Source organism: Sorex araneus, chromosome 3 (assembly GCF_027595985.1).
Source record: "Sorex araneus isolate mSorAra2 chromosome 3, mSorAra2.pri, whole genome shotgun sequence".
NCBI classification, from domain to species: domain Eukaryota; kingdom Metazoa; phylum Chordata; class Mammalia; order Eulipotyphla; family Soricidae; genus Sorex; species Sorex araneus.
Genome location: NC_073304.1, coordinates 214,094,390 through 214,238,568, shown reverse-complemented (window position 1 = coordinate 214,238,568; position 144,179 = coordinate 214,094,390). Strand labels below are relative to the sequence as shown.

Here is a 144,179-nt window from a genome sequence, read left to right as displayed (position 1 = left end):
CGTCTCCTGTACACACGGCTGCACCCCCAGGCCCCCTGCACAGCCTCCAGGTCTGCACACCTCCAGTCGCGCACCCCCACCTCTCTCTAGGCTGCCCCACTGCCATGGCACCCCTGCCTGCTCCCCGACAGGAATCCAGCTCCAGGCCCTCAACCTCCAGTCTCCTAGACCCAGGGTCCTGGTTGGCTGTTAGAAAGCGCCAGCATAGGGACTGGAGAGATAGTGCAGGGGTTAGCTGTGATCGAGCGAGAGAGAGAGAGAGAGAGAGAGAGAGAGAGAGAGAGAGAGAGAGAGAGAGAGAGAGAGAGAGAGAGAGAGAAGGGAGGAGGAGAGAGAGAATGGAGGGAGAGAGAGAAGGGATAAAGAGAGGGAGGGGAGAAGAAGGAAGGAGGGAAGGAAGGAAGGGAGGGAGGAGCCAAAGTGATGGTACAGACATTAAGTTAGGATGTTAGACATTTGCCGTCCATGAGGCTGACCCAGGTTCGATCCCTGGCATCCCATATGGTCCCCTGAGCACCACCAGGTGTGGCGCAAAACCCAAGAGACAGACAGACAGACAGACAGAGACAGAGATAAAGACAGAGCAAGAGAGAGAGAGACTACCAGCACACTCTACCACGCCTCCTCCAACTCTACCTTCTCCAAAGGCTGCAGGAATTCACCCTGTCTCAAAGCCCCTCTAGAAACAGCAGCAAGATCCAGCGTCCCCCCCCCCCCCCGTCAGTGTCCTACAGAAGAGTGCCCCTCCCCCATGCCCTGGCCTCCCGGGTCTCACCGGTGCCCATGATTTTGCCTCATTCTGCACAGAGTGCGCCCCACCCAGCCACCTCCCTCCACTCGGAGGCCAAATGCAAGATGCTGGGGGCGGGGGGCGCGGACTGAAGAACTCCCTTTCTCAGAATATTGAGTAACGCTCCTTGGACCCAGTCATTATCTTGGTTTTATGTTTGTTTCTTTTGGTTTTTGGTGGAGTTCTCCTGGGGGCTATCAGGGGGATTGGTCAGAGCCAGGGGGCAAACTCGATTCCCTTCATGAAAAAAGGCACTCACTCAGCCCTTTGAGCTATGTCTGTGCCCCCAAATTTACTCTATTTTTTGTTGTTGTTATGGGGCTGGAGAGACAGAACAGCAGGTAAGGCTGTTTCGGACCCAGGTTCCACGCCAGCTCCCCAGTGGTCTCTCAAGAGCTGCCAAGAGTGATCCCTGAGTGCAGAGCCAGGAATAAGCCCTAAAAACATTTGAGGTGGTGGAGGTGGGGTAGGGAGGGACAACGGGACACTGGAGGAGGGAAGTGGACCCTGGTGGAGACTGTGTGTCAGAATGCTGTATGTGGAAGCCTTATAACAGTATTGGAAATCACTGCCACTGTCATCCCGTTGCTCATTGATTTGTTCAAGTGGGCACCAGTAACGTCTCTCATTGTGAGACTTAATGTTACTGTTTTTGGCATATCGAATACGCCACAGGTAGCTTGCCAGGCTCTGCCGTGCGGGCTCGATACTCTTGGTAGCTTGCCAGGCTCTCTGAGAGGGGCGGGGGAATCGAACACGGGTCGGCCGCGTGAAAGGCGAACGCCCTACCGCTGTGCTATCGCTCCAGCCCATTGGAAATCATGGTGCCTAAAATTTTTTTAATTAAAATCAAGTTTTCTTAAATATAAATATCTCTCTGGCCCCTTACTAGGTTTTTTGTTTTTCAAAAATATATTTACCTTTTATTTGGGGGGGGGGGCTGGAGTGATAGCACAGCGGGTAGGGCGTTTGCCTTGCATGAGGCCGACCAGGGTTCAAATCCCAGCATCCCATATGGTCCCCTGAGCACCGCCAGGGGTGATTTCTGAGTGCATGAGCCAGGAGTGACCCCTGTGCATTGCTAGGTGTGACGCTAAATAAATAAATAAATAAATAAATTTACCTTTTTTTGGGACTGGAGCAATAGCACAGCGGGTAAGGCGTTTGCCTTGCACGCAGCTGACCCGGGTTCGATTCCCAGCATCCCATATGGTCCCCTGAGCACCGCCAGGGGTAATTCCTGAGTGCAGAGCCACAAGTAACCCCTGTGCATCTCCAGGTGTGACCCAAAAAGCAAAATAAATAAATAACTAAATAAAGTAAAACAAAAATATATTTACTTTTTTTGCTTTTACCCAGCAGTGCTCAGAGCTTATTCTTGGCTCTGTGCTCAGGGATCACTCTGGCAGACTCAGGAGAATGTATGGGGAGTCGGGGGTTGAACCTGGGTCAGGTTCAATGTTTATTTTTTCTTTATGATAAAAATTATAGAACATTTTTACTTTTTCTGATCATGTAGTCCTCTATATTCTTTTATTTATATATTTTTACTGAATTATAAGGTTACAAAGATATTTATGATTGAGTTTTGGGCATCCATTGTTCCAATTCCTTCGGTCCATTTACCTTTTGAAAATCACTGGAGAACATTTTCCAAATTTGGGGCTTCCATAATGAAGCTTGCTTTGTATGTGTGTGTGTGTGTGTGTGTGTGTGTGTGTACAGGTTTCGTGTTGATGTTTCTGGTTTGTTTGGGTAAACACCCAGTAGCATCATTGCAGGCTTGTGGTAAGAGTGTTTAGTTTTGTTAGACTCTACTAAACTTTCAGAGAGTATTTCTCAAAAGTGTCTGTAGCATTTTCCATTTCTACCAACAATGAATGAGAGTTCCTATTGTTCCACATACACTAAAGATTCCTCTGCCCGTCTCGGAGAGCCTGGCAAGCTACCGAGAGTATCTCGCCTGCATGGCATAGCCTGGCAAGTTACCCGTGGCGTATTCGATATGCCAAAAACAGTAACAACAAGTCTCATAATGGAGCCGTTACTGGTGCCTGCTCGAGCAGATCGATGAGCAACGGCATGGCAGTAACAGTGACAGTGACACTACAGAAATCGGAATAGTACAGAAATAGTAGTGACACTACTATTATCCATGAGGAATAAAAGAAATATCCAGGGAAGGGAAAGATAGGCCAAGCCTGCTTCAATTCCCGGCACCATGCAAGGCCCCCAGAGCTAGAATGTTTTTCAATTAATTATTCCCCATCTATATCCGTTTTCCCATTCCCTAGTAGTGTCTCTTGAGGGGCAGAGCCATAGCACACTGGGTGGGGCATCTGCCTGCTTGCAGCCGACCCAGGATTGTTCCCCGGTATCTCTTACAGTCCCTGGAACCTACCAGGAGTGATCCCTGAGCACAGAGCCTGAAGTGAGACCTGAGCACTGCAGGGTATAGCCCCCAAACAAACAAAAATAAGTAGTGTGTTGTGAGAAGATGTATAGCAAAAGTTGCAAGGGTCTGGAGGAAAAGGAAGTCTCACGGACTGTTGGGACGTGAATTGTTCCAGCCACCTTGGGAACCTCTCTGGAGCTGAGTGTACAGTGTAGGATGGAGCGTGGTGCACTGTGGAGCTAAAGTGGCTAAAGATGATGCTCATAGCGGAAGGCCCTTGCTTATCAAGTGCAATTTCATGAGTTCAAACCTAGGTGCAGTTGCATGAGCTGTCTGTGCCCCCTCAGGAAGAGGCCTGAAAATGGCTCTGTGGCTTAAAGCAAAAGGTCGTGTGTTCAAACCCCAGTGCCTCCTATACACTATGGCCCTCTGCTCTTCCAGAGACCCAGCAATACGGTTCTGGGTGAAAACTCAGTGGCTTGAGACAAACAACCATATACCCAGCAGTCCCAGTTCGCGGTGTCTCTCTTAAGAATATATGAAAATGTGAACACAAAAAAGTTATGTTTACCCCCCACCCCCAAGATTTATGGAAGCATTATTTACAAAGTCTAAACCCTGAAGCCCGGGAAGCTATCGAGAGTATCACACCCGCACGGCAGAGCCTGGCAAGCTACCCGTGGCATAATGGATATGCCAAAAACAGTAACAACAAGTCTCACAATCGAGAGACGTTACTGGTGCCCACTCGAGCAAATCGATGAGCAATGGGATAACAGTGACAGTGACAGTGAAACTCTGAAGCACCCTACCTACTTACTTGTAAGGAAGATGTGGCTTATTTACACAATGGAGATCTAATCCTCTAGTTTTCCCCCTACCACTCCCCAACTGTTCAAAAGGAAAAGCATTTCCTATTTGAGGGGCCAGGACAATAGTCCAGTGGGTAGGGTGTTTGCCTGGCACATGGCCGTTCTGGGTTTGATCCCCCGCACCCCACATGGTCCTTTGAGTCCAGCGGGAGTGATCCCTGAGCACAGAGCCAGAAGTAAGCCTTGAGCACAGCCAAATGTGGCCCAAAAGCAAAACAACAAAAGATAAATTTGTGGATATTGGCAAGTGCAGAACTGACAGGGCAAGGGCGTAGCAGGAGGAAGGAAACATAAATAAATGAAATAAGTAAAAGACACCCAGGTTGGGGGGTACAGCTCAGAGGCTGGAGCGTAGTTCAGGGGTAGGACAGCTCCTTGCTAGGGAGCCCCTGGGTTCCATCCCTGGAATGACCACAAAACACACACAAAGGTACAGCAGACAGATTCTCTCAGCTTTGGAAAAAACAAGAAGATTTTTTGTATGAATATAGCAACCTGCTTTTTTTTATGGATCCTAATTTGGTTCCTGCCTAACCTGAGGTGATACGATTGACGTTCTTCAGTGTATTAATATTTCATTGAATTATTATTTCATGAATCAATTAAAAATATATTCTGTGCTATGCTCTGTTAGAAGTTTTGAATTTCCACCATATAGACCCCCAAGCTCCCCACCCCAGGAGGGATCCCTGAGCACAGAGCCAGGAGTAAGCCCTGAGTGAGATCCTGAAACATACAAAAAAGCAGAATGAAGAAGTTTTAGAATTTTCAGTTTGACCTTGTGGTCTATGACAAACGCTGAGTTTTGGTAAATGATTCTGAACATGGGCCAAAGTGATTTCTCTGTTTTGGACCCACCTGTTTCAGCACCCTCGGTTGAAGACTCCACCCTTGGACCCGAGTGATACTACAACAGATAGGGTGTTTGCTTGCCTTGAACGTGGTTGATCTGGGTTTCATCCCCAGCATCCCATGTGGTCCCCTGAGCCCACTATGACTAATGCCTGAGAGCAGAGCCAGAAATGGCCCCAGAGCATTTCTTGGTGTGACCCAAAAAAACAAAACAAAACAAAAGACAAGACTCCACTGTCTCTAGTGAGTGGCTTTATAACCAGATGGAGCCAGTTGTCCATCCGTGGGGAGCTACTTCTGGAATGTCCTATTGAGTTTTTTGTCTGTTTTCCCAATATTGTCTGACTCCCCAGCGTCTTATCCTAAGTTTTGAGAACAAAGTGATCTCTCCAACTTATTCTTCTACACCAAGATCCAAAGTGTTTCCCAACCTCGAGCTAAGGATCCCAGGGATCTCAGAAACTCCCCAGGTTTCTGCCCCATCAGGGGATTTGGGCAGGGTGGGGGGGAACATGAATACGGAATTGTCCCGATCTGCTGGGTCTATGCTCAAACCCCGGGTGGTCCTTCCCAGCCTTGGCACATGCCCTCTCCCAGCTTCCTGTCTCACGCCCTGGGCTCTCGGCCCCACTGCCCAGATTCTGCCTGACTGTTGGGGGTCCCTTAGCGAGAGTGGGTGAACGCAGCGCCCCAGACTCCATCCCGGCCAGAAGCTCGTAGTGAAAGTCCCTTTGAGGTTCATTTAGATCCGGGGCTCATCTGCCAGCCCTGCCCCGTCTCCTCACCTTGCTGCGTCTGAGGTCACTCCTGGACCCCGCCGGGGTGCACCTGTCAAGGTGCCCGAGGGCAAAGACCTGGTCAGTTGAGCTGAGCGTGCGGGAGTTGTGGGGCTCTGGGCAGGGTGTGCCAGGGGCGTCTTGAGGCAGAGAAGAATCAAAGAAGATGAAGCTGGAGGGAATAAAGTCATGTGATCAGAGGGAGAGCAGGTGGGAAACGGCAGGGACTCCGGGGGCCCGAGACCAGTGAAGGTGGATGTGTGACCCCAGAGTTCAAACTTCTGCTCCCCCAGAAGCTTGGCTCGGCGTCACGCGTATGTGAGACACGGCGGCTCTCGTGGGCAAGGCCCCGAGTCTGCTCCCCGCACCCAGTGCTCCCCCCACCCCAGACACGTGTCAGCCACCAGCACAACCCGGAGGGGTCTGCCTGGGAGCTCAAGGCCAATGACTCCCGGGCCCCAAAGAGGAGCAGAAAGGGAGCACGGACTTGAGGGGACTTCTGGAATCTTCCTTTCGGCAGACTGGGGGCTTAGCCCTGGGGTTTGGGCTCTGCCCTGCTCAGAGGACAGGCAGACACAGGCAGCTTCGTGATTAGGTGTGTGTGTGTAGGGGGGCAGGAGAGATGGTGCCAACCTTGGCAGCTTGCTGAGCGTTCTGCTGCCCAGGGTCCCCCATGGAAATTCGGGTTCATTTGGGCTGAGCACCCAGTCTGGGTGGTAGCAAGTGGCTGGGGAGTCAAAGAGCTTCTGCAAGGGATCTGCTGGTCTTGGGGTGCAGAGACGTCTCTGGTCAGGGGTCCGGGGTGGGGGATTTGCCAGAGGAAAGAGCTGGCAGAGATGGGGAAAGGAGCCTAGGTGGGGGTCTGTCGGCACCTTTTAAAGTCCCTGTGTCCTGGGCTCCCTCCCCGCCCAGATCTTATCTCTGGGTACCTGTCCCCGGACAAAGCTTTCCCGGGCACCCCCGGACCCCCGGGCGGGAGGAGGGACAGATCAAAGGGCAGGCGCCTGGACAAGGGAATCTGAGAGGCCCTCTTTGTCTGGGACAGGATGGATGGGGGCCCCCTCGGGATGTGCTGGGGGCTGTGGGTGTCTGTGGAAACCAAATCCTGCTCATTCCCTAGAAGGGAGCACCGAGGCCCACCCCCACAGCCCCCACCCTGCTGCTCCCACAGCTTCCGGCCAGGGCTGGGGGTCAGGGCACGAGGAAGGCCCCAGATCCACCTGCTTTGGGCTGAGTCCAAAGGAGAGAATCAGGTTGGGGGCACGGGGGAGGAGGAAGTAGCCCCCGAGCCTGTTCCCCCCGCAGCCCCACCCCCCTGGGAAAGCGAACTGGCCCCTGCGGTGTAACACTATCCCGGGTCCTAGGCTCCCCCACATTGGGAGCCCCCACTGCCGGCCGCCATGGAAGGAGAAGAGCCAGGGGGGCGGCAGCTGTCTTCTGGGCCTGTCTGGGCCTGAGGCGGGCGCCAGGGCTCTGGAGGGGGGCGGCGAGGGGAGGTCCGTGTTCCACCTCCCTTTATGGTAATTTGGGGGGCTTATCGCTGGGTTGCAATGGGGGACTTGGGTTACACCAGATTTGGTCTAAATTTAAGGAGACCCAGAGACTAGGAATCATGTACCCCCAAGTCACCACTGAGGCCAGAGGACCCCACACAGACCCTGGGCAAGCATCCGACACAGCCAGGCAAGGAGTGGCATGTGGGAGCATGTGTGTGCATGTGAGAGTGTGCATGTATGTGTGTGCATGTATGAGCATGTGCATGTGTGTATGTGTGTACATGTGCGTATGTATGAGTATATATGTATGTATAAAGTGTATATGTGTGTGCATGTATGTGAGTATGCATATATGCATGTGTGCATGTGTGTATGTGTGTGCATGTGTATGAGTATGTGTGTATATGTGTGTATGCATGTGTGAAAGTGTGTATGTGTGTGCATGTGAGTATGCATGCATATGTGTACCTATGTGTGTTTGTGTGTGCATGTGCGGACGTATATGCATGTCTGCATGTGTGAAAGTGTGTGTGTGTGCATGTGAGTATGCATGTATATGTGTGCACATGTGTGAGTGTGTGCATGTGTGCATGTGTGAGATTGTGCATGTGAATTCAGCCCTGCTTCCCAGGGCTCCTACAGTCCCCTCTGCCTGAGTCCCTTGGGTGGCATGTCCCGCACCCCCCAGGGTAGCTTCTGAGTCACGGATGAACACCGTCATCTATTAGCTTCCAGTTTCCTTGGGCAGTGCCAGGAGCCGGTGCTGGCAGAGGTGGCCAGGGGTTTCCTTCAGCAACTCTCACCTGCCCTCTCCCTGCAGATTCCAGCCCGGGACTCTCCCTGACCTTCGGGAGGCACTGGGACCCCCTTGCCAAAGCCTTCACCTGATTCAACCAGGCCCACCCAGATCCTTGCTATGGGCTGACTGGAGCCTTAGTTTCCCCCCTGCCAATGCCCTTGGCTAGACGAGAGTCACCAGTTCTGCCCACACTCCAGGGTGGGGACTGTCCCATGACTGCAGAGTGCCCCTGCCACACACCTACCAAGAGTCTTTGTGTTCTCACCCATCTCCCTCCAGACCACCCTCTGAGCGGTGAGGCCTTGGGGGGGGATGGCTTTCTCCCACTCAGAACATCTACTTCAACGTCCACTCAGCCAAGGGCTGTTGACGGACACAAGGCCAATAGGTGCAGGCTGGTCATTGAGGCGCTCCCTGGTGGGGCCCCGTGCTTCTGGGGAGCCATGCCCAGGGGAAGGATCACTGTCACCTCACGGGGTGCAGGGGCTCCCAGATTTGGCCACTGTGAGCAGGGTGCTGACTGGGGGTGTCACATCACAGTCCCTATAGGGGAACTTTGGAACCTGGGTGGCTACTGGCTGGTGCGGGTCAGACGGGAAAGCAGAGGAAGAAGTGGGGGGCCATGAACAAGAGCTTTGGGGAGCGAGGGAGGGAGCTGATGAGAGCTCATCATGGGCACCTCCTAGGCTGAGCCCCCCTGACATGGAGACAGGAGCACAGCCCCGAGCCCCCAGAGAGAACCTTGGGACAGGGACAGTCTTCCAGGATCCAAACGCTAACCCAGTCACCAGTTACATGTAGAATCAAAGTGGAAGGGAAGAATAGGGTTATGAGGGACCAGGAGTCGACCCCCCACCTAAAAAAAATAAAATGAAAAGGAGGATGGAGAAGTAGTATAGAGGTTAAAGTGCTGGCCTTGCACGCCCTTTTGCTTGATGCGCAGGGCCCATATGCGGTGCCCATGTTTGGTCCCTGGCACTATGCATGGTCCTCCAGGCACTGCCAGGAGTGATTCCTGAGAAGAGATGGGAGAAGGGAAGAGAGAGAGAAAGGAAGGAATGAAGAAAGGGAGAAAGAAAGAAGGAAAGAAAGAAAGAAAGAAAGAAAGAAAGAAAGAAAGAAAGAAAGAAAGAAAGGAAGAAAGGAAGGAAGGAAGAAGGAAGGAAAGAAAGAAAGAAAGAAAGAAAGAAAGAAAGAAAGAAAGAAAGAAAGAAAGAAAGAAAGAAAGAAAGAAAGAAAGAAAGAAAGAAAGAAAGAAAGAAAGAAAGAAAAGAAAAAGGGCTGGAGCAATAGCACAGTGGGTAGGGTGTTTGCCTTGCACGCGGCCGACCCGGGTTCGATTCCCAGCATCCCATATGGTCCCCTGAGTACTGCCAGGAGTGATTTACTACTGAGATGCCAGGAGTAACCCCTGTGCATCGCCAGGTGTGACGCAAAAAAAAAAAGAAAGGAAGGAAGGAAGGAAGAAAGAAAGAAAGAAAGAAAGAAAGAAAGAAAGAAAGAAAGAAAGAAAGAAAGAAAGAAAGAAAGAAAGAAAGAAAGAGGAAGAGGAAAAGAAAAAGAAAGGAAAGAGAGAAGGAAAGGGAGGGAGGGAGGGAGGGAGGAAGGGAGGAAGGGGGAGGAAGGAAGGAAGGGAAGAAGGAAGGAAGGGAGGGAGGGAGGAAGGGGGGAAGAAGGAAGGAAGGAAGGAAGGAAGGGAGGGAGGAAGGAAGGAAGGAAGGAAGGAAGGAAGGAAGGAAGGAAGGAAGGAAGGAAGGAAGGAAGGAAGGAAGGAAGGAAGGAAAAGAAAAGAGATAGGAACAAAGACTCTAAGTCTGGCGAGTTCCTGGAGGGCCTGTGGAAGGCATCTAGTCATCACTCCCCAACATAGAAAAGAGGAACAGGAGAGGTGCCACCTATTGTCACACAAACACACACACACATACACACACTCACTCTAATACACACACTTATTCACTTATTCATAACACACACACACTCACACACACACACACACACACACACACACACACACACACACACACACACACACACTCTCTCTCTCTCTCTGTCTGGCGGTGCCTTCCTGTCCCTCACACTCACCCTCTCTCCAAACAAGGGCCACAGCCACCGCAGGCCCAGGCGGCCCTGCCCCACAGGCAGCTCTCGCACCCGCCCCAGATGTTCTCACGCCCCTCAGTCCCAGACGCAGCCCAGACAGCTGCGCAGCTGGACAGCGGCCGCCAGCAGCCCTGGGAAGAAGGGCAAAGGGGGGACCCCTCCGACAAGCGGAGCGGCTCCCTGAGCCAAGACACACACGGGGCGGGCGGCTTCACCCCTTCTCCAGCGGGGCTCCGGGGATCCCCGTGAACCTCCCCCTGCCCCCAGACACATGCGCCTCGGCAGGGTGAAGGCAGGGGCGGGTTCATTCATTCGTTCCCACACCCCTGCCCCTGGCCCCCCAGCAGCCACACTCGGCAGGCCCTGTCGTCTGACGGGGTCGCTGCCGCCCACCCACTGTGGCAGCTGCTCGGCTGCGCCCCCCCCTGCCCCCCCAGGCGCCAACACAGGCACCACCCCAGAGCGGGTGTTGGGGGGGCAGGAGCAGCCCCACAGCCCCCGTCTGGCAGCGTCTGGGCTCGCTGCTTCCCTCTCTGCAAGAGCGTGAGCACAGGAACTGCGCGGGGGTCCGAGGCTGGGCGTGAGGCACACAGCGCCCTTGACCCACGCAGCTGGCAGGCAGCGGCCCCAGCGGCCTGCACCAGGGCAGACAGAGGTCCCGGCTAAAGCCGGCTCCTGGCAAAGCCCCCTGTAGAGCTCTGGGGGGGTGGGAGTTCTTCTGTGAGAGCCCCTGAAGCCAGCAGAGAGAAAACCCACAGCCCACAGCCCACATCAGACAAAGGCACGCGGAGGGACTCCGTGAAGGGGGGCCGGGCCCTGGACAGGCCTGGAGTCAGCTTCCTAGGAGTGTCAGGCTGAACTGCAGAGGGGACCTGGGTCCCACACAGCACGGGGGACCCCCACCACCCTCACCCAGGTCGGGGTGGGCTCCCAGGCACACAGGAGGATTGACCTTGGGTCCTGGGCCAGCTTATGGGATGAGCTGTCTGTCCACTGGCCCCACCATCTGACTGGCCGGCCCAGTGCTGCAAGAGCCCCACCAACTTCTGACGCCAGACAGTCACCCCACTTCCAGGCTGCTGATAGAGTCGGGGTGGGGCAGGTCGGACAGCAGAACCTGCCGACTGTGGCTGCTCAGTGACAAGAGTCCTGACTGAATGAATGAATGAATGAGTGAGTGAATGAATGAATGAACGAATGAACAAACAAAGGAGTGAATGAGTGAAACACACACCCCCACTCCTGCCTTCAGGACGGTTTCTGCCTTCAGGGACTCCAGGGAAAGGGGACCTCGCAGCCCTGGAGGCAGAGGTGATCCCAGAGCCAGCCGCCCCTGTCGGTCACTCTGGGGGCAAGTTTACCCCCAACTGCAGGAGCAGCGCAGCCGCAGCCCCGGGGCCAGAAGCCCACTGGCCCCCGAGAGGAGCCTGGTGGGCGAGGCCGCCGGCCGGGGCACTGCCAGTGCTGGGGCGCGACTGCGCAGGTGCGGGTGTGGGCGGCACGTGGTGTGTGTGGGATTCCGGATGTGAACCTCACAGGGAGCTGGGGGCCCTCCACCTGGCCTGGCCCTACGGGTGATGGACACCCATGCCTGGCCCCTCGCCCTTGCACCAAGGGAAGAGGCTTGGGGGGGAGGCGGGGTGAAGCCCCGGGGCCTGAACACCCACCTCCAGGCCTCCCATCTGCCCCACTGATCCCTCTCCCTGGCGCCCGAACAACTGGCCCGACCCGCCAGTGCAGCCCGGGACAGCTGTCACTGTGACATCCATTCTCCTCGGTGGGCCTGGGGGCGCCCACCCTGCTCCCCCCACCCCCGCCCCTTCCTGCTGCACCCACGGCCGGAGGGAGGCGGGGGCACTGGGAGCCGTTCATGGGGTCTCTCGCCTTAGTCCATGAACCTGGCGAGACCAAGGGCAGGAGAGCCCATTTCCCACTGCCCCTGCCGGCCCCCGCCCGGAAAGGAGAGCCCGCTCATTTGCATATGACTTACATCTGATTTGCATTGTGCCTCCTGATTGGCCATTTCTAAGCAACCTTGGAATTCTGATTTCACAGGAGGCTGAGCCTTTCTTTCCTAGGGGCTGTTTTTCTCCACACCCCCCCACCCTTGGCCCAGATGCCACCTAAGGGTTGCTCGAAGGCACACACACGCTCCTACACCAGCATTACCGGTCCGTGAGCATCCTGGAGAGATAAAACAGCCGCCAACCCGCCTTCCCTCCCCAGCAGCCCATGTGGTCCCCCCAGCACCTCCAGGAGTGATCCCCGAGCGCAGAGCCAGGGGTAAGCCCTGAGCACAAACGAGCTAAAGAAGCAAACAAAATCCCGAGAGTGTCCTGGCTTCACCCACACAAACGAGGAGTCCCCGCCCAGCGCCTGCCCCTGCGTGACCAGGGGCGGGGCCGGGAATGCAGGCACATCTGCCCAGACAGCACAGGAGTCTGTGCCCTCTCTCTCACTCACTCAGCACCCACACACATGTCTCCCCTGGCCTGCACATGTCCTGGAGCCCGGATGTCTTTCTCACACTGGGCCGGGCGCACTGGCCCCAGAGACAGCAGCTCACCCTGGGGCTTGGGGGCTGTGGGCCAGAGCTGGACCCCCAGAGAAGCACTGAAAATCGCAGTGCCCCAGACCTCCAAACAGGCAGGGCGGTCTGTGCTCTTCCTGGAGGGCTTTCGGAGAGGGGGCAGGTGGAGCTGTGTTTAGTGGCTTCATCATCAAGGTCCCCAGGACACATGGCATTCAGGAGCAGTGCCTTGGGCAGACCTTTGCACTGAAATCAGGCTCCAACCTGTGTCTCCTTCACCCCGTGTCCCCCCCGCCCCAGGGCTCCTGTCCTGATCAACACAGCTTTCTGGGTGGCCCAGCCTTCTGACTTCACCCGCATGCTTGCCGCTAGCAGCACCTCCCTCTCTTTGCCTTCCTCTGTCCTGCTCCCTCTAGCTGAAGGGGCTTCCCTCTCTGCCCCCTGCCCACTCCTGTACCTCCCTCAAGACCCACCTCGATGTCACCTCCGGGGTGAATCCTCTAGGCGGAAGTCATGGATTCTCAGTCCTGGCAGGCAGAAGCAATCACTGCTCTGCACCGAGGCTACAGGAGGGGGTTGGGAATTACGCCTCCATCTGGGTTTTGGTTGGTTGGTTGATTTGGGGCTTGATTTTGGTTTGGGGGCCACATCCAGTGGTGCTCAGGGGTTTCTCCTGGCTCTGCACTCAGGATTAACTCCTGGTGGTGCTCAGGCTATGTGGGATGCTGGGGACGGAAGTCAGGTGGGTTGCGTGCAAGGCAAGTGCCCCGCCCACTGTGCTTTCTCTCTGGCCCCTACACCCCCATTTATAAGGAGAGGTCGGGAGACTTTTCTGGAAGCTGCAGCTTTGTGGGGGAATACTTTGGTTTAAATGATTTACTTTGCCTCTCTCTTATGTGGGATATAAAGCAGCATAGGAAAGGAATGACAAATGGCCAAAGGTAACAGAACCTGGGAACTTGTCTACAGAACTAAGTTTCCCACGGTGGGAAACAGCAGAGAGGAAGTAGAGAGGATTTAGAGGTGGGTGGGCCCTGAGACAGTGATGGAGGGTGAGACAACTGTGAAGAGTGTGGAGTTGGAACACTCTATGCACTAAACGCTACCATTAGGGGCAGATAGTACAATGGGTAGGGCATTTGCCTTGCACTTGGTCAACCTGGGTTCAACTCCCAGAACCCCATACGGTCCCCAAGCACCAACAGGAGTAATTCCTGAGTGCAGAGTCAGAAATAACCCTGAGCATCGCCTGGTGTAGGGAAGAAAGAAAAAAGAGAGGGAGAGAAAGAAGAAAGAAAGAAAGAAAGAAAGAAAGAAAGAAAGAAAGAAAGAAAGAAAGAAAGAAAGAAAGAAAGAAAGAAAGAAAGAAAGAAAGGAGAGAAAGGAGAGAGAAAGAAAGAAAGAAAGAAAGAGAGAGAAAAGAAAGAAAGAAAGAAAGAAAGAAAGAAAGAAAGAAAGAAAGAAAGAAAGAAAGAAAGAAAGAAAGAAAGAAAGAAGAAAGAAAGAAAGAAAGAAAGAAAGAAAGAAAGAAAGGAAGGAAGGAAGGAAGGAAAGAAGAAAGAAAGAAAGAAAGAAAGAAAGAAAGAAAGAAAGAAAGAAAGAAAGAAAGAAGTGAGGAAAAGAAAAAAGAGAGCTATCATTAATGTTATTGCAGGTCAAAGTGCCTCAAATTTTTTTTGCCTAAATATTTCTAAAGGAAAACAATAAATTATACCTTGCCTGTGGGCAAGCGTTGCAGCCGCTCAGGACCTGTTTCCTTGTCTGTCTCATGGCCCCACTGTGGGATCCTGGATGTCTAGAGCCCAGCGGGGCAGTCGATTATTGCTCACTTCTCTGACTCTGCACTGGAACTAGAACTTCCTTGAGAGCCAGCGCTAGACCTCCGGCTGCCAAATGAGAAGAACAGCAGGGCAGACCCTGCTGCATCCGGGCAGGACTCGGTAAGATGATTCTCACAAGCCACCGGAGAGCCGGCACCCCGCGGGCAGACGGCTACTGCCACGCTCTCCCCGGAGCTCTCACCCCACGCCCATGCAGATCCGGGGATTCCAATCCACAGAAGGTGAGAGTGCGGCGTGGCATGTCACCGCTGCCACACAGGAAGTGCCAAAGCCCAGAGTGAAGGCGGGACTTGGTCAAGTCTTAACCAAGTGCTCTCCTGCCCCAGCCCACCGCCAGCCACTGGCCAGGATGTGAGCGTTCTGGGCTAGTGAATCAACGTCCGGCCTGGACTTGCCGGCACGGCTCGTTTGCCCATGTCCGTCCGCATTCCTCACGGCCCCAAGCATGCAGGCCTGCGGCTCGCCTGGACGCAGTAGCTGCCCATTGGGAGGCACACCCGCACCCTGTTGTCCACCACCCTGAGGGCAGGGTTCTGCAGGACACAGGGGAGATGGGGTGAGGGGTCACAAGGCCCCACCCACTGACCTAGAGCACCCCACTCAGCACCTCTCCTCTCACACAGTGAGTCTGGGAGCTTCCCAGGCAGCCTAGAACGTCTGTCTGCTGGTCACCTGCCATCCCAGACCCTAAACCAGCAGCCTGGGGGTGACCCTCGGCTCCGGGCACAGCCAAGGCAGAGAGCACTGCCCAGAGTACATCCCTGCCCCATGTGGAGACAGGCAAGGTGGAGGTGTGTGTGTGTGTGTGTGTGTGTGTGTGTGTGTGTGTGTGTGTGTGTGTGTGTGTGTGTGTGTGTGTTTGCAGGCCCTGCCCGGGCCCCAGGCAGCAGCAGGTCCTCCACATTCTGCAGGGGGACCCAGTCCTCCCCTGCTGCCTGGACAGCTCCAGGGATGGCTGAATCCAGGATCCCAGAGGAGTTGTGCTACCTCCTCCCGGGTTCAAGAGCCCAAGCGGCTGTCAGGCATGGCCTGGCACAGTCAGAGCACCGCACTCGGCACCTGAGGAGATGTGAGAGGAGATACAGGGGCCAGCAGCTTGTGGCTGGGGGAAGCTGAGTCTGCCGGACACTAGGAAGAGCACCAAGAAGAGAGTCCGTGGAAGGGCGCCCCTTCATGCCCACATATGGTTCAGTCTCCAGAACCATCCCGTCCTCTGGGACCAGAGCGGAGCAACCGCGTCCTGTGCACACTCGAGAGTGATCGGGGTCAGAAAGAAGCAGGATCCCGAGGCCAGGATCCCGTCTGCCCACGCCAGGGCCTCCGTGAGCAGTGCCCGCGCCAAGCTCCGCCACGACGACGGCGGCACTGCAGCGCCCTCTGTTGGCCAGAGATGGAGCTGCCTGCTCCGCCCTGGGGAATGGATGCAGGAGGCGCCCCTGGCAGCCTGCTGGGGGCGGTGTGTGTGGGGGGACTCCCCTCCGGGGTTCCGGAGGGCAGCGCCCATGCCGGCGATCTGGGACAAGCCTGCAATCGTCTATACCGGTCACTATGTGATAGTGGGGAAACTGAGGCCAAGAGCGATAGTCCAGTGCACCCCAGCTGCACACTCACCGGGCGCCCCACCAGTGACAGCAACTCACCTCACGAGAGCAGACGCAGGCCCACCTCCCAGCCCCGCTCTGCTTCCCGTCCCTTCTGCTCCGACCCTCCTGTAAGGGTTCTAGAACCTTCCTGCCCTCCGCCCTCCTCTCTCGCCCTCCTCAGCCGCCCAGTCCGCCTCGGGAGACCACCTCTGCTCTCTGACTCATGCAACTCTCACATGATATCTCTGGCTTTTTATTTTTCCCCCCCAGGAAATGAAAACTTTAATTTCTTTCCTTTTTTTTTTATTAACTATTGGATTTCTTTTTAATCACAAGCCATAGTACTACATGTTCCTTGTAACAGCTTAAGCAAACCAGAGAAATCGGATAACCTCCCTTCCAACCCCCTCTTTACCCAGGAGACTGAGAAGTGGGGTGTCTGATTTCTGGAGGGTTCTACACTTAAGCGGGAAGGGGGGGACCGCTGCCTCCAGCCCCGGCCGGCCCCCCACTCTCCCAGCAGGCAGCAGCAGCAGCCCAGGGGCCCGGTCAGAGGGGCTCCCAGCCTGTGGGGACAGGCAAAGCAACGGAGGCTCCACCAGAACCCTTCCCAGCTGGCGAGATAGCACAGCAGGTAGGGCGTCTGCCTGGCACGTGGCTGACCTGGATTTGATCCCCCCCAGCCCCATGTGGCCTCCTGAGCACCTGAGAATCGATTCCTGAGCACAGAGTCAGGAGTAAGCCCTGAGCATAGTAGGGTGTGACCCCAAAACTTAAAAAAAAAAAGAAGTTTTCGGGGCTGGAGCGATAGCACAGCGGGTAGGGTGTTTGCCTTGTACGCGGCTGACCCGGGTTCGATTCCCAGCATCCCATATGGTCCCCTGAGCACCGCCAGGAGCATTGCCAGGTGTGACCCAAAAAAGAAAAAAAAAAAAACAAGTTTTCAATAGTGATGAGTTCTTGGGGGAGGCCTCCTGGGGTGATGGTGGGTTGGAAGTGGAGGGGCCTGGGCAGGGAGCTGTAGGTGACCTGGCCTGGGAAAGTGCTGGGAAATGACACCTGAAATGAGCCCCAATGGAGGGCGCTGTAGGCCACTGGCAGGGGACGAATGTTACTCTAAGGGTCACTTTACGGGAGCGAGGAGGGGTGGGCAAGGACCTCTGGACTGTCCACTCAGGGTGGAGCAGGGTGGCAGCTGGTGATGGAGAAAGATGCCTAGGTAAGCAGCAGATCAGTGGACACATGCGTGCCCGCCCCCAGGTGGGCAGGTAGACAGACACAGGCAGAGGGAGAGGGCGAGTCCTTCCTCGGGGCAGCTCCTCTTTGGGTGTAAGAACAGCGCAGACTGCGCACACAGCAGCTCTGTCCCTGCTCTCGCTCCTCGCGGCGCGCCGAGGTCAGGACACGCCGCTCCGGCTCCCCACGAGCCCGTTTGCTCTGCCCGCGCAGACGCGCACCCCGCCGACACATGGACCCAGCTGTTCCTCAGCTTCTTAATTTTTCCAGTCTGAAAGGTTACCAAAAGCCACCACAACAATCTGAGGAGCCAAATAAACGAGTCGGACTGAATTACTGAGCCAAGTGCAGAATATGTATTCATGCATTCAAGCCGCTATGAGCCACGTGGATTTTAATAAAAGTCTGAAGACATGAAGGAAGGAAGGAAGGAAGGGAGAAGACACAGCCCCCCCCCGCCACCTCCCGAGGGGTTCTGGGTCCGCAGCGGCACCCACCCCCCAGCCGTGGCCCTACAGAGGCTTCACTGTGAGAGCTGGGTTGGAAGGGGACGGGGAGAGCTGATAAGCAGCCCCACCCGGCCCTGAAGCTCGGCCTCAGAGCTGCCTCCTGCCGCTGTATGTGCCCTTGAGATGCGGAGATGAAAGTGGCTCTTTCTGAGTCGGGGAGACAACTCAAAGGCTTGTGTTTTGCGGGGCTGGAGCAATAGCACAGCGGGTAGGGCGTTTGCCTTGCACGCCGCCGACCCGGGTTCGATTCCCAGCATCCCATATGGTCCCCTGAGCACTGCCAGGTGGTAATTCCTGAGTGCAGAGCCAGGAGTAACCCCTGTGCATCACTGGGTGTGACCCAAAAAAGCAAAAAAAAAAAAAACAACAAAAAAACCCCAAAGGCTTATGTTTTGCATGTGGGAAAACTTCCTAGCTTCTTCCCCCCCACCACCACACACACATGCACACACACTGTCTGATTCCTTAAGCACCACCAGGAGTGACCCCCACCCCTCCACCCCCAGAACTGCTGTTGGGTAGCCCCAAATTTAAAATGACAGAGATTTTTTTTTTTCCTCTGCGGTCATTCTCCCGAAACCCAGCAACCCATCCACGAGGAGAACAACTGCCACGGAGCCTCTGCAAAATGCCCGGCCACCCACCCCCCTCCAACCCTCAGGACCATCAACAACAGGGAAAGCTCAGAAAAGGAGACAGCTAAGAGGGTCGAGAGAGATTCAGCGTCAGAAGTGTCCTGGGCGGGATTCTGGAAGGGAAATGGGGCCCTGGGCAAAATCTCTTAGACAAGCTGGACAGACTTCAGTCAAGGAGAGATCCTACCCCGCTGTGTGTTTATTTCTGTCTGGTCTGTTTGGGGGCCACACCCGGCAGGGCTCAGGGCTTCCTCCTGGCTCTGTGCTCGGGGGGGTCACTCATGGTGCTGAGGCTAGAACCCGGGGGGTAGGAGTCCTTAACCCTATCTTGACTTTTTAATTTTGGGGGGTCACACCTGGTGATGTTCAGTGGATACTCCTGACTCTGCACTCAGGAATTACTCCTGGAAGGTTGGGGGAACCATATAGGATGCTAAGGGCTGGGGATCGAACCCAGGTTGGGCATGTGCAAGGCAAACGCAAGACTCCCCCCTCACCCCACTGCCACATCTTGACCTTTTCATGGTAACAGGTGTACTAGATCGTGAAAGCTGCTGATGAAAGGATATAGTGGGTGGTGGGGGTTGTCAGGACTCTATACTTACTGCTCTCTTTCTTCCCTATAAGGTCTAAAGCTGTTCTTTACCCAAAAATTAAGTCTAAGGTTTGGAGCCAAAGCATCTGCCTTATAAGTGTGGAACCTTGAGTTTGAACCCCTGGAACCTCCCACATGTGCCAGTACTATTTCAGCATCATTGTTGCTTAGGATTCCCCGTGTCAGGCAAAGGGAACAACCTTCAGGGCACTGTGGTGTGGCCAAGCTGTGATGTAACCAGGTGGGTGCAGTCCTGGGCACTACAGCCCAGGAACAAACAGGGAAAAGAAAAATGAGTTCAAAGTAAAACAAAACAAAACGCCCATATCTCAGGGCTAGAGAGATAGTCCAGCAGGCCAGCACAAAAGCTTTGTATTCAGTCGACTCTAGTTCTACCCCCTAGTCCCACCTACGGGAACCACACCTGGCTCCCAGGAGTAATGCCCTGAGCACCGAGCCAGGAGTAGCCCCTGAACACTGCCAGGTGTGATCCCCCAAACAAAAATACAAGCCCAAGAAATAGTTCAACAGGTTCTCTTTACATGTACTCCACACCACATAGGGCCGCTGAGCACCACCAGGAGGGACCCTCCAGCACAGAGCAAGCCAGAGCACTGCTGGGTGTGGCCCCCAAACAGAACAAACCAAATACACATGTCAGAGCTGGTAGGGGAGCTCAGAGGAAGAGCATTTGGTGAGACCCTGGGTCAAGCATCAGCCCCCAAACAGAGCAAACAAAACACACACACGCTCTCTCTCTCTCTCTCTCTCTCTCTCTCTCTCTCTCTTTTTCTCTCTCTCTCTCTTTCTCTCTCTCTCTCTCTCACACACACACACACATACACACACACACACACACACACACGTTACTGGTTCTGTTTGTTTTCCCGGCCGAGGCCTCAGGCGTGAGTGGAATGTTCTCTCCCACCTCGTCCCAGCCTTCCTGCAGCTCTCCACTGCATTTCCCTGTCTCCTGCAGAGACCAGACCTCTTTGCATGCAGCTTCTGCCATTTATTTTCTTTTGTTTTCATATTTTTAATTAAAAAATATGTTTCTCTTCTTTATGGGGGGAGGGTGTGCTCAGGAGCCCCGGGTCACTGCCAGCAACCGGTCCGTTACTCTGGTCTGGGTGGGGTGCTGGGCCCACAGCACGGGGCCCACGGGCCTGAGGTCCAGCCTCCCTCGCGCCAACCCCTGTTTGCTCTCTCACACCCGTCCTTGCCTTTTGATTTGTAGGGATATTTTCACGGGAAGGATTTTAACTCTTTGTGATGTAAATATCTTTCAGTCTTTTAATTTTATTTATGACTGAATTAGATTTAGATGCTTATGGCCCCCAGAAATATTTTCTTCCAGGAGCCAGAGCTGCTGGCAGGAGCGGCCAAGCTCGCTGGGGCCTGGGGACCTTGTGGAGGTACCCTGGGAGCCTCCCCCGTGCACTTTGGCCCCAGTGTCCATTGAGGCTCTCCAGAGCCTAGAGCCTGAGCCGCTGAATTCTGGAAGCTGTGGCCGGAACTGCTGGGCCGGGGATGGCGGGGGGGGGGGGGGGCAGGGGTGAGGCAAGCTCAAGCCCAGTGCACGGTGTCTTGCCTCCGCACCCAGGTTGTGCCCCTCGGGCGAGAAGGAGCCTTGGGGGTGGAGGGTAGATCAGTCGCTTCACAGCACAGACCCAGGCTCCCCTGGGGTCCCTGCGCCCCTGCGTCAGACCCCGCCTCTCCTCGCAGAAGGGACTTTCATCCATCACTGGCTATTTCCACAGCAGAGATGCCTCCTCACAAGCGCGGGACAGTTAGTTTATTTGTTTGGGAGCCCCACCCAGGGGTGCTCAGGGCTTGCTCCCGGCTCTGCACCCAGAAATCACGTCTGGGACGCCCAGGGATCCAACTGGGTCAGTGCATGCAAAGCAAGTAAGTACTCGCTCTCCAACCCCTCCTTAATTTTCTTTGAAATAATTTTTGATGGGTTTGGGACCGCACCCAGGGGTGCTCGGGGGCCATTCCTGGCTCTGTGCTCAGGAGTGACCCACCCCACCTCCTCAGGTTCAAAGTAGGACTGACAGCATGCGAGGCAAGCGCCTTACCCCGGCATTATCTCTCCGGCCGCCATTCGTTTATCCGGGAGTCTTTAATTAAGTGCCCCGGCGCAGGGCCCTGGCGACAAAGAGGAATGGGCAGCCAGGGCAGGCGCAGGGGGTCAGCGCACTGCGGGCGGGTCCGGCCTCGCCTGCCTGGCGCAGCGCAGCGCACGGAGGAGACGCCCGAGGTGCCCGCCAGGTGGCGCTGTGAACCCGCTCGCCTCCGACCCGCCACGCCCACGCCGGCTCTCCGTCGGCCTCGAGCGGGAGCAGGTGGCAACTACACCCCCCGGTGCCAGGTGGCCGACAGGTGACCCGGTCGGTCGGTGCCAGGTGCCCTGCAAGTTGAACAGCTGAGATTTGGCTTTGTTCTCTCCCCTTCGCCTCTCCCCTCCGGAGATACTGAGATGTAACAGGACGGGGAAAGGCCGGGCCTCACCTTGCAAAGGCTGTTCCCTGCCGCACCTTGCAAAGCCCTTTGGTCCAGATCAAAAGGCCAAGTCCTGAAGCAAAAGGCCGCAGAGAGCCAAATGCTTCCGTACTCGCCGCGTCCTCACACACTCACGGGCAGGGGAGCTGGAGAAGATTCACTGCCCAGCTCTCAGAGCCCCAGGCCAGGGCTGCTGGGCGCCAGCTCCAGGCCCCGTCTCCAAGAACACACGTGGAGCCTTCATCTCGGGGCCCGTCTTTCGTGCCACTGCGGTCCCGGGAGAGGCAGGGGCGCTGAGATCACGGCCCTCAGAGCCCGACGCAGGCCTGGTTTGAGATGTTAGTGGGCAGATTCTCTAGGGCTCTTTGGGGTTGGAGGGATTCTCTCTTGCTTGCCCTTCCCCTGCTCAGATGCTCCGTCTTTTCCTTAATTTCTTCCTAAATTGATGCACCCCTGGAAGCCCCGTTTTGCACCTTTGCTGGACCCTTCTGTAAACCCCTCACCCTCTGGTCTCGGATGATTTTTTAAAAGTTCACACTTTTGCCTCCAACAGACCGCCACTCTGCTCCCTGTTGTTTATGCTACCCCCAGGAGGGGGCGCTGTGCTCCCCCTCTTTGTCCCTGAGCCGAAACCAGAAATCTGTGACAGCCTGACTTGAGCGTCCTGGCGTTAGGGGCTCTCCATTCCACCTTTAAACGTCTCCTGAGACCATCTCACCCTTTCATTCAAGCTGCTCCGAACTCCCGCCTGCCTTGATTCAAACTGCCCTCACTTCCTGCTTGTGGCAGATGGATCAATCTCCCAATTGTTTTAACACGCAACCCTCATGCCTGTGTCAAACCTACGATGGCCCCCCCCCCCACCCCAGCATGACTGACCCGCCATGTGCCTGTCTTGCGAGCATGAAGTCGGGAGTTTGATCCCTGGAGCCGAGCGCGCCATGCTGGGATCACAGCTGTCTGGGAGCCCAGGGCCACAGCAAAGTGTGTTGTCATCTCCGCACCTGGCAGGCAGGTGTGTGCAAACACAACCAAAGTGTGAGATGAGACCCCAGCAAGCATGAGGGCAAAGGTGTGTGAGGCCTGTTGGTGAGCATCACAACCAAGTATGGGTGACCATGGCCTCAACGAAAAGGAGGGATCGACAAACTAAAACTTATAAGGAGGGGCTGGAGTGATAGCACAGTGGCGAGGGCATTTGCCTTGCATGCAGCCAACCTGGGTTTGATCTCCGGCATCCCATGTGGTCCCCTGAGCACCACAGGAGTGATTCCTGAGTGCAGAGCCAGGAGTAACCCCTGAACATTGCTGGGTGGGACCAAAAAAGCCAAAAATAAATCACTGTATCACTGTCATCCTGTTGCTCATCAATTTGCTCGAGCGGGCACCAGTAATGTCTCCATTGTGAGACTTGTTGTTACTGTTTTTGGCATATTGAATATGCCACGGGTAGCTTGCCAGGCTCTGCCGTGAGGGCGGGATACTCTCGGGAGTTTGCCGGACTCTCCGAGAGGGGCGAAGGAATTGAACCCAGGTCTGCTGCATGCAAGGCAAATGCCCTACCTGCTGTGCTATCGCTCCAGCCCAAATAAATAAATAAATAAATAAAACATAAGGAACAACAAAAGCGCCTTAATTACAGGATGATTAAAGAACCCAGTACCTTGGGGGCATACCTATTAATCTCTGGGGTCAGGGGGCTACAGTGGGGTACTGGTTCACTGGCACGCACTTGAACTGCCGGTGCTGGGACCCTCCAGGGTGACATCAGGGGAAACAGGTGTGTCCATGTGAGGAAGGTGTGCATATGTGGGGAGGGGTCAAGGGTGTGCACATGTGTATGTGTGGGGGGGAAGTGGTGTGCATATGTGTGTGTGCACACGTGCCTTCATGTGCATGCAGCTCCAGGGCCCGCCCAGAGGCTCCTGCGTAGGCTTCGGCCCTCTGAGCTGCACCCAAGGCCAGGAACTCAACACATTTAGTTAGTTGCTCCAAGCCCTGGGCTGGGGCTCTGCTCACCTCCCTGTGGGTCTCACCTCCTGCACCCCACCCTTTCACGCCCCCAAGGACACTCCCTTCCTCCCGCTCCTCCAACTCTTCCCGGTGGCAGAGTCCCAGCAGGCAGCCCCGGCCACCCTTGATCTCAGCGCGGTGACTGCCCCTCCCTCCCGGCCCTGTGCTGACCCCAGCGGAGCCTCTCCCGCTTCTCTCTGGTTCTCCCAGTGCCGACCAGCATCGGCCGGATCCCTGCCATAGCCCAAATTCTCCACGACAAGGAGTCTCTCCCTTCACAGCCACCCCCCCCACACCCTGCCCAGAGCCTGACATAAAAGTAGACACTCCACAACTATTTGTGGAACAAATGATTCTTTCATCTCGTCCTCATCAGAGCCCCATTCCCAGACTTGCTTTCATCTCCGGCCTTTGCATGAGCTGCTGCTTCCTCAGCCTAGAAGGTTCTCTCCCTCCCTCCGCAGCCACCCCAACCTGGACTGATCCACATATCACAAGACTACTCTCTCCGGGGCTCGTCTCTGCCCCCCCCCATCTGAATCGGGGCTTCCCTCCGGCCTCCCGGCCCCCCACCCGCAGCTCTGGCATAACTCTTTAAAATCACAAATTGCCAGGTAAACACGAGAGGTTATTAACAATAACGATCGCTCCTGCCTCTTCCCTGGACCTCTGTGCTCCGGCTGGCTCAAGGGCATTCTCTGCCTTTCAAACCATCAGGAGCCCCATTTCCCATTCATTCAATAAGCTCCGGGGCCACCTTGGTTTTCTTTCCTGCAGCATGGAGGGAGCATCAGGAGGGAGTGAGTGAGGGAGGGAGGGAGGGAGGGAGGGAGGGAGGGAGGGAGACGGGCAGGATTGTTCTGAGGGGTGATGGAAACAGGTGACAGCATCCGAGCCAGCCGCCGCCCCACTTCAGACAGACATGAGGTGCCTGCAGGCGGGCGGGTGGAGGGGAGGGGGGCTCTGGGCAGCCAGGCAGGACTGGCACAGGGTCAGTCTCCTCCATGGGTCCCTGCTGGGAGCCGGGGCCTGGTGGGGCCCCAGGAGGGAACCTGGGTGGTGGCGTGGCCCCACCAGAGCTGTGCCCTGGGCTCCCTGTCTGTGTCGCCTTCCCACCCAGGGAGCCCCAGGATGGAGCCAGTCGCTACGGGATCTCAGCCAAAAAGCCCCGATGGCTTTTTGATCTGCAGGCTGCTGGCCGGGTGGCTCTTCTTCCCGGGCCCCCCACCAGGGGGTGCTCCACACCAGACTTTGTCTAAGTGAGGGGTAGACGCCTCTTTCCTGGGCACGGCCAAGGGGCAGGAACCAAAAAGCTCTGGGCCCCCGCTGCCACCATGATCCAGACGGGGGTGTCTCTGTGTGCCCCCCACCCAATCACTCCGTTACTCCCAGGGTCAGCCCCAGCCTCTTTGGGGCACTCTTCCTCTTCCTCTCCCCATCCTTGACTTCTAGGGTGCCGAGGACACCCCCATCTGAGGCCCCCTCCTTTACTAGCGGCCCCTCAGATGTGGCTTTCTGCTGCCTGGGGGGGCCCCAGCTGACTACAGAGGCTCCCACCCTCTTCCTGTGCCCCCTGCTCAGAGCCCCCCTGCCTGTTTCCCAGGAGCTTGGGGAACCCGCCTGAGCCCCTTTCGCCTGTCGCCCCCTGGTCTCGCCGGAGCCAGAGCTTGGCTCTGGAAGGTGCTGGGATCCCCCTCACGCCAGCACCTGTCTCTCTCCTGACTGCTTGCCCCCGCCAGCCTCTCTGTCCCCCTCATTCCACAGAAGCTTTTCTAAAATGCACCAGCCTCCTGAAAGCCTTTCAAAGGGTCCTCAGGAGCAAGGTGCCTCGTCCCTTGACCAGACAGGCCTGGCCCCTGCCTGGCCCGCTCTCCCCCCATCCCCCTGCTCTTCCCAGGACCAGCAAACTGCCCAGACCTCGGAAACACAGGCTTGGGCATCAGCTCCCTCCGAAAGCCTTCCCTGGCCCTCCTGCCCGTCCACTCAAACATCCGTGGAGCACCCGTGATGTCGGGTGCGCACGCCTGTCCTTGCACTGAGTTACGGCCATTGATTCCACGTCTCTCTGCCGCCCCAGCCAGCAGGATCCTTGAGGGCAGGGACAGTCCCATTTGTCTCCATCCCAGCCCCTGGCCCGGTGCCTGGCTCCCGGGACAGGCTTGACCAGTGCGTGATGGATGGATGCCGGGGGTGGGGGGGGTCCTGCAGGAAGTGAGAGTTGGGGGGTGGCGGGGAGGGCAGGCAGGGCAGGCCTGGCGAGAGGCGCCTCCAGAGCAAATGTGTGGGAAGCAGAGAAAGTGAGAACTTCCCTTCATCGCCCTCCCACGGCTGCCCGCCAGCCGCGGTGCCCGCCGGTGTTTGCGTTTGGTCTTCCTGGCTGCTGCCATCACGGATGAGGATGCCGGCACCAGAGAACCGAAGCAACCAGCCCAAGGTCACACAGCCGGCCTGGCCTGGGATTGGGGACTGTCTGGCCTGGAAACCCAGGCTCGTCCTGCTGGGCCACAGGGCTCTCCTGGGACAGGACCTGCCCGAGATGGACAGGAAAGGGCCCGGCTCTGCCCGGGCCATGTGAGCACTGGACCAGCTGCCCGTGTTCAGACTCCCAGCCGGACAAGGCTCCGACCAGGGGAGATGAGGCTGCTCCTTCCTGCCCCAGCTCTGGGGGTCCTTGACTGGCCAACCACCCCGCCCCTCCCCACCCTGGCGGGGGGGTGTCCGCTGCATCCCAGCGGAGCCCAGGGTGCCTGGGGAAGGCAGGGGGCTCTGTGCGCGATGCTGTCTGGGCTCTGCAGTCTGCCTCCCTCCTCGCACTTGGCCCAGGCTGATATTAACATTCATCTGCATTCCCCGTGCACCCGCCTGGCAGATGGTGGGGGAGGAGGCTGGGTGCTCGCTGGGGGCTGCAGCCGAGACCAACGGGGCCTCGAGGGCCACCAAGCAGAGAGCCCACCCGCTCGCCACACGTGCCAGTGCAGGCTGGGGGACCTCCTCAGCCTCTGCCTCCCAAGGACTCGACCTTTGGTTCTGTTGAAGACTGAGGGGGCCCGGGATTACAAGGAGGAAGATGGAGATGGAGAGGCAGGGGGCAGGGGGTGTGAAGGATGGGTCCCCTATCTGGGGAAGCCCAAACCAGGTCCTGCTCTCCCTCTGTCCGGGAGGTCTGCAGAGACCCCCGGAGCAGCAAGAATCCCTCTGAGACGGGAGCCTCAGTGGCGACAGCAACCTGGAGAATCGGGCATCCCAGAGAGGATTTGTCGGGGGGGGGGGGGGAAGCGGAGACGGAGAGATGGGGTGGCCCCCAGATTTCCCAGGGGCCTCCTGCAATCTCAGTCCCAAACCCAGCCTGATCCTTAGGGGGCTTTGCACTCAGGACTGCAACCTAGAAAGTTCCCATCCGCTGTGATGGGACAGAGAAGGGGTGCAGGGGCGGGGGTGGGGAGGAGGTTGCCCGCTCCCACCCCCCAGCCTGAGAAGGGTGGCAAGGAAACCAGGGCCAGCGGTTAGACTCCTGGAAGAACTTCCGCGGCCAAGAAGCCAAGCCAGAACCCTCAGCCTCCTCGGGGGCCTTCTCCGCTCTCTGAAAGGAGCTGGGGGGAAAGATGTCCCAAGCCCCAAGTCTCCCGTGGGGCCGGGCCGGGCAGCAGATACCCCCCAAGCGTGTCCCAGGGGGGTGGGGTTCGGGGTGGACCAGCGCCTCGCCGCAGACGCTCTCCGGGCCAGCCCCGGCTCCCTTCCCGCGCCCTGGCCCCCGGGTCCGAGGCCCCCGGGCTGCGGGCCGGCAGGGGAGGAGTTAACTGCGGAGGTACCGGCTGGGCTCCCAGTACCTGCCGCCGCCGCCGCCGCCGCGGCGGGTGGGAGGGCCGAGGACGCGGGAGGCGCCGGGCGCCGGGAGCGCTCCAGTCTGGCGGGTGCCGCGCGGCGAGCGGGCGCGGGGCCGGGCGCGGCCGGGGGCGTCCGCCAGGGGGCGCGCCGCGCCGGGGCGGGAGGGGCCGCGGGAGCGGGAGGCGGCCGCGCGGCACATCTGGGCGGGCGCCGCGGCCGGGCGCAGCTGGGGCCCCTCGAGGCGCGCGGGGCGCCCGTCGCGGGTGGGGGCGGCCCGGGAGCGGCGCGCGGCGGCGGCGGCCCGGCGGGACCGAGGGGGCGGGGCCGGCCGGGGACCGGAGCATGGGTGGGCGCGCCTGACGGGGCCGGGGACCCCCCGCGCGGCGGGAGCAGCGGGAAGATGCAACTGAGCCGCTGCTGCTTCGTGTTCCTCGTGCAGGGCAGCCTGTATCTGGTGAGTGGTCCGCGGGGAGCTGCTCCGGGGGGCGCCGGGGGAGCGCGCGGGCAGCTCCCCGGCCCGGAAACTTTCTCCCTGCCCACCCCCGCGACACCGCAGGACGGAGGGGCAGCCCGGCGGCTGGGCGCGGGCGGGTCCGCGGCCGGACACCGTCGGGAAGGGGTTAACGGGGGCGGGTGCCCGGCCGGACCACCCACTCGGCGGCAGGTGGCGGGAGCCGGGCCGGCGGCGCCCCGGGACGCGCCGCGGGGCTCCGGGCCGGTGGGACCCGGGCGCCGGCTGCCCCTGACCTCGGGGACCCCCGCGCGCCGGCCCCGCGTCCTTCGCGGCGCCCGCCCTCCCGCTCCCTCCCTCCCCGCCTGTTGTTTTCCTCTCCCGGCCGCGCGCAGCCCGAGCCCCACAGGACCGGGGCCGGCGGCTCCCGCCCCGGGCGCCCCGACTCCCGCGGCCCCGGGCCCCACCCGGGCTGGGCTCCCCGCGGCCCGCCGCCCCCCGCCCTCCTGCCGCGGGGGACCCTCCGCCTCACAGCTGGACCTGCTCCTCCCGCCACCCAGACCCAGACACGCTCGGCCACGGCGTGCGAGGACCCTTGTCCCTCCCGCCCGCGGCCGTGACCCCGGGCCAGAGGACGCTGGGTCCCTGCTTTGAACGCAGCCCGGGATCTCTCTTCTCTCTGGCCGTGCCTGCGCGCACACAACACACATACACACAGGCACCCGCACTCACACCCAGGAGCGGCAGGACACCGCAGCCCCCACCCCATCCCTGCCCGGATGCCCTGCACCCCTTTGGGGCCATCCAGACACCTCGGCACCCTTGTACTTCCCGCCGGGTCACCAGCTCATCCTGAGCCTCAGTCCCTGCATCTAGCTGGTGCCTAGGTCCTGAGGTGGCAGACCCTGGGGACCCCACCCCATCACCCTACCTGGACTCTGGATTGTCACCTCCTGCTCTGTCCTGCTGCGCCACCCCTGCCCCAGGGGACCCAGATGGCCCTGATGTCCCAGGCTGCCTTGGCGAAGGGTGGGCACTAGGCTTGAAGAGAGCCCGGGCAGCAAGACTTTGCTCAGGAAGGACATGGCAGCACTGGGGGCCCCCGGCCCGTGCAGCCAAGCCTGTGTGCCTGACTGTCCCTGACACGGGACAGGGTGAACTCCCACTGCCAGGTGCCAGCCAGGTCCTGGCTTGTCACCATCTGTGTCTCCCAGATCCTCGGGGTTGACTTTCTCCACTCTCAGCCCCCCAGGTCCCCACTAAACTGCTCTTGGACCCGAGGGCCCAGGCAGACCAGGACACGCTTCCTCCCTGCCTGCGGAGACTGCTGAGAGCTGAGGGCGGAGGGCCCCTGCCCAACTCGGGGCTCTGCTGGGTCTCCCCCATCAGTCTGGCAATTTTAGGTGGGGACTGTCTGCTAACACAGGCACCTGCTTCTGCCATCAGACCTGGGTCAGAAGCTGGACCTCTTCCATCAGACAGGGTCCTCCGAGGGCGAGCCTGTGGCTCTCGGGTGCCTGGTCCCTGGGGGATACTGTGCTCTCCTTGCAGATCTCGGACAGTGACCGTGGCAGGACCTGGTGGGGGCATTGGGGGGGGACTCCCAGTACCAGAGTGTGAGCTGACAGGAGCCACGATGGACATGGTCCTCCTACACAGGTGGCGACACGCGTCAGAGAGGGCCGCTCATGGCCCCGGAGGCCTCACTCTCTCCCACCCTCCACCGCCCTAGGTCGTCTGTGGCCAGGAGGACGGTCCCCCCGGTTCCGAAGACCCTGAGCATGACGATCACAAGAGCCAGCCTCGGGCCCGGATGCCCCGGAAGCGCGGCCACCTCTCACCCAGGCCCCGCTCCATGGCCAACGCCACCCTGCAGGGGCTGCTGGCGCCACCCGGGGAGGCCTGGGGGGGCCCCGGGCAGCCCCCCAACCGCCTGAGCCAGAGCCCCCCACCCTCGGCCAAGGTGAAGAAAATCTTCGGCTGGGGCGACTTCTACTCCAACATCAAGACGGTGGCCCTGAACCTGCTGGTCACAGGCAAGATTGTGGACCACGGCAACGGGACCTTCAGCGTCCACTTCCGGCACAACGCCACGGGCCAGGGCAACATCTCCATCAGCCTCGTGCCGCCCAGTAAGGCCGTCGAGTTCCACCAGGAGCAGCAGATCTTCATCGAAGCCAAGGCCTCCAAGATCTTCAACTGCCGGATGGAGTGGGAGAAGGTGGAGCGCGGCCGGCGCACGGCCCTGTGCACGCACGACCCCGCCAAGATTTGCTCCCGGGACCACGCGCAGAGCTCGGCCACCTGGAGCTGCTCCCAGCCCTTCAAGGTCGTCTGCGTCTACATCGCCTTCTACAGCACGGACTATCGGCTGGTGCAGAAGGTGTGCCCCGATTACAACTACCACAGCGACTCCCCCTACTACCCGTCCGGCTGACCCCAGCCAGGCTGCCCCACAGGAGGCCCCCCGGCTGGACGCTGGGCAGGGCAGGAAGGGGGTGCAGAGGGGGAGGAGGAGGAGGAGGAGGAAGAGGAGGAGGAGGAGGAGGAGGAAGAGGAGGAGGAGGAGGAGGAGGAGAAGAGGCCGAGGGAGGCCAGGAAGAGGGTCCCAAGGGCTGGCCATGGGCTGAGGCGGTGGAAGGGCCAGGCACGGGAGTGGGGCCCTGGGGAGGCTCCCTGCAGCTCCTGGGGGAACCGGCCCTCCCCACCCCTCCCCTGCACCGGAGCAGAAGGTTGCAGATTAAGTCGTGGCGGAGGAACCTGGCTCCCTCCCTGTCCCTCTGAGAAAGGACAGGACGGAGGAGCCGGCTACGAGGGGCTTTCTGCGAGCCAGCCCGGGGGGCACAGCGGCCACTCTCCGGCCCCTCCAGGGCAGCCCCGAGCCTCCAGCCCCGCCTGAGGCCTGGACCCTCCCTGCTTGAACCTCAAGCAGTGACCCTGGGAACCTTCGGTTTTCACCAACGGACCACCTGCCCCCGGCCAGGCACCCCCTTCCGGAGTTCCCTCTCCCGCCCTCACCCCCACAACCTGTACCCACACTTTTGCCCAGCAGACACCGTCCTTCGTGTGAGGGGCCTGTCCCTGCCCCCGTGCCCCTGCCTGCTGGTGCCCCTCTTCTGCCCCATCCCGTTGGTGTGTCCTCGTCCCGCTGATCAGCCTCACCCCAGCGGTGTCCTGAGCCCCCACCCCACCCCACCCCTGCCCCGGGACCGGCTGGGGCCCTCACAGCTGGGCGGGGGAGGCCAGCGCTGAGGGGTGCGCTGCTCTGTTCTGTGGTATCTGTCTGTGGAGGGGGGCGGGGGGACGGGCTCGTGAAGTCACCTGAATGTCACCCTTGTGTGCGTGTGTGTACGCGGGATCTCGTGGTGGGCGTGGGAATAAAGCTTGCCCGGGCACTGGGCTCTGTGTGGTGTGAGGGACGCCACCTGGGTGACCCTTCTCAGGACACAGGGACACAAGCCGGTTCCTGGGGGCGCTTCGGGCCCTGTGCTGGGGTGCGGGGAGAAGCTGGGGGTATATAAGGATGGACGGTGGCTGCTGGGATCCCCCTGGGTGGCGCTGGTGGGGGACCCCGGCTCTGTTGGGCTCTTGCCCTGTGGCTTGGCTGCCGGGAGGGCCTTGCAGTTCCTCTGGGGATGCGCTTACTGCCCCGGCTCTGCAGCGAGTGAGCCTGAGTCCTGAGGGACTGAAACCTACGTCTCTGGGGCCCTGCCAGTCTCTATGCTTGGTCCTTCCCCGGGCGCCCAGGGCCACTCGGTCACGCACTCCTACTGGGCCCTGGCTCGGAACCTGCGCTGAGGCTCCCACATGTGCCCCTGGGAACCCCCTTCAGAGAACGCTGGGGGGGCTGGTTCTCCCAGGTCTGGGGGCGGGGTGTGACGGGACCCTCCTCTGGCCCAGCAGCTCAGACACGCTAGCAGGTGGCACCCCACTAACGGGACTTCGGGGCTCAGTGAGGGAAGGCTGGGCCCCGCCCCCAAGGTCGAAGTGCCCTTGCTGGAGGTCATCGCAGACAGAGTCTGGGCGGGACACACCCTGGTCCGGAGACCCCAGGAGTCCTCCCCGCAGGAGGCTGGGGTCTCCCTGCCCTGCCCACCAGGCCCTGAGCCAGCCCCTCACCCTGCAGGCTGGGCCTCAGAGACCGCCCGGCGGTCAGAGGGCTGGGAAGGCTCGACCTGAGCCTCTTCTGGCCGGACCTTCACGAGCACAGGAGTGGGGGTCCCCTCTGCTCCCAGCCGCTCGCCCCACCAGGGGTGCAGGCCTGCCGGGGAGGGGAGCTCCCGGGCTGGGGCGCTGTCCAGGCCCCTCCACGGGGCCCGGGCTGCAGAGGGGGAGGGACGCGGCCCGTCTTCGGGGGGTGGGCACGCACCCTGCTCCAGCACGCCCCTCCCGTGCAGGGCCAGATGCTGCGACAGCTGGAGGGCTGCCCGCCTGGCACGCCTGGCACTGAGCGGCTGGGCCAGGGCTCCACTCCCCTCGCGCTAGCCTCGGCCCGATCCCTGTGCACCTTCTCCTGCGCCCGCTGCTCACTTGGCCCCTCGCCCCCGCGCCGCCCCCTCCCTCCCCAGACACCTTTGTGCCCTGAGAGCCCCAGGCCTGCCCACGCCTGTTGCTCCCTCCCAGGGAAATGTCCCTCTGCCTGTCTCTGGTCACGGAGTATCACCCTCTGCCACTCAGGGGCGGTGACTTCGCACCCCCCCTCCCTGCAAGTGGACCCCCAGCCCTGCTAAGCACTGACCTCCCTCTTCAAGCCCTGGAGAGCAGACTCCCTGGGAAGGAGCAGGACCCCTCTCAGAGAGGCTGCAGTGCCCCCTCCCCAAGCCCCTCACCACTCCATGGCCCTGCCCACCCATGGTCCCAGGCCGTCTCCCCACTGAGGGCCGCCTGGGCAGGGGCCTGGTCTCCCCCTTGCTGGACGGTCCTCCAGACAACTCCGGGGGCTCTTTGAGGTACAGCCTGTCCCTTCCCCATCAGACCGAGAACCCCTGAGGCCAGAGTCTAGACCTCCCTCATCAGACCAGCATCTCCCTGAGGGCTCGGCTGGGAGGAGGGTGCGGTGGAGGGGAGCACCGGGCAGCCCTGGAGGCACCTCCCTGCCCCTCCCCTTGGTCTCTGCCCCTTGAAGCTCAGGTGAGCAGGATGGCCGAGTCTTCCTCCTGACGAAGCCTCAGCCGAAAGCAGGAGGACGTCTGGGTCGTCCCCTCACCCTCGCCCCAGACACCGTCCTTCCCGGGATGAGCAAGCGGGAACTGAGTCACCCCTTTTCCAACCTTGGCAGCGGAGCCAGTGACCTTGCATGTGTCAGGAGTGCCGTGAGGCCCGCGGCTGGGGAAGCACGTAGGGGCCGGGGGCCGGGGGCCGGGGTCAGGGGCTGTCCCCAGGTGGGAGGTAGCGCTGAGCCCCTCACTGTGTGGGGCTGAGCGCGGGGTCCTGGCTCCCTCCACCACTCAGTGCCGTGACACTGCCAGAGCTGGGGGCCACAGTGCCGGCAAGGAGGGGCTTCCCCGGTGCTTGGTGACTGGCACCTGCCAAGTGATGCCAAAGACCCAGCCTGACGGCTGTCACCTTCACCCAGGCCCCTCTCGGCAGCTGGGGGCTGGGTTCTGCCGATGCCGGTTCAAAGGCAGCCACGCTCAAATCCTCCCACTCTGCGTCCCAGACACCTGATGAGACAGTTCCCAAGGACAGGCGGGCACCCCCCACCCCGAGGCCTAGAGGTGGCCAGAGAATTGGCGGCAAGCAGTGGTTCAGGGGTTCCACGACCTGGGTCTCCATCCCAGCCTGTCTGACCTTAAACATAATCCACTGGGGCCTCCCGAGGTGGAAAAACCAGGACCGGTGCTATTGAGAAAGGGATTTGATTAACAAATGTGACTTCTCCCTTTGTTTGTGGAGCCCTGCTCCTGAGGCCCTGCAGAGACCCGGGGCCAGGAGCAGGAGCGCAGGATTCTTGTCCCGGCTCTGCCCGTGAGCCTGTGCCAGAGACTGCCATTTGTCCTAGCAGGGTCAGAGGGACAGCTCAGAAGGCCGGATGCAGGCTTTGCACACACGAGGTTCAATTTGACCCTCTTGCACCGGATGGTCCCCCTACCCTCCAGCACCCAGGGAAGCAACCCCTAATCATTGTTGCGTGTGGCCCCCAAACCCAAACTCAACCAAACCAGCCAAAATTGTACCATAATATTCCCAACTTTCAGCTGGACACCTGCTGCCTGGGATAAATGCTTGTTTCGCCCTTCTAAGTACCGAGATGTGACTAAGATCCGACTGGTGACATGAAGGTCAGAATTTTATCGAGAAGCTTCCAGAAATCTTGAGAGATCATGCACATCCTTTGCTTCTTCTTTCTCCTATCCTCCATCCCACTGCCTGGGATAGTGTGTGTGATTGCTGGAGCTCTGGCTGCCCTCTCAAGATCAAGGGGCAGAGCAATGACCTGGAGGAAGTTTAAGTTTCCAGAAGATTTTTGTGGAAGAGAAATATCATAAGAGCCCAAGGCAACCTATCTCCAGAGTCTTATGTGAGAGAAAAAAATCAGATTTCTGCTTTATTTCTATCAAAGATCTCTTTGGTCTGCGTTTCCCGCAGTTAAAATGAGCTCTACCTGATTCAATGGACATGTTTGCACATGTGTATGCCGTCCACCTGTCAGAGAGGCCGACATGTCTGACAGACAGCTGTAGACAGGGAGGCACTGGGGACTCTCGGGCCAGGATGAGCTTGGGGGGAGTTCCGGTCCCCCCGCCCTCGCTAGGGCTGGCCTCACGGCGGCAAGCTTGGCGGACACTGCATTGCAGAGAGCCCCAGAGGGCTGAGGAGGACTCGCTCCCCATCTGAAAGGCCCTCAGTCCCCCGATTCAGCCCCCCACGTCTGGGGCCCCTTCTACTTTCTGATGTTGGTGACACACCATCCTCGTTAAGGGCCTGACTGATCCCAGCCAGATGGGATCCTAATTTAATTAAAACCCTTTAATTACCTGCAACAACACGGCTCTGGAAGTCCCATGCAGAAGGGGGCCTGTGCGGGAAGGGGAACCGCCTCACTGGCGGCTGCTTCCCCCACCTGGGCGGCCCCCACCCATGACACAGACCAGTGAGTGCGGCGCCCGCGTCTGGCTTGGTTGACAGCTCCCCCGGAGGTGGAAAGCGGGCTCAGGGGGCAGGGCCGCCGGCTCTCGAACCTGAAGCTGTGGGTGCCGCTTTAGTGCCCGTGCTGCAACCTGCACAGGATGTGGGCGGCCAGGCCCTGGACACTCAGGGTAGGCGGAGCGGGCTTGGATCTGACTCCTCCTGAACTGACGTGGCCCAAGAAATGGGACCAGATCCACAGCCAGACACGTGGGGGCTGGGAAGCCGCCGGGGAGGGGAGACAGGCGGGGAGAGAGGGAGGCTGCTGGGTGTCCTCTGGGGAGGAGGGAACGGCAGCCCCCCTGCGCCGTGGCACCGGGCCTCCAGCTGCCACTCTGTGCGAGGCAGAGCGGCGAGCCCGGGCCAGGTCAGAGCCTGCCAAGCCTCGGCGGGGGCAGACTCAGAAACCGGCTCCGGGATCTGTGAGCTGGGCTATTTTTAAGCCTTGTGGACATCACACGTTAATACCCGTCTGTTCTCCCTTAGTACTTATTCATTCAACAAATATTGTTTAATAAAGCCTCAGAAAGTTTCCAGCTGGTCTCCCCGGGGCCAGGAGAGCCAGGGGAGGGGGGTCTGGTCATGCCTGAGCCACACCCTGAAGAACTGTGGGCTGGAGAGGTGGGGTCCGGTCGCCCTCCCAGGTGAAAGCCATTGGCTGTGTGGTTCGTCCCTCACTCCCGAGCTGCCAGCGCCCCTTCCCCTCCTCTCCTCCAGCATCCGGCCCCAGCACCCCTTTGGTCCCCTTCAACCTCCCGTCACCCTCAGGCCTCCACAAAGCGCCTTATTTCTCTCTCTGACTCACGTTGGCAACCTGGGGACACAGGGAAAATGTGTCTGTGTCCCAAAGGATGACCGACGTGGGCATGGCCTCCCCTCAGCCTGGAGACCCCGTGAGGGCAGGACTGGCAGTGGTCCGACAAGAGCCTCCCAGAGGCCTTCCTGGGGACTCAGGTGTTCTGCTCCCAGCGGCTCACCCCCCCCCAGCACCCCCACAGCCCAACGTGCTGGCCCTCCGCCCACTTTCCCGGTAGGGGATATTGTCTTTTCTTTCTTTTTGGGTCAAACCTGCGATGCACAGGGGTTACTCCTGGCTTTGCACTCAGGAATTACTCCTGGCGGTGCTCAGGGGACCATATGGGATGCTGGGAGTCGAACCTGGGTCAGCCACGTGCCAGGCAAGCGGTCTTTTGTCTTTAGAAAGGTCTGCTGAGACGGGGCAGAGAGGAGCTCATCTCGCCTGAACCTCCCCCCCACCCCTCCAGGGAACACGGGGCCTTCGGTCCCTCCTGGACGCTAACCACTCTCCAGCATCCAGGCGTCCTCACCCGCCTCGCCTCGGGGAGCAGGGTGGCCCCGAGGGAAGAGGCCTGCTCAGCCCCAGCCTCCTCCCTCAGCTGGGTCGAGCGAGGCCCTGCCCCGTGAGGAGCTGGCTGGAGCCTCGGCAGCCCGGGATCTTGGTCCAAGCGGCTCCGGCTCATGGGTTCTTGTGGTCGCTGTGGGACCCGGCAACAGTGGCGGCACCGAGTGGGGAGGGAGACCGCCACCACGCTGCAGTGCCCCCAGCCACTTGGTCTGGTCGGGGGGTGGGGGCGGGGACCCACTCTCTCATTCAGGGCCGTCCAGCAGGCAAGTGTGTCCTGGGTGGGCATCACGCCACTTCCCAACCATGGGCCCCGGGCAGGTCCCCAAGCTGCCCTGTCCTGCCCCACCGATGCACCTATCTGAAGTGGGAGCATCTCAGGGCAGGTGAGGGGGGCGTGAAAGCTCAGGGCAGCTCCTGAGGTCCAGTCCCAGCTGCAACAACCCCCCTGCCCCCAACTGGCCAACCCTGCACGTGGAGGATGGCTATGGATGCTCGGTTCCTTCTGCAGGAAGATGTCCGGGACTAAGCACCCAAGGGAGTCATTAGTGTCCGCTCCCCAGGCCACACTACAAAGGCACCCATCCTGGCCCATACCCTGGTGCCCAGGGCCCAGCAGCTCCTTGAGGGGCTCATCTGTGTTCCCTGATCCCTCAAACACGAGGCTCAGACAATGCTGTTGCTAGAGGATCTTTATTTAAGCAGCAGAGCGGAAGACCTGGAGAAGTCAGCCGAGCCGACCCCCCGGGCCCTCCTGCAGCCCGCCGCCACTCACTGGGCTTTAGCACCTCCAGACGATGGATCTGGCTCTCACCAGCCTCCAGCGCCTCGGGCAGGCCTCGAGTGTGTGAACCGTCAAGTATTGCCTGGAGGGAGCACAACTGGGTGAGCACTGGTGTCGAGCCTGAGCTGGGCAGACCCAGGCTCTGCCACCCCCAGAGGGAGGAGCCCAGCGTGCGGGACAGACAGAGGACCTGGCCAGGAATCTGGCCTTGGGGATGACCTACGGCGGGAGGTTCCCAGGGTGGGCCAGGGAGAAAGGGCTGGGACACAGGTCAACGGGCCCGAGGCATGTGCAGTGGATGAGCAGGAAGCTGGGGAGCCTCGGGGGACCGGGGGGCCACAGTGTGTGGGAAGGTTCATAAATGCCCCATTTACCAGTCTTGGCAGCTCCCGGGCCCGGGATCCGAGGGGGCTGCCGCTGCTCAGTCAGGCTCTGCCATCTGCCACATCTCAGTGAGATCAGCTCCGGAGGGCTCCTTGTCGGCACAGGTTTTTTTTTTTTCCTCCAAATGCGACAGGATCAGGCTCAGGATGTCACTCTAGTGAGCGGGACTGGAAACTGTGTGTGTGTGTGTGTGTGCGTGCACGCGCTCATGCGCATGTGTGAGGTGGAGACAGAGAGGTGTCTAAGGGTGTCTAAGATAACAAGTAAACGGAAGTGCCCACATTTCAGGAGGGCTGGAGGAGGACAGAGCAGGACGGCAGGGCAGCAGTGGGGGGAGACGGGTCAGGCGGCACGGCTGGGCTGGGCTTATCAGGGGCAGGGCCCTGCCCAGGACACCGTCCTCTATCCCAGCCCCTTGCACGTCGCCGCGCCACAGTGCTCCTGCCCTGTCACTTACCTTCCTCCCTGGAACGCCGATGTCAAGCCCTCCTGGCTTCTGGAGATTTGAAGATGACAGGGATGATCGCAACTGAAGAATGAAAGAGCTATTCCCGGTGGCAGGCAAGACTTGGCTGATGCTTTCCTGAGACCTCTGAGGATCCCTCCTGTCCCCGGAGCTCGGCAGGGAAGCCCCCACGCTCACCAGACTCTCTCCTCAGGCTCCCCGCAGGCAGTGGGACGGGTGCTGGTAGGGGTCTGCCTCTTGGCGGCACCGTGTTTTTCCATTTCCCAGAGATCTCTGAGAGACACCCACTACGCAGTGCGATGAGGTGAGTGGGCAGAAACCCCCACAGGCAAGTACTGAGGCCGGGATCCCCAGGGGGAGCTGGGAGGTCAGCACCGGGCTCTCCAAATACCAACTGCGGTTGGCCACTCGGTGCTGCCTGCACATGTACTGAGTCCTCCCAAAGGCTTGTCTGACCGGCCTCCTGCTGTCTACCAGAAAAAGTCACCAGAGGCACAGGCGCTTGCTACCCACCCTCAAACCCTGTTTCTGCTTTTGCAGGACTCTCACCCCCACCTCGCACAGGTTCCTCTCTTCAAGGAGTCCAAAGCCCCCCTTTCCGGCACTCCCTGCACCCACAGCACAGATCAGCACACACACGCACGCACACACGCGCACACACACGCATGCACACACTCTCTCTCCCCCTCTCCCTCCTCCCCTCCCTCTCTTGCCTTTTACCCGACAGAAGGACAGAAGAGAGAAAAGCAATACAGCACCTCCCTGGCTTCCCTTCTCTGCGCATGTCCCTCCTGCAGGCTTGCCTCACTCCAGCCTTCCCCGAGGCAGCCCTGGCTAAGGTCATCGACTCCCGTATTGCTAGTTCCAACAGTCTTTTTTAGATTCTCTTATTCAACATTCTCTGATACTTATAAGCTCCCTTATTTTATTCCTAATCTCTCTCTGATCACTTTTCCTTTACTCGCCTTTAAATATGGGGTCTTGGGCCGGGGCGAGGACCCTTAGGGCTGGGGCACATGCCCTGTGTGCAGAAGCCCAGATCCAATCCCCGGCAACACAAGGGTGCCCCAAGCACTGCTGAGACCCCGAGCACTGAGCCTGGAGAAGCCCCGGAGCACTTCCAGGTATGGTTCTGAGACCAAATAAATAATGGTCTTTACGGCTCACTCCTAGGCCCCCTTTTCTGTCCTCCTCCACGTGATCCCAGCACCTGACCTTCATCTACCCTGTAAACCTGCACCTTTACTCCAGGACTCATCCCTCCCTGTCGCCGGAGGCTCATAAATTCGACAGCCCAAATAATAACTCCACTTGGATTTCTCGAGGCACTGCAAACTCAACAAGGAAAATGAAGTTCACGTTTCTCTTCCCATCGGTCTTCATTTCGGTGGCTCCATCACAGTCCTGCCTCTTCATCCTCCTTCCCCCAATCCTTCCAAGTCCTGCCAATAATACCTCTAAAATCTCTCAAGGATCTACTTCTCCAGCACTGTGACCTCCCTCGTTTACGTTCCATCTCTTGCCTTCTTTCACCCCCACTCCCAGCCCTCCCTATATGCTAGCCAAAGAGCTTATTAAAGTGAAAATCTTGTCATTCCTCTTTAAAACCTTGTAAAGATTTTCTCACTATGGGTTCTTCCTAAATATGACCCAGGAAGGTTCTGCCAGATCTAGCTTCTAATAAATAAGCTTCTGTATCACTCTGTACCCGTCACCAGCCTTCTCTGGGCCCCCAGAACACCCGTCCCGTCCCTCCCCCCAACTCAGGCTCTCTGAATGCCATTTCAGTGTGGGATGTGCCTCCTGAACCAACCCCCAGCTCTCACTTCAGTTCCATTCTTGGGGAAGTGGGTTCCCAGGAAGAGACTGACCCCACCACAGAGGTCCTTCAGAGGCCTTTTCCATACTTCTTAGAGCAACTGACAGCGTCGGACCTTTGTACTTACTGAACGACTGAAGGCCCCTCTCCCCATGAAACATGCAAGGTGCATGTGTGCACCGGCCACCACAGACACTGACAGACACTACCGATCAGGGCTCACCTTCCTGGGAACGGAATGCTACCCTTTGTAGCACACCCCTGAACTAACCACTGGCCTAAGGAAACATCTTATTTTGGTCTTGGGGCCACACCCGGCAGTGCTCAGTTGTTACTCCTGACTCTGTGCTCAAGAATCACTCCTGGCGGGTTTGGGGACCATATGGGATGCTCGGGATCTAGCCTGAGCCAGTCACGTGCACGGCAAGCACTCTACCCACTGTATTATCGCTCCGGCCCCACAAGAAGACATTCGAAGTGTCTATAGTAAGTGTAAAGCGAACTTCTCCTTGGTAGGCGGCCAGGTTGAAGACACTTAGGAACCTGCATCTGTATTTTGGAAATCCTTTTCAAAATTGTCTAAGGCCTGGCGGTAACTTCTTTCTCCACTTAAGGCTCTGTCTCACAAACATGACTCTATTACAAATATTTACAGACGTATCTACTTTGATGGAACAACCTGCACACACTGTCGCTTCTAGATACAAACAGAAGTGTTGACTGACTTAGGCGGCAGTGCTTAGGAGCGGGCGGGAGAGTCCCTCTCCCCCTGCCCAACTCCTGCACAGAGCAGCTCAGCATCCTCCATCAATGCTGACCTTCGCCTGTCTTGCCTTCCGCCGCCACCACCTTACAAACAGCACTGAAGTAGCCCCTGACCTCCTCCTAAGTTCAATCGATCCTTCTCCATCCTCAAAGCCATGACCTGTCTGCTGTCACTGTGGCCACTCCCTGCCTCCTCCATTAGACTCAATCAACAGCAGAAACCCTACCCTCTCCCCCAGCTCTGGCCTAGCACGATGCCCGGCAATGCCCACCACCTTCCCGCTACTCCCCACTCTGCTGAATCAGTAGCCTGAGTTCTGATCTCAGTGACTGAGAGTGTGTCACCCCCCCCACCCGGATGTGTCTTCTCAGAGACAGAAAGGCAAACTCAGGGTGGGGGTGGGGAAACTGTTCTTTTCAGCTGGACTCACCTGTCGGAGTCTTGCAGAGGCGAGGGTGCTCTCCACTGCAACCGTGCCTCACAAGCAGGTGTGTTCAATTTACCGCTAGGCCAACTCTCGGATGCGTCCTTTCCCCTGGAGCCTCAGCTCCTCAGCTGCCTTTTGGCGCTGGTGGTTCAGAGCCAGGCCGAGTGACCTTGAGGGAGTACCATTAGCCACCCCCCACCTACAGCGGGGACAAAGGGGAGGGGCGTGCTGGCGAGATCAGAACTCCTGCGAAAGCCGGAAGCCGAGGGTCCTGGCACCGCATTCCCATGCTGGAGTTATGCATATTTTATCTTCATAATGCTTTCCCCCCAAGAGTTGATCCCCTTCAACTCCTTAATCATTTCTGTTGCTTGTACTAAATTCCCTCAAGTCTGAAATGCTTTTTTCTCAGAGCTGCAGGAATCAGAACCAAATAGTATTCCAGATGCTGCCTTCCACTCCGGCATTACAGGATTTACTGAGGGAGGGGGCAAGAGCGATCATCTTGCTAATGGCTTAGCATCAAGATCCCATCCATCAACAACATTCGAGTTTCTGTTCTCATCTGGAGGTCAAAGCTTCAGGGTCTGCCAGCTCATTATTCCAAATACGGATCGTCCTACATTTGCTTCCTTGCTCACTGCCTCCGTGAGGGGCCCACCTGTTGGGTCAGAGACCCCACCCCCGCCCCCACCCCACGTGGTATAAACACCTCTGAAATGAAAAGGGAGGAAACACACCTACCTGGCGCATGTACAACCTGGAGGGCTTTTGAGTGATACTCACCAGAATGTTCGATTAGTCTGCCAGCCGTTAGAAACGCATCTAAATGACGTAAGGGCAGAGTTCAGAGGAAAGTCACGAGATAAAGCAACACACAGGTCCCAGGCTGATTAAAAAGATAATTAGTTGTGGAAAATAAGACTGGGCTCCAGCCAAGAATTTGTCTTTGACAAAGAGGAACCGGAGGATATGATCCAGTGGGCTATGGGCGGGGGGGTGGGGGAGTGGGAGGGAGTGTGTGTGTGTGTGGTGGGGGGGGGGGGGGGTGGAGGGGTTGTTCTTTTACAGGAGTTGAAGAGCCAGAACAAAGCAACAGTCAGTGGCAACGTGCAGCTTGACTCCTCTCTGTTTGTTGTTCTACTCATAAACATACAAGCTGCTTCCCTTCATCTCTACAGGCTCACACAATCTAAAGAAGCCTCAGTAGGCTTTAAGCAGATTTCTAAATGAAATGCAGAGCAGCGGTCAAGACACACACACACACACACACACACACACACACACACACACACACACACACACACACGCGCGCGCACACACACACACAGCATATACACACATGAACGGAGCACTTGAAAGGTCAGTGGACTCAACAGTGACCAGGAAGGGCACCTCTCCTTACACTGTTGAAGAGCCCAGCCACCTGGCACATCTAGATACTAAGTATGAACAGAGCTCTAATGTCCAGTTAGAGACAGGCCAGTTACCTTCCACAAATGGCCAGGTATGGGGAGGCTGATGACAGGAGAGGGGGGGGTTAGGGAATGATGCCAGATACTCTACTTGGATCTGAATCTCCAACTCCAAAGTTCTGTGAAACTACTTCCCTGAGATATTGTTTTGATAAATAAGCCATATCCTTGTGGAATTGAAATCTCCAACTGTTCCACTGGCACGGGCATCTCTGCAGTGACAGCACTTGCCCCAGATTGTGGAGTTAACTTGAATTAAATTTCAGATGTGGGGGAGCTAAGGGAGGGGGTGGTGGCAGTGGGAGGTTTATGAACAGTATGCTGGGGCTCTGATGTTGTCATAACCAGATGGCTTCAACTGTATCATTTAAACAAAAACAAACATGTCCGGAAAGAATAATGACAGGAGGAGCAAGGCGGAGTTTCACCTGTACCTGAGATCCTAACAGCTCTGCACCCCCAGTAGAGCCTACTCCGGGAAGTCCACAGATACTGGAAAATCCCAGGAGAGACACTCAGAAGCCTGGTGCCAGGAGCGCTGCTCCGCTGAGGGCAGAGTACTTGAACCCACAGCGTTCTGTAAGGGAGCGAAACAAACAGGAAGCCTACTTGTTCTGGAAGCCCTGCACACCCAGCCAGCAGAGGCACCTTCCCAGAGCTCTGCTGGACAGAAGTTTACCCTACGATTTTTATTTTATTTTCTGGCTTTTGGGTTGATAGCCGATGACTACAGCGGAGCCTGGCAAGCTCCCCTTGGTGTATTAGAAATGCCACATACAGTAACAATAACAGTCTCATTCCCCTGACCCTGAAAAGAGCCTCCAATCGTGGGGAAAGATGAGTAAGAAGAGGCTGCTAAAAATCTCAGGGCTGGGACCAATGGAGACGTTACTGGTGCCCGCTTGAGTAAATCAATGAACAACAGGATGACAGTGACAGTGATCATGCTTGGAGCTAATTCCTAGCTCTGCACTCAGGAAATACTCCCAGAGGTTCTCAGGGGACCATATGGGATGCTAGGGATCGCACTCGGGTTGGCCACATGCAAGGCAAACGCCCTCCCTGTTTCACGATTGCTCTGGCCCCTACCCTCAGATTCTGTATCTTAAATGTGCCTGATTGCATCTCTCCTCTGATGGATATCATCTTTCCTCAACCCAACATTACTCTGAAGAGCTGTCAACAGGTGTGTGATCCTAGGCATGCCACTTAGCTTCCCTGGGATTCTACTTCTCTCACTGCAAAGCAGGAAGATACTATCACTTGTCCTCCCAAACTCCTCAGGTTGCCAGGAAGTTTAATGGAATGCTGGCTGGAAACCTTGAACTACTGAGCATCTGCAGCTACTTAGACAATGATGTGGGTGGAGCAGCCTGTGTTACGCTGCGCCCTCGACTGGGGCTTCCCTGGCGAGGGAGGCTGAGGTAGCACGGGCAGCAGTCAGAACATGGAGGAGCCTTTCCTCATAGGGGTGACACTGAGGCAACTGTGAAGGGCCAAAGGGTGGTTTCTGCACATTCTGTCTTGGATTTATAATGGTAATAGATCATATGGTGGCAAAATAAATAAAAATTAGAAAATTTGTTAAGGCTCAAGTCATCAACGGAAATGAAAGGTGAAATACATTGAATTTCCATTTAAGGTCAAGTAATACATAGCACACTTCAATCACCGATACATTTTCCAGTGTAGTTCACTGTCCTATGCTGTCTCACGTGACGCCAAGAAAGGCCACGGGTCTCAGAGCATTCCAGAGAGCTCAATGAGAAGTCCTTGTCTGGTGACACACCTATCAGTGACAGATTCTATCTGGTAATTTCCCTTAATATCACCTCCACATTCATGTCTGCTACTTCTGCATTTAGCCAGGAGGAGAGAAATTGGTATTGCATCTTAAAACACGCTGGGTACAGGAAGTTTGCTTTACCTGTCTTGGCAGAGGTAGCTGACCCCTCCTTACCAAGATATGAATTTGGGAGAGACTTAAGAAGGTCACGAGACTGGCAGATGCTGGTCGCTCCCAAAGGTAGTTCAAGATTAGGGAACCACAGTAAATCCCTCCTGTTCCCGTATTCCACACATAACCTCCGCAAGCTGAAATGACGACTTAAGAATCCCATGAATAAGGAACTCAGACCCGAAAGACACCAGGTGAGTGAAACAAAAGACCAGAGATACCACACAGTACAAAATAGCAATTATTTATATTTTCAAAAAGAAAAATTAACATTTGGAAGTTCTCCCCTGTAGGAAGAGGGGGTGAACTGGAAGGGACAGGACTGGCTCCTGTGCAGGCGGCAGGTCAGGTACAAACAGCTGAGCAATCTGGGCTGGGACTTTTCTCACACAGCATTAATAATAAAATTTCCTTTTCTTTTCTCTTCTTTTTGTTCTATTTTTTTTTTCTTAGAAAAGGGGGGGGGGTAGGGGATAAAATCAGAGAAAAATGCCAAAAAACATTTTCCACAATATCTAAAAACAGAGAACCATTGTTCTTGTCAAGACAGTATGAATTCTGGATGAATTATTTTTTCAGTTTTCAACACCAATAAAGATTTTTTTTTTTTTTGCAAAAGCCACCACATCAGAACACTCATCTTCCAGATCAAATAACCTTCTTCCCCTTTCGCCTCCACTTGTCATTTTCATAAAAGGATAGAAGGACTGTATTCTGTTCTTGCAAACAGTAAGTGCTAACAACAAGAGAGCGTTTCTGATACCTGGATGTGGCGAGGAGTTTCACAAATATCCCAGTTTTAGCACAGCTGGATGGGCTAAAATTTCTCTCAACATAAATACTACTGGAATCCACAAACTGAATTTTGAGAAATTCTGCAAAATCCTTTCTTTCTTCTCTCCTTTTCTGTTTCCTTCTCATAAAACTAAATGTCCTTTTTTTTTTTTTCCTTTTTTGCTCCAGGCACCTGACCATTTGTTCTGCTCAGTCAGATGCAGACAAGTTTCTCCGAAGTACCACCGCTGGGATGTCCTCGGGGCCAACGCCTAAACTGAATCCCCACAGTATGGAACTTGGCCGGGCCAAAGGGAACACAGTGACACAGCAACAGGATTTTCATTAGGCTAAACCGCCCGGAGTCCTGGGCCCTTCCCTCCCCCCTTCCCCCCAAGTTTATTTAGTGCTGTTTTAAAAGTCTGGGGCCAAGATGCAGTCTTTCCCCCCACAACAGAGTAAAAGCTCCACAGATTGCGCTGTCTACCTGGTGGTCAGTGCAGCGACAGTGGCTGCGGCTGCTGGAAAATACATGGAGTCTTACAACAGGCAGGGTCTTAGGACTGCTTCAGGCGCTTGCGTGGGGGTCCCAGGAAAGGGCACTGTGCGGAAGCCAGGGAGCGGTACGCCTCAGCCACTAAGTGGGGATGTGACACCACCATTGACTTCCACCCGGAGGTCTCCAAGACATCGGAAGCATGACTAGGAGAGATGCAGAGAGATGGGTTACTATGGGACCTAGCAAAAGACAAAATTCAACACCCAACCGGTTAGAGAATTAAATAGCCTAATTTTCCAGAGCTTTTCCTACAGGGCATCAATGAAAGGAACACCTCGACGTGCATGAGAACTTGCTGGTTAGACTAGGTGCAGACAGGTGACAGGTTGTGGCTGCTGCAAGTCTGAAAGCCGGGAGCCTGAGTTTTTGTGTATACCTTCAAATACAAAAGGTGGGTGATGGGGATATAGTTCAGAGATGAAGCATATGCCTGGCACGTGTGAGGCCATAGTGGGACCATCCCCCCCGCCCAACTCCAACACCAAACAAAATGGCCCAAATCAATACCAATACGTGAATGTCTCCCGGGCTATTTTCTACATGGACACTGATGCAAGCAAAGAGAAAGCAAAGGCCCTCTTCAATCAGACAGCTGAGCGTCCACCAGGCTCTGCAATACTAGCCCGTGAGAGAGTAGACATGGCCTAGCGCCTACTGGTCCATCCACTGGGGGTAATAACCCCGTCACTGAATTGTTGACATCTACAAAGCACCTAGCAGTGTCCAGCAGAGCGAGAATGTGTTAGAAGGGAACATTCAGTGGCCTCTTCTCCCCTCCTCCACCTCCTTTGAAATAATCTTCCAGACAAAAAGATGCTGTTTCCTGTCTTTGGGTAGTTCCTGTGTTGAGTAACTATGACTCACCAACCAGTAACCTCTCGTACCCCAAAAGGGCTGATGTGAGGCTTTATAAAGTCTACTCTTCCTTGGAATTTTCCAATCTTTGGACCCCACTGGGCAAGGGTAGAACATGCTCTAGTGAGACTCAGTGGAGAATTTAGACCATCACTAGGTACTTTTAATGAAGGAATTCCATGATGAACTGGATACACTTGACTAACTCATTAAAAAAAAAAAAAAAAAAAACCAACTCTGACCCTCAGACATCTCCATGTCTTTAGTCGTCAGTGTAGGGCTGGAGAGAGTTGCAGAGGCTCACGTGCTTGCCCTGATGCTGCCAACCCAGTTCAATTCCCTGAGCACCTCTGGGCATAGAGCTGGGGGCAGCCCCCACTGGATTTGCCTGTGCCCCCTCATCCCTGCCACACGAAGTCCAGTGTGTATGGAGATGCTATCACTTAGAGCCCATAATCTTTTCTGATCAACAATATACCATTTGCATCAATTCTGATCACCCCAAAGAGCAGCAGTGATCACCATTCACCAAAAGGATCAGAACCGTGTAAGTCAGACCATCTTCCACACTGTTAAGCTTAAGGGAAAAATGAATTACTACCAGAAGGTAAATAAGGCTCTTCGCCTTTTTACATCCTGGTTAGAAATCTTTGTTATTTCTCTAGTGATCCCACATATTTTGAACAAACTCTGAAGATGCCAACTCACTAGTTGATGAAATCCACTGCCTGTGTTTTCAGCTGATCTGCGCTGTGGAGGTCAGCCAGGATGAGAATCTCTGCGGCATTCTCCACGGAGAGGTTACTGCAGAGGGCGTCCTCACACATGACCTTTAAACGCTCCAGGGCGTACTGCAAAACACAAGCACCACTGTCACCGGAAAGACCTGCTCTGGGCTGACCACTGCTGAAGCTGTTTTCTTCAGCTGTACCAGCACGTAACTGGACACCCGAACAAAACTGCACAGGCCAGGAAAAGGCTACTACTGCAATTATAAAACAGAACACACACCAGGCTGGACCAGAGTGAGCTAAAATACCTCCCATAGCGGCCTTTTAGGTTCTATTAGAAAACTGCCAGCTATATACTAAACCTATTATCCTAATGTTCACCCCACCCCAACTATGGTTGGTGTTAATTAAACCACCACCATGTCCCCTTACAAGAACGGAATACTCTGCTTAGAGTCAATAGAACACTGTATTTTAACGTTCTGCAACCCTTTTATTTAGAGTCACACTAGGGTGAAGTATCATTCCTTTCTACTTAAACACTGTCCAGAGCCCTGCAGGATATCCCAACAAGCCCATCAGGCAGTGAAAAGGAACCCTGTGGTGACTTTCACCAGCATCACTGCCACTAGTTGTTCCTGAATGAGAGTCAACCAAAGGTCTCCCTTTAAGTAGAAAAGGATAAATGGGACCTATTTTATTGGGGGTAAGGTTAAGATTCTCAGAGTAGAAGAACAAAGCAAGAGCAACCGGGATCCAGTTTCTGTCCAAAGACTTCCTATCTTTTCTAAGAAAGGGTATGACTGTTCTGGACATGGAAGGTCAAGGTTGATACGGGCAGATTTGATGTAGTTGATTAGAGTGCATGCAAACTATACTGCTTGCTTTCAAAATGAGAGCTTGCTAAGGAGATTCAGGGATGTGGGGAGAAAGGGACAGGCAAACATAAACTGCCATCAATTAGCTACTGGAGAACCGTCTGTCTCCAGACAGACCTCTCTGTGAGGCCTCCGAACTCAGAGACACAATACTCCGCCAGGCTGAATCACGGTAAACAAACCTGAACAAATTTTTATTTTTATGAATTCTAGGTGAGAAGGCATAGCTGCCCTCACTGCAACAAAAAAAAGTTTTATTGGTTTTGGTGCGGCTTTAATTTTTTTCTACATTTGAGTACAGTTCCCGTAGAAAAACAGGAACGATACTAGACAAGCAAGAAATTACATTGCCACTTTTTGTTTTTAAAGGCTGGAAGGCTGAGGAAGTGTTTGGTGGACTAATATTATATAGTGCTGCACAAAATATTCCTTGTATCTTTTCTCAACATATTCTTTTAAAAGGACCTTTACTGTCAACAGATACGATCTAACTACAAAATTAGATACAAGTAGCCATTCTTGTCCTTGCAGGGGGTGGTGGAAACGACACCAAGTTTTTCTGGGTTCCCCCCCCCCTTTAATCATGCTTCTCAAAAAACCTGCCTAATGACAGTACTTACCCGAGAGATTGAAACTGTGTCTCCCAGGTCTGGTCAACGTGTTTTGTTTTGTTTTTGGTCTAATTACACATGTCCCCAGGAGACTAGAAAACTCAAAGAAGCTGAGTCTCCTGGGTAAATTCTCAATGTTCATACCCTTCCATGAAGGATTTCTTATTCTGTTTTACTAAAAGCTCACATGGAGGAGTAAAGGTAAAAATATTTTCAGGTAAACTTGAAGTAAACACAGTCTTTTTTTTTTCTCTTTTTGGGTCACACCTGACGATGCAAAGGGGTTACTCCTGGCTCTGCACTCAGGAATTACTCCTGGCGATGCTCAGGGGACCATATGGGATGCTGGGAATCGAACCCGGGTCAGCCGAGTGCAAGGCAAACGCCCTACCCGCTGTGCTATCACTCCAGCCCCTAAACACGATCTTAATGGGAAATTCTGAATGAAAGTTGTAAATGTTCTCTCCAGTTAGTTCTCATTCAGAAATGTAAAATGCTGATGTGACTCAACTGCTTTATCTTTTAAAAATATAAGTTAACTCATTGCACTGAAAATGTCATCTTGGGAACGTCAATTTAGGCTGATCCCTGTGCTATACATAAGTACAAGTTGCAGTAGATTTCTCTGGCTAACGAGCAAGAATGACAACGAGGCAACACAGATGTCTAATCTGAGCTCTAAGCCTCAGTATTAGTCTAAAAGAGTGTGCCTTCCGACACGATTCATTCATTCTTACTGGAGGAGGAGGGATATAATGCCTGGTATCTCAAAGTCGGAGTGACCATTTCACTGAAAATCAGAGGACAGAAGAGAAGTGGCAGAATCACTATAAACTCATGCTTTTTTAAAAAAGAAAACAGGCAACAGGACTCTGTCTTTACTTTCTCAGAAGTCACCAAATATTTTATATTTCCATGATTTCCATGAAAAGCAAGTTTCCTTTGATCAGAACTGAAATGCACGAGGAGGGTATGGAACATTTGCATTGCTTAATTGCAATCTTCATCTTCAAAGATGACAGAAGGATAAATCTATTATTCAATCCTTTCTTATAGTAGCAATGGCTGAGTTTACATGCCTCATCTTTAAAAAATACTCAAAAAGCTGCTCAAGAGAAGGCCTTTCCTGTAAACAGAGTTTTTTTTGTCTCCTCAGGAGAGTAAAGGGAGGTGGAAGACTATTCCTGGGAGGAAATTCTTGAAGGCTCCAGATGCCCTAGGGTCAGAGGCAGCTTTGCCCTCAGCTCCAAGCTATCGCTTCAGGGCGGGAAAAGGCAGCACAGTGGAGAACTTGTTTCCAAGGGTCAGTTACTGACTGGGTTATGCGCTGTTAGTACCCTCGCCTCACTGTTGGTCTGCAATTCTTGCTCCTCCACCACTCGGACGCCAGAACCATGGAGGATATATCACCTAGCTCTGCTCCGTCTATCTGGGGTGCACTGGTGGTGCTTGGGGACTATAGCAGGTGTGGGAAATGGAACCCGAACCCAGTCAGGGACGATCCCTAAGTCTAGAGCCAGGAGTAAGCCCTGAGCACAACTGGGTGTGGCCCCAAAACAAAAACAAAAAAAAAGAAGTGTTCAAAAGAGAACACGGTAACATGGTCCCAAGAGTAAAAAGCGTAGACAGAAATATGTAGTCGAGAGAGAACAAGAGTTTCTCCAGAGTGGAAAGAAAGCCTTACTGCATTTTTTTTTTCTTTTTTCTTTTTGGGTAACACCCAGTGATGCTCAGGGGTTACTCCTGGCTCATGCACTCAGGAATTAGAATTACTCCTGGCGGTGCTCGGGGGACCATATGGGATGCTGGGAATTGAACCTGGGTGGGCCACGTGCAAGGCAAACGCCCTACCCATTGTGCTATCACTCTAGCCCCCTTTACTGCACTTCTTGACCCTATTTTAATTTTTATTCTATTTTAATTTTTGTTCCTTAACATTTCTAAACATGTATGTATGTATCTTACAAAGTCTACATTACCGCAGTATTATCTGTCTTCAGAAAGAGCTATTATTTCTCTATTTTGAATCTGCTATAGTTCAATAACTATATTAAGCTGAAAATACAAACCAGGGCAATTGGTACAAAATTATTCTCTTAATGACAACTTTTGTTTTGTTTTGTTTTGGGGTCATCCTGGAGGTGCTCAGGAATTACTCCTGGCAGGCTAGGAGGAACATAGGGGGTGCTGGGGATTGAAGCCAGGTAGGCGACGTGCAAGGCAAACACCCTACCTTGCTGTACTATATAGCTTGGTGCCATCAGTGATATTATTTAAATAAAAGCTAATAAGCTTTAGAACAGGTTGTAACTTATAAAGTACAATTCAAATGTTAGTATATGAAATTCTAACACTACTGGAGTTACAGATATAGAGAAAAAGGGCTACAGCAACAGTACAGCTCGCTGCGACCACCACCGGCCTGGGTTTGCTCTCGGACACCGCATGAAGTCCCTCCTAAAGCATCACTAGGAGAGCAAGCCCTGAGCACCACTGAGTGGAGCCCCCAAACAAACAAAATACCTAAACTTCAACAAAAATACCTAAAATCAAATAAAAAAACAGAAGTGGAGAAGGAAAGTGAGGGAACTATTCATTTTATCCTTGTCCATAATGTGGGTGAGCATGTAACTTGCACTAAGAGACCTTGAGAATAAAGTGTGCTGTAACACTATGTCAGAATATCAAGTGTAAACCTGGAAGGTCTTCAACAAACTAAGACATATGTTCATCTTCCCCACACTGCAACACAGAGAATCAGACATGAAACTCAAGAAGTGACAAACCCTATTGGTCTTGTGATCATGCTCCTACTCTCATTTTACCTTGTCAGCAGCTGCCAGCAAGTCATCGGCCATTTTGTCGAGGTTTGGAGCCTTCCCCGTGTAAATGAAGCACATCATTTCCTTAAAAACTTCAGGCTCCACATCATTGATTTCAACCCGATTCTATGCCAGAAAAATGAAAAGTGAGAACACTTGCCAGCAGAGCAAAATCCCTACACAATGTTCATGATTTTCCATCCTGGTGAGGGGAGAAGCCTGCATCCCTTAAACCCTAACATGAAGGAAGCAGGAGGCAGCTCAGGGGGGGAGCACCTGCCTTGCATGTGTGAGGCCCCGACTTCATCCCTGGCACCACACACACACATAAACACGTAGATGATTTTATTTTACCTCTGACCTAGTTTACTATCACAAGGTTTTTTTTTGGTTTGTCTTTCCTGCACTTTGGGGATCAAACACAGAGCCTTTCCTGATATCAGATGTACCGGCCTTTGTTTTTTCAAATCCAACAGCAAACAACTCTATCTTTGACTGGGCTTCCCGTTCCTGAATTTTCCAACTAGGCAAACCTATCTAGCGGCCTCGCCCAAAACCATCTGGAGATCCTGCCGGGGTCGGAGTCTGTTTTACTTGGTGTGCTTCTGGATCACTGGACCACCTCTCTCTACTCTCAGAAGTGTCTGTTCAGGCACAGGCATTTCATTTTAATAACACTTTAAAAACAATTAAGAAAAAAAAATTGTTGCCAAATTGGGAAGTCATCTGTACTAAGCACACTTTTATCCTGTTACCTACCTTTTTGCTCTCCTCCATTTCATGCTCAAACATGGCACTAAAAACTGGTGAACGAGCTATAAAGTGAAAAGAAAACAGTCATTTAAGTCATATAAGTTTTTCATGGTTTTTCTGTTATGAAGAAATAATTTTCTTTCTTGTCCCATTGCTACAGAAAGGACTGTAGCCCTCAACTTTACCCAAATTATCATATTCCTTTCTTCTAATATCAAAGAAAAATACAGTACACAAGAAATTACTACACTGAGGAGCTGGAGTGATAGCACAGTGGGTAGGGCATTTGCCTTGCATGCGGTCGACCCGGGTTCAATTCCCAGCATCCCATATGGTCCCCTGAGCACTGCCAGAAGTGATTCCTGAGTGCATGAGCCAGGAATAACCCCTGTGCATCACCAGGTGTGACCCAAAAAGCAAAAAAAAAAAAATTACTACACTGAAAATAATTAGTTCTATTCCAACCATTCATATTCCAAGGAAATTACTCGTATTATGTTATGTGACAATGATCACCTCTGGAAGATTTGGGGGTTCAAATGGAAGGTTCTCCATGATATTAGCATGTCCTAAGACATGGGTTTTGTTGTTGTGATTGGTTTTGGGCCATACCTGGATATGCTCAGGGCTTACCTCTGGCAGGCTTGAGGGACCATATGGGATGCTGGGGATTGAACCTGGGTGGGCTGCATGCAAGGCAAATGCTCTACCCACCGTGCTATCGCTCCAGCCCCATTTGTGGCCTTTTCAAAGCTCAACTCTACATGGAAAAAATCTTAACTCCTTAGTATTTAATGTCCTTCATTAGTGATAATTTAGCAGTTTTCCTTAGGAATGGGGATGATGCAAAAAGACCAATAAAGAATGTTCTAAGTCATGCTCATTCCAGTCTAAAGAAATAATGCTATAAAAAAAACCCCTTAAATTTAACCATATAATGGTAATAAAATGGCTAATTACTCCAATATTCTGTTCAAGGTTCTTGCATCAAGTACTATCAACTGGTCCCAAAGTGAAGAAACAGTTGGAATAGATAGTAGGACACTGAACTAAATAAGGTAACTGAAACTCTGATCTACAGTTGAAGTCGTAAAAGACCATTCAGATTTATCACTTTCAAAACACGTAACCTTGGGCAAATCACTTAACCTGCTGAGCTGTGCTATTCCCAATTTGATATTGTTTTTGTCTCAGAAGGGTTGTAGGATATAAATTACCAAATAAATATATTACAGAAGCGCAAGACCAAAGGAATGGTTTTCATAGAGGGAAAGCTCCAAAGCTGTGACATGCTTAGAAGGTCTTCGATAGACAGAAGCTGATGCTGCAAAAATGAATAAAATTGCACAGATATAGTAAGAGAATGAAAAAGTACTGAGAGGGGCCAGAGAGACAAAACAGCAGGTAGGGCGCTTGCCTTGCATGCAGACAACCTGTGTTTGATCCCTGAAACCACATTATGGTCCTCTGAGCACCACTAGTAGTGATTCTTGAGCAAGTGCTGGGCATTGCTGGGTGTGCCCTCAAACCCCAAAAAGTGAGGGAAGGGTGGAGGAAGCCAGAGAACCAGGAGAGAGAGTCAAATAAAGAATTCTTCAAATTTAGCAGTTAGTGGGTCATGTGACTTTGAAAAACGGCTTCATGGCAAGGAGGTGAACTGTGAACAGTAAGAGGAAAGAAGTGCAGATAGCAAATGTGCTAACTGAAACCAAGCTCTGGGAAAAGACCAAAAAATAGCAAAACCAAAGGAGCAGAGGGAGAAGCCTGAGCCTATTTGCAGGGTAGGGTGGACCAGCAATGGGAGAAAAGCAGAAAAAGGTGTGAGATAACCAAGGTACAACTGGTAGAGCAAGGCTTCGGAGAAGGCACCGAAGCAGATAATGCAATCTGCTCTGAACACTAGAAGCCCTTCCACTAGGGAAGGGGGAGACGTGAAGCGGGAAGGTGAAGAGGGAAGAGCTGAGGGAGTTCCCACCAAAGAATCCCATTTTCTTTTGGAGACCATATTTTAGGAGCTGGAAGTTAAGGGGGTATAGGCAGAGTGATAAAGGTTAGAAATATCTATTGCTGAGGGGAAAAAGGAGGAAACATATTGTACTTCACCACATACTCACTGCACCATGTTTTTTTTGGGGGGGAGGGGAGTATTTTTGGGGGGCACTTTTTGGGTCACACCTGGCTCTGCACTCAGGAATTACTCCTGTTGGTGCTCAGGGAACCAGTTGGTGCTCAGGGATGCCAGGGATAGAACACAGGTTGGCCTCGTGCAAAGCAAACATTCTACCCACTGTACAATCACTTCGGACATGCACCATGTTTTTAAGCTGCATCAGCACGATTCATTCTTTGGTCTGAAGGCCACATTCTGTGGTACTTAGGGGCTCTTCTAGTCTCTGTGCTCAGGAGTGACCCTGGACAGCTCTTGGGGGACAATAGGTGGGTGCTGAGATCAAAATGGGTAAGCCACATGCAATAGCCCTCGACTATCTCTGTAGCCCCAACCAGTACTCTTTTTTTGTTTGTTTGTTTGTTTCTGTTTTTTGTTGCTCAGGGCCTACTCCTGGCTCTGTGTTCAGAGATCACTCCTGGCTCAGGGGAACCCAGATCAGAAGTGTACAAGCACCTTACCTGCAGTACCACTGCTCCAACTCCACTCCATTTCAATCCCCCCCTCCCCTGCAAAACTGGCATTGAATCTACAACAATAATGCAGTGAAACATGGTATCTACGGAAAGAATTCTCTTTTGGAAGTGCCTGAAGGTCACTAAGCTAGGTGTTAGAGGTTTTCTTAAGTAATACATGATACTACCTCGGTGAGAGAAGGAACAGACAGAGAGAGACTGTGCGAGACTGGCGTTTCACCAGGTGTGTGGCAGTGTGAGGGACTGGTAAGAAATGCTGGCTAAAGGTTCATGTGGCTTTCACTTGTTTCTCACAGTCTGGCTGAACTAGACTAAAGGAAAGTCAGTCCTACCTAACAGCTCCTTCTCTGGTCAGTCTTTCTAGTCTTAAAGACCAAGGACCTATTATTGGCAAGACCAGATCCTCCAAAGTCACAGGAAATATTCTCATTCTTCTAGCAGAGTCTGTATGGAAAAGAAGGCTGACAATTTACTAGGCAGTAATTTAATCATGAGTCCAGAATCCTCTGCATTATATTCTAGATCCACTGAGGGGCTGATACCTGACCTGAGCCTGACAGCTATGTTCTAGGTGCAGTGGTAGTCAATACTGTTTCATCTGCTCCTTGGAAGTGAAGTCCACATAGAAAGGAAAGACCAAAATCCCATGTTTTTATGGACAATAAATCTTACTTGGTCATAACAAATAATGTTACACACACACACACACTCGCGTGCACACACACACACTCGCGTGCACACACACGGTCATAACAAATGTTACACACACACTTGCGCGCACATACACACGGTCATAACAAATGTTACACACACACTTGCGCGCACATACACACGGTCATAACAAATAATGTTACACTCTCTCTCTCTCTCTCTCTCTCTCTCTCTCTCTCTCTCTCTCTCTCTCTCAGTTTTTTTGTAATAGCGCCAAAAGTTGAAGTTATTCAAAAGGCAATGATGCAGTCACTATCTTCCCTTTATCTCACCACAGTGAAGAGTCCCAGAAGTAATACCAACCTGCTAAGATAGCTTTGTGAGCCTGGAATTCCTGGCCAGCAACACACAAACAACAATCTGTGAACCTGGAATTCTCCCACAGTCCTCCTAACTCATCTGCCAACCGGCACTCAGGAACCTTCACCATATTCATGGTATTCTGGCCAGAAATATTCACGGAGTCCTGCACCACACTCACCTGTGAAAGACAAGGAAACCATTGAAAGCTTTTGTTGCCAGGAATTTTCTTCCCAGCAGAAGGAGAGATGGCTTTTACTTGATTGCTATAATGTATTCATATCCCAATGTTAGTCATAGTCCCTTGAAACCACCTCCCCAAATTGAAGAGGCTTAGTCCACCCTGGATCGAGTTAATTTCCAATTGAGCACAATCATATTTGTTGACACCTCAGGTCAATGGGGAGAAAGCTTCACAAACAGTCTTTTCCAACTTCTAATAATCTCTACCATGCCCTGAAACTAACTTGAGCAAAGACATCCTTACAGAAAAAACTGACAAACTCCAAGTATTCATCTTATTTCTGACATAAACAAAATTTACAAAAAACCAACCAACCAACCAACCAACCAAAAAACCCTAAGTAAACTAGAATTCAAATTCTAGAGAAAAGGTTTTAGTAAAGGCTAAAAGCACTTCCCTTATTTTAGTTAGGTCTAGAACATGAAAATAAAGTGCAGTGTCAATGGAGCTTGGTCAATAATTGGTACCTCCTCAGATTAGTTTAATTAACTGAATAGAGCTTGGGAGATCTTTCTTATTGTGATAACTGAATGGGTGTTCCGTATCACTTAGACTCTTGTCCAATCATCTGTGACAATGACAAACAAGATGCCTGTCTCTAATCAAACAAGCACTGACATCCTTCGAACAGAGTGACAATAATCTAACCATTATGACTTCAGTAGCAGCAATGGTTGAACTAATTGTTTAATAATAAGCAAGGTAATTTCTAGATAGGTCAGTAAAACTCAGATAAAGTTTTTAGGATACTCAATCTCCAAGTCCAGAGATTTTTTAATCATATGACATTATAAAGTAAATGTGTAAGTCATCAAGCAGAAGAGAAGAGCCTTCCATCAAGTCTTCTGTATACCAGTCATTGCTTTTTCCTCTCCTTGTTGATAGGTTAGAAATGTTAAAATCAAAGCAGAATTCATAAACCTCCTCACTCCTGCTATTCCTATGAGTAAGATGGCAAGGACAGCTTGGGAACATCCTAAATGATCCAAATTTTGTTTAACCTTCAAGATGCAAGTCATTCCTTAAATGCTGTTATAAACCTGGAGGCAAAGTTAATGCTCCATCCAAATGCCCCGCAATTCCTTCTATGTAGGGGTGAGACATCCACTCACTGGTTAAAAACTAGCTGTTATGGTCTTGAGCAATGAGGCAGCCAAGCTAATCAATTATGAATGTGCTTAGCATTAGTAGCACATTTATCAGCACCTGATTATAATATTAATAGCCCAGGACCTAGCAAAACCACCTCACAGAGATTCTCTCTTGTCCTGTGTAAGATCTCTAATTTGGTTCAGTCACATTCTCACATTAACACCTTAACTTATTTCATCTGATAGTACTGCCAGAAGTAGGAGCTGTCTATTTCCAGTAGTAATAGCATCAAAATTCTATCAGGAAAGAAAAAAAGGAAAAGATCCCGAAATCCAGCTTCCTCGTATGAACGGCAGCCATCTATCTCTTGGGGTGGCAAATGAAGGGAATGGAGAATGCTCTTGGCACTGGGTTCCTAAGCCAAGCCTGAATTAAACCAGGCTGACAGGAACCCAAAGTCATTAACACTTGATGGCAATTTACTAGACTGGGCAAAATGAATTGGCAGCAGCTAAGCTGAATCTCAAACTATGGTTCTTGGTGGGCCCTCTGCTTGGTGAGACGCTCACGTGGCAACGAGGGGCCCAAAAACTCTGATTCCTCTCACTGGGGCAATTCTTCTCTCCAGGCTCAGACAGAACACAGCAGGAAGGAGAAGGTACCTCTGCTGTCTGAGCCAGACTGTTCTGGAGAGACACGGATGCCTGGAGTCTCCGGAGCGCTAAGTGTCTGGCACCTCTCACCAACATTAAGTACGCTTAATTAAAAATACATTTTTAAATGGCATTCACAAATGAGTCTTCAGAGCCCAAACTTTTAACTTAGAAAGGGATTGTTTTTCTCTGCAAATGATGATGCTAAAATGAGACTATTTTGAGAAAAACTAAGGATTTTTTAAAATGCCTATAAAGTTGACTACGGAGACTCATTCAAAACTGCAGCTGTGAAGATGACGTGACTGTGACATTTATGTCGTCTTAGAAGTGACTGCTTGAAAATGTCTCAGGAAGGCTGTATAACCCTCTACATTTCAAGTTGTAAATGGGCCTCACTTTTAAAGTCAATTCCTTTACTTAAAAAAGAAATTTTCATAAAAGACTAAAGATTGTGCCAATTCTTAAACATTTTATTTAAACATAAAAAGTCAAAATAAGACCAAAGGAAATATATTTTTAACTTCTATATATTTAAACCAATCAAGAAAAAGTAATTGCAAATAGGTGTTTTTGTTTTGTTTCTTAAAGAACAGCAGGTGCATTATTTCTAATTAAAAGACTAACAACAGGGGACAGACCTACAGTACAGAGGGAGGGCACTTGCCCTGTAAGCAGTTGACACGGGCTCAATCCCCAGGACCCTATATGGTCCCCTGAGCACACCAGGAGCACAGAACCACGCGTAAGCATTGAGCACCGCCAGGTGTGGCCCCCAAACAAACAAGACTAGCAACAACCTACATGTCCGTCTACAAGAATGAATAAACCACTGGTATATTTACACCATAGTTTATTCACATAACAGACTATTACAAGGCACTAAAAAAAAACTATAGTCAGACCTGTAATATAAAAAAAATAGAAAATGAAAAATAAGTCCAACATTATTTTTTAAAGCTTAGAAACAGGGACCAGACCTATAGTACAGCGGGTAGGGTGCTTGCCTTGCCCGGGACGAACCCATATTCAATCCCTGGGACCCAATATGGTCTGGCAAACCATATCAGGCGTGATCCCTGACAAAGGCCTGAGCACAGCCAGGTGCGCCACCCTCCCCCCTACCAACAAAACAACTAATAAAATCTAAACAGTATAGTGTTTAGGAGTACAAACGGTAAATAAGGTAATAGTGGTATACAGCATCCTCTGAATGGGAGAGACAACAGGTCTCTGAGTCGGGGAAGGAGAAGCATATACAGATTAATCCCAAGTTTCTGGTGACGTTGCTGGGCTGGGTGGTGGGTTATTTAATACTATGCTTTATACGTGATAATAATTTTATATATTAAACCCCCTTTTTATAGCACAATAAAACAGTAACATTTTCATTTATAGCAACTAATACACCCAAAATTCAACTAATAAAGTATAAAAATGAAAAATGCTGTTTAAAATTTGATCCAGGGGAGGGGAGGGGGTCTCCCAAGGAGTGCACAGGTGGCCCAAGGGGTCCCAACTGGTTAGTCTACGGACACCTGAGGAGGCAGTGCTGCTTGGACGCCATGGTCTGGGATTACCTGGGTCTCCCCTATAGTGCTCAAGGGATTCCAGGGCCATACCCAGTGGTGCTTGGGGGGTCCTCCAAGGCTGCACCAGGTGAGCCCGTGGGGACCATGTGGTGCCAAGATCTACCCTGGGTAGGCAGCTTATATGGCATGTGTTGTGACTCCTAGACTATTTCTCTGGCCCCAGTGTCTAATATTTCTTGTTAGTCATTTCAGAGTTCTTATTTCAACTTTAACTGAACATTACAAAGAAGCACGGGAAGCTTCTGCATGTCAAAGGCATACAGAATAAAGGGGAAATGTCTTTATTTATTGATGACAACTACCTGTCTTCAATATAAAGATTAGTAGAAGCTGAAACATTTCATTTCCAAATTATTACGGAGAAAACTAAGAGTGTGATGCTTTGATGGTTCCATCTTTCGTTAGCAAAGTAAAAACGCTCCACTGAGAAAACCTGGTGGAGACTGTGTTTCCTTGGGTCAGCGGCATTCAGCCCCTCTTGGTGTGATGCAACAAATTAGAGATGGAAAGCGAACGTGGCCTGGACATTAACTTGCTGCACAGAATTAAGAAAAATGTCCTGTCTCCCAAGACACCGCTTTTCTCCCCAGCACCACAAAAAGCAGAAAACAAAATGTAACACTCAGGGATTGTGAAAAGGGACTGTTTAGGAAATGTTTTGAAAATGCTTTAAAATACATAAACTAAAATACATAAACTAAGCAGTATCAGCTGGGAAGAATAGTTGCATTTCCTATTAGACAGAAACATCACAGACAAGTGAAAGTGAATACAAACCAAAACTAGGACAAGGATGCAGCTCGGTGAGTGCTAGGGCAGATGCTCTGCGCATATGAGGCCCTGTTTTAAATGCTTGACACTAAATAAATAAACAAAACCCAAATAACAACAAAAGAGTAAGTCCAGTGTGAGACATTCTCATAAATAAGATCACCCATCTGGCATCTTCAGAGTTTGTAATCTAATTTAAATATCCGTTAACTGAAATACTCTCCCCATCCTCCCCCAAAAAGTACAATTCTCATTCTTTCTTAGGGATAACTTTTTGTGGCTCCTGGGAAAGCCACCCCTCCCACTAAATCTGTAAAACAACTATCCTCATTTCATAGGGTGAGAGAGAAGAGTGGAGGCCAAAGGCTGAGTGAAGAATGGTGCAGTAGTGTGGCTGGAGCAATAGCACAGCGCGTAGGGCATTTGCCTTGCACTCGGCCGACCTGGGATCAATTCCCAGCATCCCATATGGTCCCCTGAGCACCACCAGGAGTAATTCCTGAGTGCAGAGCCAGGAGTAACCCCTGAGCATCACCAGGTGTGACCCACCCCCCCAAAATAAATAAAAATAAAAACCTCAAGCTGGTAAATAATACACAGTGAGCCATAAAAAATGTGAACTAAAATAAACTTGTTTATAAACATTCCACTTAAAAAGGAGCAACAGGTCCAAGAGGGGTACATTTGCAGGAAAAAATTAATGATCTCATCTTTAGCAGATTATTCATAACAACCAATACAAAATAAACTATTTAGGTCCTACTTTGGGGGCAGGCTGTGGGTTTCAGGGTGGAATAATTCGAAATATGGTGGTGGGAAAAGTGTAATGGTGATGGGATGGTGTTGGAATATTAAATGTAATTATTGTGAACAACTTTATATAAAAATTCAGTTAAAAAAAGAATTAATGATCTAGCTTTGAAAAGCACTAAGAACTTACATGAACTAGAGACATTTTTTTTTTTTTTTTTTTTTTGCTTTTTGGGTCACACCTGGCGATGCACAAGGGTCACTCCTGGCTCTGCACTCAGGAATTACCCCTGGCGGTGCTCAGGGGACCATATGGGATGCTGGGAATCGAACCCGGGTTGGCCGCGTGCAAGGCAAACGCCCTACCCGCTGTGCTATCACTCCAGCCCCCGTACTAGAGACATTTTTAAATCCCACACATCCAACACTCCCCTCCCCCCCGCCGCCCCCGCCACCACCACGAACTGCCTTGCAATTCTGAATTCCACTAAGTCCACAGAGAATCTTGGAACAGGAATGAGTCTCACTAGGCACCAGCCCAAGTATGAGAAGCAACACTCAGCACCTGTGGCCAACAGAGAAGTGTGAGAGGAACAGATGGCACACCTGGTCTGATGGGAAGAAACCGATGGCATCAGCAGAACCCAGCCGACGTTTCCCTGTTCAACATCTCCTCATTCCCAAAGTGTCATCTCACTTCCCTTCTAAGTCAGTAAGGCAAATCTAAACTTAACCACAGGATTTCTCCTAAGAGAGTTTCACATGGGGAAGCAAAGAGTCTGCTTCAGAAATAACCACAGGATGAGAGATTGCCAAGCGAGGGCAGGCCAATCGGTTTCTAAACCAAGAATGTCAACACAAGGGTTAGAGCAGCTGGAATGGATTTGGGGTTAAGAGGGAGAGAAGGAAAGCATATAAGAAAATGCTGGTTCCACTGTGGATCTGAAAACACTGTGGGTTATAGCACTGCCCAGATGCAATACTTGGATTTCTCTTCCATCACAGAACAGTTCAAAGATCCTAGCACCACATGGCCTCCTGAATGTCTCCAGGTGTCCTGAAGTCCCCTGTACCACAGAGCCCGAGCACTGAGCTACCAGCCTGGGTGGCCGAGTGTCACCAGGAGTGGGTCCCAGAACCTCTGAGTACAACTTGGGAGACGACACAGCAACGTCCCCCATCAGCCCCCACCAACTGGTTTTCATTTGCAATAGAAATGAGGATTTCCACTACTTTCTTTGGGGTGGGGGCAAAATTGGTGATAACTGGGGGTTACTCCCTACTTTGTACTTAGGGGTCATTCTTAGTGGTTCTTAGGGGACCTGAGGAATTGAGCCTGGGTCTCCTGTATGCAAAACCTGTGCTCAGTTCTTGGAGTCTCTCTGAACCCAGATTTACACTGTTTACAAATTTCACCAACTAAAGGTCTCTAGGCTGGAGCAATAGCACAGGCAGGAACGGTAGCGCAGCGGGTAGGGCATTTGCCTTGCACACGGCCAACCTGGGTTCGATTCCTCTGTCCCTCTCGGAGAGCCCAGCAAAGCTACCAAGAGTATCCCGCTCGCACAGCAGAGCTTGGCAAGCTACCCGTGGCATATTCAACATGCCAAAAATAGTAACAAGAAGTCTCACAATGGAGACATTACTGGTGCTTGCTCGAGCAAATCGATGACAGTGCTACAGTGCTAAAGGTCTCTAAGATGATTGGTTAAGTTAGTGGTCTGTTTATAGAACATCTAACCTCACACAAAACCAAATGAAATTTATTTCTTCACTAGGACAACTGATATAACCTGCCAACTAATTGTATTAATATGAAATTCTAATTTCAAGTTCACAGTCAAAACCTACCAACAGTTTATTATGACTTTACAATTTCCTCCTTTTACTTAGCAATTTAAAGGAGGGATGGTAGCTATTATGCAAACTTTTAATTTATGTATTCAGTGCAGTATTCTAATAAAGTATACCTCCAAAGTTTTCTGCTCATTAACATCTACTCTATAAACTATTCAATGAACTGTGGTTTGAAAGAATCTGACTACTTGATGGCCAGTCCATTCTGTAAAAAGGGAAAGATTCCTGTAAGACACCCTTCCTTCCTTCCTACAAGGTAGCCACATGCTTTTGGAGATGTCCTGAGCTTACACTGCAGTCCTATTATTTGACAGAGCACCTTGGAAGTGAGGGAAATTTGCCTGCAACCTCCCCATGCAAATACTGTTATTCTTCGATTCAAATGGTGCATGCTGCTCAGGAAACATCTTCCTAACCATGCAACAACACAGAGGCAACACTTAATGTCTCAATTGACTGGAGATTTAACTCATTCCTTATAGTGTGAGCATTTAATTGTTTATAAACAGACTGACAGCAGCATGGAGCAACTGATGAATTAAAAAAACACAATCCAACTCACTCTTGGTTTGGGAGCTTTACTTCAAGGCTTCTCCTGGAATTCTAACAAAAAGCTCACAGGGTGTTGGTGGAAGAAGGACACCCCTATCTACCTGACAGCATACCATTTTTCTAGCTCCTCATGAGTTAGAGATGCTTATGGAGCCTTTGCACAAGAGTTTCATAATTGCTTCAGAAAGACAAGCTGGAGACACTTAGCTTCTGATAAAAAGAACAGAAGATGGATGTGATCTGTAGTTAAACACACTTGGACTTTACATTCAAGGGTTTGCCAGAAACTTTAAGGAACACACATACATATCCAGCAAACAGTAATTCTCTTTAACTTGAAATGAACGTTCTTCCAAATGCTATCTGAAGAGAAATAAGAAAGTCCGGACCCTGATTCAAGCAACTGGAAGATCCCACGTTGAGAAAGTACTGCAGAGACTGTTTTTAAGAACAAAGATAAGATGCCCATCAACCTTGAAATCATGACAGTTTTCAATCACTTACATAAGTAATGTTCATGCAACAGCCCCACTGGGTGATTTTTCCTACTCGCCATCCCTGTTACAATACAATTACATCTGCTAACACCATCATCCTGGGAACTGTCAGTCTCATAGTAGGGGTAATAAGACTCACCTCGCAGAAGAGGGTAAGCTTGTCATCAGGGAGAAGCCCGTTGGCTTCATCCAAAAGAAAATCTCTACGTATGAATTTTTTGAATCCCCAGTCCTTGCCTTGAACAAACCTGTATGCCCGTTGGCTCTCTGGGGTGAAAAAAAAAAAAGCCGTATATAAAGTTACTCAAAAAATAAGAACAAGTCCACAACCTGTCAGTCTATAAGGTAACTGGATGTGAAAATAGAGTCCAAAAAAGAGGAGAATATTTACCCATAGCTTTGGTTTCTTCTCCCTTGGCATTCAGGATGGAGAATTTGAATTTTGCTCGAACTTCACTCTTTGGACAGCTGACCAGTAACAGATAAAGTGACAGATAATCTTTGCTTTCCTCATCTAGTCCTTTTGGGTTTACTCGCAAACACCTGCCCGATATAGATAGAAAAAAGGGAGTATAAAGTTTAAAGCAGCATGAAGTGGGGTCAGAGTGATAGTACAGCGGGTTGTGTGCTTTCTTGCATGCAGCCCACTCGGGTTCAATCCCCGGCATCCCATAAGGTCCCTTGAACCCTGCCAAATGTAAATCCTGAGTTCAAAGCCAGGAGTAACCCCTGAGCACCACTAGGTATGACCTCCTCCCCCCAAAGAAAAGGCACGAAGTATGGGCGGGGAGATAGCTTGAAGGGCTGAAGTGCATGCTTCGTCCAGTACCACATGGTCCCCCAAGCACTGAGCTGTGAACAGCCCTGATAGGTAGGCCTTTTCTTTTTCTTTCTTTTTTTGCTTTCTGGGTCACACCTGGCGATGCACAGGGGTCACTCCTGGCTCTGCACTCAGGAATTACTCCTGGCGGTGCTCAGGGGACCATAAGGGATGCTGGGAATTGAATCCGGGTCGGCCGTGTGCAAGGCAAACGCCCTACCTGCTGTGCTATTGCTCCAGTCCCTAGGTAGGCCTTTTCTAAAAAAAGGAAAGAGTCCCTAAAGACACCCTTCCTTCCTACACAGGTGGTGACATCCTTTGGAGCTATCATGAGCTCAGAGCACAGTCCCATTATTTGACAGAGCATACTGAACTGGGGAAATTTGCTTGCAATCTCCCCACACAAACACCACTGGGTGTAGCCCAAAATAAATAAAATGTTCTTAACCCCTTTTATTTTCATTTATTTGAGATTTCTTCCCATTTTTGTTTAGTCACCATGATTTGCAATACTATTAACAGTAGTGTTTCAGACATACAATGTTCCAACACCATACCCTCACCAGAGTTCCTTTTTAATATAATCTTGGGGCAGAAAATGGCTTTTTTGGGGGGGGGGCAGTGCCAGGAATTGAGCCCATGTCTCATGTACATAAGCATTCACTTTTACCTCTGAGCTAGGACCCAGCCCCTAAAAGGTTTCTGGCTGCCTTTGACCATACCTTGCGGCCCTCATTGGCTACTATCTGCATGCTGCCCGAGGGTGGCCCCCATTGGTGCTGGGAACCGGCAGCCGTAGGGTTCAGGGGACTGAACACAGGCCTTTTGCATGCAGAGCATGTGATCCAGCCCCCCAAGCGACCTCTCCAGCCCTAGAAAATGTATTCTTGATAAATCAAGTAGTATGTCATCTTTTGTAGGTATTTTACCAATCTGGCAATAATCTTTTAAGATTAAAATAAAGGAGGCAACATCGAGGAAGCGCAGAAAAAATTAAGTTCCCATTACACAGGATAGAGTTCCAAACTAGATTTCTAAATAGAATTAGATACCAATCTGTTACCAGTAAACGGAGACAAAATTCAGAAAGACTGTAATAGGTTCAGCTGAGTTAAGTTGAAAATGTCATTAGTGAAACTGCATGTGGTTCAGAAACTACTTTACCACATTGGCCATATGTATCTTTAGGTCCTGCCAATTTTGTAACAGGTGGCTCAACCTAGTCCCTCTTTAGGGAGTGCACATAACCACATACATTTCTATACTTAAGATGTGGATTTTAACATAATACCCAGAGACCAAAAAGGTAGTACAACGGATAAGGCACCTACCTGCCTCCCACACAATGATCTGGGTTCGATCCCTAGCACCACATATGGTCACTCAAGAAGCCTTGCCATAAGTGATCCCTGAGTGCAGAGCCAGGGGTATGCTGTGAGCACAGCTGGGGTGTGGTGCCCCAAAACTCCAAAACAATCCAATTTAAGAATAAGCACAATATTCAAGAATAAGCATCTCACAAGACGCTACTTAATATACAACCAAAAACCAGGGCCGCAGCGATAGTACAAAGGGTAGGGCACTTGCCTTGCTCAGGACCTGGGTACGCCATAAGGTCCCCTGATCCTACCAAGAGTGATCCCTGAGTGTCAAGTCAGAAGTAAGGCACGAGAACTGCTTGGTGTGACCCAAAAACAAACAAACAAAAAAAGTATCTATATATACCAAGCCATCCAAAAACTTCTAAATGAATTTTAGAGAGCTGTTTAGGTCTTCAGTGGGTAATTAGAGGTCAGAGCTGGGGGGTTCAGGCATGAGTTTCTGACTTCACTATAAGCAGATAGTTGGATCCACAGCTCCCTGCTCTTCTTCGAAACCCAAGGTAGATAGGATTAAGCCACACTCCTAGATTATATTCTTCTCGTCAAGAGATCTAAACTAAATAGTGCACGCATTCTTGGCCACACAGTTTTTCAGAGAAAGTTCAAAGATTTTTGTTGGTTGGTAGTGAGGCACGTCCCATTGAACATTCAACCGCAAGTGAAGCAATCACACCACCCCTGAACACCACTTCTACTCTCTTTATTCCATGTCAGGAACAGAACCCAAGATGTCTCGAATGCAATGCATGTGCTCTACCACTGAGTCACATTCCCAGCCGATACAATGGCTCTCTTTACTCGCTTTAATTATTACCTAGGCAATTGAGTTTCCTGAAATATTAGTTGAATTCCGAAATACTAGTTGAATTCAATCAACTTATTAACTATCAGGCACTGTTTTAGGAAATGGGGGAAACAAAGCGTATTTTCAGGGATCTTATATATATTCGAATAAAGCCAAGACAACTTTTTTTTTTTCTTTTTTTGGGTTACACCCGGCAATACACATGGGTTACCTCCTGGCTTTGCACTCAGGAATTACTCCTGGTGGTGCTCAGGAGACCATATGCAATGCTGGGAATTGAACCCGGGTCAGCTGCATGCAAGGCAAACGCCCTACCCGCTGTGCTATTGCTCCAGCCCCAGAAAATGACGACTTTTACAAAGATTTCTATAACTACATATATTCTTCCTCACCATTTCAGTTTATCATTGGCTCCTGATGAAAAGGTTGAACTTTTAATAACTTCACCCATTTCCTCCCGGCAAAAGCTAAAGTTATTGATGGTCCACATATAGGAGAATTTCACTACCTTGATCTGTTGGGGTGAAAAAAAAAAAGAGAGGAGGAAATTAGAGAGCAAGTGGGTAACCTAGCCAACAGGCTGTAGACCAAATCATCACGTCCCCGCCCTCTGCAGGATTCCCGAAAGAAGGCGGCAGCTTTGGCCAGCAGGAAGACTCGGCTTTTTCTCCATTAAGTCCCTCATCCATACCTAAGAAATCTCAGTGACCAATATAACTTTTCTCAGTTTCTGAGAAATACTGGATGACAAGTGAGAAAACACGAACAGGATTGAAAAGGCAGGTGAAAAAACCATACCTAGCCCAATCTAAACGGGTCTCTTGAGACTGACTGGCAATAATTAACATGACAAATTTCTAACCTTAAGTTGCCCTCCAGAAGAACGCACTTTCACCAAGGCAGATCTAATTCCAAAGATTCCCCACTTACAATGTCCAGTGAAAGCTACTAGCCTATGACACTTAGACTCCCCATGAAAAACTAAAATCTGGAAAGTGGTAACTGCCTTTTCTATCCGATATCTGGCGGCTACTTCCTAGAGAAAGCAGAAAACCCAACATAGGAAATAAATCTTCTTTCATCCCCCAAGCCCTCCCCAAGATGTAAAGATGCAGAGTGACATCAGCAGCGTACCTGTGTATAGCACCAGCTCTCAGCAACGGGGCCACTCGACATTTCTGCCGGAGGGGGAGGACTTGGAACCCTTGACATCGCCAGTTTGAAGGTTAAACAAAATTTCCAAAGTCAGGACAAAGATTTATCTTTTCTCTTCTTTCTTCACCCTAGTTAACAGAAGCAGTGAGAGGATTTGATTAGATCGGTAGGATACTAGCCTACTATTTCCATTTAACTTTCCAGAGACTGTGAACCTACCTAGAGTGCTCGACCTTCGGCATTCAAGGAACTCTTAGCATTCAGATCCTAAATTTAAACTTGACCTCAGAGAGTAATCTAATCTAAAGCAGTCTCCTTTACAATTGTGTCTCCTATTTGAATCCTCTGCACAATAATGTCATATACCAAATGAGTTATTTAAAGGACATAGATAACCTGTATTTATCTACGAAAAGGCAAACGGAAGGGAAATGATCTGGATACTCCTCATCTTCACAGATCACTGCAAACTTAAAGTCGCCTTCTGAGGAGGGCCAGCACTATAGTTAACAGCAGCTAGGGTACTTGCCTTGTGCCAACGACTTGAGTTTAATTCCCAGAACCCCAGATGTTCCCTGAGCTCTGCCAGAAGTTATCCCAAAACCAGCAGTGAGCCCTGAGTACCACTTGGATGTGGCCAAAAAGCAAAAAAAAAAAAAAATCTTCTAAGGACACACAGAGAGAGGGAGAGAGAGAGCACTCAGTGCTCAGTGGGATTAAGCACAAGTTTTGAATGCAGGAGGCCCAAATTCATTAATCTCTGCACTACAAAGTCCTCTGAGCACTGAGTCAGGAGTAGCCCCTGAGCACCACTGGATGGGCACTCTGCCAAAGGTCTTCTATTATTTTTTATTTTCAATCTCTGTGATAAGGTTGGCTTTCTTTATTGAGTAGATCTTCTATTCTCAACACACTGCTAGCTGCTTTTTGTTCATTCTTGGCTTGGGTTTTGGGTCACATCCAACAGTTTTTGGGGACTGCTTCAGCTCCTGGCAGTGTTGGGGCCATGGGAGGACCATACAGTGCCAGGGATTAAACCCAGGGTTCCCACTTGCAAAACATGTGCTCCGGCCTTTGAGCCATCTACCCTGGCCCAAGTGGCTTTCTTGAATAATATCCTTTATAAGATGTGTTTCATGTTTCCAGAATTAAAGATCATTCCAAATTTATACTAGATTTCCTAAATTCTATTTGTTCTCTATCTTCCAATTATTCCTCAATCTCCCTTTTTTCGAGGTAAATTTATACCCTATACCTTTAGGGACAGAGACAGTACAGAGGTCAAGGTACATGCCTCGAAAGTAGCTAATCCAGGTTTGACCCCTGAGCCATTTGGTCACCCTAAGCATTGCAGGCTGTTGCCCTAGAGGACCTTGAGCAGCTCTGGGTAATCGCATCTTAGGTCCTGGCACTAAACCACCAGAGAAAATCACCAGAAGGAGATGCCAGGTCTCCTGGGCACCAGTGAGAACATTCCCCCTCCACCCTCAATTCTACCTTTATACAAATATTTCCCAAACTTTTTATGAGATCAACTCACTTTGATCTCATAAGTCCTGGTCAAATAGCCCTTGTACAAATTATGAGAGTCCCCCATTAGCAAATCCAGTCCAACTCAAAACTCCATCCGCCTCCAAAGTTCTTTGGAGTTGGGTGAGACACACCTGGTCGTGGTCAAAGGACCACGGATCAAAGGACCACCAGGGATCAAAACCAGGGTGACAGCTGAAGTGGCGGCATGCAGGGCAAGCACCTCACCTCCTGTCCTATCTCTCCCACTCCCAAGGCCTTTCTAAACACAAAATATTTTTTTAAATTAGTGAATTTGGATGTCTTATATGCCAAATACAGTAATAATGATGGGTCTCATTCTCCTGAGCCTGAAAGAGCCTCTAATGTGGCACCGTTGGGAAGGACGAGTAAAGAGAGGCTTCTAAAATCTCAGGGCTAGGACGAATGGAGACGTTACTGGGCCAGTTCGAGCAAATCAAGGATCAATGGGATGATAGTGATAGTGATAGAATTTGGATAAGTTTCAGAGACAAAAGCTGAAAGGTAAATGGGGTGAGGGGGGGAGCTTGTAATGCCTGATAGCCTGATAAAGGGAGAACATTATTAATACATAAATTAATCTACAAATTTTGTTTCTACAAAATCATGGAAGGGCCAACTAACCAACAAAAATATTGTTCGGGCTAGGGAGATGGCCCCAAGTGTGTACTTTGCATCCTGGAGCTTTGGGTTCAACCCTCAGTACCCTATGGCCCTCCAGTACTAGGAGTGAACCATGAGCAGAGCTAGCAGGTGACCTCAAGCACTGAGCTAGTAGTAGTCCCAAATGCCACTGGTATAACCCCAAAACAAAAACAAAAAATAATCATGAACATGCATGAGACTTGGGTTTGACACCCCCCTCCCCAGCTCTGCACAATAAAAAAAAAAATAAATAATGATCTGAGGCATTGTTTAACTATTATTATTTTTAATATATTACAGTAGTTGCAGGAATAAAGATATGTTTCACTGGCTTATAATATTTGAAGGAGAGATTTCTTTCCTGATTTGTTTTCAGCCTTGGGCAATGTGAATTTTGTCACTGATGGTATGTTACCTTTTTAGCTACTAAGCAGCTCGGGTATAAATTTGTGACCTTCTCCTAAAATTTGCATTCTTTATATTAAATTTTACATGGGATCAGATGTTTATTCTGTTAGATCTTACTTGTTTTGTTTTGTCTTAGGTCACACCTGGTGGTGCTCGGGGCTTATTTCTGTCCTGCACTCAGGAATCATTCCTGGCAGTGTTGAGGGACAATGTGCGATGTCAGAATTGAACACGGGTTGACTGCATGCAAGGCAAGCGCCCTGCTTACTGTACTATCTCTTCCGCCCCAGGGCACAGACAATTTTTTTAAAAATCACACAATTTACATTCAACCATTGACCACTTAAATGATAGGTATAGAGGAAATTAACCCTTGTACAAATGAGAGTCAAATTATAGTTGCACCAACACCACTGATACTCTAAGAGTCTATATTAGTTTTGAATACTATCCCATAGGTATTCACATGTAAAACCATGGAACCATTAAGTCTTATACACACAATGAACTTTTTCATTTTAGCCAGCAACCTAAGCATTGATTGCAGTGACAGCTGGGCACCCCTATTTCATTAGAGGCCTTACTAACTCATGCAACTCTAATTTCATGGCAATACCAAGAGTCCAAATCCTACTCTCAATCACCTGTGATCACGGCAGATGTGCATTTGAAGGAAAAGAGTCTCATAAGGTTGGTTGTCTAGTAATGAGTAAAGGTTTTACAAGTTCTAGTTACCATTACTGCCAGCAGAGACCAGAATGAAATTTCAGAATTTCTACTAAAACTATCTTTGGAGAGGGCTGACAATAAAGATGTGAATTTTACACATTAAGAGCATAAAATCTGGCTCTGAAGGTGTGGTGTGCAGGCTCAGCTCTACACTGAATGATCCTAAAATACTAATTTGAGTTTATTTTGAAGTTAAAAAATATTTCAGGGCTGGAGAGATAGATCAGTGGGTAAGACACTTCCTTTACACACAGTGACCCTTTGATTCTCAGTTCTCCATATGGTTCCCCAAACACTGCCAGGAGTAATTCTTGCTGGGTGTGGCCCTCGAAACCAAAGCATTTCAGAGAGCCCGGGGGTTGCTCAGTGGCAAAGCACTTGCCTTCCATGTTTTAAGATACAGGTTCAAACCCTGAGTCTGGGGGGGGGGGTGGGGTGGGAAATCAGGGGCCAGCAAGATAGTACAGGTAATAAGGCTCTTACTTGCTTTCTCTGCAGTCAAATCTATTTTGATGCTTGGTACCACATATGGTCCTGTGAGCATTGTCAGGGATCACTCCTGAGCAAAGGCTCAAGAATAGCCGCTGAGCACCTCTGGGTGCGATCCAAACTCCCGTCCCCCTAAAAAAGTGCACATTTTGCATGTGACTGGTACCACGTGGTTCCCCAATCTCCAGAGGTAGCCCCGGAGACCCCCGGCACTGCTGGGTACTGCAGGGCCTGAGCACTATCCCTTCCTTGAGCTATCACGCTGAACTGCTGGCCCAGCCGGCTGAGAACTACCATCAAGGTCCCCCAGGCCCCCAAGCACCACTTGGGATTCCCACCCCTACCCCCACCCCCAATTCAAATACGACAAATAGTAATTTAAGAATTCTCTAAGTCAAAGTCAAAAATAATTAATTTTAACGACTTAATTGTTAGGGAACAATTGCTTAATTGTTCATAATAATAAGGCATGTTTTTATTATAATCAGAAAGAATTATTGAACTTTGATGTGGGTGTTTTTTCCTTTTTGCTTCTCACTTACTCTGTAGCCAAGTCCCTTAAAAATATAGTACTATCTTCCTGCCAATTTTTAAAAAGTATTCCACATAGCAGCTAGAACAACTGGAGAATCTGGCTTAGACACTGAGGAGCTCTGACCACACAACCTGCTGGGAGGAAAATTGACTAGGACAGCACCAGTCTAATTAATTTCGCTCATCGCAGGCACCACGGGCACAGTGTTCATCAGCAAAGTAGCCTGGTGTTACATGAGCTCTCCTGTCCTTCATGCCAGCTGCTGCAGATGCTCAGTTAAAAAAAAGGAAAAAATCTTAGAAAAGGTCTTTGAGGGTCACAGTTTGAGAACCTTTGAAGGAGACAACTAGTACCAAAATATATTGTTTCTGGCTTGAAACAAGTTCAGACAAGAACGGCCGAGTTTCTAAGCGTAGCCAACCTCCCTGGCAACTCTGCGGCTGAACATCTTTGTTATGTGCCACCATTTATTTTTCTTTTCACACTATTACATTCTGACCCATGAAGTGACATTTCCTCTGAGTCATAGCAAGACATAAACTTCATAATATGTCAACTGTAATGCTGCTGAAATTCCAATGAATCTAGTGAAGCTTCCTGGAAGATGAGACTGTGTGTAGTTATTTCTGATCAAAGATTAAAATGAATCAACATAATATGATTTCTAACTAGAAAGTTCAACTTTGGAGAGTAAGACAGAAGTGAAAAAGAGACTGTATTACTGCAGTCACGATGTACGGGTAGTGTTTTTAACTGAAACTATATTCGTTTATACTTAGCTACATGTGTTTTGTCTCCAGCAGGCTTTACTTGTGTGTGTGGAGCCCTGACTGAGTCCATGGAGCCACATCACTGGCCCACATCCAATAAAATCTAAGCTGCACAAAAAGAACTTACAACTAACTATTCTTCTTAGCATCTCCTTACCATTTACCTCATCTTACCTACCTAAAACAAGGTTAGTCAGCAAAAAGCTTAGATGACCGCAACACTCAGTTGTATTCAAGTTCATTAAGTTTTCTGCTTGTTTCTTCCATATATATCTCTAAGAGAACCTTTGGGGTATCTTAGAGTATACTGAGTATATTAGAGTACTGAGGTATATTAGATTTGCCAATGAAGTGGGAATCATCAAGTTTATATTTATTCTTCTGAAAGAAATACACATGCCAAAATCTCTGCCTAGCACTGCCCATGTATCAACGCTGGTTTAAAAAAAAAAGGGGGGGGGTGGGAAATGCTCTTTTCATCTAGTATTCTCAAGAATATCTTTATTCCAGAGGTCAGTGGGTAATGCATTTGCCTTGCATGTGGCAGACCCAGATTTGATCCCTAGCATTCCAAATGGCCCCCCAAACACTGCCAAAAATAGTTCCTGAGTGCAAAGCCAGGAGTAACCCTGAGATTGCCAGGTATGGCCCAAAAACAAATAAATAAAGCACAGAAAATACAGAACAATTTTTAATAAAGTAGCTTCATTTTATAAGGGGAGAGAGATGATTATTATCTTTTATTTTGAAACACAAATCAGTAATTTGAACACTTGAACATAACCAGGAATTTTTTCAGAAGAGAAGGTTAATTCCCTGTTCAACAGGGGGAAATGTCCAATAGTTCAGCCTGAGGTATATGTAGATGTAGGCTAGAACTTGAAATGTTAAAGACAGGTTAGGCTGTGATTATTATTATTATTATTTTATTTTATTTTTTGTCGTTCTCTGATTCCCTAATTCAGTTATCCAATGAATTAAAAAATAATAAATCAACACAGACAAAATGTATGTGATGTTTATCAACTTGAAAACCATCACTCTTAAATTATAGGAATAAGACTGTAGAGATAACAGAATGAACCATGAAATGTTGCTCTGTAGGTTAAAACCTGTCTAATACTAATCATTTCATGTGGTTTAATTTAACACACAAATATGCACAGATTAGATAGTTGGGAATACAGCTTCCTGGAAAGTATTTGTTCAAATACAAGAGGTACTTGTATTTTCCAGAACAGAAGATTCTGGAACAAAAAAACAAGTGACCCCCACCCCCCTCCCAAAAAAAGCAACCCTACCAAAAAGAAAAACCATCAGAATTATAGAAATTACTTATATGTAATTAATTTTGAGGAAATAATATGCCCTGTTTCTTCTGTTGCAGTGTCCTTAATCACATTCAGCTCGGGAGGTATTAACTTCTTTATTGCCCTAAGGACAGATTAATATAGGTCACACTGACTTCTTCTAGCGCTTGGTTTGAATGACTTTTGAATATTTGTTATGGTGAAATTTTGCAGTTCAATCTAATCTAACAAAATGCTAACTGCAATGTTTTTATTAGGTCTTAGGGTCACACTTGAAATGCTCAGGGATCACTTGGTCTAGTGCTTGGTGGGACAACATGATGCTAGGAATCGAACCCAGGGCTCTCACATGCAAAGCATAAACTCCAGCTCTTTGAATATATCCAGAACCCTAGAAACGCTTATTAAAATGCAAGTGAGGATAGTTAAAACAAGAAAGGAAGGAAGGGAGGGAAGGAAGGATGAGGAAGGGGGGGAGAGAGAGAGAAGGAAGGAAGAAAGAAGGAAGGCAGGAAGGAAGGAAGAAAGGAGAAGGAGTTACCAGGAAAAACTCAATAGGCAAAAGATGGGGTATGTTTGTCTTACCAGCTTCAAATTTTGAAAGACTTACAAGTTATCTAAAGATCTAAAGATAACTTTTTTTAAATTGATATAGCTGATATATATATAAACTGTATTTACACTTTTTTTTTAGTCTATTGCAGAGGGATACAGTATTATGAATTTAAATATAAAGAAGAAAAAGTCAAAAGCTTAATAAAAGTAAAAAAAACCCACAATTTTTATAGAAATGGAAACATCAATGACTCTCAAATTTATATAAAAACACGTTCAACTTTCATTCATAATAAATGTATTAAACCACACTTTGGTTCACCCACTGAATTGGCAGAAATCAAAATGTCTAATGACACATTTCCAGAATACGGAGAATATTTCTAATTATAGTATGAATTGTTATAAATTACATACAAAGAAATGTATATTCAAACTAGTAAGAAACACATACCCTTCTATTCAGTAATTCTACTTCTTGAAATAATGGGGAAACTTTTCTATTTAAAGAGGAAAAAATTTTGTTATATGTATAAAATCCAAGGAAGTAAACTAGGTACTTAAGTGGGAAGAAGAATTTCAACTGAATTCTTTTGTGCTTCTTGAATTCTGGACCAATGTGAATATCACCTCTTCAAATTAAAAAAAAATAATTGAAATTAGCCTTTGTGCTTAATTTTCTGGAATTATGAGTTGGTTGGGCTGGAGCAATAGCACAGCGGTTGGGCTTTTGACTTTCACTCGACCGACCCATGTTCGACTCCTCTGCCCCTCTCAGAGAGCCTGGCAAGCTACCGAGAGTATGGAGCCCGCACGGCAGAGCCTGGCAAGCTACCCATGCGTATTGGATATGCCGAAAACAGTAACAATAAGTCTCTCAATGAGTGACGTTACTGGTGCCCGCTCAAACAAATCGATGAGCAACGGGATGACAGTGACAGTGATGAGTTGGTTTATAAAGCAGACCCCAAGGAGAGACAAGATAGGAATTCTTTAGTGGCTTCCAGGGGTTCCCAAATACCCACTTTCTGTCGTGCAAGGCCTCACCCTACACTCACCCTTCTCCATCACCAGGCCTTTCTGGGTAGGGAAAGCTCCTTCTGCCTGTGTTTGACTTGTTCTTGTTTTTGGGTCACACTGAGCACGACATATGGTCCTGAGAGGACTGCCAGAAGTTAACTCCTGAATACACAAGCAGGAGTAACTCTGAGTACTGCCAGCTATGGCCCAACACCTGCCCCGATCATAATAAGCTAAGATGTAGAACAAACTTTCTGCCATAGCCAAATATTTATTTATTTATTTATTTATTTATTTATTTATTTATTTATTTTTTTGCTTTTTGGGTCACACCCAGCGCTGCTCAGGGGTTACTCCTGGCTTTGCACTCAGGAATTACTCCTGGCAGTGCTTGGGGGACCATATGGGATGCCGGGGATCGAACCCGGGTCGGCCGAGTGCAAGGCAAACGCCCTACCCGCTGTGCTATCGCTCCGGCCCCCAAATATTTATTTATTAAGATTTGAATTGTTTGTGCATCTGTTGTATATAAAGAAATTCATGAATAAGTATAGGTATGCGTGCATGTCAGTAGTTTATGCTTTAGCAGTTTTTCCATGTCTCTTCAACCGAAGTGTAACGACAGAGTTGTACAGAAAAATCTGGCCAGGAGTTGGGGAGATATCAACAGGGGGTCAGAGGCCTGGACTCCAGTTCAATCCTTACACCACAAGGCCTCCCCAAACACTGAATGTGTGGCCTGCTGGCCCCTGTGCACCACTGGTGTGGCCCTGGTATTCCACAGCATCTCGGGGGCTGAGCACCCACATCCTTGGGCTCCAGTACTGGCCTGCTGGCTAAGTCACACTGGGAGTAGGCCAAGGGCCTCGCTGAGCACTGCTTAGAAGGCCAAAAAGCCAAGCCAGGCTAGTAAGGATCATTTGGGCAAAGTCAAACTGAAGATGAGGAAGAGGGCAGGACACAAAATAACCTCAAGTCACTAACAGCAGGGGGATAACTGACAGAATGGTCCCACCTACTCCCAGCCTCAAGGGTGCACAGACAGCTTACAGCTTTACTGCCTTTGTTGGTTAGAAGAACCACAGGAGTCCTTGGTCCCCAAGGAGACATTACAGCCAGCTCAAAGGTTAAAGTATGAACTATCTCCCATGTTAGGTGCCACTTTTCTATTCATGGAAAAAATAAATCAAAGAGAGGAAAAAATGTACTTCTGATTGGTAGTAAGGGCTAGGAAATCATTCCCTTTCCTTACAAAGGACCCTTAATGGTGCTGGGAGAGAGTTCAGAGGGCTGGAACACATGCTTTGCATGTCAAGGCTGCAGATTAGGTCCTAAATACCAAATCAGGAGTAGCCCCAGAGCATCACTGGGTGTGGCCCAAAAACCAACCAACCAAACAAACAAAAAAACACTCTCCAAATGTAAGAGCTATTCCCATAGGCACCAATAAACATACTGACGATCCCTGGCCCCCAAACAGGTCCAGGGAGAATGTGCTCAGTGCAAAATCCCATCCCAGAGGGCAGATGACACCAACAGGCTTCCAGGCCTACAAACTTCCTCAGTCTTCCAAAAGACTTCTTGAGCCTTTGTTTTGCTTTTTTAATTTAGGTACATCTATGCAACATCTAAGGAAAATAATTCCCTGCTCTACTGGCTGGAGGATCCAGCAGATTAAGCCACGGCTGCCACCAGCAGGGGCTAATGTTGTCAGGTGATGGGCGGGTGGTGTTGATGACAGAGCCCCTGTCAGGAAAAACTCTCTTCCAACCCTTGTTTCTTATTTTTAAAGGCCGATACAATTCATCAGATTAAACTTCTCCACACATCATTTTCAAAATCCATCAATTTGGGAGATGCCTAAGAATGACATGAATTCAGATCAGCAAACAAATCTGATTATAAAGGAACTACTTCACTTCAATGCATATCTCAGCTCCAAAGGAAAGCACCTTTAGAAGTGAAGTTAGGCAGAACCCAACAATCAGTAACTTCTCTTCTCAGAAATTATAATAATATGTTTATTCCCTGAATGGCTTGTGCAAAACTCTCTAGAGTTACAAAGTGCAAATTTAGGAAAGCTGCAGATTTTTTAACACATCCACATGTTCGGCAAGACTTCTCTAGGTTGAAAATTTTTATTCTAAAGTAGACGCTTGAGTACAATTTAAAAGGAGAAAAAAAAGAAGAGAGGGAAACCCTTGTGGCTAAGAAGATTCTATTTATTAGTAATATTTCCAAAGCTAATTTGAAAGACTTGATTTCCTCCCCTTTCCTTAACTATAACTATTTAGAACCTTATAAAATCCAAATATTAAACATATAAAAGACTCAACCTTAATATAATTTAAGTGTGTTCAATCTGTAAGGAATTCAAAATCAGAAGCCATTTCATAAAATAAATAAGTGAAGGTTATGTAACCACAGAGTCCTTTGGCATTTACAGAAACCAAATTCAATATGTTTCTCCTCAGTCGTTTGTCTCATTTGGTCTCTTAAGCCACTTAAAAAACACATCTTTCTATCACAATTTGACTACAAGAAGGGTTCAAGAACACACATCAAGTAAAGACTAAACAGCTTTTAGGGTGAATAATTTGAAACCAATTCAGTAATTTTAGTAACTGAAAGGCCACCTGTTACAGAGAATTTGGTAAACCACAAGGGCTTTCATAAACATTAACACTAATATTGATCATCAACTGCTACTATCTAGCAGACGTAATAGCAACGACTAGTATCTTTCAGTATTCTTTAGAGATACTATTTTTCTTTCTTTTTTGTGGGGATTGAAGGGGCTTAGGCAATACTCAGTGGTTTTAGGAGTCACTCTCTGTCTAGTGCTTGGGGGCTGCTTTTAACAGTGCCTGGGGGACTATAAGGTGCCAGGGATGGAAGACCTGGGTCTTCTAAGTATGCAAAACATGTGCTCGGACCTACAAAGAAAATATTTTTCTTTACGAGACACCTGGGCCTCCCCTTATAGGGTAAAATACTGGGACTGGAGAGATAGTGCAGTGGGTAGGGCATTGGCATTGCACATGGTTCAACCCCACATTCAATCCCATGTTCAATCCCTTGCATGTGCAATCCCCGAACCCCATAAGGTCTCTTGAGCACTGCCAGGAGTAATTCTTGAATGCAGAGTCATGAGTATCCCCTGGCTATCAACAGGTGTGCCCCCTTGCCAAAATATGTATACTTGATTCTTTTTTTTTCCTTTTTGGGGGGGGGGAACACTCAGCAATGCTCAAGCATCACTCCTGGCAGTGCTTGGGGGACCGTATATGGTGCCAGGGGTCAGAGATCAAACTGGGGTCAGCCGTGCACAAGGCAAGTGCCTTGCCCCTATACTCTCTCTTTGGCCTTATCTCCTTTGATTATGGTCTTAAAATGAAGAAATTTGATAACTCTATATATGGGCAGGGATTACCACCTACAGAAGAGAAATTTTCTCCTTTGAATTTATTAAAAATATGCCAATTTCTCTGTTAAGGGTCTAATAAAACTGAACAAGAAACTGAGAAGACATTCACATTTTTAAGGGTCCATTCCAAAAATCCATAAATGAGAAAAAGTACAACCACAATCAGAGAAGAAAGGGAAGAAGTCTGAATACGTTTTAACAGAATTTCTTCACTCCCAATGACTTGTTAGAATTTACAAGATTAAAGCACAGCAATTCCTATTTTGTCTTAATAAGTCTAAAAACAAATGCAAGGACCCAGACAAACCAAGGAAAAACCCTAAGATGCTAGCCAGAATGGCAGTAAAGTTTTTAATTACCCACAGAGAGAGAAACTCTAAGGTATATAAACAAAGGCAATCTGCTCAGAATCAGACTTCCTTTATAGAGTAAAATGAAGTCCACGGATTGTTTTATCTTCTTTTATGAAATGTAATTCTAATTTGCTTAGAGCTCTTTCCCAGAGAGAAAAATAACCTTTTTCTAAGATCTTTGCAGCACATATTAATTATCGCTCTTGATTTAAAATGTCAATCTAGGGGCAAGGGAGATAGAACAGAGGTTAGGGTACACACCTGTATCTGACACAAAATGATTTTCCGAGCATTACCAGCTGTGGCCCTGGAGGCCCCAAGTACCTCTGAGTGGCCCTGGTGGTCTCTAGCACCACATCCTTGGACCCTATCATTGAACCAGTTAGCTCAGTAGTCCCCGGGCCCCCAACATTGCTTAGGAAGGGTCCCCCTACCTCCCAAAAAGTAAATCTAAACATTTCACAGCTTCTACCATTAATATAAAGTCATATCCCACACACAGTTGTCACCAAAGGAAACGATCTGAATAAACAGTTCTGATTTAGTCCAGGAAAGAATGAAACTCATTTTGAAACCACTTATGAAAATCTTCTTTAATGATGTTTTGTAATGCTTGTTATTAAAAACCAAAAAAAAAAATACCCCTTGTATGCTTACCTTATATGACTTCCAATTTTATATACCATTTGCACTGAAATGAAATAGAAGCTTATACTCAAGATAGGCATTTTTTAAAGTCATGGTAAATATCTTTGTATTTCACTCCATTTTTTTATCATGATTTTAAAATACATTTTAAATGAAATTATGTAAAAACTCACCAAGTCAGTAGGAAGACTCTAATTTGTCTTGTCTAACAGGAAATCTCTGTTGGAAATAGAGATTGTGAATCAGACTTAACTAGATTCTAAATTTCACGAAAGTCTTTACTATTCTGAAAAGGAAAACCTTATAAGACACATTTTCTAGTATTCACTAGCCAAAATTATCAATATTTTATCGCGAGTTTTGAATGCTCTATTTTTTAGTCAACTCTCAAAAAGATCATACTTAGTAATGAAAGTCAGAAAAATCTATAGTGATTATTCTAATGAACCAGCTGGTGAGTGCAGCAAAACTGAAATAGGTGGATTATCAACACTTGCAACAGAGGGGCCAAAGAGATAGTACAGTGAGTAAGGAGCTTGCATTGCTTGTGGCTGCCTAGGTTCAATTCCTGGCACTGCATATGGTCCCCCCCTCCACAGTCTATCAGGGGTGATCCCTGAGCAGAGAGCCAGGAATAAGCCCTGAGCACCGCCCGCTGAGTATGGCCCCAAATCAAGGAAAAATCTAAGAAACAATGTTTACAAAGGAAGTGATCGCTTTAACCAGCTACCTCACAAAATATTCAAGGGATACAAAATTTTATTTCATAATGTTTCACGGAAGGATATTATAAAATACCTTTATTAAAAGATTTTCTGTGATGGAAGTCAGAGAGTTCAATGGGCAGGGTCCCAAGCTTTGCATACAAGAGGCCCAGGTTCCTCTCTGCACTGCATGGTTCCCTGGGCACAACCAGGGGTGATCCCCAGCACCCGGCCTGAAGCTGCCACCGAATACTGCTGGGTGTGGTTTCTCCACCAAAAGAGAAAAAGACGTTCTGTGGGTCACTTCACTAATGCAAGATAAATCTAAACAAAGCCAACAGCCTACGGTTTTAGTAAATCACTATTAACATTGTGATCCTACTGAAAATGAGTCAGGTATCTTGACTAAACAACTACCCTACTGCCCTAATAATCTCTCATTATTCTCCACAGTAATTCAAAACAGAAACAGGCTGAAGAGTGATCACCACGCTCCCAGAAGCCTACCCTAGAAAATGCTGTCTTTCCTTTTATGGAAAAAACGAAACACTGCATACCTCATGGGTGATTCCTTTAAAAAAAAAAAAAAGAAAGAAAGAAAAAGCCTTCCCAAAAAGCTGTAGATACTATTTTTAAATGATACACTGATACAAATAAACTTCTCTTATTTCAGTAAACCAAGTTCTGGTTATCATCAGCAATATAATGAGCCTGCAGCACAACTAAACTACTATTTTAAACTACTAACTCGGGCTATAGTTTGCAAAGCTGACCCATTCTTTGGAATGTACTTTAATAAATTTGCTTGCTTTGTTGTTGAGCGTTGGGGGCGGTGGGGGGGGGAACTAACAAAGAAAAAATGAAAAGAAAAAATAAATGAAGCAAGTCTCTTTAAAACTACCTTCTCCTGGGGCTGGAGCACAGTGGGAAGGGCGTTTGCCTTGCACGCGGTAGACCCGGGTTCGATTCCCTGCATCCTATATGGTCCCCTGAGCACCGCCAGGAGTAATTCCTGAGTGCAGAGCCAGGAGTAACCTCTGTGCATTGCTGGGTGTGACAAAACAAAACAAAAACAAAACAAAAAAACCCTGACTTTCCTTCTCCATCTGATTTAAGAGAAGCAATAATACAGGACTGGAGAGAATGTGCTAGCCTTGCATGCAACTGAACAAGGTTCCATCCCTGGTACCAGTTATGGTCCCCTTAGCAGTATTAGGAATGCTTCCTCAGCACAGAGCTCTGCTGGGTGTGGCCCCAAGACAAATAAAGAGAGTGAGCAAAATAAGGTCACATTCATTTAACAAATATTTACTGAGTATCAACTGTGCAATGCATTGTTTGATACACAATGATTTTTTTAATAAAAGAAAAAAGAAGATGAAACTGACAGAGTCTTTCTGAGGTAAACAGGTAAATGTCTTTAACACTTTATAATTAGGTCAGAGAGATAGTGTAGTGCATAGGGCACATGCCTTGCATGCAGTTGACCTGGGTTCCATCCCGGGTACCCAGAGCCTAGCAGGAATGATTCCTGAGCACAGAGCCAGGAGTAAGTCCTGACCACCATCGGGTGTGGCCCCAAAACAAAAACAAACAACAAAAAAGGACTACTAATTACTCATAGCAGAAGATACCAACCAACTTGTAACAAATGAAAATTCTATGCAAATTTATATTGTTAATGACAATTGGGACTGACCCAGAGATTCATACATACAGATGCTATACCAGCGCTCCGCAACCTCTTACACCTCCAGGTTGGCATCTGGCCTGTATATTGGTTCACAGACTGGCAGTTAGAACCAAATCAGTTATCAGTGGTTTTCAACCTTTCTCCACCCAAGCACAAGTTTCGGTCTGTGGACCTGTGCTTGAAGACTACTGCTCTACACCACTGAGCCACATTCCCAGCCAGTAACTGGAATTCTTTTACTGTTGCTGCTGATTTGGGCTTTTGTGTATGCATGGTGCCAAGGACTGAATTCAGGGCCTCAAGCCTGCAAGGCAAGTTACTCTACTAAAGAGCTACATCCCAGGCCCTATTTCTCTCTCTTTTTTTTTAATTTTGCTTTTGGTCACATCCGGCATTGTACAGGGGTTACTCCTGGCTCATGCACTCAGGAATTACTCCTGGCAGTGCTCGAGGGACCATATGGGATGCTGGGAATCGAACCTGGGTCAGCTGCAAATGCCCTACCCACTGTGCTATTGCTCCAGCCCCGCAGGCCCTATTTCTTAAAGCAGAAACTAATACTAGTATGTCTTTATTCTCTTTTTTAAGTTTAAGGTTTTGGTTTCTCGGTTAATTTGCTAGAACAAGCTTTTTTATTAAGGGCCATATCTGGTGCTGCTCAGGGTTTACAAAAGCCTGGCTCTGTGCACAGGGATCACTCCTGGTGGAGCTCATATGGGGGTGACGGGGATTCAATCTGAGTTGGTTGCGTGCAAGGGAAGCACCCTAATCACATACTATCACTCTAGCCTAAGAACAAACATTTTGAGGCCAATAAATTGGCAAGGTTTAAATACAGAGAGGGCGGGGCGAGTGCATCAGCAGCCTGATTGTGCCTTCAGGCTTCCTGATACCCCAAAACTGCCGCTGTGCCTTTGGCTGGACCCCAACAACTTGGGACCAAGTTTACCAAGAAATTAAATGGCCAAGTTAGGTAAGTGGTAGACGGACCCACAAACCACCTCTAGCTCAGCTATACAAGCTCATATTGGCATTATTTCAGAGACCCATAAATAAATCTCAAAAGAGATTAAAAGTCACAGTTAATCTTGAACTGTGCATGACTACACAGACTGCGGTAAATAGGAGGGGGGCCGGTTGGCCTGCGCCCGCCCCAATAGAGCCCCTGGCAGCCACTTGCTTGCACAATCCAAAATCACCACCATATCTCTGGCCTGACCGCACCATCTCAGGATGAACCTCACTAAGATATAATCTGTTGAAAATTCTGGTATCAGGGTTTTATGACTGAAATCTCCAGGCTTTCTCAGAGTTGGGGTGGGCTACCTCCCCCCACTTCCCAGTACACATGGAAGCACTGGCAGTCAGCCCCACGAACCAACTCCAGCCACCACGTGCTCTACTACTGGCCTTGCTTCAGAGACCCCTAAATAAATCTCAAAAGAGATCAAAAGCCACAGTTAATGAACGCGTGGCTGAACAGACTGGGATAAATCGGAGGGGAGTGGATTGGCTTGTGCCCTGGGCACAGCCCCAGGCAGCCACTTGCTTCCACAATCCAATCCCTGCCATACCCCCGACCTGACCCCACCGTCTCAGGTCAGACCTCTCACCAAGATATAATCTGTTGAAAATTCTGCCATGCGGGGTTTGTGACTGAAATCTCTAGGCTTTCTCAAAGTTGGGATGGGCTACCTCCTCTACCTCCTGTACTTCTGGAAGCCGCGGCAATCATATCCACACCCCAAAGCTGCCACCCAACTGAAAAGCTACTCCAGCCTTACCATCCTGATAAAAATACCGAATGCCCTGAACAAACACCATGGTCTCTGAGCACCTGTATTGCAAACCATAATGCACAAAAGGAAAAGGAGAGAGAGCAAGAAGGAAAGTGCCTTCCATTGAGAGAGGATGAAGGTGGGGGTGGGGGTGGGAGGCTTGGGGGATGGTGGTGGAGAAACAGGGAACATTGGTGGTGGGAAATGTATACTAGTGGAGAGGTGCGTGCTGAATCATTGTATGACTGAAACCCAATTATGAACTGCTCTGTAATGGTCTATCTCACAAATATCCAGTTTAAAAAAAAATTTTTTTAAAGTAATGTGGAGTTCATGACCAATTCAATTAGCTTAGTCAATGGCTGAATAAACCACAGTATTCCTACATTTAAAATAAATAAATAAATACAGAGAGGAACAGAGACACTCAACTACTAATAGGGGGCAAATTATTATAACCATTCTGGAAAAATAGTTCATTATTACATAAAAAAACTAAAGCTCCAGAAGTTCCACTCCCAAATACAGCCCAGAGAAACTCTTGTGCATGTCCACCAGCACACATAAACAAAGATGTTGCTAGAAGTATTGTTTGCAACAGCCAAGATCAATAAAATGGCTACTAAAATTGTGGTACACTCATAAAACAAGATGCCACATGCAACTGAACTTTAATTCCACATAACGTGGTGGAGGAAAATTACAAAGGTATACTTAGGTTCTAAACAAAGACACTAAAGAGCACATATGGTATTATTCCATTTGTATAGTTTAAAAGCTGACAAAGTAACTATATTAGCTTGCAACAGCTCCTGGGTGGTAAAATGAAAAAAATCATTATCGCAAATGTCACAATAATAATACCTGTGAGCAACAATGGGTTGATTAGAAGGGACACACAAAGCAAGCTTCTTTTGGCAAAGATATATTTTAGGTCTAATTGGTGGTTACATAAGTACTTGCTTTTTATAGATAATCATAACAGTTATGTTTTGTGTATTTCCTAGGCATTTTATTTCATAATAAAAACATATAATTTTACATAATTTTTAAAAAAGGAAAGTCTGTGTGTAGAGATATGACAAAGAGCAGACAATAAATTATGTATCTCCCAATATTTAAAACAAAATGTATCTTGATTCTTTTATAACAACTAATAGCAAAGGCAATCCAGGAATAGAGAATAGACAGATTTCCCTTTTATACTTCCCTTCTCTCTGTTTCCTGCTTGTTTGGTTTTTGATGCTGGGGACCGAATCCAGGCTCTCATACATAACGCTTTATCACTAAGTTACATCCCAGCTCCTTTCTCAGAATTTAAATAAAATACCTAAGGATTTTTATTTCAAAAAATTTTTTACTAATAACCAACAACATTAATATTTAAACTACTATTTATAACTATTCAACAGAAGCCACTGAAATACCCAAATTATTGTGAAGTGGTAATTTTCACCAAAAAGTAAGTCAGGATCAAGTACTTCTTGGCATCACTACTCTGGTTCAGTTGAGGTCTTGCGAGGGAACCTCCAGTAACCTTCCTATCTTTCATTCAAAAGCCAAAGTCCTTAAAATGCTGAAAAGGCCGGGCACAATCTGGACCTGATTACCTGCCTGGTCTCATCTCCAATTACCCCTTCTCCTGGGCTCAAGATGTTCCAGGCACACAGTGCTTCTCTGCTGTTGTTTTTGTTCCTCAGACAGAAAGGCTCGTTTTTGCCTGAGGGTTTTGTACTTGCCCTTTTCTCTACTTGATAACTCTTTCCCCAGAAAATCACTTGGCACACTCCCTCACCATTGTGCCGGCGTGAGGCCTTTGGATGCCCTTAAAAATGTAATTCCCATGGCAGAGAGAGCACAGGAGTAAAGAAGCTTGCTCGCAGGAGGCCAACCCTGATCAAATACACACACTGTATACAGTCTCTGACCACTGCCAGCTTATGACCACCTCCAGGTGAGGCCCCAAAATAAAAACAAGGCAAAATGTAACACCCTAGCCACATCCTATTCCTCCTACTTTTTGTTTTTTCTGTAATACACAAAGTCTTCTCCTATGCTGTATCTGGAATGTAAGAAGACAGATTCCTAGCAGTTGTGTTGCTGCATCCTGACATTGTAAGGCACATGGAAGGACAAAATAACTCAAATTCATCTCTCTCTCTCTCTCTCTCTCCAGGACTGACCCCTGAGTGCAGAACTAGGAGTAAGCCCTGGGCACAGTCAAAGTAGCAGAAATCCCAAAATAAAACTAAACAAACAAACAAACAAAAAAACCATGATGCTTCCCTTCTTTGTCAAGTTTATTAACAAGCATCAGGTTATGCTCTTACTACTTAGAAATAGCTGACACAACCGATGTTGGCGTAGATGTGGGGAGAAAGGGACTCTCCTTCACTGCTGGTGGGAATGCCGACTGGTTCAGCCCATTTGGAAAACAGTATAGACGATTCTCAAAAAATCAGAAATTGAGCTCCCAATTGACCCAGCAATACCACTTCTGGGAATATATCCTGGAGAGGCAAGAGTGTAGTAGAAATGACATCTGCACTTGTATGTTCATTGCTGCACTGTTCACAACAGCCAAAATCTGGAAAAAACCCAAGTGCCCAAAAACAGATAACTGGTTAAAGAAACTCTAGTACATCTACACAATGGAATACTATACAGCTGTTAGAAAAGATGAAATAATGAAATTTGCATATAAGTGGATCAACATGATAAATATCATGTTAAGTGAAATGAGTCAGAAAGAGAGGGATAGAAAAGACTGTACTCATCTGTGGAATATAAAGTAATAATGGGAGACTAACACCCAAGAATAGTAGAGATAAGGACCAGAAAGTTTACTCCATAGCTTGGAAGCCGGCCTCAAATGCTAGGGGAAAAGGCAGCTCAGATAGAGAAGGGACCACCTAGTAAAGGGTGTTCGGAGGACCCGTTTGGGTTGGGAGATGTGTGTGTAATGTAGACTATAGATTGAACACAATGGCCACTCAATGCCTCTATTGCAAACTATAACACCCAAAAAGTTAGAGAACAAATGGGAATGCCCTGCCACAGAGGTGGGGTGGGGAGGGGGGGATGAGGAGGGGGTGGGGGAAGGGATACCGGGATCATTGGTGGTGGAAAATGTGCACTGGTGAAGGGATTGGGTACTTGATCATTATATGACTGAAACACAAGCATGAAAGTTTGTTAAGTATGTAACTGTACCTCACAGAGATTCACTTAAAAAAAAGAAAAAAAGAAATGTTGACACAAACTAATATTTTCCCCTAACAAGTGTACATTACATGTTGTACAGATGACAATGCTTGGCTCAAGAGACAAAAAACTCCCCTTATATTGCTAGTAGAAATAGACTGGCATAAGTAGGAATTACTTGATTTAAAAAAAAAATACATAAAGGCAGATGCAATAATATACTGGATCCCTCCCTGGTGCTTGCGAGGCCGTATGGTGTCTGGGATTGGGCACACAGGTGCTCTAACTCTTGTTCTATCTTCCCAGCCCAAAACTAAAAACTTTCATAGCAGAATGGAGGGAAATTAAACTACTACGAGATTAATATGAAAAATTTTATTGCAAAATAACTATAGAAACATTTCTCTATAACATGGGGTTAGATAGTACAGTGGGTAGGGTATATGCCATGTACACGGCCAACATGGGTTCAATCCCCAGCACCACATACAGTCCTCCTAGCCTGCCAGGAGTGAGCCCTGAGTGCTGAGCCAGGTAAACCCTGAGCACTGTTGGGTGTGGCAAAGAAAGAAAGAGAGAGAGAGAGAAAACAAGATGGGGGATGAGAGGGAAAGAGACACACACAGAGACAGAGACTAGAGACAGGAGAGAGAGAGAGAGAGAGAGAGAGAGAGAGAGAGAGAGAGAGAGAGAGAGAGAGAGAGAGAGTGTTCTCTACAAAAATGGTTCCAAACCATTTTCTTTCCTGTGACCTCCTTCCCACCTTGTCTCCTTCCTGTGGTACCCCCATCTTACCTGCTGGTCGCCTAGTCTTCTACTGTTCTTCCTCCCCATCCCCATTCACACATTATTTTCACCTGGGGACCCCTTGGAATACCCCTGGGCCCACAGGGGGGCAACCAATTGAAAAGTGCAGTTCTACCGCATAAAATGTAGGGTTGAGGTGCTACAGAGCAGGTCATAAACTCCATTCAAAATATTAGAAAAATAATTCAGGAGATGAATGGTAGGGTAAGGATTTGCCTCACAGAAGGCCAACCTGGATTTGCAGTAAGAACCCCAGTAATATATATTGTCTTCTGAGCACAGTACTGAGCAGGAGTAAGCCCTGGGTACTGCAGGATGTGGTCCAAAACCAAAATGACTATATGGCAAAAAAAAAAAAAAAAAAAAGGATAATAACAAAACTGCCATATGAGTAAGGAGATATACTTTTGAGCACACACAGAGCTTATATTTTACCCAAGTTAAAGAAGTTAAATAAGCCTCGATACAATGATAATTTTTATTTGTTTGCGGGCTACACCTGACAGTGCTCAGGCCTTACTACAGGGATCACTCCTGGTGGTGCCTGAAGGGCCATACAGGATGCTGCGAATCAAATCTAGGTCAGCCATGTGCACCATCACACCGGCCCACAAAGGTAACTTTTTAACTACATATTTGCGACCTGAGTCATATTCTGAAACATGAGAAATCTTAGAGAAAGCACTAAGGTGAGATTTCTATGCTGAGGCCCAAGTAATGCTCTGGAGGTCTTGGGGCCAGTCCCAGAGATACTCAGCCCACCGGGCTGGACAGCTCAATGCCAGGCCCAGCAATGAGGAGCAGCGCTTGGGACTGACATCAAAGCCACAACTGGCATTTCTCAAAGGGGTCGTTCAGGGGGGCCATGCTCATCAAACTCAGGACCCCTTACGTGCCCTTACCTCTGACCTATCTCCCCAGCCCTCAACTGCTTTTCTTATTTAAAAAAAAAATATTTGGCCTCCCCCTACCCTGATGAAGCCCTGAGTTGCTGCCCACAAACGGCTCCTGGCTCCTAGATGGCCATGATCCAAGAGGCGCACAGACCATCCTCGGAAACCAGCGGCTTCTGGCAGAAATGTGTCTGGACTGAGCATTAAACTACGGTGCCGTGCCATCCGGGTGGGGAAAGGTGTTTGTCCCTTCCGCCTTTTCTCCTCTGCGGTGCGGTGGCTGCCACCTTTTCAGAGTCTATCAGACAGCCACGTATGAGACGGCAGTGACACAAGGGGCCTCACAGGATGGGGGGGAACCAGTCCCTCTCCCCACCCCAAGGAGGCCCCAAATTGCCACCCACGAATGGCTCCTGGCTCCTGAACGGCCATGATCCCAGAGGCACACAAACCAATCTCGTAACCCAGAGGCTTTTGGCAGAAATCCCTCCAGACTTATTACTAAAATATCAGAAATCCAAAATGCTCTTCATATCAGCAATAGAGAACAAATTATCTAATGATGCCTTTTGGGCAGGTCTGAATGCTGGGGAAAATTCCAAATAATAATGACAGATCTCTTGTCGAAATATTGAATGTGATCAAAACAGAGAGAGTAAGGTGGAAATCATCTGCCACATGGGTGGGGGAAGGGGTGGGAGGGGGGCATACTGGGGTTCTTGGTGATGGAGGGTGTGCACTGGTGAGGGGATGGGTGTTTGATCAGTGTATGACCAAGACTTAGACTGGAAAGCTTTGTAACTGTTCTCACCGTGATTCAACTAAAAGAAAAAAATATATTAGGGGGGGGTAGGGAGCAAACCCAGTGGTACTTTGTGGTGGCTCCTCCCAGCTCTGTGCTGAGGACCGTGTAGGTTACAGAAATTGGAATTGGGTTGGTCACATACAACTGTCTTAACCCCTGTACTATCTCTTTATGCCCTTGCTTGCTTTAAAAAAAAAAAAAAAAACACAAAACCTAGCACATAAATTCTTTTCACTCTCTTAAAGATAGCTGATATGTTCATGAGGCAAATATATCAAGAATACAGAGGCCTAACTCCCAAGATATGTAGCTTTGGTTCTAGATCACTGCATAAAGTGAATCATTTCAATAAAGTAACTGGCATCCATGTGGATATAAAAGTTATGTTTGCCATATATTGTAGTCTACGTGTGCAGTAGCATTTTATCTTAAAAATCAAATGTATATACAGCAGGCAAGGTGCTTGCCTTGCTAGTGGCCAACCTGAGTTCAAACCTTGGTTAGAGCCCAGCCAGGTGTGTCCTACTGCCCCCTCATCACCCCAATAAATAAATATTACCCTAACCTTAATAACCTCAATTTTTAAATCCTCTTGCCAAAAACTGCTAATACTCAACTCAGCTTTAGCAAGTCAGAATCATTTTGCTGGTGGGGTGTCTTGCTTCAGAATACTGAAAGTTGACTGATCAGGGTGATAGTTGCTGACAAGTAAAGTAGCTCAACAATTTCTTAAATTAAGAAAATAATGATGGGCCAAGGAGATAGCTCAAAGGGTCAGGGCACATGCTTTGCATGCAGGTGGTCCTGTTCAAACCCCAGCATCCTGGCTCCCTGAGCACCACCAGGAGCAGCTCCCAAGCAATGTGCGCCCCGATGGTGCGAACCAGCAAGAACAGAAGATTTTTTTTTTTTTTTTTTGCTTTTTGGGTCACACCTGGCGATGCACAGGGGTTACTCCTGGCTCTGCACTCAGGAATTACCCCTGGCCGTGCTCAGGGGACCATATGGGATGCTGGGATTAGAACCCGGGTCGGCCGCATGCAAGGCAAACACCCTACCCGCTGTGCTATCTCTCCAGCCCCCAAGAACAGAAGATTTAAACATTAAGTTTGCCACACTGGTTTGACTTTCCCTTTCACAAGAGACGTCTCTGTAACATACAAGGTGGTTGACAGCATTTTGCCCACAGTAGAACTTTCAAAATTGAAGTCAATCCTCTCAAACCCTGTGGCTACTTTATCAACTAAGATTATCCTTTGCTTTGATTACAACAAAGAAAAATGACACTAACAGACTTGCTCAAGGCAGGGTTGTCACAAACCTATGGGGGAAGAATGCAATATCTGCGAAGTACAATAAATCAAAGAGCAATAAAACAAGATGCGCTGTATCTTCATATATGAAGTTTATATTCAAACTAGTTTAAGAAAGAAGTCCTACTCAAACACTTGCAATAAGCAGGTGTATTATCAGAGAGGAGTAACAGTTTTCATTTGTGACACTTCAACTCTGTGTGCTCAAAAGCTCTGAATAAGGATCTGGTTGGAGAGGTAGAAAATGAAACAGAAGCATTATTCTCAACTTCACCATAATGAATAAAGTATAACTGATTCAAGATTCCAGAAAAAATAAATGACACTGCAAACCTGACAAGAGAAAAACAGCTAACCCCATCAAACAATGGGGGGAGGGTGCTCGGCTTGCCTTGATCCCGGCACCTGGATCGGCTCACAAGCCCGCCAGGAGTGATCCCTGAGCTCAGTACCCGAACACTCAAAAAAAAAAAAAAAAGGGTGTCCCCCCACACACAAAAAAGAAAACAACTTTTAAAAATACTCAGGACTTTCCACATCTTTCTAATGTTTGTCCCCCCTCTTCCTGTACTTTTTCTGTCCCAACTTTTCTTCCTTCCATTGCTCTTGGTTTTTTGGTTGTTGGGGGGCGGGGAGGTGCCACAGCTGGAGATGACCAAGGATTCCTCCAGGCTCTGGACTCAGGAATCACACTTGGTGGTGCACAGGGGACCATAGGGGGCGCTGGGGATCAAACCTGGGCTGGCCACCTGTAAGGGAAATATTCTACCCGCTACACTATCTCTCCAGCCCCAATCATTTTCATTTCTTATGGAGGGGATACTACCAAGGGAACCAAACAAAATCCCACGTGAGCCTGCCATCTACATAATGGGAAAAACGTTTAAAAAAAAAAAACAACACAACTACATTTCACAGACTTTCATTTTGGCTAGAAATGAAGCTCCAATTACTACCTAAGACAGCAAAACCAAACTTGCGTATTTCATCATCCCAGATGGTTAACAGCATTTAAAGTATTAAATCAAAAACATTACAAAATGTAATACATCATAATCTTAAATTATCTGGTGTGCTGTTTTACAAGTCACTCTAAGAATGCATTGGTTTGTGTAGCTGAATTCTATAACCTGGTGCAAACTGTGACTTTTTGAGATTCGCGGAAAAGATTCAGCTATGTGCTCCCAGCCTCACCTTCCTGGTCTTCTTTAAAAGGGCTTCCAAGACTTGCCCCTCAACCCTCTGTTCTCCGACCCCACCTTTTTGTTTTGTTTTGTTGCCATACCTGGCAGTGCTCAGGGGTTACTCCCGGCTCTGTGCTCAGGAATCACTCCTGATAGGCCCAGGGACCCATATGGGATGCCAGGGATTGAACCTAGGTTGGCTGTGTGCAAGGCAAGTTTTCCCTTGAACACATATTCACTTGCTTGTCTGTTTCTGTGTTTACTTATTTCCACTCTGGAGAAGCCCATGTTCTCTCTAGAACATGTACTTCTTGCTTTTTATCCTCTCACATCTTTTTAAGCAAGTTTTTTTTTTAAAAAAGCTATCTTATTTCACCAAAGGAAAAAAAGGGGGGGGGGCCTTCCGAAATCCTTTCTGTGTTAAATGCTAGAAAGATATATAACTATTCCCCCACGAGCAGCAGTTGAGGCTTCACAGACTTCAGAGTACATTGACATTCATAATCTTATTTGGGGTTTGTAACAGCTCAGCAAAATATGCAAGGCAAGAGTTCTTCACAAATAAGGAAAAAGCAGCTCAGAGGTTAAACAACAACTTTGTACAGGGCCAACATGGTGGTTTGCAATTCCTGAGTGACTGCTTCATCATTCCTGTTACTATGTGTCGGTGTTTCTTACACTGGGTATGGTTTTAAATTTGACATGCAGGAACTGAAAAATATCCAGTAGAAAAAAACATTTACATACCCTAACTTTCAATTTCTATTTCAGTGTTAAGTGGCAACTGCTGAAAGTATGTTCCTTTGTTACAATGAATTCTGAGCAACCTTATGAAGACCTGGGGAAAATTACTGATAGGCCCATGACTATTTTCAGAAATGTACCCTGGGAATAACTTGTATGTCCTAACACTTTTAGAATGACTGTCCATGCTTTAGTAACTAACCATTATTAAATTTTAAAAATAAGATGTCAACTGTCCTAACATGCCAGAATAAATTCCTAGTCTGAATTTCTAAGTGTCTCTTTCCCTCTAGAGATATCCATCTCTGCGCCACAAACTTACAGACTTGGAAAGAACAATTTCTGTAATTCCTCAATTACATTCATTTGAGATGTCTAATGTAACTAAAATATGAAATGGCATTACCTTCTACCCAGTTCAGTCTAGCCTCTATCTTCTCACATCTTTTTTTTTTTCCTTTTCGGGTCACACCCGGCGATGCTCAGGGGTGACTCCTCACTCTGCACTCAGGAATTACTCCTGGCGGTGCTCAGGGGACCGTATGGGATGCTGGGAATCGAACCCAATTCAACCGCGTGCAAGGCAAATGCCCTACCCGCTGTGCTATCGCCCCAGCCCCCTATCTTTCCATATCTAATCCATCAGTAAGTCTTGTCAGTTGTCCTGCTTCCTAACATACTCCTCACACTCATTTCAGTCTAATTTTATCCATTTCTGAACAATTTTCTCACCTGACCCGAAGTTAACTGGTTTCTAATTGATTGCCCAGATTTCTCTCCAGCACAATCTAGTCTTCACATAGCAGTCACAATGAACTTAAAAAAAAAAAAAAAAGTCATATCATGTCACTTCCATTTAATCACAAAAAATAAAATTCAATCTTTTTACCTGACTTTATAGATTCCTATTAAGAGTTGGTTCGTTATACCGAACTCATCACTTACCTTTCTCCCAGATCACTTCACTCCAAACACACTGGCCTCCTTTCTATAAATAAGCCGGGACTGTTTAGTCTCAGGCCTTTGTACTCTCCTCCCTAGCTTTAAAGACCCTTCTAAATTTTCACATTGCTTGCTTCCTGTATTTGTTTCGATCTCCGAAAACGCCTTCTCTAACCAGGTCAGAAGGCTCAGCCCCTGGGGCCCAGAGGATGACTCAGTGGTAAAAGCCCCTGCGTGAAGCCCTTAGTTTGATTCTCAGTACTGCCCTACACATGGTTCTGGTGGCCTTGCGATCCTGGGCACCTCAACAAAATGTGCAACCTCTGGTAAAGCCCCACATTCGAGAGGATGATGATTAGGGTGTTCCACTCCCAGTGAGCATGTGAGAGGGCACCACAGCACGACCAGCAAACACTACCACCACTACGTGGCACACGTCACGAGTGTGGGAGCATGGGTGCAGCACTGCAACTACAGTGTGCAAGCCAGGGGAACAGAAGCTGAGCAGGAGCAACGCCTGTCATCACACAGCAGCAGCAACAAAGGGAAACAACAGCAAAACTACCAGCCTCACCCCACGCCTTTCTATGTGCACTTATAATGTTGACATTCTGGTCCAGTTAAGTGGAACAGCAGAACCCAAACGGGGATCCCGCTGAGATGATACCCAGTTCAAGATAGCCTTATCGTTCTGCTTTTTTGAGTTCCAAAAAAAACTATTTTTTTTTCTTTTTGGGTCACACCTGGCCATGCACAGGGGTCACTCCTGGCTCTGCACTCAGGAACTACCCCTGGCCGTGCTCAGGGGACCATATGGGACGCTGGGATTTGAACCCGGGTCGGCCGAGTGCAAGGCAAACGCCCTACCCGCTGTGCTATCTCTCCAGCCCCCCCCCAAAAAAACAACAAAAAAAAACTATTAAACTTTCTCTTTTATTTATAATTTTTAAACAAAGCTGTACTTGGGGGCTGGAGCAATAGTACAATGGGTAGGGCACTTGCCTTGCACATGTCAGAGCTGTGTTTCATGCCCAGCACCCCATATGGTCCCTCAAGTCTGCCAGGAGAGCTTCTTGAGATCAGAGCATGGAGTAAGCCCTAAGCACCACAGGATGGCCCAGAAAACAACAACAACAACAACAAAAAGCTATACTTAACCTCTGAAATTTTTCCTCACTATATGTTTAGATTTCTCTTTCGGGAGGACACTCTCAAGCAGTGTTCAGGGACCTGGAAGACACTCCTGCAAATGGGCCCAACAATGTGGCGCTGTGTGGGCCTGGGGCAGGGCTGAGGACCACCAGGGCCACATCCAGTGGTTCTAGTGGAAACACACGACGCCACTCGTAAGGTCTCTGCTTACAAGACATGTGTCCAAGCACTGAGGTATCTCCCTGAGAGAGATGCTCCCACATTAGCACTCTTGTGTGTTCCCTCCCTCTTAGTTAAAACATAAAATCTTTACACTCTACTTTCTTTAATGTCTTAAAGAAACCACTACATTTTCTAAATACTTTATACTACGGTTTCTTTCCTGTCAATTAGAAAAAACAACTCATCATGAACCAGGTAGCTAGGTTCTGTGTTCTGAGACAAAAGACTGGTTTATAAAAATAAACCAATTTTATTTTAGAAAAATAAAGATACGTATCATTTTTTAAGGTGGCAATGTAAATAACAGCAGTCATTTTAACAAATGCCTTGTAGAGTGAGCAGAGATCAAGGAAACCTGTCAAAGATTACTTAATTCTTCAGAAGTAAAAGTTTGAAACCATTTCAATAAAGGGAATTCTTGTTATTTACCTGAATACTCTTGAGGGCAAAAGACCTGTGGCCGGAGCATCCTGTCTGGCACACAGAAGTCTTCAGAAACAGTTGGATAGAGGAATTATTTAAAAAAAAAAAATCTGGACATATAAAAGGCTGGATAAAACCAAATGATTTTGTTTTGCAAACCAGGAAACTGACCCCATCCCTTCACTAAGTGGCCTACTGCCCCTCCAATGCCATATATTTCAATACATTTAGGAATCCAGGAACAGAGTTACAAATTCCAGGCTACTACACCATCTCCCTGTAGTTATATTGGAAAAAGCAAATCTTAGGTTCAAAAAGTTCAATATAGGTAAACAAAGTGCATGTGAAAAACAGTAATTATGGCAAGAGAGATAGTAGAACAGGTAAGAGTGCTTGCTTTGCACACGGCTGACCGAGGTTCAATGCCAGGCATCCTCTATGGTTCTCCGAGCACTGCCAGAAGTGATTCCTGTATACAGTGCCAGGAGTAACACTGGAGTATCAGGGTTGTGGCCAAGAACAAACAAACAAAACACCATAATTATGGATGGCGAATTGAGTAATGATACAGAACATAAAAACAAAGCAAAAAACTGTGTAGCTACTCATTATTAAGAGTATAAATAGAGCAATCACGTAGACCAACCAAATTCTCTCCACTATTAGAAAGAATATGGGAAACAAAAGAAAAAACATGCCGCACAGAGCTCCCCCAATCCAGCCTTCCAGTCTGACCTAATTTGACTGTTCATATTAAGTCAACTGTCAAACTACCCAATTCCATTACTGAGGCTGCATTCACAACAGAATTAAGTGGCTATACAAACTGGATACCTCCCCAAGGATGCGGGGTTACAGAGATAAATTTGCAAATCTATTTGTTCTTGGCCCTCTATAACCTTTTCTCCCTTTCAATTCAACCAAACCTTTACTGATTAAAACTGCACAGGCAGGATTTGACTCTGATCCTGGAGATGTGAAAAGGATCCTTTATGCTATTTCCTGAAAGCACTTTCCCTTAAAGCAAAGATTCACCTTATCAGCATACTCAATTATCAAACAGACTGCCCATCTTGAGAGCATTCGGAAATTCTAAATTTTGCCTGTTTTTCCTACTTACATGTGTAGTAGTCACAAGCAATTATAGCTTTTTATCTTAAATCCAACAACTGATCTTAATATTAATAAATTTTTCTTTTGCTTAGAACTGATGTCATCAACCACGAAGACATTTCATTGATTACAATGTGGATATCCAATCCTACGTTGAGCTATTAGCCTTACCGCACCAATTTCTTTGGTTTGAACAAAGGAAAAATGTTTCTATATTTGAGGAGGCAAAAAAGAACTCAACCTATACTTTAAAAATGTTCCTATTTTCAATGGACCCGAGCAAAAGAACAGTGAGTAGGGTACTTGCCTTGCACGTGGCTAACCCTGGTTTGATCCCTGGCATCTCATATGGTCCCCTGAGCACCACCAGGAGAAATTCCTGAGTGCAGAGCCAAGAGTAATCCCTGAGAATCACCAGGTGTGGCCCAAACATCTTTCAACCCCCCATCAAACCTTTTAAAAATGTTCCTATTTTCAAAACTGAAAGCTTCACCGTGAATATATACCAACTATCAGTAGATTTTTGCCTTTAAACAGCATGTCATTTAGAAGTCACAAAGTTAGTTTTTCCATCTATTCACCTCCTGGATACTATAAACAATAAAATCAATCTAAAAACTCTAGAATAGGGGCCAGAGAGATAATACAGTCAGTAAGGCGCTTGCCTTACACATAACCAACCCAGGCTCAAATCCTGGCAACCCATATGGCCCCCAAGCAATACCGAAAGTGATTCCTGAACACAAAGTCAGGAGTAAGCCCTGAACACTGCTGGGTGTGACACAAAAACAAAAGTAAAAATCTAGAAGTCAGGTATTCATACCAAAAATGGAAGTTTTCAATTCTAAATATAAATTCACTTCAAATGTTTAAAAAATCATTATGTAAATCCACTTTTTCTCTAGGGGCTACACCCAGCATTACTCAGAGGGCCAAGAGATGCCAGGGACAGAACTGAATCTCACACATATAAGGCATATATTCTACCACTTGAACAACACCTCAATAAATTGGTTCCAATAAATTAACTTTTAAGTAACTGGGTCTCCAAAGTTACAAATGTGAGGAGTTAATACTACCACTTTATCTTTACTATCAGAAGTCATTACTTTAAGAACTGTCTTACAAAGGTCAACATTTTATTGGGTCTTCCAAAATCAATTCTTCACAATGAGAAATGGACACCAGTTAAATAAACCACGGAAGAAGAATAGAGTAAGTCACAATATTCTAAAGTGTTTGCTTCCCCCAGGAGCTGAATTCTAGTACAGACTCTGTAGATAAAGTCCTAAAAGTGAGATTCCCAGCTTTAAATTGAGCATCACTGTCTATGATTCACGAGATGCTAAAATGCTATGCTTCTGGAAATATTGTTAAAATATCTATCTGCTTCTCGAGCCAGAGTGGTAGGAGAGCAGGTAGGGCACTTGCCTTGCATATGGCCAACCCAGGTCAATCCCTGGCATGCCATACGGTCCTCCAAGCCTGCCAGGGATGATCCCTGAGCACACAGCCAGGAGCAAGCCCTGATCACTGCCAGGAATGGCCCCAAACAAACTAACCAAAAATAATAATAATAATAATGGCAAATAAAATTACATCTGCTTCTCTTCATACATACGGTTTCTGTTGTGGTGGTTGCTTGGGGGGGCCTTTGAAGCAGTGCTCAAGAGACCTGTGTCCACTCTGAGAGGTAACTCAACCAAAGAGGCAGGATGGGTCAGTGCAGGGCCCAGGGATATGGTATTGCTCAGGCCTCTGGTAGTGAGAACCACACGCCACACCAGAGTGCTTGGGAGTGAGCAGGGCCACACCCAACAGCATTTGAGGTCTCCATGGTTATCCTTGGCAGTGCTGGGCTGCTGGATCAACCTAGGATCTGACACATATGCCCCGCACCCCTGTGTCATTCTCTGGCTTTTTCATCTATGTGTTTAAAAACAAAGCTAAATATACCGACTTCTAAAACCTAGAGACAACCACTGTTTTCTTTTGTACCTGCAGAAACAAAATACACACACCCACACACACAAAAGTATTCCAGCAAATACTACAGACACATTATCTATCTACATACTCTGCAAGTACTTACATACCTTATTCTAACAGTTGCAAAGAATTTTACTGTACCCTGATGTGTATTTCAGCTTTGTTTTCAAAGTTTCACATCTGAACCAATGAAAGTGCCAGCAAGTCCCAGAGCTTGTACATTGTTTAAGAGATTATTACTAAATTGCCCTACAAAGAATATATCAATAAACCCCTTGGATGATTGCCCAATTCCCCACACCTTTGAGCATCTACCTCTTGAAACATTACTATCCAGCATGGCCAGAGACAGAGACATACAGCTGTCTTTATGTCTTTAAAGCTGAAGTGTAGACCAAAAGGGCCAGAAATGTTTATGAATTAAATAGTCAAACTCCAGCCAAAAATATGACAAACATATTATGTGGGTTTTTCCGGTGTTGTTCGTTTACAAGATTCAAGTGTTGCTGTTTCCTTAAGGTGTTTATAAAACAATACTGGCAGAAAATAAAATGAAGCGGAGAGGAGGAAGAGGAAGTGACCAAATTGTATTGCCTCGTCAAGGAATCCTAGAGAGACCCAATTGTCTTCTATCAGGATGTGGATTGACTGGGATGGAGGTTTGGGCTGGCCAGCAGTGCTCAAAGGCTGTTCCCGGCTCTGTGCTCAGGGGTCCATATGTGGTGGTGGTACACTGTGTTGCCCTTTAGGGTATATGCCACGCCTCCAGTACTTATCTCTGACTCCAGGGCGTGGGTTTAATGGCATGTAAAGCTAAATTTCTCCACAGGTATCTGGTCACTTTCACCTAGAGAAGGTTATTAGCACAGTGAGGTCAACTTAATTCCTTATCTTTGCCACTGGCAAATTATTATTAATTTGGTTGTTACCCCAAATTTAGACGTGATAGTGCATGACTGAGGTGATAAAGTGTTGACAAAGCACACAGTAGGCACCTAAACATATTTTTAAAATACACATTGTTTTAAATTAGTATGTCTAGTATGAAGTACATACCCAATAAGTAATTGCTAACTAAGTTAATCACCCACTTTCAGTATTACCATCTTAAATTTTAAAAGTATTTTGCAGAGCAACCTGCGAACACTAGGCAACTGAGTGGGTGTCAGAATGTGAGTGCGAGTGTGTGCTGGAGGAGTACAAGCTCCTAAAAACCAAACAAACACTAAAGTTTTACATGTTACTTTCCTATACTTTGTTATTATAAGTATTCATTACATCTCCAGTTATAGCAGGCTGTCACCTTGGGAGGAAAAAAACAAAACGTTGATCTTATATTGAAATATGAAAAAAATTCAACTTTAGAATCAGGGAAACACAATATAGCTAATGCAGTCTGTTTACTTCTGATTGAAGCATTCTCTTATTTTATAAGAAAACCGCAAAGTACAGTTTAGGACTATCCACTATGAGATTATTCCCGACTCATTCCTTCCTCTTCTCATCCAAGTAAACCAACCACATCCAACACTAAATCTTTTAAAAAAAATGATCCTAAATTTCTCCTATCATTGGGGATACCCCCAAAACACACACCAAAAAAAAAAAAACTGGTATAAAGTCTCACAATATAAGCACTAACAGAAGCCCTCAGAACCAAGACCAACCTATCCAGAATACTAATCATGGAGCACACCAAGTCCTACACTAAGGAACAAAAGTATTGCTTTCAGAATCAAAGACTTCTCAGCCCATTCCCTGACTACAGCACATAGTCAGTGGAGCCCAAATTCAGATACTGGGCTCAGAGAAGATAGTTCCCAATACTGGTATCAACAGGAAAGTGAGCCACAAAGTGAAATATAAGGGTTACTATGGCTAGGGTCCTGTCAGACTATCAAAACGTCATGTGGAGACCCTGAGTCTGACCCGGGGCACTGCACAACCTCCTAAGTACTGCAGAAGTGTAGCCCTGGTGTGCCCCCAACAGTTCCCTTCATCCCCCACCAGAAACACCATGTGGGAGATGCCCAGTTCTGCCACTAATAAACACTTACCTGAACGCATATAAATTGGGTAAGACCTTTAAGACTGGCTGCAGCCAGAGGAAAACTAGCCTTCTAGAATTCTGGCAAATTCTATTTCACACAGTTCAGCCAATCCATCATCTACCAAACTGAATACCACGGATTAGCAAATATAAATTTTAAGTTAAGGACTTCAAATAAAATTACAAACCAAAGAAAAATACTGAATCACATAATCAAAGAAGCATGCCGCAGACAGAAATAAAATTGAATCTTTCAATGTAATGTACTATGTCCACGACACAAAAATCTGTTTCTTGGTTTTGAAAATGGTATGAAGTAGCAATGGATCAAGAAGAGAAAAATAAATGACACTTGAAACTAATCCAAAAATAAAGTCCAAAGACGGACGATTAAACACTAAGCCTTCATATACTGTCGAGAATAAACTAAAGCAATGTCAGTTGGGTTGCTATGTCAAGTGGCAAGCTACTATGACATAAAAGAAAATAATGGCTCATGATTGGCTGTAGACAGCAACCAAAGATTTACTGGTTACTTCTCAGATTGCCAAAAAAGCGTATCAAATCAGACCATGTACTGCAAATAATTATTTAAAGTAGGATTTTTTTTTTCATGATATGCATTTCTAATGAAAAAATACCCTGTAAAGACAAAATAATCAAGGCCAGTTCCTGGGAGGAAGTGGATAGCCTGATTTCCCTACTGCTGTGTAACTAATTACCAAGAAATGAGGTCCAGGGCTGGGCATGAGGCTCCGTAGTAGAGGACCTGCCTGGTATGGGCGAGGCCTTAGATTTCATCCTCCACTCATCACCCAACTGTAAGAACCCTTACGCCCTTTCTAGTCTGTCTGTCTGCAGGTGGAGAGAACCATCGGATAAATACATTTAAATTTACCCACTTCCTTACTTCTGAGCTTAATCAAAGAACTGGTGAGAAAGTTTAGAGAAATGCGTCAACATGAAGCATTCACATTATAAAAGTCTAACCAGATTATGTAAAAAGGACAGAAGAAAAGAGCAAACATAGAACCTGGGTTTTGGGGGGCTTTTTACAATTTTTATATAAATTAAAATGTACTTTACATACTTCTGTGACTGTCGAAATACAAAATAATTTTTGTATAAATTTGAGGACAACCATTAATAGAACTCTCAAAGCAAGTCAAAAGAAAGCGCATGCCAAAAGCTGACAAAACAGTACCTAAAATCTTAAGGATTTACTGAAAATAGAATATAAGCCCCTTCCTACCTTTGCTTCTGCCTTTTGGCCACTCCAGACCACTAACAACTGCCCACATTTCATCAATTTCTACAGCTGAGTCACCATTCACGCATGCCTATTTCTCTGCAAGCAAACCCACCTGCTGCTACCAGATTGTTACCTTAACATCAGCAAGTCTATAATGGAAGCCATTTTCCTTCAAAACCCGATTGTCATAGCAGTGTCCTGCCATTCATACAGGAGCTCAAACTAAAAATAAAAGCCTAAAGAACCTTAACTTCCATCTCTTCCCAACTTTTTTCTTTACCCAATTTAGTCAATTCTTATATTTTGTCAATTTCACCTCAGAAATCATTACTGCCAGGGTGGCTGGTACTAAGGGTTCCTGGCACCTCTGCTGATAACAGGTGAGGGAGGGAGAGGGAGAGGGAGAGGGAGAGGGAGAGGGAGAGGGAGAGGGAGAGGGAGAGGGAGAGGGAGAGGGAGAGGGAGAGGGAGAGGGAGAGGGAGAGGGAGAGGGAGAGGGAGAGGGAGAGGGAGAGGGAGAGGGAGAGGGAGAGGGAGAGGGAGAGGGAGAGGGAGAGGGAGAGGGAGAGGGAGAGGGAGAGGGAGAGAGAGAGAGAGAGAGAGAGAGAGAGAGAGGGAGGGAGAGAGAGAGAGAGAGAGAGAGAGAGAGAGAGAGAGAGCACCATATGTAAAAAATAAAATAAAATTATACTTTAGTTTTTCCTTAACTACAATACTTTTGTTTCATTCCTGCGAAATAAGCTGGGTTATTTTTTTCTTTTGCCATGGCATTTTTGCATGTTCCTATACCCAGAATATATTTCCTTTATCAATGTAAACATCTAATCTCTGCAAGTAGAATTAAATGCTTCCTCCTCCTTGCTCTGTGTAGGCCACCTGCTATTATAATTATTTGCCTTTCCTACTGGACTGAAAATCCCCAGAAGAACCGTGCTAAAGTCACCTTGGTAAACCTGGTGTTGAGGCAGTACTCTGCAGATAGTAGATGCTTAATAAATATTTGGAAAAAAGGAGTATAGCATAATTCAGATAAAACCGCCTCAGCATTTTAACTTCCCTTTTTCTTAGGTGCCATGACTACCAAATATTCTTTTTTTCTAGGAACAATAAAATAAGTTTATGGTCTCAGACAAGTTACTAACAAAACCTATCTCAGATTCCTCACCTATAAAATACAGACAGAGAAATGTCCTCCTTGGGGATATGAGATACAGTTCAATGGTCTAGACACAGGCTTTGCGTGCAGAAGACCCATGTTCAATCCCTGGAACGACATGTGGTCCCCTAAACACCAACAGGCAAAGAATGACCCTGAAGTGGAGATGGCAGTAGCCCCTAAGCTCCACTGGGTGTGGCCCAACACTCAAAACTAGAACCAAAATATAACAAAAATATCTTTTAGTGTGTGTAAAGTAAGACTGTTTTTGTTGAAACCTATTTAGAAAGATGTGAGGCAAGAGAAAGGAAGAAGTACGTGTTCAAGAGAGAACACAGACTTCTCCAGAACAGAAACGAGCAAGCAAAGAAGCAGAGACAAGGAAGCAAGACACACATTAAAGGGAGAACACAGGCTTGAAGAACAAGCCAACAAAAATATCTTTCTCCAAAAACCCAGCCTCATGCAATGTTACTGCAAAGATTCTAGGAGTTAAATACAGGTAAAATGTTTAAAATGTTTCCTGACACATATGTACTCAGTAAGCATTAATTTCTGTTTTGTTTTGGTTTTTAATAATACCCTGATATTAGGAAGGGTATGAACAGGCAGTTTTCTATCATGAAAGACTTCTCTTCAATGTACGTTAAATAAAATAGCATGTCAGTCTCTTCTGGGTTTGATTTGCCACTTTTTTCCCAGATTATTCAATTTTGGGGAACTGACATGTTTAACTGAAAAACTGAGGAATGGATCCTGAATCCTGAAGAATCCATCAGGCCCTTTTCAGAAAGGGTGTCCAAAGAATGGGGTATAATACTTTACCTTAGTTCTCTCTAAAAGGCAACATTTTGATCAAAGACAGCAAATTTATTGAAAAGAATGGGATAGGAGGAAAGAGACACTTAAAAGCAACTTACTAGTTTTTGACATGATTGTGTACTTAAAAGAGAAAGTTTTGGGGTAGGGAGACATAATACAGGGGTTAAGGCACTTGCCATGCACGCCAGACCCTAGCTGAATCCCCGGCACCACATATGGTCCCCACAAAGTACCACCAGGCACGATCCCTGAGCACAAAGCCAGTAAGTAGCTCCTGAGCACTGCTGGATGTGGACCACAAAAAAAGCAAAAAAAAAAAATTGAAAGAGAAGTTTCCAAGTTTAAAAATATCAATCAGGGGGGCTGGAGCGATAGCACAGCGGGTAGGGCGTTTGCCTTGCACGCGGCCGACCCGGGTTCGATTCCCAGCATCCCATATGGTCCCCTGAGCACCGCCAGGAGTAATTCCTGAGTGCAGAGCCAGGAGTAACCCCTGTGCATCGCCAGGTATTACCCAAAAAAGAAAAAAAAAAGATTTAAAAAAAATATATCAATCAGGTCTCAAAACTTGAAAGTATATAAACAACTAAGATCAGATAGTAAAAAGAAGTCCTCAGGCCAGGGCCAGGGCTCAATAGAGCACGTGCCTAGCTCATGAAAGACTTTCTTCAGTCTTCAGTCACCACATGCCTCCATACACCCCGCCAGACACTGCACCATCAGACTAAGCACCAAACAGCACCCCACAGTCAGACCCACACTGCCAGGCTGAGCATTTCTGGGGCTATCCCCAAAACTCCTTAATGGGGATAGCCCCTATTTAAAAAAAAAAAAAAAACCCAAAACTTTGTATTTTTATTTGGGGGAATATATTATGAACTATAAATTTAAAACCAAGAGTATCTAGGCTGAGCTAATAATATACGTATGTATTATATATATATAAATAAATAACCTGGCCATTCATTAAAGGCGTCACAGGAGTAAATTCAAATATAACAGCCTGCAGATAAGAGAAATTCCTATAGATAATATACATGCAGATAGATGAAAAGTGACTATGATTATATAATAATTCCTCCCAGGCAATGAACAGACACTTCTCTGAAGAAAACATAGGGATGGCCAGTAGGCATATGAAAAAGTGTTCATGGGGCTGGAGCGATAGCACAGCGGATAGGGCGTTTGCCTTGCACGCGGCAAACCCGGGTTCAAATCCCAGCATCCCATATGGTCCCCTGAGCACTGCCAAGGGTAATTCTTGAGTGCAGAGCCAGGAGTAACCCCTGTGCATTGCTGGGTGTGATCCAAAAAGAAAAAAAAAAAAGTGTTCATGATCACTACCAGGGAAATGCAAGTCAACGAACAGTACGATGTCATCTCACACAAATGAGAATGGCATATATCAAGAAGACTAGAAACAGGGGCCGGAGCGATAGCACAGCAGGTAGGGCGTTTGCCTTGCACGCGGCCGACCCGGGTTCGATCCCCGGCATCCCATATGGTCCCCCAAGCACCGCCAGGAGTGGTTCTTGAGTGCAAAGCCAGGAGTAACCCCTGAGCATCGCTGGGTGTGACCCAAAAAGAAAAAAAAAAAAAGAAGACTAGAAACAACCAGTATTAGCAGGAATGTGGCGAGAATGGAACCCTCATTCTTTGCTGGTGGGAATGTCATCTGGTATAACCTCTAAGAAAAGTAGTTTGGAGATTTTTCAAAGGAAAAAGAAAACCCAGAACTTTCATGGTTCAGTGATTCCACTTCTTGGCTTCTACCCCAAGAACACAGAAACATTAACTCAAAAATATACAGATATGTATATCTATGTCCACGACATATGAATGGATAAAAAATGTTGTGGTATACGTACACAATGGAATATTATGAAGTTCTAAGAAGAAATCTCGCAGTTTGCTGTAACTTGGGTAGAACTAGAATGCATCGTGTTAAGCAAAATAAGTCGGAAAAGAAAAAGTACTAGATGATCTCACTCGGTGTGGCTTATAAACAATACAAGGAAACAGCACTGATGATGACGAATCCTTGGCCTTCAATCCTAAAACTGAGGTTATCTAGCAGCAGAAGGACAAGATGGAAGGAAGAAGAGGCGGACTAGAACTGGCGTGAGATCAAAAGTGAACTGTCTCCGGCGCTTTCTGGCAGTTTAGCTGCAATAACTTTGTATACGTATTTTGATGTAGGCCCACTGTAGGGCCGAGTGACAGTACAGTGGGGAGGGCATCAACCTTGCACGTGGTCAACAAGGGTTCAATTCCCAGCATCCCAACTTGTTCCCCGAGCACTGCCAGGAGTAATTCCTGAGTGCAGAGTCAGGAATAACCCCTGAGCATTGCTGGGTGTGACCCAAAAAACAAAAACCAAAAAAACCCAAAACCATAGTTAACACTACTATCACCATATTACCTAGCACTGTAATTTTTTAAATTTAAATAATAATTCCTTCCAAATTCACCATCTTTTTGAGGCTCAATCTAAGCCATAACATTTTTTCAACTGAGGCCAAAGAGAACAGAGTCAAGGCCTGCATACGGCCAGTCCCAGTCCAATCCCCCTCATGGTCCCTAAAGCATCACTGAGAGCACACCTGGGGGATCCCTGGCACCGCAGAGCCTGAGCAACATCACATCCTTGGGCCACACTGAACTGCAAGTCCGATGGCAGAATATCACTGGATTCTATGGATCCTCCTACACATACTGCTCTGAAGGCAAAAAAGAAAAAAAAAAACCACTTTTTTTTAAATACATGTTGCATGTATTAATATTTCATTTTTTCTCAAAGTATTCTTTTTAAAGACTCAGAAATAGTTCATTGGATACATATGCCAAATGTTCTAATTCTTTTACCTGTTAGCAAACTTTTAGATTATTTTTTTTATTAGTGAATCACCATGAGTTACAGTTACAAACTTGTGAACTTTCATGTTTGCATTTTGTTTATATCCCTCCACCAGTGCCCAGTCCCCTCCACCAATGTTCCCAGTATCCCTCCCACCCCATCCCCCCCACCCCACCCCACCTCTGTGGCAGGGCATTCCCCCTTTTTAATTTAAAAATTGTTTCAACTGCGAACCTTTTTTTTTTCTTCCAACTGCAAATCTTTAAACATTATTTAGAACTAAAAGATGAGAACAACTGAGTTTTCAAAGGTGACCCAATCCAGACCTGGAAAGCTATGAGATATGAGAGCATCATCAGATTGAGGGCAGTTTGCTTTCACAGATGTCGGGTGTATTATGGTGCCTCAGAAGCTAGAAGTAGCCTAAGTGCGGGCTGATTTCAGAAAATCGTTTAGTCTTGAAGGTTATATAACAATCTCAGTGCCAGAAGAGATTTCAGCAATTATCTTGTCGAAACTCGAAACCCTTTTTGGTGTGTTTTTTTTTCCCCAATTTTGTGGGGTCTTTTTTTTTTTTTTTTTTTTTGGTGGTGGAGGTCAGGGGATGCAGGAGAGATTGGGTCACACCCGGCAGTGCTCAGGGCTCTATGCTCAGGGACACTCTGGTGGTGCTCAGGGGACCATATAGGGTATAGGGATTGAAACTGGATTGGCTGCATGCAAGGCAAGCACTTATCCTACTCCTTACATATATAAAGAACCTTCTGTATTTCTTACTAAAAGAGACTTTTTTTTTTTTTTTTTTTTTTTGCTTTTTGGGTCACACCTGGCGATGCACAGGGGTTACTCCTGGCTCTGCACTCAGGAATTACCCCTGGCAGTGCTCAGGGGACCATATGGGATGCTGGGATTCGAACCCGGGTTGGCCGCGTGCAAGGCAAACGCCCTACCCGCTGTGCTATCACTCCAGCCCCTAAAAGAGACTTTAATTATAAAAGGGCTTAATGGATCCTGGATGAAATACAACGATCTTCACACGCTTTCGTCTAAGAAACCTTTTTTGGATCATTTTCAGCAGATTATTCATAACAAGCAATATAAAATAAATAATTTCGTGTCAGCTTTGAGGGCAGGGTTTGGGGTTCAGGATGGAAACATTAGAGATATGATCGTGGGAAGGTATAATGGTGGTGGGATTGGTGTTCTAATATTAAATGTTATCAAATATTGTGAACAACTTTATAAAAATTAAATTTTAAAAAGAAACTTTAATGTTTGCTTAAACTGGGCCACATCTATGTATCTGCTTTACCTTAAAATTCCTTACTGTACAACTTGGATGTACTTAAAAAAAAAAATCAGTTTTCTGGGACATAACTTCCGTCCAAACCTTCCCACTGTCTACAATACGCCGCTTCCTCTCTAATCTAGTTAGCCTGGAACTAGATTCCAGTCGATCCTCTGTCTTACACAAAAGCATGTGTCTTCCTGAAGCTTGTTTCATGCCATTTCAAAAACAGGAATGGTTCTACCTCCTATTTGAATACTACCCTTCAGTACTCAAATCAAGTTTCTTCAAGCATTTCCTAATCACCCTAGTTTACTCTGAATTCCTGTTATACTCACTCTCACTTTCCCGGCATATCAAATGTTATTTAGAATCCCTTACCTAGTAGTTAAAATAGTATGCACAAAACTGAAACTGTTCTGTCCTACCTACCAATTTTTTTTAATAAGTCTAGTAAGTATTTAATAAAACCAGAGAATTTATCAGGAGGGAAAAGGAAAATATAACAGAAGAAGAAAGTTGGTATTTTTCCATTATTAAAATGTCCTTTAATAGTTTATTTTTAGATTATGAAAATATTTAAAGAATAATTAGGAAAATTAGGATACTGCATACCATTTAAAAAAGCAATTCCACTTCTACTTCAGGAATCCATTTTAAGCAATCAATATGATCAGTACATAAAGATCTATGTATATGAATGCTAATACAGTATAATTTCTAAGCAAGAACTGGAGTAAAGAGTAATTCATTTGCCTAAAAAAATAAGACAAATTGGGGTCCCGGGCTGGATCAATAGTACAGCGGGTAGGGCATTTGCCTTGCACGCAGTCGACTCGGGTTCGATTCCCAGCATCCCATATGGTTCCCCAAGCACCGCCAGGAGTAATTTCTGAGTGCAAAGCCAGGAGTAACTCTTGTGCATCGCTGGGTGTGGCCACCCAAAAAAAACAAAACAAAACAAAACAAAAAAAAGCAAGACAAATTGGGGTCTGGATAGACGGCACAGCAGGTAGGGTACTTGCCTTGCACATAGCCCGGGTTTGAACCCCAGTATCCCATATGGTCTCCCAAGCACTGCCATGGATAATTCCTAAGTACAGAGCCAGAAGTAACCCCTGAGCATGCCAGGTGTGGCCACCTACCAAACAACATTGTTAGTGGCATAAAATTTTTATGTTTTTATTCCTTTTTTCTCCATTATTTTGCAATCAGAAAAAGTAAGTCTTTTTATTAAGAAAAAAAAATAACACTGCAGAATCTGAAATTACACACAATTATTTTTGGGGGATGTCATAGCCAGTGGTGTTCAGGGACTTCCATGACAAGCCGGGAGAACATGTGGTGCTAGGGATCCTACATACAAATCACGTGTATATCCCGCTAAGCTCTCTCTCTCGAGCCCCCTGGAACCCTACCTACAAAGCACATGTCCATCTTGCTGATCTCTCTCTACCCCCCACAAAATTCTTTTTTAAGGATTTGGGTATTCAGAATATTACTCACATGTGTTATTTTACTACCACTAAGAGTTATGTACAGCTGGGGATATGGCTCAGGGGCAGCATGTATGAGGCCCTGAGTTCAATTCCCAATACCCTTGGTTCCCTGAGGCCCCACCAGTAGTACTCTAGCAATGCCAAGTATGCCAGAAAAACAGAACAAAACAAAACAAAATCAGGTCTCACTCCTGAGCAGAACCAAGATTAGCCCAAGCAAAAATTAAGAAACAAAACCAAAAAAAGTGACATACTAATTCATAAATAGAATAATAATTCCTAAGAATGTATCAAGATCAATATGGAATTAACTTCCCTATTGATTCTTCAAGACAGAAATTTCCAGGTGCTAGAGATTGTACAGTGGGCAGGGTACTTGCCTTTCATGCAGTCCACCAGAGTGGTAGGAGAGAGCCTACCATGTCCAATCATAGGCACCCTATAGAGCCCCCCGATCCCCACCAGGAGTGATACCGGAGTGCAGAAGGAGTAAGCCCTGAGTACCAAGGGTGTGGCCCATGGCCAAAGAAAAAAAAGTTTCTGAAATAATTTGCCAATCACTTTCTGCAGAAGTTTCTCACCCATGCAGATGTTTCCGAAACTTAGTGAGAGGATGGCAGTGTGCCAAGTCAACTTAATATTGAAAACAGAGTCAAGTCACCACCACTACCATTCCATTATCAAGCCACCAAAGCCGAAGGGGAACCACCACTGATTGTGTCTCTGCTCACAAGATCTTACTACCACTAAGACCAACAGGGTACTATGATTGACAGAATTTCAATTTTAATGATTCCCATAGCCTTTCACACAAGATGGACAATCATGGTACAGGAGCAATAGTACGTCAGGCAGGGAGCTTGCTTGCCTTACCTGTGACTGACCAGGGTTTGATCTCCAGCACCCCAAATTGTGTGTCTACCCCCAGACCTGCTAGGAGTGATCCCTGAGTGCAGAGGCAGAAGTATGCCCTGAGCACCGCTGGGTGTAGCCCAAAAATAAAAACAGAAACAGAAAATACAATCACACTCTCAGACCTTACTGAAGATCATTTGGAATGTCCTCTACTTTCCATATATCAACTTCTGAAATTCTCTCACTAAACATTCTATTCCTTCTACCAGGGACAAATTAAGGAAGGAACAAATTAAGATGAGAAAATGAAAAGTGCAAAAGTCCCCAGGAAGAACTTATCTGAGAGACAAAAAAGCAAGCCAGTGCAGTTTGAGAACCACAAAGAAAAGCACAAGAGACAGGCAGGAACCCTATCAAAGAGAGCCTACCATGTCAGAATAGAGACCACATGCTGCTGATTTCATGAATTTTGCTGCTTGTGTGGTGAACTAAGTTTATATAAAAGAAACTGAGGTTATGTTTCAAACATCAGATGCTCTTCCAAAACCCAGTGCAATAAATTTAAGCCTGCTAAGCAACCTCTCCTAAATGTCAATACATGCAAAGCCAAACGGTATCTTTCTCTTCCCCCAAGTTATTTCCTCCTGACTGGTCTCTTAACAGATGGTTAATTCATCCAGACTCAGTATCTCTAAAATACCCTTTATTTCCTCTTTTTTTCCTTTTTTTCTTTTTTGAGGGGGTGAGGGGTTGGGCCACACCTTGTGGTGTTTAGGACTTATTCCTGGCTTGGCGTTCAGGGATCACTCCTGGCAGGGCTTGGGGGGCCATACAGAACTGAACAGGGTCAGTCAGGTGCAACGCAAGCACCCTACTGCAGCACTCTCATCAGCCCCCAGCCTGCACTGTTTGCCTACAGTCTACTCCTACTACAGACAGGCTCCATAGGTGCGCAAATCTCCAACCGCGCATTTGTTTTCTAATCCCAGTGCCACTATCCTAACTCAAGCTAGCATCAGTTTCTGTTCCAATTACAGAAACAGGCCCGTTTCCACACCTCCAGTTCTTTCCCCATCAGATTTGTCCTACGTGATGTCATTTTTATACTTTTAAAATCAATAAGATGACAAATGTATTACTTCAAGTTCCAGGATTACTTCGATCTCCACTCACATATCTGCCTACGTAACATTTATATTTAGTCTCATTCATAGCCCAGATTTAACATGTCTAAAACAACTCCTGATTTCTGATCTTCCCTCCAAAGCCCACACCTACCACTCCAATTCCTATCTCAGCAGTGGCTCCTCTACCCATCCGACTGCTTGAACCAGAAACCTGGGAGTCATTCAACACGTTCCTCTCCCGAAAATGCCACATTTATCTATAATTAAATGATTCTTTGGCCAATTTTCTTCTCAAATTATCTACTTCCATACACTTTCACTAAATCCCACCTACTAAACAAGAAGTACTGTTATTTAAGAAGTGTAGCCGCGGCATTACCATATGTATGTTTGTTTGTTTATTTGTCTGTGAGCCACATTCAGCTATGCTCAGGGCTTACTCCTAGCTGAGCACTCAGGGGTGACTCCTGGCTGGCTCAGGGGACCATATGGGATACTGGGGATTGAAGTCAAGTCAGTCGTGCTAAGCAAGTAACCTTAACCTTACCTGCTGTGCTCTCTCTCCAGCCCACCAGGCAGTAACATTTGGGGGGAGTGGGCAGAGGAGATCGGGTAAAGTCACACTCAGAAGTGCCGTGTTGGGGGGCGGGGGCAGGAGGGACTCCAGCAGTGCTAGGAGGCAAGGGTGGTGGGAACCATGTAGAGCCAGAATCAAACCGGGGTCTCCCACACTTTTTAAGAGATCTGCCAGGTGATTCTAACCGGTAGATAAGATTAGGAAACAAATGCTCTACAGTGCCCCAACGTGAGTGATATGAATGGGGGGAGATGGGAAAGGGGAGGCTGGAACAATGGGAGAGTAAAAGTATCCTGCAACTGTGAGGGGGGCACTCCTATATTTTCACTTAAAAAGATGATAGATTTCTATTTTGTTTGGGGGCCACACCCAGTAGTGCTCATGAGTTACTTACTCCTGGCTCTGCTCTCAGGAATCACTCCTGGTGGGGTTAGGGGGACCATATAGGGTGCTGGGGATCAAACCTGGGTCATCCACATGCATACCTCTGTACTATCATTTCGGCCCCTAATATGGCAGATTTTAAGGAGGACAGGACTGAATGATTTTTTTTCTCAAAGGAGGAGGTGGGTCAAATACATCTGCAAAACTCCGCACAACAGACTACAGATGCCCACCAACCTCTGGGATCTCATTTATACAGTTGCCCTGGTTTACCACATTGGCCTGTCTCCTTGCTAGTCCCTTGAACATACCAAGCACACATATTCCTCATAGCATTTGTCCTTGCTATTCCCCCTCTGTGTTCTGGTTCATTCCTTTACCTCTGATACTGGTTATTTTTACAGTGACTTAGTGAAACGTTTTGTGATCATGCAATAAATGTGCAACTCCCCATCCCCCCTCCCTCTTTTTTCCAGCTTTATCTTTTTCTCCTTGGGATTCGCCTCCTTCTCACATATTTTATTTATCCTGCCTACTGTATGAACATGCACTTCGTAAGGGTCATGTTGTTTTGTTTTCAAGTTTTAGGCCACACCTGGCAGTGCTCAGGGCTTAATCCTAACTATTCAGGATCACTCCTGTGGGGATTGGGGGGCCATATGGGGTGCCAGGGATTGAATCTGGGTTGGCCATGTCCACGGCCAAGTGCCCTGAAGAGCCAAGGGTTTTAAAATTTTTATTTTTATTTTATTTTATTTTTTTTTTGCTTTTTGGGTCACACCCAGCAATGCACAGGAATATGGGATGCCGGGGATCGAACCTGGGTCGGCCGCGTGCAAGGCAAACGCCCTACCCACTGTGCTATCGCTCCGGCCCCAGGGTTTTAAAATTTTTATTCTACGGGCCAGAGTGATAGTACAGCAGGGTAGGGTTCCATATCCCCCATTTAAGTTTCATTTCTCTCTTATGCTCCTGATACTAATTTATTCCTTTCCTTCAAACATTTAAAGTAATTTGTATTATATTTGGGTTTATTTGTTGAAGCTTCTTGCCTAGTATGTAAATTTGAATTTATATTTGAATATCAATTCATATTAATAGGAATTTTCTATTTGGCTCACCAATATATACTGTCCCTCATGCTAAAGTAGCATATTTGAATAGTGGAACTATTCAAAAAATATTCAAGGAAAAAATTTAGTCAAATAAATTTTCAGAAAGTACATTTTGATCATGTTATTTTTTCAAACTTTTTTTTTTTTTTTTTTTTTTTGCTTTTTGGATCACACCTGGCGATGCACAGGGGTCATCCTGGCTCTGCACTCAGGAATCAACCTTGGCGGTAAAGCAAACGCCTTACCCGCTATGCTATCACTCCAGCCCCCTCAAACACTTCTTGACACAGGGTCAGAGAAAGTAGAGGGTAAGCACTTACATCACACACAGCTAGACCCAAGTTTAATTCTTGGCACCCCAGATAATCCCCCTCACCCCTGACTCCACCAGGAGCTATCCCCTGAGCCAAGAGTAAGCCCTGTGAACTAAAATATAAACAAACAAAAATTTGATAAAAGCTCTAGAAATAGAAGTTTATCAAAGAACTAAGAATTTAAAATATCAGAAATCAAGGCTAATGGCTGAGGTGGGGGGAGGGCATTTGGCCAGACCCAGCTCAGCTGTGTTCAAGGTTTACTCATGGGTGAGCTGGGCATATGTCGTGCCAGGTATCAAACCTGGGTTGGCTGCATGCAAGAAATGCTCTATCCACTGTACTCTCTCTCCAGCCCGTGATTTTTTTTTTTGTAACAAAAAAAAAGGGGCGGTCAGAAAGATAGGGCAGGGTTTTATGTGCTTGTCTTGTTTGATTCCCCCGCACCACACAGACTTAGAGCACCACCAGGTGTGACCCCTGAGCACAGAGCCAGGAGTAGCCCTGGCAACCACTGAATGTGGCCCAATCCCCACCAACACACACACACAAGACTGGGGCTTGAGTGGCTGGAGCGATAGTACAGCAGGTAGGGCGATTGCCTTGCACGCAGCAGACCCAGGTTCGATTCTCAGCATCCCATATGGTCCCCTGAGCACCGCCAGAGGTAATTCCTGAAGTGCAGAGCCAAGAGTGACCCCTGAGCATTTCCGGATGTGACCCCCCCCCAAAAAAAAAGACTGGGGCTTGAGAAATAGCTCAACAGACTGTAGCTCATGGTTTAGATGCAGAAGGTCCAGCTTCATCCCCAATACTGCAGTGCCCCAAACACAAAATAGGAAGCAGCCCCTTAGCGATGTAAATGTAGCCCCAAAGCCAAGACAGAGAGAGCAAGAAACCAGTGAAGACATAAGGGAAAAATGGTCAGAAAAAGCCTGAGAAAAAGAACCAAACATGCAGATACTTTGATCAAGGACTACGAGGGAAAAAAAAAAATTTAAATACCATAAATAAATTCTATTAATAAAATTGAAAGAAAGAAAAGGCAGTTGCTCCAGGTGGTCTTAGCAAGGAAGGTGGGCCTCTGAACTCATGCTGGTGAGGTTTAATCTCCCAGGACATGCTCCTCAAGACCACCACCATATTGAAGCTGAGGTCAGTGTCCAGCTAGAGCACACAGTGGAGATCACCCTCAAGGATGACCAGCTCCTGGAAGACAACAGTGGGCAAGTGTGTCTTCAACGAGAAAACGCCCAAACACAAGCTCACGATAGGGCTGGCCCTTCTGGCAAAGGGCAGCCGAGTCTTACACTTACCTCTTTTCCAGCCCTGCCGAACAGTTTAATGTGATGGAGCCACAGGGCCCAGAAAGCACCATAAATGAACAAACCAGGTAGTAAGGGGGCCCCTGAAATCACCCCACATAAATAAGAGGAATTTATCACACCAATAAATCTGGTTGTTGAAATGTGGGCATCAAGAAAACCTCAACTGCACTTTAAAAAAATCCTTTTGGGGTGGGAGGGCACACTGACGGTACGCAGGGGCTGCATGCACTGTGTAGACTACACAGTCGATCACTCACTCCCAGGGCACTGTCAGGCTGCTCCTGGGGCTGCCGGGGAATCCTGCTCCACAGGGATTATTAACCTTGGACCTCCTGACACAAACCAGGGAGATTAGCCCTCTGATCTTTCTCCCTGCAGCCCCACCCCATTTTTAATTGCCATTGGACAACACCCCAGCAGTGTTCAGGGGTTGCTCCCAAGATGCTCAGGGGACCATGCAGTGAGAGAGTGGGAAGGCATCAGAGGGGTAACAGAACTCGGGTTCCTACACACTCCAGCCTACTTGAGCCATCTGGCCCAACAGTGTTTTTACTTTTGTTTTTGGTTTGGTGCCCACACCTCACTCTGCACTCAGGGCTCACGCCTAGTGGGAGTCAGGAAACCATATGCTGGGGATTGAACCTGAGTCACCAGTCACCTGCACACAAGGCAAGAGCCTTACTTAATCCCTAATCCCTGCACTAGCTCCTAACTCCTAGTTCGTTTTTAGGCTACACCCTGCAGTACGGGGGGTGGAGGGGGGGTGAAGGGGAGAATGGGAGTGGGAAAATGACATGGAGCTCAGAATCAAACCCAGGACTGTCATGCAAAGCATGCACTCGAGCTCTCTGGACTATAAAGAATGTTCTTAATAAAGCAATAAAATTAATTCTATTAAATCTGAACTCCTGAGTACAGGTCTTTTAAATATAGTGTGATTAAATGGAAGTAATGCAAGATGAGCTTCTGCAAGACACTCCTAGTCTCCAGGAACAGTTGAGAGTCTGGCTGGCCATCAGATCCTACTCAGTGATATCAAGTAAGCTTCATGGTACTGAGGTGCTTCTTATGGTAAACATTAAAGTTCATTTACTTTTATATCTAAGTTCCAAGAAGTGTTTTGGCCCTAATCTTTTTTGAGGCTTGATTGTTCAGGTTTCCCTTGGATACTATAACAATATTTCCTCTTATTACGTATCCTGTATCTAGTAATCATTCTATCTAGAACTTCAATGCATTGCAGCCAAATAGTACAGAGTTAGGTGCTTCCCTTGCCTACAACCAACCCAGTTCAATCCTCAGCACCACCTATAGTTCTCCAGAGCCCAGCCAGGTGTGACCCTTGAGCACAGTCAGGAGGAAGCACCAAGTCCACTGGGTGTAACCCAAACTGCCTTTCCTCCCTAAAGAGCTTCGATGTCTTTACCAAAAGTGTTTAATTTGGTGTCTTAATCTAAAACAAATTATAAAAAGATAACCCTGCATTTGAAAATTGTACCTCTATATAAGAATAAAAATCACTCCAAGAAAACTAAAGAGTGGAAACTGTAAACTCGTTCAGAACAAGAGACAAATTTAGTAATCAGTTGCAACATAAAGAAGGCTTTTTTTTCTTTTTTGAAAAAGGCCACTATAAAGCTATTTATCTTGCTAATGTACTATAGACTGCAAATCTTTTTTTTTTTTTTTTTTTTTTTTTTTTTGGTTTTTGGGTCACACCCGGCGATGCACAGGGGTCACTCCTGGCTCTTCACTCAGGAATTACCCTTGGCGTTGCTCAGGGGACCATATGGGATGCTGGGATTAGAACCCGGGTCGGCCGAGTGCAAGGCAAACGCCCTACCCGCTGTGCTATCGCTCCAGCCCCTAGACTGCAAATCTTATCACTTAAAGATACCAATCTAGGGGCGCGCAGCAGTAGTACAGAGGGTAGGGCACTTCACGCAGCTGACCTGGGTTTGATCCCCAGCATTCCATACAGTCCCCCATGCACCTCCACAAATGATTCCTGAGTGTAGAGCCAGGAGAAACAGTGTGGCCTCAAGATACTAACCTAACAGGCTTTTTCAGGGAGTTTGATAAACAAAAAAAGAACAAGGTAGCGTAACTTTACCCGTGTGTTTATGAACAAATTGTATAAAACTATAAGGTAGTACTAGCAAAGATAGGCAAACATCAATGGTACAGAAGAGAGATTGTAGCAGCTGGGGAGAAAGCACAGAGGGCAGGGCACTTGCTTGCCTTGCATGTAGCTGACCTGGGTTCAATCCTCAGCACCCCATATGGTCCCCCACTGACCCCCACCAGAAGCAGCCCCTGAGTACCACAGAGTATGACCCAAAAACCAATAAAGTTAAAAACTTAAAACATACCCCCTTAGAATGAATACAACCAAATACACACAAACACAGACACACACGAGCACACACACAAGCACACAAGCAAGCACACACACAAAACAGAAAATAGCAAAGGTCTGTAAGGATGCAAAGAAACCAGATCCTTGTGTTTTGCTGGGAAGCATAAATATAGCCAGACAATACAAGAAGTAAGGTGCTTGCATTGCCCACAGCACAGAGAGTAACCTGGTCTGATCCCTAGTACCACATATGGTCTCTGGAGTATAGTCAGAGGTCACCCCTGAGCACAGAATCAGGAATAGACCCTGAGGACAACTGGTGTTGCCCAAAAAGCCAAGAAAAAAAATGTTTAAGAAAGGGGCTGGAGCAATAGCACAGCAGGTAGGGCGCTTGCCTTGCACGCGGCCGACCCAGGCTGACCCAGGTTCAATTCCCAGCATCCCATATGGTCCCCTGAGCACCGCCAGGAGTAATTCCTAAGTGCAGAGCCAGGAGTAACCCCTGTGCATCGCCAGGTGTGACCCAAAAAGAAAAAAAAGTTTAAGAAAGCAGTATGTGGAGGTTACCAACAGCAGATATGATGCTTGCCTTGCATGCAGCCATTTTCAGGGTTCAATTCCCAACATCCCATATAGTCCCGAGTGCCATCAGGGATGACCCCTGTTCAGAGAGCCAGGAGTAACATAGGAGTATCAGCTGGATGTAGCCCTCAAATTCCACGCCCCCCGCCCCCGGGTCAAAAAAAAGTAATATATTTAACAAGATGTGGCTCCTCAAAAAAAAAGGGTTCATCCCTGCCAGACACAACCCTGGTGGCCCCCAAGTAACCCTGGGCCTAGGTACCAACTGTCAGGCCCATCTCATAGATCCTAGTATGGAAAGATGAAGAGAGGGCAAGTTGATCCTATTTTTTAAAAATGGTATCAAATAAACCTCAAATTAAAGTTGTTTACATATACATTTTCCTGACAAACAAGAGAGACTAGACACCATGGAAATTTCTAGGCTTTCAAGCCTTTTTCCAATGCAGTAGTTGCCACAGTGATTTATGCCAACAGTTTCTTGGGGGAAAAAAAAAAAGTCAAGAAATAAAGTTCTTTGTGGTCAAGTAAGGGTTACTAGCTGAATGTTTAATTCCCAATCTGAGGTCTGTATCCAGCTCTCAAAAAGCGGAATGACCAGCTCTGACACACAGGTAGCTAGGCAACTCCTGCCAGTTCTATTAAAACATGAGCAGTTGAAAGACTGAAAAGAAAAGAAGGCCCCAGAGTTTCCTACAGACACTCTGCTTTAGAATCTTTTCCCCTAGAATGGGAGCTTGTCAAATCAAAAGGAAAAGTTGCTACTGTATCTTATTAGCAAATGGCCTTTCAGAAAGATTTACTGAGCCTGAAAACAAACACATGGTATGTTTCTCTGAATACACAACCACAATTTATGTAAATTCCTGAGTTTAGAGTGGCGGAAGGGGTTGTTGAGGGAGCAATGGGGCTACAGAGGGACTGGTGGATTGAAGTGGACACTGGCAAAAGGAGTGGTGTTGAAATACTGTATACCTGAAACCAAATCATGAATAACTTTGCATTTTCTTTCTTTTTTTTTTTTTTTTTTGCCTTTTGGGTCTCACCCGGTGATGCACAGGGGTTACTCCTGGCTCATGCACTCAGGAATTACTCCTGGCGGTGCTCAGGGGACCACATAGGATGCTGGGAATCGAACCAGGGTTGGTCGTGTGCAAGGCAAACGCCCTACCCGCTGCGCTATCGCTCCAGCCCTTAACTTCACATTTTCACAGTGACTAAATTAAAAAAAAAAAAATTCTGGGCTCTCACATGTGATAAGAAGAGAGTGCTCTACCGCTGAGCTACACCCCCTCCCTACAACTAGAATTTAGTATGGAGCCAAAATTATTATAAAACAAGGTTGAGAATAATCAGGTAATCTTATAAAGTCTGGAAGTAAAAATAAAATGGCAAAAAGAAAAGTATCAGAAAAAATACTGCTGCAAGTAAGGCTTTGAGCAACCTATAATTAGTAAGATTATTCAAAATTCTACTACATGGTGTTTAAAAAATGTTTTCTGCAAACACATCAGTCCAGTTCCTAACCTGCTTAGAATACAGTTCCACTCTATCTTTAATTTATATTTTTATCAATTAACTAAAAGGGTAATAGACTTTCAGAAAACATGATGACTGCATCAATATTTCTCCTAAGTATCTACAGTGTACATGATACAGACCACAGGATCACACATTGTTCCATATCCTGAATGAAGATCCCAGAGTTCGTGGTCTAGTCCCTAATTTAAAAAAAAATGTATTAAGAAAAATGTGTCTGTCTTTTTAATGATAAAAATACAGTAATGTGGAAAAAAAAGGCCACTCTACTCTTACATAACAGTCCATGTGGAGAAATATGTGTAAAACGAAGAGAGAAAAGACAAATATGTACTTATACATTTATACACAGATGTTTTTATATAACCATCAAAACCTCATATCTCCAAGAAAGCTTATAAACACAATTTCAGTCTCCAAATTTCATTCGGTGTACCTTTCATCTCAGAAAAAAGAGCAAGGTTGCTAAGAGAGAAAAAATTCCCTAGTCTTTTCTATAGCTAACCTCATAATGTGGTGAGTAGGCAAGAGAAAAAATTATCTCTTCAGAGATCCTGTCTTTCACAGAGTATTCAAGATGAAAAATCTGCAAGATCCAAAATCAAAAATCTAGTAACGCCAGTAAGGCCAGAAATAAGACAAAAACTAACTAAACTGTATTAAAGTAAAAATAAAGCACCTTAACTTTTATTATTTTTTGAGAGTAGGGGCCACATCCAGCATTGCTCAGCTCTTATACATGGTTCTCTGCTCAAGGATCACTCCTGACAACACTCAGGGGACCATATGTAGTGCAGAGAATGGAACCAAGGTAGTCCACATACAAGGCAAGTGCCTTAACCTTGAACTATCTCTCTTCAGTCCCTTTACTTTTCAATTTGACTCTAAGAATTCCATAGGGAGGCAAGCAATGTTAAAAGGGAAGGAAAGTGTGTGTGTGTGTGTGTGTGTGTGTGTGTGTGTGTGTGTGTGTGTGTGTGTGTGTGTGTGTGTGTGTGTGTGTGTACACAAAGATATAAAGTCTTGGGGCTGGAGCGATAGCACAGCAGGTAGGGCATTTGCCTTGCACACGGCCGACCCGGGTTCGAATCCCAGCATCCCATATGGTCCCCTGAGCACCGCCAGGAGTAATTCCTAAGTGCAGAGCCAGGAGTAACCCCTGTGCATCGCCGGCTTTGACCCAAAAAAAGCAAAAAAAAAAAAAAAAAAAAGACCTAAAGTCTCCACACCTGAGACAGGAAAAAATACAGCAAGGGCTGGGGAGAAGGCTCAAAGTGCTGGAGTACATGCTATGCGTGAGGCCCAGGTTTAATCCCAACACCATAGGGTACACCACCAGACAGCCAGTGACCCCTAAGCACAAAACCAGGAGGAGCCCTTGAGAACTAATGGATAGGATCTCAAAAGAGAGAAAGAGATTCTTCTATGTAAAAGCAAGGAAGTAGGGGCTGGAGCCATAGCACAGCGGGTAGGGCGTTTGTCTTGTACATGGCAACCCGGGTTCGATTCCCAGCATCCCATATGGTCCTCCGAGCATCACCAGGAGTAATTCCTGAGAGCATGAGTCAGGAGTAACTCATGTGCAACGCCGGGTGTGACCCAAAGTGAAAAAAAAAAAAAAGCAAGAAGTACTCATTGACTAAATTAAAAGAATTCCCACGGCCAAATATGAGCAATTTTAAGCATCAAAAATACATATACACTATATGGGGCCAGAGTGTAGCAATAGTACAGTGGGAGGGGCATTTGCCTTACATATGGCCAACCTGGGTTCAATCCCTGGCACACTATATGATTCCCTAAACCCACCAGCAGTGATCCCTGAACAGAGTCAGTAGTAAGTCCTGAGCACAGCATGGTGAGACCTATATGCCAAAATATATATATATGATAAAAAATACAGTTGTTGATGAAAAAGAATACAGTGAAATCTATAGGTTTATGATGATACTAAAATACAAAGCAAGATAAAATAATTTTTTAAATAATTCTCTTATCATCACTCAGAAATATGTTAAAGGGAAATCTCTACAAAAGACTAAAAGCTAATTCTTAAGCTAAGAGGAAAGCTAAAATTAGAAAATTACCATTTTTGCAATAATAAATGACCTGGGTCACTAAGATGACTAGAGGAGTATGAGTATGGTGCCAGGGTCAACACTCTACAGATTACTTGCTAATTAAAAAGGAAAAAATTACTTGCCTGACACGCAGAAGATCCTGAGTTCAAATCCCATTAAAAAAAAAGAGGGGAGTGCAGGGGGAACCTTTCTAATAGAGACCTAGTATTTATCATTTAACTAAATGATAGAACAAACCCACCATTATTAATACTGGGACATGATGACTTTTTTTATCCTTTTAACACAATATAAGGTACAAGTCAATGCCTAGAAAGCATTACTACCAAAAATATTTAGCCCAGATGTTCAAGCTTTTAGACATCTATGCCAAATTATAGAAAATACAGGGACAAAAGAACATATTAATGGAAACAGCGCGGAAACCACCAGACAATTCCAGAAGTGACATACTATCCTAGTCTTTTTTTAAAAAGTATAATACATGGCTTCTACATAAATTGTTCCAGATTTAAAAAGTGTAGAGAGATATTTTTGAAGGAAAAAATTGTCAACAGTTTGGGCTGGGGAGATAGCTCAAAGGGCTAGTGTGTATGCTCTGCATGCGGAAGTTCTGATTCTATCCCTGGTACCACATAGTCCCCAGAACACCAGAGGGACCAACCTTGGTGCAACATACCAGGAACAGTCCCTGAGCACCACTGAGTATAACCAGAAGACCATGACAAACGCAAATACACACACAAAAAAGAGAAAACATACCAACAGTGAAAAGATATATTCTTCAAGGAAACATGGAAAATCCAAAAATGAAAAGGATATAAGGTGGTATCAAGGACTCATTTAATTTTTTTGGTGGTCCCCAGTTTGTTTTGGGGTGGGGGGTATCAGGAATCAAACCCAGAGCTCTGCACATGCAAGGCAAGTGCTCTACTAAGGCTACATTCCTGGTCAATGTCAAGATACATCAAGTGGGACCTGAGATGCTGTTCAACTCGTCAAGAGCATGCTTTGTCTGAAGGAGAGAGGATCTCAGCACCACATGATCCCATGGGCACCACCACGAGTGATCCTCAAGCAGAGGCAGGAGCAGCCCCTGAGGACCATTTGATGTGCCCATCCACAATGTATAAAACAAAATGAAGTGAAAAAGTGAAGTTCAGAACTAGTATCTTGCCTTTATGTAAATCAAATAAAAACAGGGATAGAGTACGATGGGTAGGGCACTTTGCCTTGCAAGCAGGCGACCAGCATGTGATCCTAACATCACATATGGTCCCCTAAGCACCACCAGGAGTGATCCCTGAACACAGAGCCAGGACTGAGACCTGAGTACAACTGGTGGATGTGGGCCCAAAACAAACAGAAACAAAAATAGCAAAGAAGGGACTGCAACAATAATATAGCAGGGATTACCTTGCACACAGCAAGCCCAGGTTCAATCCCCAGCACCCCAAATTGGGGCTGGAGTGATAGCATAGCGGGTAGGGCGTTTGCCTTGCACGCGGCCGACCCGGGTTCAAATCCCAGCATCCCATATGGTCCCCTGAGCACCGCCAGGAGTAATTCCTGAGTGCAGAGACAGGAGTAACCCCTGTGCATCGCCAGGTGTAACCCAAAAACCAAAAAAAAAAAAAAAAAATCCCCAGCACCCCAAATGGTCCCCTGAGCACCACCAGAAGCGATCCCTGAACACAGAGCCAGGACAACACCAGGTGTGGTCCAAAACCAAACCAAAAAAAAAAAACCCAAAGAATATATATATATATATATGTGTGTGTGTGTATGTATGTATGTATATATATGTATATATATATATTATTGTGTATGTTTATAAAAAGCACTATCCCCAGAAGCATAAACAAAGATAGTTTGACTGTTTCACTTGAGGGTAAGGAGACGGATGAAAACACAACAGTAAAACAAAAAATTTTCACTCCCTGTACCTTTTCAATTTTTTTTCATGTGTGTGTGTATATATATATGTGTGTGTATATATATGCATATATATACACACACATATATATATGGCCCATTCTGGAGACTTTTAAAACATGGCTGCACCAAAAATAAATTAATAACATGTATCTTAATTCTAAAAGCATTTCATGCCTTTAACCGCAAAAAATTGAAAGGAGGCTTCAGGAAATTCAATCAAACAAAATGTTTCAAGACAAAAACTAGCTTTACTTCAAGATTTATCATAACCAAAGGGAAGTCTAGATGTAAGCAACATTATACGTCTCCAATTTTCAAATTAACTACAATAAAAAGTTTTAAAAGTCACCAAAGTGTGCAATGGACCTAAACACCCAAGTTTGGGGTTGCCACAGTAATTTATACTCCTCAGTCTTCACACTATGGGGAAAAAAAAGAGTATCCAGCCCTTTTTTCTAGGACACAGGATGATGTATGTCCCCCAAATTCCTGTGCTTCCTGTGTCATCTCTTGATTCCGACCGTATCCATGGCAACAGAAAACTGCACAAAAGACAGCTGAACCTTGCAAAAGCCAGGATCAAATGAGGAAATAAGGGAGGGACACACACATATACATATATATACATGTATATATGTGTGTATATGCACACACACATATATTATATATAAAACACGTGTGTATTTTAAGGTCCAAGGACAGAAGATCCTTCAGTTAACAGTGGCAGCCAAAACAGCCCTTTCAGAAGAATACAAAAGAGGGGGTTGGGGGTGGGGAGGTATGAGAAGAGAAAAATGGGACTTACTATTATATCCCATTCTCAATGATCCAGACAGAAGACAGGGTTGGCAAAAATAAACTGGAAAATACAGAAAAAGCTCCCTTTTTCTTTCCCTACATTTTTTTATTGCTACTGAGCAAAACGTTTGTTTCATTTCCTTGCAACTGTTTTGATGGCAAAGGTAAGTAGCAGCAAAGTATCCAAAACAGTGGCAATGTAGGAACAAATTTAAAGGAACAGAATCTGCCAACTGAGAATCCAGGTCTTGCACCACTTAAATCGTAAACTTTTAAGTTCCTTATTTTAAACGTGCTTTTTTGTTGTTTGCAAACGTGAAATGTCTCATTATTTAAAATTAAAATCTCCAGTGGGTAAGTTGTCATTCACCAGTAATTTCAGATTGCCTTTGTTTTCGTGTGTTCACAGAGCATCAATAATGCAGAGCTAAAACGAAAGCACTAAGGAAGATCTTTCACGAAAAAATAGGTCACACAACCACAGAGGGCAGGACCCTGACACCCTAATTTACAATTTCTACTCAGACTTTTTCTACGGTGTGCTCCGTACTTTATGCAGTTCTATGACAATAATTGAGGCTTTCACTAAAAGGAATCCCCCCTTTCTTTATGACCCTAAATCCTCCCTACAAAGACCACCTACATTCAGAGGAGGTCTGTATTAAAAGTTCCAAAGGACGACGACGACAACGAGGACGACGGGAGTTGAGAAAAGTAAGGCTCGATTTAGAAGTTGCAGCGAGTTTCAAAAGAAGGGTCAGCGTGGGGGCACGTTGGGTCTGGGAGGCGCTGGTAGCCCGGGAGTCTCTAGGGCAACCCCAGCTGAGAACAGCGCTTTATCAACCGAGTCCCCTCAAATCACGTCAATTGTCCCTCTGGGACAGGAGCAACAGGCTCGCGAGCCGGCCAGCAGCAAATCGAGCTCCCCGCCTGGGCAAGGAGGCGGGCGCGTGGTCAAGAGGCTCTTTATCCCGCAGGTCCCTGCATCGCGGAGGTGCGCATGCGCCCCGGGGGCAGCGAACTAGCACCCCGAGCTCGCCGGCCCTCGCGCATGCGCACTCCCCCGGCTCGCCGCAGGCGACAGCTCACTATTTGGCAAGGGGGATGGGGCTGAGGAGATGATGGGGGGCGGGGGGCTCTCGGAGGGCAGGGGGGCGGCGTTTGTGTCTCCTGAATGCTTGGGATTAGGAGAAGAAACGGTTGACTCGGCTCTGGCATGCCCAGGCCACACACCCCGGAATGTGGGAAATGGGGCAGAGAAGAGTATACGTGTGTGTGTAGGTGGGGGGTGGGGGCCACAGCGGGGGGGTCGGTCACCTCTTAATCAGGGAGGTGCCCCCCCGCCCCGCTCCGTCAGGACAACCCTCGCCCTCGACTCTCCTCCCCACTCACCTGAGAGCGGCGGCGACAGCTGCTGGTCCCCGTCCCCCTGCGCTCGCCTCATACTGTCCGCAACATCCGGGACCTGCGGGACCGCCGATACACAAATACACACTCGGAGCGCGCACACTCACACACACACACACCGACACACACCGGCCGGGGCGTCATGGCGTCAGCACGTCGACGCGGCGAGCGCGTACCCGCCGGGCCCCACCCCGCGCGGCCGCCGCGCCCTCGCCTGGGTGCCCGGCCCTTCCGGCCCCGCCCCCGCCGCCGCCGCGCCGCCGCACCGCCGCGCCGCCGCCGCCGTCGCCGCCGTCGCCGCCGCCGCGGCCGCCTACCTCGCGCGTGCGCAGGCGAGCGGGGCGCCGCCGGGGCCGCGGGCGGGGCGCGCGCGGGGAGGCGGGGAGGAGGAGGAGACCGAGGCGGGGCCTGCGAGGGGGGGCGCGTGCAGGGCGCCGAGGTGCGAGGCGCTCCGAGGGCCTCTGGCCTGTGCCCAGCCGGGGTGGGCGGGCGGCGTAATAATGAAGACGGTTCATCGCCCCCGGGGTTTGCCGCCGTTTTTGGATTATCCGCGACTTTCCCGTTTCTCGTTTGTTTTCGCCCCTCCCCTCCTTTGACCGACTGTGCGGCAGTACCGACTTTTTTTTTTTTTTAAAGTTGCATTTTGAGATAACCTTAGAGATCCTTAAGATGCTTTTGTAATTTGGCGCTTGGAAACGAAGCTAGAACGTTTCCTTGGGGAGAAGGCAAGCGCAGAGGAGGCATGAAGGAAAGGAAGCTGTTGCCGTGGACACCTGCGCCCTACCCGCCTCCCATCCTAGCCCCTAAGGTCTATCCGTCAGTTACTCCGGAGTTGAATGTAAGAAAGGTCTCAGGGCTCCTTGCTCCCGGCAGAGAAAAATCTCCACGTTAAGGTGACACTAGGGATGGCATGTTTGTTGCTGCGACTGTTCCACTAGTCTCTCCTTTTGCTTAAGCTGTTAAAAAGTGATTTTTCTAGGATTGGAGAGATAGTACAGTGGGCAGGGCACTCGCCTTGCTCGCTGGCCGACCTGGGTTCGATCCCTGACACCCCCCAAATGGTCCGCAGAGCTCTGCCAGGAGTGATACCTGAGCATAGAGCCAGGAATAAGCCCTAATCACCTCCCTGTGTAGCTGAAACCTGCCCTCCCCCCAATAAATATACCCATTAGACTTTTTTTTTTAAAAAGATTCTAAAAGTAAGCCATGCCATCTGGAGCAACGTGTTTCTTTCAAACTGAGGTCCTATCATTACATCATCTTCACATTGCACGCCAGTGCTTGAGGCATTGGACCCAAAAGAGCAATCAGCTGGGCCCATGGGTCATAGGGTGATGGAGTGTGGGCCCTGCCTTGGGGACAGCTTCCGGAAGCCCTGCTGCTGTGGGACTGTCTCCAGGAGACTAGTGCACTCTGTCTCCTGCCACAGCATGGGCACCAGGTGGCCGGGGGCGTGTTCTGCAGGCAAGGCTGGGAGCCCAGGAGCAAAGCCCCCCTGAGGATGTAGAAGTGCCAGGCTGTCTTCCCGGTGTGCCAGGTTGTCTTCCACATTCAAATACCTTAGCAGCCTCGCCAATCCCACAGCTTCAAATCTCCTAGGAATCACAAATGAAAACACAGCAACATCCTGGGGGCTTGTCCTAACTATAGTTTAATCAAAATCATCAAAGGGAGACCCTACATTCCACAGGGATGTGGTTACTTTGCCACCCTACTTAAAACAACAACAAAAAAGAATTTGTCACCTATCAAGCTCAAAACTGGAACGTTCCCATTTAATTTCACTCCTGCTCATCCATCACCACAAACATTCATTCCTTTAGCTGAAGTTTTGGTACTTGTCAAAGTTCAGAGTGACCCACAGGTTACCTGGCAACCAGTTACAAGGAGCTGGCGGCTGGGGGTCACTTCTGTTCTCTTGGCTCCAGATTTCACAGAATGGTAGAAAAGCGGGACAGGAGGGCATGAAGGTGGGGGAAACAGGAGACAGGGACAGCATACTCGGCAGTGAGTTTGGCTACTTCATAACTGGAACTAAGTATTATGGTTTCATCCAATGCTGCAGGGAACCTGGGAGGTACTTCTCGAAGCCAGTAAGTCGGACAGCAGCTTGCCCGGGCTAGCCCCAAATCCCCAGAGACCTGGGAGACCGTTCTAGTCCTATCTCAATCTGGAGCCTGGTGCGAAGTTGTTCCTGTTCCACAGTGGAGACCACACCGCCCACCGGAGATGCCATCCCTAGTCTCTGTACAAAAGGGCTTTGATTTGGTGTGGATCTGACTAAATGGCTATAGATGTCCTTGGAAGCGCTATGTGGAAGAATTTTAAGCAGCTTCTTCTTTTTAATATGCACTTCCTCTTCGGTTTTAATTATTTTGTTCCTACATTTTCCCTTTCAATTTACTAAAATCTAGAAATGTAATTAGAGCAGAGGCTGGGCTCAGAGAAAGCTGCCAGGATTTCTACAGCATGATTAAATACACTAGGCATCCCTTTAGTGTAGGACTAAAAAATAGGATTCTCATTATTATCTTTCCCTTATCCAGGAAAGAATCGGCACCACATACAGATATGGATTTATTGAAAATGCAGCACTAATTAAAAACTCACCCAGCCTCTTGATGAGGTTTTTTTTTGGGGGGGGGGGAGTATAGTTATTTAATTATTTCCTCCATTTATTGTTTTGTTGTCACCACGACACACAAGAAGCTCTCCCTCATTCTATTTTCAAAATAAAATTTTTTCTCTTCTCCTGAGAGACTGTAATGAAGCTTTATCTATGCAACAATAATCAAGCTTACAAAGGCATCAATTCAATTCACTGCTTTTGTGATGATAGGAAACATGCAGAACTCGTTTTCTTAATCCAAAACACAAAGACTAAATGTTCATTGGCCATCGTGAGCCAGGTCTGGGCAAGCGACCTGTCCCAAAAGGCACCCCCACATCCCTGGATGTCTGGTATTTATTCTGCCAAGGAGCCTCTTCAGCTGCATTTTATAGTCTAATAAACAATGACAAGGCTTCCCTTGAAGCTGCAGGAGGGAGCAAAGCAGGTAGGACTGAATAGATGAGGGCACAGTCCCATTTGCCTACAGGTGCTCTAGGAAGATGATGTTCTTTTCTCCCCTCTGTACAGCCTTTCCTCTGGCCACTGACCCCTGTGCCCAGAGTGGCCTGCCCTGGCGAAGCCAGAGATGGTGGATTTCAGAGATGGATGTGGAGGAAGTTCCTTAGCAGTGACATGGCCCTGTGCTCTGCAGAATCCCCGAGTGAAGGGATATACAGCTGAGATGTCCTAGTGTCATGGTACACAGGTGTAAGATTAGTCACAAGACACAGGCCAACAGGAGTACATTGATGAGATTGTTCTGGGGCCTTGATGGTGTCATCAAAAATTGGCAGTGGAGGGGCCGGAGCGATAGCACAGCGGGTAGGGCGTTTGCCTTGCACGCGGTCGACCCGGGTTCGATCCCCGGCATCCCATATGGTCCCCCAAGCACTGCCAGGAGCAATTCCTGAGTGCAAAGCCAGGAGTAACCCCTGAGCATCGCTGGGTGTGACCCAAAAAGCAAAAAAAAAAAAAAATTGGCAGTGGAAAAATCAGAATTGATTGGCAAAATTTCACAGTGAGGCAGCTGTGGATTCGTGAATACACTCTGACCTCCTTGCCCAGAGGCACCGATTTCAAGTTAAAAATAACACTAGATAGACTTGGACAAACTTCTCAGAAGCACCGTTTTCCACTTAAAAGGAAGGCCTGTCACTTCCTACCTCGAGGTTGAACTGAAATAGAATCAGAACGTGGCACAGTCCCTGACACGGGAGGAACCCTGCTCGTCCATGGAGGTGCTACTGAGTGGGGATGTGGAGAGTAAGTTCATAAGCCTGTAGGTCTCCAAACCCCACTCTCAGGCGGAAGAGATAGTACAATGGACAGAAACTTGCCTTGCATGCACTGACCCAGGTCCAATCCCTGGCACCCCATATGGTCCCCCAAGCCCCACCAGTAATGATCCTTGAGCGGAGAACCAGGAGTAAGCCCTGAGCATCACTGGGTGTGGCCCCCAAATAAAGAAACAACAAAAACAAGAAAATAAAACCAACTCTAACTTGTGAACACCACTTGCTCGATTTCTCTGTGCCTTTCTTTGAAATTCTTTGGGAAGCACCTAATCAACCTTAGACCCCTCGGCCTACACAGGGTCACTTGCTAGCTGGAGTCCCTGAACAAACTCTGACAACAAAGTCTGGTTCCATACTCATCGGTTAGGGTTTCTGGTTTCTGTTTCTGCACTGACTCTTGTCACATAAACCAAAACTGGGATTTAAAAAAAAAAATTAAAAATTGTAATGAGGGGCTGGATCGATAGCACAGCGGGTAAGGCATTTGCCTTGCACGTGGTCGACCCGGGTTTGATTCCCAGCATCCCATATGGTCCCCTGAGCACCGCCAGGAGTGATTCCTGAGTGCAGAGCCAGGAGTAACCCCTGTGCATCGCCAGGTGTGACCCAAAAAGCAAAAAAAAAAAAAAATAAATTGTAATGAAACACCGTGAGATACAATTAGACTTACACACTTTCATGATTACATTTCAGTCATACAATGGTCAAGTACCCATTCCTCTACCAATGCCCATTCTCCACCACTAATGTTCCCAGTATCCCTCCCACCACCCCCATCCCATCCCCCCCAACCCCCACCTCTGTGGTAGGTACATTCCCTTTTACTCCCTCTCCTCCAAAACTGGAATTTATTGGAGAAACAGCTCCAGTCCCCAGAATTGACAGTAGCTTTAAAAAAATCAGACTGGGAAATGCAGCTAAAAACCTTCATTAGCAATGAAGGAAGCTAGCAGTTTTTGTTAGCAGGACATTCTGACGAGAGGTTTAGTTGTTGAGCCCTGTCACCAAGTGCTGCCATCAGACCCACGGCCACTGATGCTGCCACTGAAGAGGCTGACTAGCCATCCTTCCACTTGCTGAATGTTCCCCAGGTACAGAGCTGGATCAAGGTAGCTGTGTGCCTTATTCCACCACCCAAAGCCCAGGCAACAGCGCCTGTTTCCCAGTCCTAGTTCACTTACGGCCCCTGCCCAATACATGGGTTCTAGAGAAAAGTCTTGCTACCACAGGGTCCACAGTATAACCTTTGGCCTCCTCTTTCAAGCTTTCCCCAGGAGAAAACTCATTCTAAACAAGACTAAATAACCACCCACTCTCCCATCTCATCTGTGAAATGGGGCATTCATCTATAGCAGAGGCAGGAAAACGTTTTTCTGCCAAGGGCGATTTTGGTATTTCTAATATCATTAGCAGGCCACACGATACAGATGGGCTGTGGGCAGTCGATGGGAAGCGTACATGTCTGTCCTGTCATGTACCAGGGTTAGATCACATAATTTTGAGGGCTTTATACAACCCACAGGCCAGATGTTCACTGCCCCTGATCTATGGTAATGAACAAACATTCTATAACATTCTTGTTCACATTGCTTCTCAGGGGTCAGAGAGATAGTATAGCAGGCAAGGTAATTTGCCTTGCATGCAGCTAACTCAGGTTTGGTCCCTTACACCACAGATGGTCCCCAGTATCCTATCAGGAATGAACCCTGCCGTAGAGCTGGGAATTAAGCTTTGAGCAACACTGGTGTGGCTCAAATAATCAACACACACAAAACACAACAGAAGAACTTGGCGTGGGACCAGAGCGATAGTACAGCTGGCAGGACACTTGCTTTGCATGCAGCTGACCTGGATTCAATCCCTGGCACCCCATATGGTCCCCTGAGCCCCACCAGGAGTGATCCTAGAGCACGGACCCAGGATTAAACCCTGAGCACCACCAGATGTGGCCAGAAAACAAACTAAAAAGGGCTTGGCATATAAAAGATATCACGTTACTTTCTCTAATAAAACACAAAACATGGATTGGTGCACTTATCTGAGAATTTGATCGATATGCCTATAGATCTTGAAGTTCTAAGCTTTTAGAAAAATGGCAGAGAAATATGATATCTCGAGTAAAATGTCAGGTAAAAATGAAGCAAATAGAAGAGGAGATGGAAAGTGGAGTTTGAGTTTTTCTTTGATCTTTGTTGTGGAGAAGCTACTCAGCAACATCTTCATCTATTGCTTAAAAAAAAAAAAAAAAAAAACGAAAGGGTTCAGAGGGGCCAGAGAGATAATACAAGTAGAATGGGTAGAGCACTTGCCTTGCAAGCAGCCAACCCAGGTTTGATCCCTGGCATTCCATACAGTCCCCAAGCACTACCAGAAGTAATTCCTGAGTTTAGAGCCAGAAGTAAACCTTGAGCATCACCAGGTCTGGCCCAAACACCTAAGGAAAAAGACAAACAAACAAAAAGAAAAGGGTTAGAGGGTCCAGAACAATAGTACAACAGATAGTGCTCTTGCTGACTTGCCTTGCATGCAACAGAGCCAAGTTCTCAGGGTTGTTGTTGTTTTTTGTCCCCCACCCCACCCTGTGTGGACCACACCCACCAGTGCTCAGGGTTTATTCCTGGCTCTTCACTCAGGGCTTACTCTTAGCTGGCTTGGGGGACCATATGGGATGCTGGAGATTAAATCCAGGTCAAAGAGTGCTGACCCTAGCACTATACTACCACTTGGCCTCCAGACCCAGGTTCAATCTCCAGCCCCATCTATGGTCCCCTGATCCTTACCAGGAGTGATCCCTGAGCATAGAGCCAAGAGTAGGTCCTGAGCACCAGTGGTGTGACCCAAAAACAAATTAAAAAACCCAAACAAACAAAAAACAGGGTTCAGCACTACCTGCCACATTACTTCAAAATAAGATCTATGAGAGTTAATATTTGTTTTCCACAGAGATCTCCAAATTTAGATTGTATTCACTGTTATGAATTATTTTCAGTGGTGGTTTGGGGTCCTGTTCTGAATGGGATTGATCCAGCATCTTGTCGGCATTTGCACTAAAATAACATTTACCTCAATGTGGACAATTAGTTTAGCAAAAACACATTTTATTTCCTCTGCCTCCGCTCAAATAGAAATTACCAAGCTTTTACAATTTTAGATTATTCTTTCCATGGCTCTACTTTATCAAGGTGAATTGGTTTCAGTGGAAAGTTTACTCTACACTGGAATCCTATTTTAAAAACGGAATTTAATCTACGATTCAATTATGGAAGGTCTGTGCCAAAGTGAGCGGTCAACTGGCATTTAACGCCTGCTCCCAAGACAGAGCTCTCCCAAGACAGCGGCAGGCGGAGTCCAAAGAAATAGAAATCTTGTCCTTTGGGACTGGACAGATAGTCTAGTGGGTAAGGTCCTTGCCCTGCATGCAGACATCCACACCCCATAAGGTTTCTCCAGCCCCGCCAGGAGTGATTCCTGAGTGCAGAGCCCTGAGTAAACCCCAAGCATTGCCAGGTTGTGGCTCAAAACAAACAAACAGGGGGGCCAAAGCGATAGCACAGCATATAGGGCGTTTGCCTTGCACTTGGCCAACCCGGGTTCATCCCCGCATCCCATATGGTCCCCCAAGCACTGCCAGGAGTAATTCCTGAGTGCAAAGCCAGAAGTAACCCCTGAGCATTGCTGGGTGTGACCCAAAAAGCAAAAACAAACAAACAAACAAACAAATGTCCTCAGTCTGAGAGTTCTCACTTTAGAGAGAACACAAGGTTCTCCAAAGCAGTGGTTTCCAAGTAAAACTTGAGGCAATAGTACAGTGAGTAGAACGTTTGCCTTGCAAAAGGATGATTAGAATTTGATATCTGGCATCCCATACGGTCCCCCGAGCACCACCAGGATCAATTCCTGAGCACAGAGCCAGGTGTAACCCCTGAGCACTGCAGGTATGGCCCCAACACAAAACAAAAAATAACAGTGCTTGACTCTCAAGCTCTGAACTTCTGAAGATATGCTCCAGGGGCTCAGAGGGAAAGGAGGTGGGAAAGAAATAGGAGCAGGGCAGCCAGCCAGAATTAGGCCTCATCCTTGCTTCCTCTTGCCCCTGACTCCACAAAGCTAAGTCCTCAGAATTCCCATTACATTCTGGCTGCAAAGCACCCCAGGAATCCGCCCACTTCTCCCCATTTCCACAGCCCTTTCTGCTGCTAGCCACCATCTGAACCCCAATGAGAGGGACCTAATTAATCTTCCTAGTGTATCTACTCCATCCATTCTTTTTTTTTCTTTTAGGGTCACACCTGGCAATGCACAGGGGTTACTCCTGGCTCTGCACTCAGGAATTACTCCTGGCAGTGCTCAGGGGACCATATGGGATGCTGCAATTCGAATCCGGGTAGGCTGCGTGCAAGGCAAACGCCCTACTCACCATGCTATTGCTCCAGTCCCATCTACTCTATTTATTCTTCACTCAGCAATGGAGCAGGCTCATTACAAGGTTAGTTCCATCATGCTGCGATCCTCCTTAAAAATCCTTGCCTGGGCTCAGATAGAGAAGGGACCATCAAGTAAAGGGTGCTAAGAGGGCCTGTTCAAAATGGGAGATGAGGGCTGAAAGTTGACTATACACCAAACATGATGGCCAGTTAATTCCTCTATTGCAAACCACAACAAACAAAAGGAGAGAGAGAGAGCAAAAGGGAATGCCCTGCCACAGAGGCGGGGTTGAGTGGGGGGAGGCCAGAGTGGGGTGGTGGGAGGGATGCTGGGATCATTGGTGGTGGAAAATAGGCTCTAGTGAAGGGATGGGCACTTGACCATTGTATGACTGAAACGCAAGCACGAAAGTTTGAAAGTCTTTAACTGCACCTCACAGTGATTCACTAATAAAAAAATTTTTTTTTTAAATCCTGGCCTGGGGGTCCGAGCTATAGTACACCGGGTAGGGCATTTGCCTTGCATGCAGCCGACCCAGATTTGATCCCTGACATCCCAAATGGTCCCCTGATCACCACCAGAAATAATTCCTGAGTGCAGAGCCAGGAGTAACCACTGAGTATCGCCAGGTGTGGCCCAAAGGGGAAAAAAAAATCCTTTCTTGTCTTCAGCAACTCTGGCCATCAGCTCCTAGACCCCATCAAGCTCATTCCCTCCATAGCTTTAGCAGTTGCTGTTCCTGCTGCCTCGAACTCTTTTCCCTTCGGGGTGGTTCTGCCTTTCTCTGATCTCAATTTAATTTCCACATCCACACAGTACCTCCACTTCCTGCTCTCCAGAATGAGGATCTTTGGTTATTTTACTAATTTATGATCATGGTATTCTTTTTACTTCCTGTATCACACCAAGGATACTTTAAAATTGTTTGGACATGTACATATTTATGATTAGTTTTCCATACTCAAATTGTGAAGGCCTTAAGAATCTGTTTACTCTCGATAATGTCCCAGTGCAGAGTCTCTTGCTCCCTGTGCCTGGCTGTCTTCACCAGGGCCCCTCGAAGTGGGCAGGTTGAGTTTCCCTCCCTGCATCGAGCAGAGCCCCAGCAGCCAAAGACCTCCGGAACCCGGCCACAGCCATACTCAAGGCTGAGATCTCCAAGCCTGCTCAGATTGGAACTGGGCCTCCTCCACCCAGATCCTCCATTTTCCAGTAACTAGGCAGTCACACCCAGAAACTGCACATGGCACCATGTGATCCCATCAATGGCCAACAGACTAAAATCAAGCTCCCAGAAGAGCATGACTGCGCAACCTCTTATAGCCTAGTTCTCCCTCTTGGAGAACCTGGCAAGGTACCGAGAGCATCCTACCCACAGGGTAGAGCCTGGCAAGCTCTCCGTTGCATATTCGATATGCCAAATACAGTAACAATGATGGGTCTCATTCCCCTTACCCTGAAAGAGCCTCCAATGTGGCACCACTGGGAAGAACTAGTAAAGAGAGGCTGCTAAAATCTCAGGGCTAGGACAAATGGAGACATTACTGGCGCCCTGCTCGAGCAAATCGATGATCAATGGGATGACAGTGATACAGTGATACAGCGAATGTCCCAGTATTGAGCACAGTCATGTACAGAAGGTGCTAAGTACATACATACAAACACAATGAATGAACGAATGAATTAATTAATTAAGATAGAAAGCTGTAGGGGCTGGAGCAATAGCACAGCGGGTAGGGCGTTTGCCTTGCACGCGGCTGACCCGGGTTCGATTCCTAGCATCCCATATGGTCCCCTGAGTACCACCAGGAGTGATTCCTGAGTGCAGAGCCAGGAGTAACCCCTGTGCATTGCCAGGTGTGATCCAAAAAGCAAAAAAAAAAAAAAAAAAAGATAGAAAGTTCTTTTCAGACATCTAGTCTTCTCTGGATGTCTGAAAAGGCTGTCTGAGAGGTTGTAAATGTAAATGTAATGTTTTAGGCAAAGGATGAGGAGAAAGGGCATGAGGAAGGAAAGCAACCCAGTCCAATAAGGACCCTTGGGCCAGGACTGGAGCGGTACTATGGCGAGTAAGGTGTTTGCTTGCCTTGCAAGCAGCAGACCCCGGTTCAATCCCTGGCACTATATATAGTCAGGGTCCCCTGAGCGCTGCCAGGAGTGATCCCTGAACACGGCTGGGTATAGCCCCGAAAAAAGACCAAACCAAAGCAGAGATCCTAAGGCCAGAGAGCTAGTGGAGGTTTTGAAAACCTCAAGGAAACTGAGGGAGGGTCGAAGGAAGTGGGTCAGGAGGGCTAGGCAGAGCCGATCAGCAGCTCTCCCCTAGGGCCCAAGTCGCAGGATTAGGAACCTAGGGAGAGAGACAATGCACACAGGGGCAAAGACACATGCCTTACACACAGCCAACCCCAGTTCATTCTCCAGGACCCCTCGGAGCTACCCCATCCCTGAGCCGGATCAGCTTATGGGCAAACTCACCCCACCCGCATCACGGAAATGGCTTGCATGCCGGCGTGTTGAAAAAGTCTGTGTTAAATTCCAAACAAAAACAAACAAACAAATCAGAGCTTGGAGGAGTGAATTTCCCGAAGGAAGGTCAGCTGCCCTGGGCTGGAGAAGTGGGGAGCGTGTGCCGGGGGCCAGCGGCAAGAGCCCTGACGCCTGGGCTCCGCTCCCCTCTGGCTGCCCTCTCGTCGCCCCCTTTATGAGCTTCCCGTTTGAACACGGCTCTCCTTGGAGTCCATTCCGGTCTTCTCTTAGAGACGGCTCATTCACTCTCACATCCATCTTCTAAAGAACATTCCAGATCTGTCTGGAGCCAGATGTTAGTCATGAGCTCCAGACATGCACCGCCAACTCCCACCCCGGTCTCAGGCCAGTGTGCCATGAGCACCTAATAATACTCAGCAGATTTAAAATGTGCTCTCAGGGCTCCCAGGGTGTGGAGAGATACTGCAGTGGGTAGTATCTACTTGCCTTGCGCCCACCTGACCTGGGTTCAACCTTTGCACCACCCATGGTCCCCTGAGCCACATCAGGAGTGATCCCTGAGCACAGAGCCAGGTCTGGCTGCACCCCCCCACCAAAAAGAAAAAAAAATTATGCTTAAAAAAAATAGTTCTCAGGACTGGAGGGATAGTACAGCGGGTAGGGTGTTTTCCTTGCACGCGGTGGACCCGGGTTCGATTCCCATCATCCCACATAGTCTCCCGAGCACTGCCAGGAGGAATTCCTGAGTGAAATGTAACTCCTAGGCATCGCTGGGTGTGACCCAAAAAGAAAAAACAAAAAAACAAAACAAAACAATAAAAACACCGTTCTCTCATACCGATCAGCTCAAGTCTGAAAACTGGGAAGTAACTCAACTCCTCAAATCCCCTTGTAATTCCACACCCAGTTCTGAGAACTCCCCTTAGCCCGCTCCTCCCTCTGCTGGAAGCACAGGTGTCTCCCCTTATCTAGCTGCCCAGCCCCTGGTCTTGGCCCTTCCAGTTCATTCTCTGCTCTGCAGCCACCGCTTTCGGAAATGCCAACCGCACTGAGTCACCCCCTCGCCTGCCGTCCTTCACTGGCTCCCACGGCTGGCAGGATCCAATCCAAAGCCCTTCCCGGGGATGATGGCTTGCCCATGCCCTGGGCCTTTGTCACCCACGCTCTGTCCCCTCCCTCCCCACTGAGCCATGGTTTCCAGCGCAACAGACCCTGAGCACTAAGCTCTTTTATTTTTGCTTCGGTTTGGCGGGGGGGGGGGGGGGGGGGGTGTCACACTTCCTGACAGTGCTTAGGGCTTCCTCCTCCTGGCTCTATGCTCAGGGAACGCTCCTGGTGGTATTCAGGAAACCATATGCAGCGCCAGGGATTGAACTGGGCTTGGCTACATGCAGTCATCCAAGACCCGGGGACTTATCTCTCCAGTCCCAAGCTCGTTCTCTTTGCATCACCTGCTACCTCTCCCAGAACAGGCTTCGGGACCTCCCTTCCCGCCCAGCCCCCGTCAAGCCCCTGGTGAATCCTCCGCTGGTTTTTCAGGCTTCGATGGCTCCATCCGCTCCTTCAGGATGCTGGGGATGTCACCCCACTCTGAGTTCAGTCTTCCCATCTTTCTCCTCCCACCGCATTCCCTTCGGCCTGGGGCTTGCCTGATTCCCACTCTGTGCCCCTCCATGGATGGTGACCCCCATCCCCTCTTCACCCCTTGGGGGTAGGGAGGCCGGGCAGGGACTTCCCTTTTTTCTCCCAGTTGGTCGTGTTTGCAGCGTCTAGCAGCATTCCTGGCACCTAATAAGTATTTAGAGGAAAGCTTGGGTGGTGAGTAATTAAATGAAGGAGTGAAATCAACATTCCTTTTGGGAGCTGGGAGCCCGGGTCTCTGGCACAGAGGACAGTCCCCGGCCCCCGCGCCCCCACTCCCGGAAGCTCCCTCTCGGCACAGCCATGTGCAGCCCCCCCATTGGGCAGTCGCCTACCCACAAGAAGCCCCGTCACGCTCTCTAGAGGTGCCTGGCTACACCCCCTCTGCTGGGAACCCAGTCTTCCCTTAAAAGGCCACCTTATCGGAAAGGGCCTCTGATGGCATTTATGAGCTCTATTTTTATCTGTGCTGGACAAGTTCCAAAGTGAATTCCCAAGCCAAAGACATTAACCTCAGGAACGTGGATGAGCAAGGAAGCATCTCCAGGATGCCTTTGAGTCACTGCTGCTTTGTTTTCTGTGGCAAGGGCCTTTGCTTCCTCTGTCACGGGGCCCCTGTTTCTAAGGATGGGCTGACTCTAACAAGCTTTGGATCCCACATTCGTGAAAACTCCATCCTGCAGCCCTTAATGGCCTGCAAAACTCGGTCCTCCTCCCGGTGGTTCTCTTCCCTCCCCCGGCACCCTCTGAGCAGAATGCAGGATGCGTTGCCAACCCTTTCCCGGTTCCTTCAAACCTGCTTTGCATCCCCACCTGGAAATTAATCGTGGGTGAGCGGGCTGCGAGCCGGAAGGAAGGAGGGAGGCAGGAGGCCGGAGGGGAGGGCTCCCCACGAGCCTGGCCAGAGAGATAATTGGACAGAAGCGACAGAAATGAGGAGTGTAACCAGCAGGGCTGGCGAGCGAAGCGAAGGGTCTGTGCCAGAGAAAAGATTCACCATCGGATCCACAACCGAGAGAGAGGGAAGGGAGGAGTGTGGAGAGAGGGAAATGCCAGCGGAGGATTGACGAAGGGAGGACATCAGGCGAGAAGCACGAAGTAACCAGGATGGAGGGAACCAAAGTCGAGGAGTGAAGAAAGCAAGCTTGGAGTTCCTATTTCATGTAAATGCGGTCACCTCGGGAAAAACTGGAGGGGTCAGAGAGATAAAACAGCGGGGAGGGCACTCGCCTTGCACACAGCCAATCTGGATTCCATTTCTGGCACCCCACATTGTACCCTGAGCCCTGTCAGGAGCGATCCATGAGCACAGAGTTAGGAGTAAACCCCGTACCCCAATGGGCCTGGCCCAAAAAAACAAAAAAGATGTTGGAGAGTCAGGAGGGGGACCCCAGAGAGATTGTCACCCTGCAGGCAGATGGGAAATGAGGACCAGGCAACATATCGAGGAATGTTGTCACCCCCAAATTCAAAGCGTTGAACTGGTCCCCAGCTGGGGGATTCGGAAAAGAGGTCTCGTGACATGGGGCTGGACCCAAAGGGCTCCGGCCACAGCACAGTCTTCATTCCTTTCTCCAAGGCAAAAGCCCAAACAGGGTCTACGCTGCACTGTCATCTCTCCCCCGCCTCTCCCTGGGCCCCCCCTCCAGGGCCACACGCGCAGCCCAGGATCACACCCCTTAGTGCCTTTGTCTCTGCCTTTCCCCCAGTAGCAGGGACGGGCCCTGGGGCTGGAGTCCAGCCAGTCAGCCTCGCTGCAGGAGAGGCGCCTTCCTCAGAAGTCTCGCCTCCGCCAGGCTTACCGCTGCCGCACCCCGGAGGCTGGAGAGGGCTCTGGCTTTCGACACCTCTTCGGAGAGAAAATTATGAGGCTGAAATTTCCATAGGACCTCCGCCACATTTTTTTTGGGGGGGGACACACCCAACTGTGCCCAGGGTTTACTCCTGGATCAGCTCTAGGCAAAGCAGGCACCTTCACCCACTGTGCCATCTCTCCAGCCCCTAGGATGATTCTTTTCTTTTGGAGAGGCAGGGGATTAATTTTGGGGCCACACCTAGTTGTGCTCAAGGCTTACCCACAGACCACTTTAAAGAGGGGCTCCACGCTGTTAGGAAAAATGAAATCATGAAATTTGCTTATAAATGGATGGACATGGAGAGTATCGTGCTGAGTGAAATGAGTCAGGAGAGGGACAGATATAGAATGACTGCATTCATTTGCAGGCTATAAAAATACATATATATAGTAGAAGTCTAATATCCAAGGCCAGGGAAAACAAAGGCTAGGAGGACTGGTCGAATATACCTGGTAACCTTTCAGACTCTATATTGCAAACCACAATGTCAAAATGAAAGAGAGAGAGAAAGAGAAAGAGAGAGAGGAGGGAGAGAGAGAGAGAGAGAGACAGAGACAGAGAGAGAGAGACAGAGAAGAGAGGGAGGGATGGAGGGAGGAAGGGAGAGAGGGACGGAGGAGGGAGGGAGGAAGATAGAGAAGAAGGGAGGAAGGGAGGGAGGGAGGGAGAAGCTCCTGCCATAGAGGCAGGCTGGGGGTGGGGTGGGGGATGATGGGAGGGAAACTGGGGACACTGGTGCTGGGAAATGTACACAGGTGGAGGGATGAGTGTTGGAACACTGTATGACTGAAACCTAATCATGAACAGCTTTGTAAGGGTCTATCTCACAGTGATTCAATAAAAAAAAAAAAATCTCAGGAGAGAAAAAAAAAAGGGCTCCAATGTCACTCAAGCCGTGCAGATATCCTCCACCCTTTCTGATTCAGAAAATTGACTCTTCTGAGTGCTGAAGAGGTTTCCAGGCCAAACCGGAGGCGCTGCATCCTTCCGACTTAGTTCCTGCTCCTGAGACTCAGACAGCATCTCGCTAAACCTCAGCTGTGTTTTCCAAAGATATGTCCTTATTCATCGGGGCGGCAAGAGCACATATGGGAGGCTCCGAGTGGGTGCGAGGCAGCCGGCTCTGGGTGAAAAGGACAGCATAGCATTAGCACGAATCAACACAGTGATCTGGCGGTCCAGTTCCTGCTCTGTCTCGGGGTGGGCACCGCTGGTGCGGCCGTGAAGCCGCCCCCGGGCCTTCTCTTCCACTTGGGAGTTTTTGCGCCCTGGTGTGGGATGAAGGTTATTTTGATGATCTCGCTCTGGAGAAGTGAGAAGAGGAAGCACTGCCCTTTGACCCCCACAGCTGCTTGCTTTTCAGTGGGCATGCAGTGGGTAGGCGGTGGGAGGCAGCAGGTGCCAGGCACCTTCCCCCGAGGATGTATCCGCGGGTGCCAAAAGCCTGTATAAGCTTTCTGATCTCCGTGCCAGCGTCTCCAGGCCCTGGAAGGAAACCAGGGAGGCCGCCGTGACTCCCACATTCATAGCTGAGAGCGGGGAGGGAAGGCTTGGGAGCCCACCAAGAAGGGAGCCAGCGGTTCCCAGACACATTTTCCAGCTGTCACACCTGCTAGCATGGGAGGCTCACACTCGCGCGCGCGCACGCACCCAGAAATGCATTGTCTCAGGCTTTCTCGTTCCATCTGTCCTGTGCCCAAAGCAGTAGTTAGTAGTTGACGGCTTCCATCAACAAACTGGTGCCGAGGTTCCCAGGTTTCCGGCCCTCCCAGGGCCACGGACCAATACTGGGCTGGCACCTACCCCCATGCCAGTCATTGTGTCAGGGGTTAGAGATACAAAGGCATGGTCTGCGGTGGGGGTGGGGGAGAAAATATCTATAAGTCTGAGTGAGAAGCAAGACAGAGAGTGATGTTAGTACTGCAATGTGTAAAGGGGTCGACTGGTGGCCAGAGGCCTAAGAGCAGGCAAAGAATTTTAAAGATTGGGCAGAGGGAGGGAGTGGAGAGAGGTTCCAGGCGGAACTAGAGAGGAGATTCCAGAAAGGTTCTAGGAGGTCCAGGTTCCATCCTCGGCAGCGCATGTTCCCTAGAGCATCCCTAGGAGCAACTTCTGAGGACAGAGCTAGGAATAGCCCCTGGGCATCGCTGGGTGTATGGTCCAGAAACCAATAAACAAAGGAATATCCAGAGAGGGGATACGGAGAGAGCTTTAAAGGGCTGGAGCACAGGCTTTGAAATTGCTTGTTTGTTTTTGGAGCCACACCCAGCAGTGCTCAAGACTGACTCCTGGCTCTGGATCACTCCTGGAGGGACTCAGGAGACCTTATAGGGGGCTGGGTATGTGAACTGGGATTCTCTGCGTGTAAGACAAGCACTGACTTGCTGTACTATCTCTCTGGCCCCCGCAGTGCACGTTTTGCAGGCAGAAGCCCCACTTCCATTCCTCGCCTCGCACGTATCCACGGTGACCCCTAGCTGAAAGTAGACCCCCCAAGCAATGCTAGGTTTGACCCAAAAGCAAAATCAAACCAAAAGGGAGATATGGCCCAATGGGCCAGAGTATGGGGAAGCCTGTGGGAAGCCTGGGGTTGATCCTGGCACTGGCAACAGCCCCTGAGCTTGGCCGGCTCTTCTACCTTGAGAGTTCACACTATACTCAGTCAGTTAGGGGCCAGAGTGACAGTACAACAGGTAGGATGCTACCCTTGCTCGTGGCCTGCCTGGGGTAGATCCCCTGCATTTCATATGGTATCCCCAGCACTGCCAGGAGTGATCCCTGAGGCAGAACCATGAGTAAGCCCTGAACACTGCCAAGTACGGCCCCCAAACCAACCCCACCCCCTCAAAAAATCAGTATTTCAAAAGCTACTGTATAGCTGGACCTCCTGCTCCCAGCCCTCTGCCCTCCGAGATTGCACTATTCCCTTCAGCTGCATGTGGCTCGTT

The 144,179-nt window shown here is 48.3% G+C and overlaps 2 protein-coding genes across 4 annotated transcripts; one reads left to right on the top strand and one right to left on the bottom strand.

Moving 5' to 3' along the window:
- Window positions 1-27,601: 27,601 nt before the first annotated feature.
- Window positions 27,602-31,198, top strand: NXPH3 (neurexophilin 3). The gene is made up of 2 exons (XM_055131480.1): window positions 27,602-27,806; window positions 29,536-31,198. The coding sequence occupies exons 1-2, from the start codon at window positions 27,753-27,755 to the stop codon at window positions 30,238-30,240; spliced, it is 759 nt and encodes a 252-aa protein (XP_054987455.1). The 5' UTR covers window positions 27,602-27,752; the 3' UTR covers window positions 30,241-31,198.
- Window positions 31,199-44,600: 13,402 nt separating this feature from the next.
- Window positions 44,601-127,146, bottom strand: SPOP (speckle type BTB/POZ protein). 3 transcript variants are annotated; one of them, XM_055131017.1, is made up of 12 exons: window positions 126,899-127,146; window positions 94,477-94,560; window positions 80,793-80,838; window positions 68,159-68,307; window positions 67,417-67,538; window positions 64,409-64,560; window positions 64,157-64,284; window positions 56,013-56,190; window positions 52,362-52,417; window positions 51,606-51,728; window positions 47,269-47,411; window positions 44,601-45,848 (listed from the first exon to the last, which is right to left on the bottom strand). In XM_055131017.1, exons 4-12 carry the CDS (start codon window positions 68,234-68,236, stop codon window positions 45,704-45,706), a joined length of 1,125 nt encoding a protein of 374 aa, XP_054986992.1. In that variant the 5' UTR covers window positions 68,237-68,307; window positions 80,793-80,838; window positions 94,477-94,560; window positions 126,899-127,146; the 3' UTR covers window positions 44,601-45,703. The 3 variants fall into 3 exon arrangements, with proteins under 3 accessions (XP_054986992.1, XP_054986991.1, XP_054986993.1); XM_055131016.1 differs by lacking the exon at window positions 94,477-94,560; XM_055131018.1 differs by lacking the exons at window positions 80,793-80,838; window positions 94,477-94,560.
- Between the last annotated feature and the right edge of the window lie 17,033 nt (window positions 127,147-144,179).

Coding starts and splice junctions, on each gene's coding strand:
- SPOP (XM_055131017.1), bottom strand. CDS start 68,236: ATGTCAAGGGTTCCAAGTCCTCCCCCTCCGGCAGAAATGTCGAGTGGC. Junction 52,418..56,012: donor TCACAAAGCTATCTTAGCAG/GTTGGTATTACT, acceptor TTCACTTTATAG/CTCGTTCACCAGTTTTTAGT. Junction 47,412..51,605: donor TGCTGGCAGCTGCTGACAAG/GTAAAATGAGAG, acceptor TGTGTTTTGCAG/TACGCCCTGGAGCGTTTAAA.
- NXPH3 (XM_055131480.1), top strand. CDS start 27,753: ATGCAACTGAGCCGCTGCTGCTTCGTGTTCCTCGTGCAGGGCAGCCTG. Junction 27,807..29,535: donor TGCAGGGCAGCCTGTATCTG/GTGAGTGGTCCG, acceptor CCACCGCCCTAG/GTCGTCTGTGGCCAGGAGGA.